The sequence below is a fragment of the Blastomyces dermatitidis genome, assembly GCF_000003525.1.
Source record: "Blastomyces dermatitidis ER-3 genomic scaffold supercont1.4, whole genome shotgun sequence".
NCBI classification, from domain to species: Eukaryota; Fungi; Ascomycota; class Eurotiomycetes; order Onygenales; family Ajellomycetaceae; genus Blastomyces; species Blastomyces dermatitidis.
The window spans coordinates 1,862,045-2,004,719 of NW_025544777.1; the positions used below are offsets into that span (position 1 = coordinate 1,862,045).

Here is a 142,675-nt window from a genome sequence, read left to right on the forward strand (position 1 = left end):
GAGAATATTCAGATATATACTCATGAGTGTTTGAATTATCAGGTTGTGAAAGAATCTAAGAAAGAGTTAGAATGTGAGAAAGTATAATATCAGATAAAGTGTATAATACAACTGTTTAAATAATGAGAGATGAATCTCATAGACATATTACTGCAGACACTAAATAGAAATTGATGAATAATCACTGCTATTGATTACACTACTGACTGATCAGTTATAAAAGCAGTTTCAGAGATAATAGAGAAGATAATGATAAAGTTTCTATATGATGAGATCTATGTTAACTATAAAATATCACATGAGATTCTAACTGATAACAGTGTGAATCTTGTAGAAGAAGTGATAAGGCATTTCATGAGTCAGTTATAGACAAGACATTGTAGAATAACATTATATCATCTGCAGACAAACAGAAAGATGAAACACTTGAATGAAATCTTGAGCAACATGCTGATGAAATATCTAGTGAGCAAGCCTATGAGACTATGAAATGAATATCTCAGGCAGGCACTACTGACCACGCGGATTCAACAGTATGCAGTCTCTAAGCATTCACCATTCTACCTGTTGTATGAATTGCATCCGCGCATCCCGGAGAATGCTTTGGAAAAGGTGGGGAAGAGAACAGCAGTTGCGGATGCAACAGTCGCGGACGCAACAGGCGCGGACACAACAGTCACAGATGCAGCAGGAATAGCAGTTGCAGACACAGCAGTCGCGGACGCGGAACCAAGATTGAAAGAGATCAGCCACACACACATAAAAGCTAATGAGTTACTTCTGAACTGAGCAATTCAATTGAAAAGAATATGAGACTCACTAGTTAAGAAATCAAGTCTCAAGATAAGAACATAAGTTCTCATATATAATAAGAGTTCTGAGAAGTTTCAATCTAGGTGATTTGAGCTATATAAAATACTCAAATCACATTCTCTGAAAATATACACATTGAAAGAATCAGAGAGATAAGTCTTATATAACTTAATAAATAATTTATAACTTATAAAAGTAAAGATGCAAGATCTGAGTGAATTATAATTATTCACAGCACTATTATCAGTGTTGAAAAAGAAGAAGCTTATAATTAAAAAGTCTCATAAAGTAAGAGAAATCATAGATACTTATAAATCAGATAATCTCACTTATTTCAATCTTTTCATAATTATAAGAAAAGAATGAGAAGAAATGAAGAAATCAGATGAATATCATACTTTAATAAGTAATGAGACTGTAGCTGATTGTATAATAACACACTGCAGACAGTGAGTATAATACAGTAAAGAGCAGTCTCAGAGTAACAGACTTGTATATGAGTCAGATTACAAAAGAAAAAGAAATTCAGAGTTAAATTCAACTATTTACATCAGTTCAATTACAGAGATCACAGAGAATGAACTATCTGAAACATTCACAGATATGTGAGATTAAGCTATTACAATCTCTGAAGATACTCAGAGATCAGATGAGATTAGTTTCAATGAGCTGTTTACTGTAGTAATCTGAGTAAGTGAAGAGAGACAGTATAATGTATAAGACAGAATTATAAAAGATGAAAGCTGCTGAATCTAGTCACTGAACACTGTATTATATAGAGATTGTATAAGAGTAGTGACTAGCAGATAAAGAAAAAGTGTAAGAAAAGAGATAATGAATTGATCATTAACTGTAAGAGTCAGCTGTAAAAGACAAATGTTATCATACACATCTCATTCATTTTTATACATCATATATTTAATCTATTTTCAATGCCATGCCACCTGAAAAATGCCAAAAAAGAAAATCTCAAAACTCGAGATTCACAAGGAATTCAAGGGCTGCAAGCCGCTCTCACAATAACACTGTGCATGTCTTCAATTTCTCTATCACTCTGTGTACAACATTAATGTCATTTATTACAAGATTGACTGAAATGTCAATATAGAAATGTATATGCATACATGTAGAGAAATTGAAGAAGAGTGTGAAACTCACAGAATCAGAAGTCAGAGCAGAGAGAGTGAAGACAGAAGAAATAGAAGAGAGAGATGCAGAACTGAATGAATAATGAGAGTCATCTAGAACTGAACACTTATAACTCAGTATACATACAACCTTTCTTATAAGAGAGAGAGAGAAAGTAACAGAAGAAGCTTGAGAGTAAAAGAGAGTAGTCTCAGTGATATTATCATCTTCAATCAGAATGATCTCTGATATCAAAGTAACTAAGAATTATTATTAGTGTATGAAAATTGCAAAATCAGAGATAAAAACAGTTACTGAATAAACATCTACTGACCTTAGAGTTGTACATACAATTACAACACATATGAGACTTCTCAGAAAGAGAGAGAGAAACACAGAGAAATATAGAAAGCAGAATACAGTGTATAAATGACTCATTTTCATAATGATATCTCAGATAAGATGTATAAGTCTCACACTCACAGATGTAAAAGAGTATAATATCTGTATTTCTGTTTCTGAAAACACAGATATCTTTTGTCTGCATTATGAAGTCAGATAACAGATATCAGAGAATAGACTGATACAGATCTATTATTCTGAAGAAATTCATCAGAGTGAATGTTTCTGCAATATTGAACTTTACAGTTGTAAAAAGTTTCTTGATATCTGTGAATGCTATGACTTTATACACAGTAAAACTTATAATGATTTTCTCTAAGAACAGAAAAATCAATATCAGAAAGAAAAGATGAAAAAGAAAAAGACTTATAATCTTGATACTGTTGAGAGAGAGAGTGATTCTTTGAGATGAATGAATCATTATCTTATTATGAATATTTAAAATGAATGTAATAATTGATATCTGTGACTGAACTTCAGATAGTCATGTTATACACTGTTTTTATATAATAAATTGTTCTAGAGATCAGTAAGAAGAGCAGAAGTATACACACTGAGAAATGTAGTTCATCAAGTCTATATAACATCTTCTTGAAACAGGGAGAGCTGGTAACAAAAGCAGAGATGATAAAACCAGAAGTGGCAGAAGTGAGAATCACAGGAACAGAGATAGTGAGAGCGGGAGAATCAGACACAAGAACAAGTGTAGAAGATTAAGAAGTAGCAGAGAAAGAGACAGAGAGAGAAGTAGCAGAGAAAGAAGCAGTAGAAGAGATAAGAAGAAATGTGAAAGACTCAGCTATATATGACACAGACAATTTCTTCATTATCACATTCTTCAAGTTCTCAATCAAGAATGTAATATCAGGTTCACTATTATCAGCAGATGCAGATCTGTCAATGTGTGAAGATTCTATGTGAATAAAAACAAATATATTAGCATCTGTGTTCATGTAAAATCATGTTAGAAAACACAATCAGAAACTCACTGAAGAAAACAGTCAGAGATATATGAGAAGATAAAGAAGATATGTTATTCATAATAATATGTTCTGATGATCATTAGAAGATAAACAAGTCCTGATCATGTTTCACAATATATTACACTTACTGCTAACAAACTGCTCAGTATGAGCACTATGATGATGCTTGTTATGAGAATGAGAAGTTATTATCAGAAACACATATAATGTAATAGATGAACAGATAGAAAGAGTTAAACAGAAGAAGAGATAGAAATCTTGAATAAGATAGTAATATTCAATGATGATAATAATAAAGAAGGTAGTTGAAGAATGAGAAAAGTTAGTGAATAAGTGATGTAATATAGTGAAAGTTTCTTTATGAGAATGTACACAGAGTGCTAGCTGAATCAGAAATAGGTCACACAATTGTGAAACACTAGTGGCAAGTTAATCCGCATGAAGCTAGAGCATATGACATGATCATGTGAGTGTGACTGAATCTGATGAGAAAGAATGTGATTTGAAAGAATGTATGATCATTGAATAATAACACAGCCGCTTCCGAACTACTAGTGTATGCATATGAGTGTAAAGAGGCCATAGCGGCCGCTAATTAAATTAGCATATGATATTACAATATATAAGAAGCCGGCGTACGCCTGTAATTGTACGCTGACTTAAGCAACCTTTGAATCACAATCACAAGAATCTTCAATCTCACCTGTTTTATTTGCAATATACACTACATGTTTATTTAAGAATAGAGAGATGAAAATAGTGAGATCTTCAAGTTATATAGATGATATTGATCTACTCTATAGTTCAAAGACAATCAAAGAGAATTTAGAAGTGATTGAGAATGTAGTAAAGAAAATCTTTGTTAAAGCAGATATTAATCTAATTCAATTTGATATGAATAAAACTGAGTTAATTCACTTTTTTTCCAGATTTAATGAGAAAGAACTAAGTCTTACTCTTCTGAATAAAGAGATTAAACTCAGTTTGAATGTTAAATGACTAGAAGTATGATTAAACTCTAAGTTGAATTTTAAATATTATATTCAACAAAGAATTATCAAGGCAGAGAGACTACTGAATAGTATAATCAGTCTATCAAATACTGAGAGAGGTCTATCTTTTCAGACTATGAGACAGTTATACATAGCCTGTATTATCTCAGTAGCTGATTATGAAGTTCAAGTTTAATGAAACAATCAAGATAACTTCACTGAATTGTTTCAAAGTCTATAAAACAGAGCTTTGAGAAGAATTCTGAAAGCATTCAAATTATCTTCTATTAAAGCAATGAAAATTGAAGCCTCAATTCCACCTCCTGCTATTCAATTTGAAAAGGCCTGTATGAACTATGCTCTGAGAGTCATAAAGATGAGCTCAAATCATATAATCAGAGAAAGAGTCTCTTCTTCATTTTCATCAGTTAACTCAGGAAATAAACTGAATTGAGATAGATTTCTTGATTGAAATAAGAATAATGCTTTAAAGAAAATGCTCTCTCAACTGTATAGACTATGTTCACTTATTAAGAATCAATTTTCTTCATTAAATGTTGAGAAAATTGATCATGAGAAGATATCTCTCTGAAGAGAAAAGCTGAAATCTCTCATAGACTTATAAATAAATGAACTATCTAAAGAGAGAGAATATGAATAGCATTTAAAGAAGATCTCTATAATCAATATAAAAGACTCTGTTCTGATTTACTCAGATGACTCAAAAAATGAGAATTTAAATAGATTAGATGCAGGCATTGCTTATACTGAAGATAATATCAATTTTATCTCAGATTTCTGAAATTTAGACTGTGAATCTGAAGTCTTTGATGCTGAACTATTTATAATAGTGAAAGCTTTCAAACTCATTGAAATAAAATCTTATAAAAGAGGAAATAGTTTGAAAGAGATATGAATATTCTCTGATAGTCAAGCTGCTTTAAAAAGACTTAGAAATAGTCAGATTTATAATGATCAAATGAATCTTGATCTGATTTTAAACTCTGTTTTGAAAATTCAAAAGAGAAGAACATCTAAACTGATAATTCATCTGCATTGAGTTCCTGCTCATATGAATATTCATGGCAATGAATTGACTGATTCAGCTGTAAAAAAGAGTTCAGAATTAATCAGATCTATTTAAAAAACAGTGTTCTGATCTTTCATAAAGAGAAAGATAAAAGAATCTTGTTTAAATAAGTGAAATGAAAGCTGGCAGAAACAAAAGAAGAGCATACATTATTCAAGATTTGAGACAAAACCAAAGTGAAAATCTTGTTCAATTAAATGTAAAAAGAAAATATTCTCATTCATAATTCAGCTAAAACTAGAACATGATTATTTCAAATTCTATATACAAAGATTTAATGATAGATTTGATTCAACAGAGTGCTCATTCTGTAATACAAATGAGAATTCTGAGTATATTGTAATGCATTGTGCATTATACAATAGTCTCAGAGTCAGATTAAAGAAGAAGTATGATTTAAATCAATTAAATATGAGGTTCTTATTCTCAACTGAGACAGGACTTAAATACTTAATAGACTTTCTATCAGAAACTCAAGCAGCTATAAGAAAATGACTCAACTCAGAAGTATCTGAATATGAAGAGATGGAAATTGATTAGATATAGTCTGTTAAAACAGCTATACACTATTGTAAGAGATCTACGCTGAATAGATTGATATAATATTAATAGGTCTTATATAACAAAGATAAAAATGTTAGAGAAGAAAAGAAAGAGAAAGTGCAAGAATCAGCAATTGAGGTGAATATTTATACGTGTATGTGATGGCGTACACAGTGAAGCTTTGAAGTGAAAGAATATACATGTGTTTATAGCAGCTGAGAATCAGTGATCAGAAACAGCTGAGAATCAGAGTATATACTACACACATTCATAGCAGCCGAGAATCAGTGATCAGAAGTGACTGAGAATCAGAGTGTATACTATGCATGTTCATAGTAGCCGCAGATCAGTGATCAGAAATGAAAGAATCTATGAAGTGTAATGAAATAGTCTATATAATTGATTAGACACAGCCTGTCACATTAGTCCCCTCTTTTCAGAAGCAGTTCTCATCAGTCAAGAGCTGCTGTTTCAGATAACACAGAACTCAGAGTCTAGATCAGTTAATTGTAGCTAACTTATTTCACAAGATATTATCAGTCACAGCTGTGAGATCTCTTATCAAGAATATCTTCAATCTCTCACTCAAGCTCATTATCTTCTTCTATGATGCCTGGTAACTGTCAGTCAGAAGTCAGCTGAGAAGAGAACAGATCAGTGATAGTACAGCAGAACAAGCTTATGTAGAATATATTATAAATCTCTGATAATATGTTAAGACAGTAGTTATAACTATCTAGAACTTCTATCACTTTATATCTGATATAGCAGTAGTCTAGTATACAAGATGAATATGTAATTTATATATTCTTGAGATTCAATTATACAAGATCTTCTATCTTATACTACTCTGCAGAATCTCATTAGATATTAATTTGATTTTCTTAATCTTGTTTCACAGTTATTATAAAGATCTCTGCTCAGTCACAGACATCTCAGAGCTTTATTATTATATTATCAGTGATCTGAATCAGACTGTGAGAGTTCAGTGTGAACTGTGTAATCTCTAGAAGATTTAATACTTTCATGTAATACTCATATGTAAGAAAGAATGAGCTTATATCTATTAAAATAGCAACTCAACTGTTGATAGTAATCTCTGTGTGTAGAAGAAGATCATACTAATTATCTTATAAGTAATTGTAGAACTTATAAAGATAATTCTTTACAGTCTGAATTATCTATTCTGATGCATTATCAGTCTCAGAGTGATAGATAGTTAATAGACAGTGTATAATCTTGAGAACTTGATAGATTCTTGTTCAGAGAGCACTTATAAATTAGTAGCTCTGATTCAATACTATCAATCTCAGTAACTTATATATCTGATAGAATGAACTCTGTAAGAAGGCTTCAGTGACTTATTCAGTGTTTATCTTATTATAAGATTTTAATATTATATTCTTACTTAGTCAGTCAATAATAATCAGAATGTTTCTGCAGCTCTTACTCTTAAATAGATTAATAGTGAAGTCAATTACTATATCTTATCAGATTCTATCAGAGATATTAAGTGATTTCAGTAGATCTTTTCTATAGTTCTTTCATAAGATAATAGAAGAATAGTAATTACAGTTTCAGATAAAGCATCTGATGCTGTTTAATATCTCAGATTAATAGAATTTTCAGAAGATTATTCTATACAGTTATTCATAGTCTGAATGACTAATTATACACAAATCATGCATCTCTTGTATTATCTGAGTGTGTAAAAATTCAGAGTGAGAGACTCAGTATTATTCACAGAATTGTAGAGTATTATTATCATTAATTAAGCATTCTGAGATATCAGTTCTTATACATAGTTCTGAGAAAAATTGAAGTGCTTCTTGATATACTGCTTCAGTGAGAATCTGAAGAAGTTCATCAGTCTAAGCTGCTGTATATCACAGTTCATTCAGTGTAGAGAAAGTAAAGATATTAATATTAATTCTAATCAGAGAAGCACATATAATGCTGTGAGCTATTTCATCTTAATTAATTAATATCTTTGAATTCAAGAGTCAGTGCTCTTAGTTCATTCAGTGAGTATCTATTATATCAGATAATATATCTTACTCTTATTATAAGAGAGCATCTGTTATCAAGTTCTGACTGTCAGAACAGTAGTGTATTGTAAAATGAAAGTAGCTTAGAAACTCAGATCATTGCATCTATTATTTGATAAGTTTATAGATAGTTGTAAAGTATTTGAGGTTTTTATAATCTGTAACTATCTCAAATTTGAAGACACTTCAGAGTTCAGAGTCTCATTCTTCTAAACAGTGTATAATTGTGAGAAGTTTCTTATCATAGATCTTATAATTGTATTCAGCAGAACTCAGTTTCTTAAATATGAAGATATATAATTATAGAACATCTTCATTATCATATTATAATATCACTTCTTCTATCACATAGTCAGAGAAATCAGCTTCAATAACTGTCTCATGATTAGAATTAAATATTATCAGCAGAGAAGTATTAATGAATATCTTCTTTATCTGTATAAATACAGCTTCAGTATTCACTGATCATTGAAATACTGAGTCTTTTTTAGTGAGATCTGTAAGTGATCTCACAATATCTGAGAAGTTTTGTATAAATTGCTGATAGAAGTTAGTAAATCTGATGAAGCTTTGTACATCTTTCACAGTACACAGAGCTTCTCATTTAAGAATGACAGAGACTTTCTCAGAGTTTATTTAAATTCTCTTATCAGCTTCTATAATAAAACTCAGATACTTAGTACTCTTGACTTCAAAATCACACTTATTAATATCTATCAGTAGTTCTGCTTCTTGTAGCTATTGTAATATCTTTTACATATATTCTTGATATTCTTTTCTGAATTTATCAGTGAAGATAAGAATGTTATCTAGATAAGCAGATACAAACTCATTAAGAAAATCTCAGAGTACTCAGTTGATATACTTCTGAAATGTACTAGAGATATTAGTCAGTTCAAAGAGTGTGACTATTCATTCAAAGAGATCATAATATATTTGAAATACTGTAAGTCATTTGTCTTCTTCAGTAATATGAATCTTATGAAACACAGTGATAATATTTAGTTTTATAAATCATTGAGCTCATCTGATTCATGCTAGAGTTTCATTGATAAGAGATAAGAAATATTAATCTTTCTTTATCAGTCTGTTCAGATCTCAGTAATTCACACAGAATTGAAGTTCTTTATCTGATTTCTTTACAAAGAGAATAGAGGCTGCAGTGAAAGAGTTACTAATATATATGAATTCTTTATTCAACAGATTATTGAGTGTCTTTCAAAGAAGAAGAAGTTCATCTCAGAACATGTTATAAAGAGAGTCTTATAACAGTTCAGAGTTCTTATCATTCTTTTTTTCTAACTTAATACTGTGATTCACTTCAGAATCTTATAAGAAGAGTATGTTTATAATATTATCTTATCAGAAGACATCTAGATATTCATGATATTATTGAGAGAGTTTTATACAAGAATCTGTTATTATAATATAAGATAACTTTTCTAGAGTCTTTTTAATATCAGTCAGACTGATAAAATAGATTGATATATAATTCTGCTATCAGTGAACTTATCAGTAACTCTGTCAGTGATTTTGATAATGACTTCTTTTTCAGAGTATTTTATACACATTGACAGAGATCTGTGTTAGGTTTATAATCTTGTGAATGTCATCTTCATGAACTCTATCATTATTAGAAAATATCAAGCTTCTATTTTAAGTATTTAATAAGATGTCTTGTTCAGATAGCTAGGCAAGTTCTAACATAAGATTATAATCAAGATTATTAACTTCATATATATAGATATTCTCATGTTGATGTTCTTTCACATCTATAATCAGCTTCACTATGTAACAGGTATAAATATCTTTTAAATCATTAAATTCTGCAAGAAGTTGAGATTTTGATAAAGAGATACACTGAAGATTATAATATCTTACAACTGAAGATTTTATTATTGTATAGTAACATAGACTGCTGTCTATCATGGCTTTCATATTATACATGTTATCAATCAAAGTAGATACAAGAATCACATTTATTGCTATTTTCTCTTTAAATTACTGTTATCTGATCTCTTCAAGCTTCTGTTTATAAATTTGAACAGAAGCTAATCTTTTCTCTGTTTCATCAGAACATTTTTATAGTTATTCTCTGAATCTTTCTCTAATGTAATATGATTGATGTGAACAGATGCTGATTCATTTTTTAAACAAGAAGACACTGATCTTTCTCTTGAGTATAAAGATACATAGGTTGATCAGCAGTTGAAAGTAATATGTTCTGATCAGTTACAGTTGATACATACTTTATATTAACATTAATTGATGACTTCTTTGAAAGTGATCTCAGAGACTTGAAAGCCTGTTTGAACAGTGAAAACTCTTGCTTATATATAGATATTTAAATCTATTCAATTCATGACCTCTGCATCATTATTCTTCAGTGTGAGTGTATAAGTAACTGAGATGTAATATCTTCTATCACTGTTCTATATACTCTTAAGCTTGATAAGATAATCATTCAATATCTGAAGCTGTGTGCAGAAGCCTTCATAAGTTAAGTCTTTATCTATACTTATAAGAGTCTGTAAGAGTTTGAAAGTCAATGTCTTCTTAAGCATGCTAATCTTCATTCAATTCTTTCAAGATTGATCATCTACTTCTAGAATCTTAGTGTTGAAGTCAGAGATGAATGTTATAAGAGAAGTGTTTCTCTGTCAGATACTCTGTAATCAATCTAATGCTTTCTATTGTATAACAGTGTCTCAGAACAGAACATTAAGATATTTCATAATATTATCAGGCATTTGCAACACTGATTCACATGCTTTTATTTATAAATGAAACTTCTGTTTTGTGCGATTCTTCAATTGTTCATTGATATATTAATCTTGATTGATTAATGAACTGATGAAATCTTCATCTATACTCAGTTTTGCACCCATTTCCATTCTTCATAATGAGTAGAGAGTGAGATTGAAAGTATTGAAATATGTGAGAGCATCTAAGCATTCTTTCAGCGCTTTTATATTCAATTCTGTAAATATTGAAATTGCATGAGTTTCTTATAATAATCATTGAATCTCTTCATATTAATGTTATTGAGTTGCATGCATATCAGCTATTTGTTATTATTATAGTTTCAACATTACTTGAAGCTACTGTGACACTGTGTCTATACTCATATTCAAGAGGTTTATATTATCATTAGACATGATTATATCAATTATCAGATGTATAATATCTGTGAAAGTGTAATTATATTCTTATATGTCTGAGTGTCAGAACTCTCAGATCTTTCACTGATATTCTCTTATAAGATCTTATTCTCTTCATAAGATCTTGTTACAGGGTCAGAGTGACTGATGAGTAAGCTTCTATCTGAGAACTCAGTGTTCACTTAACTGTGTTTCTCTTTCTTATGCATTATTACACATTCAGATATCTCTTGATGAATAATTATTTCTGATGAGAAGACAATGTGTGAATAATTATTTTCTAATAAAAAGACAATAAACATTTCTATAGTGTAAGAGGCCTATGCTGAATAGATTGATATAATATTGATAGGTCTTATATAACAAAGATAAAAACATTAGAGAAGAAAAGAAAGAGAAAGTGTGAGAATCAGTGATCAAGGTGGATATTTATATGTGTATGTGATGGTGTACGCGGTGGAGCTTCAGAGTGGAAGAATATACATGTGTTCATAGTGGCTGAGAATCAGTGATCAGAAATGGCTGAGAATCGGAGCATATGCTACGCACGTTCATAGCAGCCGAGGATCAGTGATCAGGAGTGGCCGAGAATCAGAGCGTACACTACCGTCACTACGCGCGTTCGTAGCGGCCGCGGATCGGCGATCGGGAATGGAAGAATCTATGGAGTGTAATGGAATAGTCTATATGATTGATCGGGCGCAGCCCGCCATAACTATCTTTTAATAATTTTATTTTATTATAGTCTCTCTTTACTGTACTTGTTTCTTTCTGTTCTTTTCTATCTATCTATTTAATGTGTCTATCTTTAAGACTATGTTCTCTTTTCCTTTGTCATGATATTTTCAAATGATTTCAAAGGATTAATAGATGTTGAAATACTGCAATTTGTAAACAGTTTTTGTATTCTGAGCTGGAATTTTCTGATTTTGCATATCTGAAATTGATAAGTGTATAATAGTTGACTCTATAGATATAGGAAAAACCCTGAGAACTAAAGGTTCTCAGGTAGATGTCATAGTCTCTGACTGCATACATCTATAATTGAAGAATAATAATAATAATAATAATAATAATACTAAATCTATTGAATGCTTAAAAGTTCATTCAATCAGTTTATCTGCTCTTACTGCTCTTGTGCACTCTGAGTTTCATCAGGAATGATGTGCATTGAAGTCTCCTGTAATTATAGAGTTTTTTAAGAAAGTTATATTCAAAAATTCTCTATTAATTGTTCAGATATTATTGTTTTCTTTCAATGACTTTTTATTATAGATATTTATAAGTTAAATAGTATCAAACTCATTCTCTTTATCTATAATATCACTCACTAGAATATCAGAGTCAGATATGATATCAAATCTCAAATTAAATTGATACCTTAATCTTTTTCTTCCATAGATCACTACTCTTGATTTTATCTCAGATTTTTCAGGAAGAAAGCAGTAATAGCTTGAATAAGAAATGATGTACTTTTACTCAGTATCAAAGTTTGATTCTTGAAGAAGTACAAAGTCAACTTTTTGTTCAAATGCAATCTGAAGATAAGAATAAATGCAATTTGAGTTTCTATTCACATTATTTTGAATAAATGTGATTTTTGAAGAGTTTTTAAACTTTTTTTATTGTTTTTGTTGTATATTCATGCTAAGAGAGAGTAGAGATAGAGTAGAATCTAATTTCTATCATCAGATAGTAGATTATAACTATTTTGAGAAGTAGGAATCTCAACTGCTTGTATTATATCTAGTTTATCATCAGAGTCATTTCTCAATTCTCTAATCTTAACAGAAGTTTAAGAATTTAAATTCTATTTACACTTAGCTGAAGAGTTGAAGTTTGAAGATCTAGATAGTTGAGAATTTCTTCTTTTTGAGCTTGCAGTTATAGATTTACTAGCTTGACTTTTCTCTTCAGTTTTAGATTCACTTTAAGCTTCATCTTTTCTTCAGTTCTTCTGAGTTCTTGAAGTAAATACACATTCTTTTGAGCTAGATGCATGTTTTTCTTTGCAATTGAAGCACTTAAGTAGAGTATGTTGACATATTTCATCTCTTTTTAAGCATGTTTCACATTTATGCTTACTAGTTTTGTGATCTCTAGCACAGAATGTATATTTTAAGTCTCTGAAATAAGAGATTGCAAAGTGTTCATATCTTTGACATTTTGAACACTGTGTTTGAGCTTTGAGATTTATTCTTGAGTCTTTGTATTCATGAACTCTCATTTTCAAATCTGCTACTCTTACTTCAGAGATTCTTGATTGTTGAAGTGTCTTTATATATACTAGAACAGAGGCATTTCTTCTACTCTGTCTGAACTCAATTGAATTAAGTCATACAGACTCTTTTCTCAGTTGAATAGACTTGTATTCTTTCAATTCATTTTTGAGAAGAAGCATTTCTTTCTCACAGTCAAAGATTTCAACTGAAATATTATAAAGAATGAATTTATCTCACTTTTCATCTCTCTTAGATAGAATTGTTGTGTTTAACAGAGATTCTACTACTGACTTTCAGAGATTCTCATTCTGAATAAGAAATTCTGCACTGAATTCAGGCATTATGATCAGAATGATGAAGTTTTCAAAGAAGAATAACTCAATTGAAGCTATAACTGGTTTTTAAACTTTAATATCAGTCATTAACTGAGAAAAGAACTGCTGATTAATTTCATTTCTAATTCTGAAAATGAGGTTTGAGTTTAGCTTATTTCTCTGCAATATGTTCTGATTTGAGACTTTGAGAATAAGTCTTCTATTTCTGAAGATTTGAAGATTTTTCTCTTTTTACATTTTTTTCTTCACTCTTCTATCAATAGAAGTATGAGCAGTATTCTTCTCAGTTTTCTCAGAATTTTGAGCAGGTTTTGAGATAGCAGATTTAGAGATAGCAGGTTTAGAGACAGCAGATTCAGCTGCTTGAGCATATATTTTCTTCTAATTTAAAGAAGAAGAAGAAGAAGAAGTAGAAAAGAAAGAAGAGTAAACTGAAGAGTCAGTGATTATATTAGAAATTTTCAAAGTTTTTTGAACTGTGTTTGAAATTCTAAGTTTGAACTTGATCACTTTCTGTAGTTGTCTAGTCTGAGTATGAAGAATTAACAGAACTTCTTCATTCATCTCACTCAGACACTGCTTTTCACAAATTTTACTTACTTTTTCAAGTTTCTGTATTTCAAGAACTTGTTATTTCTCTATTTCTTCTTTCTTTCTTCTCTTTAGAATTTCAATCTTAGAAATAGTATTTGAGAAAGCATTCTTTTTCACATTAACTGAGTGTACTTTCAAACTCATTATTCTTACTCAATGAAAACTTGATCAGACTAATTCAATTGAGATATTTATTAAACTCTTTTGAATTGAAAAGTTAGTCAGACTGTTTTAATTAAGAGGTTTCTAAGTCTGTTTTCAATTGAAAAGTTGATCAGACTATTTCAAAAGAAGAATAACAGACTTTTATGTATAAAACACCTGATTTTTTTCACACTAGTTCAGTAACTAGATTAGATTTTTGAAGAGAATTTAATAAACTAAAATTGATTTTTAAGATAAATTAATAAAATCTTTATAATCTCTTTCTTGAAATATAGTGAGAAAAAGTATGATATCAATTAATAATAAATCAGATGATATGACAGTTTTTAAGAGAAAAACTGACAAAAAATAAATCAATTTTTTACAGAGAAATTGATTAAAACTATTCAATTTTATTCTAAATTATTCAATTCTTCTCACATAACAAGTGTGCAACTCAAATCAGTTAATAAACAGTGTAAAAAAGAATTAAGTATTAATGAAAGCTCTTCAGTCACTGAAAAAGTAATTCTTACTTAAAAGAATATGAAATTATAACAGAAAATAACTCTGTTTTTAATTCTTTGTAAGAATATTGTATAAAACTCAGAGAAAAACATCTTACTTTTTCAAGAGAAGTAAAAAACTATTTTTAAAATCTTTTTTTTTTGTATTAACTACTGCAGAAGAATGAGATAGAAACTGCTAAAATATACACTACTGTATACTCTCTATCAAGACTTTCTCTCTTCAGAGTCTTGATATTATAGAGAATATAAGTCTGTTTCTATATAATAATGTAAATATTGTCAGCAGAATATAGAGAAACTGATTATTTATATCTTAAAATAGAAGACTTTGTCAATGATTATATCAATATAGAGTTAATTTCTCAAATTTAATAGAAATCTAGTATTGCTGTTCTCAATCTCTTACAGAATCTATTGAATATTGAGATATTAAAACTAGATTTAATATATCTCACTGTACAGAAATCAAAGACTCAGTCAGATCTTGAGATATACTGATTTTATAGTTGTTATATCTGCTGATTATGTATCAAGTACAGTTGCTGAGATATCTTTTTATACTTTTCTGTCAGAGATGAGCTAGATTGAGAGAGGTGATATGAGAGTGAGACTTGATATTGATGTCTAGATACACTGAAGACAGACTGCAGAGATTGCACTTCAGAAGTGACTGTTGATTATATACTTGATATTATTATCAAGATATCTTTTTGTATTTTTCTGCTGAGAATGAGTCAGATTAGAAAGGGCGGTATGAAGGTGAGACTTAGCATTGATGTTTTAAAACATCAAAGATGAACAGGGTTTTCGCGGAGGTCACTTCTCAGATATCTTCATAACTACAGATTGAGATAGACTGGCTGCTGAGATCATGAATTTCACGTTTGATCTCATTTGATCTGATCTCATATATTTCTTGATGTGAATCCCGCTGGGACTGGCTATCAAAAAAACATGTAAAGTGACTATATATCAGATCTTAAAATGAAATCATGACTTGAAAAAAATGAGAAAGTGATTTCATTTGATCTCATTTAGTCTCATTCTTGACATAAAGTTACTATTTTTAGACATTTTAAGGTTTTTTTTAGACTATTTTTAATTTTTTAAAAAGTAACACTTTTTGATAACACTCAAATGAGATTTAAAGTCATTTAAAGCAATAAAAATAATTTAAATTGAGAAGTGAAAATCATGGTCTTATTTGGAAAATGTGATAAGAGTAGACAGTAAGTCTCACTGAGACAGTATGAAACTACTATCTAATGTTAAAACTGTGTAATGAGATCAGTCAAATTGATAATGAGACTATCAAAAAATCTGATTCTGGTCTCAGACACGGTCACACGGTCAGTCTAGATTGGGGATCTTTCAAAATTGAGAAGATTGGTGTATATGACTAGGTCTCTTCACCTTACAATTTGTATGGCAATTTGGCCCGGGGTTGTGGTGTGGTAGGGGAGAATGAGGGATAATCCCACACAGGAGTTTCAAACGATGTCTGGTTCACATTTGGCTGGATAACTCCATCACCACACGGGGTATGCGGTCGGCGATGGGGTCAAAATGCTTGTATGATCGAGGGCTTTTCGATGAATCTATCAGCGGGTTCTTATTTGAAAAATCGAGTGAGTTCGTGGTGAAGCGGTTCATTGCTTGATATAATAGAGAGACTAGAGAGTGAAAAAGATGATAGAGAGAGATAATAGAGATAATAGAAATGAAAGAGATAATAGAGATGATAAGAGAGAGATAGAATAATAAAATAAGAGTAAAGATAGAGAGTGAAAGTAATAGAGATAATAAGAAGTGATAAGATATAATAAAAGAGAGTTAAAGTGAAAGAAGTGTAAAAATAATAGAGATAATAGAGATAATAAGAGAGTAAGTAATAAGATAAGAGTAGAGTAGAGATATGAAGTGAAAGTGATAGAGAGAGCTGTGAGATGATAGAGACAGTGATAATAAAAATAATAGAGATAATAGAAGTAATAGAGATAATAGAAGTAATAAAGATAATAGAAGTAATAGAGATAATAAAAGTGAGTAATAAGATGAAGATAAAGATATAAAGTGAAAGTAATAGAGAATGCTACAGAGTATTAGAGATAATAATAATAATAGAGAGTAGATAGAGTAATGCAATTAACAGATATTACTACATATTTATAAATTTTTAATAAGATGTATATAATGTTATATAAGTTCATATTACAGTGATTTTTACATGAAAAAGTTGATTTTTCTTTAATACATAGAGAGATACTCTAAGAACTATCTTCTGATTTATTATTAATATTAATAGTAATTTATAATCTTATATTTACTACTCTGATATTTTCTTATTTCTTCATCTTAAAGATATATATTCTTTTATTAAGTCAGACTTTTCACCTGATCTTAGATTTATTATAAGTTTTATTAATTATAAAAGACATTTAGACACATGTAATAATATATGAAGATATAATTAGTATATTATTTCAGTAGTTTTTATTAGTTTAATAAGAGTTTTATAATCTTTTAAAGAATAATATTGTTATATTATATGTAATTTATCTACGCGAGTTATACTAAATAGAGTTGAGATAGTACATGATTAGAGTATGTATAGTAATTATTAACAGAATAATAATAATATTAATAATAACAAGTATTAAATACTTACTTATACTTACTTTTCTACTTGTACAGCTCTCTCTATCACTTTTACTCTCTTTTTCAATTACTTTCTATTTCTTCTCTATTACTTTCACCTCTTACTCTTCACTCTCTCTATTATTATTATTATCTCTATTATCTCTATTACTCTCTCTCTCTATTATTCTCTTTTACTCTGTATTACTCTGTATTATCTCTATTATCTCTTCTACTTCTTTTATTTCTTACTCTTCACTTTCTCTATTATTATTATCATCTCTATTACTCTGTAGTCTCTCTATTTCTTTCACTCTTCTCTGAGATTATTCTCTATCTCTCTTTTATTATCTTTTATTATCTCTTTTATCTCTTTTACTCTTTTCACTCTTTACTCTCTCTATTATTATTATTATCTTTATTACTTCTACTCTCTTTTTCTATTACTCTCTTTTACTCTGTATTACTCTGTATTATCTTTATTACTTCTTCTATCTCTTTCATCTCTTATTCTCTACTCTCTTTATTATTATTACTATCTCTATTATTTCACAGCTCTTCTATCATTTTCATTCTCTCTTTAAATTATCTCTTTCACTTCTTTCACTCTTTATTTTCTCTACTATTATTATCACTGTATCTATTATCTTATAGCTCTCTTTATTAGTTTCACTATCTATTTCTACTTTCTTATTACTTCTTTCACTTCTACTCTTTTTATTATTATTATTATTATTTCTACTGTCTTATAACTCTCTTTATCACTTTCATTCTCTATCTTTATTTACTATTATCACTCTTTTCATCTCTTTCACTCTCTATTCTCTCTATTATTATTATTATCTTTACTTCTTTTACTACTCTTTTTCACTCTGTATTATCTCTATTATTATTATCAGATTAATCAGAGCTGTACAGACTACAGAGTCAGCTATTCAATCTTATTCATAAATTTAAAGAAATATATATAATATTATATGAGATTTTATTATAGAGTATTTAACAGTATATACTATAAATATAGAGATTAAAATGTAATAGAGATAGTAAGAGAGAAGTAAAGATAGTAAAAGTAATAGAAGAGACTATAGAGTAGTAGAGATAATAATAATAATAGAGAGACTAGAGAGTGAAAAAGATAATAGAGAGAGATAATAGAGATAATAGAAATAAGAGAGATAATAGAGATAATAAGAGAGAAGTAGAATAATAAGATGAGAGTAAAGATAGAAAGTGAAAGTGATAGAAAGTACTATAAGATAATAGAGACAGTGATAATAATAGAAATAATAGAGATGATAGAGATGATAAGAGATAATAAGAGATGATAAGAGAGAGTCAGAGTGAAAGAAGTGTAGAGATAATAGAGATAATAGAGATAGTAAGAGAGTAAGTAATAAGATAAAGATAGAGTAAAGATATGAAGTGAAAGTAATAGAGAGAGCTGTGAGATGATAGAGATAGTGATAATAAAGATAATAGAGATAATAAAAGTGATAGAGATGATAGAAGTAATAGAAGTGATAGAGATGATAGAGATGATAAGAGTGAGTGATAAGATAAAGATAGAAGTATGAAGTGAAAGTAATAGAAGATGCTATAAAGTGTTAGAGATAGTAATATATATTTATTATCTTAGCAAGCTCAGATGCTTCTTTAGATATCTATTCATTACTATTTTAACACTGAATTAATAATTATATTATGAGCTAATCTCAAATAAGTAATAAGCTAACTTAAATAGTAAAATCAGATTATATAAGTGATAATATCTTATAAAGTGTCTGAGAAGAAATAGTTTCTGATTATTAGTAATATAGAAAGAATTTACTCAGTACTCTGAGTATGAAAGAGAATTTCAACTTAACTTTATAGATTTATCATTTCTGTATTATCTTGAAACCTTAAAATAATAATGTTCTTACAATGTATCTGATTTTTATATTCATATCTCAAGTTCTTAGAATAGAAGTATCATCTCAAAGTTGACTAGTGTGTTTTTGAACACAGGAATTTTAATTCAATTTCTCATATAAAAAAAAGCTCTTAGAAATTCTGAGATTAAAAAATATAATCATTTTCAAGAGTATACATCTATCTTAAATATAGATTTTTTTGAAATATTAAAGAAATATTTCTATTCTTCTTCTCTTTAGCTATAAGCTAAGGTGATTTTCAAATCTCAAAGATATGTGAGTATATAGTAATAGAAAGTCAAAGTTAAAGAATCTGAAAAATCCTTATAAATCTCAGGAATCTTTATTGAAGATGAAATCATTTCTTCTCAGACTCTCTGGTGAGGATTGCTCTGAGCACATGACTTGTATCAAAAGTAGATTAGTGTCATGCCGGATTAGTCTGCAACCTGTTCAAACGGAGCCAGAGGTCTGAGCCCGCTGAGATAACATATTCATGGATTTTTGATGGGGTGCATGTGACGTCATGTGAGGTCACATTACAGCGTTTTTTGCACGGAAAAGTTGGTTTTTCTTTAATATATAGAGAGAATATAGAGAGATGTGTTGCTGATTGAAATGGTGGAACAACCATAATCCGGTCGTGTAACTTAATAGTTATAGTTAACCCTTAGCTTTTCCGGTATGGATAAAATAGTGGGGCATGTGATCTAGGTAACTAGGTTGCCACAGCGGCGGCCGCAGAAGTGATGAGGTAACTAAGGGAAGGCACGTGCAGTTAAACAGCTGAGTTGTTTCACTAAAATAGTATTGCACTAATTGTGGCCTCGCGGCCAGACAAGGGGGGGAGGGAGAGATCGCTGTTCCGTTCGTTCCTGCAGTTCCTGCAGCTCCGCCCAAACCCAGCGGCGGGTGACGATCACAGCGCTCAACCCCTCCACCTCCCACCGTTTATCGTTTATTTAAGCCCCTACAACAACGAACAAGCCGACCGGCCAAACAACAACAATCGCAAACCTACAGAATATATGAGCTTCTGATGTATAGCTCCATGTATCATCTCCGCAGCAGCTATCCTACCATCTAGGCGAGTAATTACTTTTCTTCCACGTACAACGAACCCGACTCGGTGCCGGTGCTGATGACTTCACCTTGTTTTTTATATTTCTAAACTTCTCATAGGTGCTAACAGATATTCATTTGATAGGTAAATATTGGTACATAATTGCTGCAATTCCTCGCCTTCTCTCGATCTAACCCCCCTACGCTCATTCTCGCGACTGTCCCGCGGGCCGGCACCTTCTCCGCTCCGCCCTAACCTCACCTTCCCGGTTGCAATTCCTATAACGACTCATTAACGAGGATCGATAGTTTTTAAGGCTGATAAACCTCGACGCCGCCTCCCCGTTGGACCATTCCTGCTATTCCTAAGTGCTGTAGAAAACAGGACCCGCCAATACTCACTCCCCTATTGCTGGTATATTCAGTTGCCCCGATACAGTGCCCACATGAGGTCTTGAAAAGGCACGGGTTTTAGAGCGCCCGGCCGCGCTCCAGGCACTATAACGGATACCATTTCCTGGGAATATTCAGATTCATTGTCTGGTTATATACCAATCCGATGGCATCAACAGTTGATGGAAACGTCCTCGCGCAACCAGAATTCGAAATTCCTCTGAACTTGGCTGCGCCTGCCGCTACAGCGGCTGAGGGGGATTATCCTGTAGATGGCGACACTTACCGGATAGCTGCGAAAGCAGCTACGAATTTCAATACCCAACCGCGGCAACAAAAACCGAAGAATGTCTGCGGTGGAGACAGCACGAGTTCTGGTCCGGGTAACGCTGCGACAAGGGCTGCGAATGCCTCAGGCCAGATGAATACGCAAAAACCCAAACGTGTACGGACGGGATGTCTGACGTGTAGAGAACGACATCTCAAATGCGATGAGACGCTTCCTCGATGTCAAAACTGCCAAAAGTCGGACCGACAGTGTAAGCGTGGCGTGCGACTGAACTTTATTGACACTCATGTCGCAGCACCACCATTTGCAGCGCCATTCACGCATGACTGGCAGGTTAACTTTCACGACGAATCTCGTGAGATTGCTTCGGAATATCGGGGGGGTTTTGAGCGGTATCCCCGCCTAAGGAAAGATGGCCCCTCTGCCTCTCGAAAACCAGTGCCTCACCCGTCCGCCTACAATTTCCCTGATATCATGGGAGCACCATCCCTTTCGCATCAGAGCCTTTCGCATGCTGCTCCTCTGCTTCCTAACTATCCCGAGTCGCAACAACCGGAAATGACTGAGCCCATTTTCCAACATACCCCTCAAACAGACCACCACTCTAACCCAACATTTTCTAACCACCCTCTAACACATTCTCCATTCAATTCTCTGAAATCTAATCTAGGACCTCCCGGAAATGTCAAACACTGTCTGGAGAGTGCAGAGGAAGTTCTACTCATGCAAGTTTTCGTAGAGGAAGTTGGGCTATGGATGGACTCGATGGACTCGAAAAAACATGTAAACATCTCCCCCTCCCTGTCATTCGCCACCACAACGCTGATTAAGACGTCGCTAATATATCTACCTAGTTTTCTCATATCCTACCATACCATGCTCTTAACGAACCTATGCTTTTGAATGCGTTTATGGCATGCGGCGCACGGCACCTGTTTTTGGTTAATCCATCATACGGCGAAGACAAGGCTCTGTATTATTACAACACTTCTACGCGTGATCTCCTTACCTGTTTGCAAAACCCCAATCGCGATACAGTCTTATGTGCCACGACAGCGGTAATTCTTAACGTTTACGAAATAATGTGTGAAAAGGCGATGCAGCGGATGAACCATATCGCGGGCGCCCGGGCCCTCATTAAGGAGTGCCGCTGGGATGCCAAAAGTGTTGGGATAGGAAGCGCTTGCTTCTGGCTTAATGTTGGCATGGAGTTATTGAGCTGTCTCCATTTCAACTGGAGAATGGCCTGGGATCCGGATACCTGGGATATAGATATGAACATGACCGCGTCGCAGAATGCTATCACGGGCGATGAAGAGCTGTGGACCCATCGGATGGTGTACATATGTGCGAAAATCGCCAATTTTAGATCAACGATTCCGCATTTCCAGGACCCAGATCGAGCCGCGCATGATTTGCGACTGAACCAGCGGATCCAGGAATGGAATACGTATAGGGGGTGGTGTGACGAGTGGGCGAGATGCGTACCGCGCTCAATGATGCCGCTTGGTTACTTACAGCCTTGGCAGACAAGCTCCAAGTCGTCGTTCCCGGAGGTTTGGTTAGTTTATAAAACCGTCTACGACTCGCGTGCATTAGCCAATTCTGTTGAATTACGTCTTTTTATACTGACTATTCCCTCCCTTTCCAGGCTTATTAAACGCACTGCCGTCGTAGGTCGGCTGTTTTACCACACAGCCTGCTGTCTGCTTGCGAAAATCCACCCCACGGAATCCGAGTACAGCGAGAATATGATGGCGATGCAGCAGAGCCACGCGCATGATATTTGCGGAATCGTGGCGCATGTGAAAGACAGGTACGCTTACACTTCGGATTCTTTACTTTAATCGATCCAATATATATATATCTACGACAACAGTCCACTTACTTCAAAACAATAACAGAGGCGTCGCCAGCGTTTCCCTCCGCTGCCTTGCCATTGCCGCAGAATGCTTGACAAACCGACAAGCACAGGAAGAAGTCCTACAAATCATCGACAAAATCATCAAAGAGACGGGTTGGCAGGTGGCCTTCTTGCGCACTGAACTTATGGAGAAGTGGGGATGGAGTCATAATAACAATAATAACAATAACAACAACGCCAACAATCATAATAATAATCATAATAACTCCTCCCCGCGACAGCTGCAAGCTTCCGCTTCCACAGCACCAGGCTCGTCCGCGCCATCATTACTCTCGTCATCACTTCTGAAATCCGGCCCGCATAATCCCAACGCAAGTGGAGGGCGCGGTCCAACTACCACTCCGCCCCGCCAACGGATGCCACAGGGCATCGTGAACCCTCTTATGGCTACTGCGGATTTTTCATACGAGAACCATCCGTACCAGAGCCACTACGTTGCGCCCCATGATCACAATCATCTGGGGGGTTATCAGCATTACGAATCTTACTGATATATATATATATATATATGATATATATAATATTTTTATTGTTTCCATTTTGGCTTCTTTTGCCCATCGTGATATTCTTTTGGCATTTTCTGTGATTACTATTATTTACGGCTATTGTCATTGGGGTTTCGTGCAAAAAATGTGGATTTGAGATACCAAATACCAATTGATTTGTTTTTCTTTTACGTTCTCTTACCTTTATTTTTTGTTCAGAATCGGCGAATGATTCCGTTTTCTCCATGTGGGGATTTGGAAGTGTTCATTTGATTGTGTATTATCAGTATTTCACCATTCTTATTATTAAAGAGAGATTTGCTTTTTGGATGGTATAATGTATATACAGCTTACACACGCTCTTCTCTATCATATTCCAAGTTAACTTTTCTCATTTCTTCAAATCTTCATATAGTATCAAAGTGTACACGATCTTGGATATTTCACATGCCATATCATCATCATATCATACGTTTGTACGTTTTCTTGTGTCATTTAGATATAGCATTTGTACTAAAACACTTAGCAATCTCAGCAGATACCAATGTCCCTCAGCCATCGCCCTCCATTCCCAAAATAAAATTGTTCACTAACTATGAATATTATTGCATAACTTCATGCAGACATATATGCATAAACACCTTCCCTGCTCTTTGCATCCTTTGATTTGATGACTGATTGAACATTAGTTCGTTTCCTTTGCCTCCCAAGCCCTCTAAGAATAGCAAAGTATCCATTACCTTGATGTCCAAACGTATAGAAATTACTGCTTTTCATTTTTCCCGAGTAGCGAGTTAGCCGCCGCAAATTGTGGGACGAACGATCTACGATTGGCGCTTTTCCCCCCCTAATAAAGAATAAAAAGGGCGCCTATTTCTCTTCGCCAAACCTCGTGAGGGTTAAGTTACCCCGCTATGTTGGACGTTGGGCATTTGCGCGAGGAAGAATCCGGCTCTGTCTCTCTCTCTCTCTCTCCCTCCTCTCCTCCCCTCCCCCTCTCCTCTCCCCTACCGCATCACATCTTCCCCCGCCGTACCTCTTGTGTATGATGAATCGGAAGAACCCAGGAAAGAAGGACAAATTAAAAATCGAAATATGGATGTAAACCTCTCCCCTTCATCTTTCCAAAGGACCCGTTGTCGATGAACTATTGAATATCTCCGGCACGACCGCCCCAAAATCCTCAAATTCCCCCAATTTCTTTTTTCTCTCTCTTGCTTCAAAGAATAGCTTTTTCTTTTTCTCTTTCTTTCTATTATTATTATTTTTCTTCTTTTTATAAAAAAAAAAAACAACGTTGGACGAGTCTGAATCCATAAGAGGGAAAGCAAATTCATTCAATTCATTGGTTCATTTCGTTTCGTTCATTGCCATTTGGTTTTAAAATAAAATTTATTCTTTTCACATCTATAACCATCCGAAAAAAGAAGATAACCACAAGAGGGAACCGAAAAAGGGAATTTAAAAATAACGGGGGGAGAAAAGAGAATGACCACTCCCGCCGACCCGCTCATTCTAGAACCATACTCCCTCTACATCCTCCTCTTCGGCCGCGGCGAAACGTACCGATTTCACTGGGGCTTATTCCTCACCGCTGGCTATCAGACGGCAACAACCGCAGAAACAGCAGAAACGACACCGTCAACAACAGGCACAGCTACCACTACAATTACAATAGAAGGTCCACAAGAAGCCAACGCAGGAGAACCACCAACAACAAACCCCACCGGCACCCTCTTCGAACTCACAAACCCAAACCCTTCCAATGACAAGCTCTGGGCCTACAAAACCACCCTCCTAACCTCCTTCACACACAGACACAACCCGCTCTGCGCCCTGAAAATCTCCAACATAGAACCGCTGCTCCAGCTGGACTTCCATGCCCTCCTGCCCACGATCCCTATCGTCCCCTATTCCCAGCGCTTTGGCGAGGAGATCTCGTGCCGCGTGTGGCTGAAGGAGGCGCTGTATGAACTAGACCAGAGCGGGTTTATACAGCTTGTCCGCCCCGTCGAGGATATTGAGATGGAGGCTCAGCATCTGGGGATGATGTGCTGGTATGTTAGGGTTGGGAGGGGGGAAGGGAGGGGAAATTTGGTGGTTGACAGGGTGGCAAGGAGTAACGGATGCATATTCTGAGGGTGGGAGCAAAGCTTGTATAGGATGGTGGGGATGGGAATGATGAGGATAGAATGTAGGACAGCAGAGGAGGGTAGTAGTGAGTAAGTGAGTGGGTTTTGTTGACTTGGTTTTGCTTGTTGATTGCTTCGGGATATATTAGGCTGCGGCCTTCACGCCTCTTTGGAGGAAATCATATGAAAATACTTGATATTGTGTTTGATGGGTGTGATTTTTTAGCCTTCTTTTTTTTTTTTTTTTTTTTTTTTTTTTTTTTTTTTCTTCTTTTGGAGGGGGTGGGCGGGGGTTCATGTTGTGAGTTCTGATCATATTTGCCGAAATAGAGGAGGGTCGAGGCCTGGAGAAAGTTACCACGAAAGAAGAGCAACCATAGAAAAAAAGATGTAAATAGCAAAATAATGAAACAATGCCTCACTACCTCACGCCCAATCCCAGAAGTAAGAAATGATATCCCTTGCCTTTATCGATTTGATAAGAACGAAGATATTGAGACTATAGAAGGAAAGTGTTGTGTAGCATGCAGATGAGATGACAACCTTGAAGCAAGCCGTAGCCCCTAATCTTTCCGTAAACGCTCAGTATATTTTGTATTCCTCCTTTTGGAACAGGAGGGGGTGGGGGGGAAATGAAAAATGAAGACATGTTGAAACAGGGAAAACCCCACAGTTGTCAAATTTTGTTGTATCATTAAAAAGGGTCGTCCCAAAAATTACATTTGCATCTCAGTGTCATTATCCTTTTCTTGGTCATCGCCATCTCCCAGCGCACCCCCGGGTATCCTCCCCTCATTCAACTCTCGTTCCAATTTCGTGATTTCCTGTAAACTCTTCGCTTCCCGGATCATTTTCTCCACTCGTTTCCGTTCCTTCTCCGTGAGTTTAACACGAATTGGCCTTTCACCGGCTTGTTGTGACGATGCGTCACGTGTCGTGGTTCCGAACGTAGATGCTGAGACGTCAAAAGTGCGGGATTTTATGCCCATGATCTTGGAGGTGAGTGGTGTGGGGTTTGAAGGGGTGCCGAAAAGCTCAGCGGCGCGGTGTCGTTCTACGTCCTTGACTCTTTGGTAATCGAGGAAGCGTACTGTGGGTAATAAGAAGATTACCCAGAGGCGGTAGTGCTATATTTTTTCCTCGCGGGAATTTAAGATGTGGATATTAGCTAAAAATAATAAACAGAATTCAGGCATATACAAGGACTCTCTGAAACAAAGACTCAGGAGCAACACGAATCTCTTTCCCTTCCACCAACCACAACCAAGATAAGAGGGTATTGTATAGAAGGCAACTAACCTCCTTCCTCGTCACAGGATTCTCCAACAATGATACATGTGTCAATTTCGTCAAAACCTTTAATGGCTCCAGATCCGCAAGCTCTGCGATGTTATTCGCAGTAAGGATTAGAGTGGTTAGATTTGGGATCGACGATGCTATTGACGGGTGGATTTGCGAGACACGATTGCGGGCGAGAAGCAAGGTTCGGAGGCGCGGGGAGAAAGGGAAATTGGAGATCGAGGAGATGTCGTTGTCGGTGAAATCGATGGCGTCATGGTCCTGCACCTAAGATTAGATTGGAAATGCAACTTTTGACGGAATGCAGAAGAGAAAAGAACTGAACAATCGAGGGAAACATCATGGTTTCGTTGTTACGCATCCGTAGACATGATTGACCTCACTTACCTTCGCAGCACCCATGTTCTCAATAGCGGGAATTTTATGGCCTAATATATACACCCCATTCCAAAGAAAGGAAGCAAATACGATATCAATTGAGCTCATTACCAAGTGTGTGACACGTGCAGCAGTAGTAGTATCTGTTCTTTTCAATACGCACCTCGAAGATCGAGCTCTCGCTCTTTGAGAGGGTTGAGGTAGGAGAGGGAGTTCTGGATCAACTCTACTGTGAGTCGCATTATTGGAAATATAAGATAGGATATTTATTTGAAAACTGCTTTCGGGGAGAAGAGGGGGGGAGTAAGGCGACGGTATTTCCCTAGGTGTGATTATCAGAAGGGGGATTGGGTGGGTGTTGGAGGTTTGCGATCGTTTGAGAATGGTCTGTCTTGGTTGAATTGGAGGAGTTAATGCTGAAGAGCTGGCGCGCGAAGTTCAAAATTTCCCTTTTTAGAAATTTGGGGCTGGCCCCGAGCTTGTGCTATCCCTATCACGTGATGTATATCCTTTTTGGACCCATACGCCTGGATATTTTGGAGATGAGATGTTACTGTAATACATTCCATTTAGAGATAGGTCTACTAATTACAACAGTTGTGAGTTCTTCCCAGGCGTATTCGTCCCATATATGCTCAAGTCCCAAGTTCAATTGACGGGGAGTTCGCAGCGAATACAATAATACAGATTAGAAGAAGCAGAAGAAAATTTTACGAATGTATGTATATTATATGAATACAAGGGCTAAGAATGGGCCAAAAACTAACAGTGTACGTATACACGTGGAGTTTTGAATAAATAAGAAAAAGAAATTCAAGAAGGGGCCTTTGGAAAGGAAAAAGACAAAGACGGATTGACTGGATGGGTGAGCGGAGGATTTAACTCCTATCAAGTCCAGTCCGGATCAGTAGCCCCTGAGCCTACAGGTAGCACAACACCTGCTGAAAATATATAGTTACATGCGAAATTCACGTCCGTCAAAAAAACCTGTGGCTAGGAAAACCGGACATGCACGCTCCAAAAAAAAAAAAAAAAAAAAAAAAAAAAAAAAAAAAAAAGGTACAAAGCAAATGAGGATGGTGGGACCGTGTTATAATCCCAACAATCAACGTCGCACATGTGTATTACAGTGATTTTAGGAAGCGAATCAGAGGGAAAAAAAGGATAACGGGACCTCTCCTCCAAAAGGTTGGTCACACCAAAATAACACAGCTTCTAAAGCGGAAGAAAAAAAAAAAAAAGAGAAAAGAATAGAAGTGACAAAAAAAAACCCACAACGGAACGCGGTGTCATTATGAGTATTAAAACAATGCTCAAGAAAAGACGAGAAGCAAATGCAACATGAAACCGAGGTTTCTCTCGAAAAAAAGAAAGTAAATAAACGCAAATCATCAATTGTCATCATCATCATCATCATCCGAAAAAACAATCTACCCCTTTAATGATGTCGCACGGGACTCGTTGCCCTCGACCGGCGGCCATTGGTCGTCGGCCCCAGTGCCAACGGTGCGAGACGATCTCGACCCTCCGTCCGCACCGCTAACCCATGACGATCCATGTTACCTAGCGCACTGATGGTAGTAGTAGCATCGAGGCCCGGGGGACTACCGAGAGAGATGCCCATGCCGCTAGTTGTGCCGGGGTCGTTGTGATTGTTGTTATGGTGGTGGTGGTGGTGATACATGCTATTAGTCGATTTCGTCCGGACGAGGATGTTGTTTGTATTATTATCGTCGTTGTAGGTGTTTGTGAACGTTGGGGTGAAGGGGGTGTTGGGGATTATTGGAGGGATGGACATGGACATGGACATGGTCTCATCGTCTGTAGGAGAGGAGCTAGGGCTAGGCTCGAAATCGCGCGCGCCGGCTTCGAGAAGGTCGTCGTAGGAGGCGGAGAAGGAATTGGTGCGTTTTAGGGACGGGGACGAGAAGATGCGGGGAAGCGTATTGAAGATCTTTGACGAGAAGCCGTTGCCTCGTCGGTAGTAATTGTTATTCTGATGATGATAGGAACCGTGACTTGTTCGCCGGATATACTTTCGGTAGAGTCGCGTTCGGCGCTCGCGGCCGCAGAGGAAAAAGATTGCTATAACAACTATTATTAGGAAGAGGAAAAGACCTGGGACCCGCCGCGGAGAATGGCCAGTAAAAAGCGTGTCGTGCCAATGCGGTGATGCGACACTAGACGCATGCGGCTGGGAGGCAGTCTCATTGTGAGTTGGGGATGGTGACGGCGGACTAGGCAGAAGGTATGGAGCTCCCGGTCGCTGGAAATCGTCTGGGATGCGATTCTTGCTTCCAGCTGGGGGGTTGCTTCCGAAGCCCACAGGGAGGCCGTTGGGAAGTGGTGGCACCTGTGACGAAGCGTATAGCACGGCTTTCCCGAGCGTCCAGCTCACTTCAGTCGAGTCGATCTTGTTTACAGCCTGGAAGGCGTCTAGGTAGCCCTTTACGTTCGACTCCACTGTACTATTGTGTCCTCCTGATTCAATGTCAACGCGGGGAATGCCGATCCCATCATGTAAAATACTTATTAGCCATGAAGCTTTGAAACAAACCGCAAAGGCGGTTTCCTGATCGACCTTTTTCCCCCACTGCTTGCTCTTAACGCCTTGCTCAATAGCCTCCCACGGCTGTGAGCAGAATTCTTGGACGCGCTGGAGGTACGTGGTGAAGTCGTACGATTTATCCTTATGGCCCATTTCGAAAATCTCATGTGTCGTATGCCAGTATTCACTTACGCCGATGAAATGGTTGACGTCGAAATCAATTGCGGGTACGTGGACGCCATGTAGAAGACACGGCTCATCGGGGCAGGGGGCATCCTTCTCCAGCAACGGGTATGTATTACGATAGCACTCTTCGAATTTACCCGTTCCAACAAGATACGGCTCCATGCCGGACACGGGACCGGTGGGAGGTAGAATGGTTCCGTCATGGGTCGTTCGGAGGCCGGAATGCAAACAAGGATCCGGTCGAGCTCTGTTCTTGTCATTGGCAGTTGATTCCAACAGCGCCTTCACATATCGACTCCTAGCTTCACGTGCACCAAAGCCTAACCACGACGTGACAAACACCTTGTATTCCATAGGCAAGCCGTTGAGGGTCCGCAGGCGCAGTAGCGTTAGGTCGTTCGCATGCTTCTCCGCCTCCGTCGCATTTGGGGCAAACGCGATCTGCGCCGAGGCTCCACCCATATCCAAAAACCCGTACGTATGATGGCCCTTTCCATGATTGTGAGACTGGCGATCGTTAAAGCCACCCATTAAATAGTTTGTTGCAATCCACCCATAAAGCCCCTCTGTGTCGCCTTCGATAACTTGTACATGTTGCCTACAATCGGGGATCAGGAAATCGGTACTACTGCGGATATAGGCGCATACATTATCGAGAATGGCTCTTTGCTTCTGGCTTGGAAGTAGACGCATGCCAGCGGTTGCGAGGAGGAAGATTGGGGTATCGGATATCTCTTCTTCGGGGATAACTTCTTGGACATGGTCGAGGAGGGGCCTGAGGTGTTCGAGGCCGACGGTTTCGGGTTTATTGGAGAATGTTGAAATGCCTGTTAATTAGTTTCAGTTAGCTGTTGTTCCTGAGCGGCGAATTGACTCGACTTTCAGAATCCGCTGCGTACCAGGATGTATCTTCTTGGTCCATTTATCCTTAGTGAGGAGTTCGGGCAGCGACGCCAGCTGTTTCGAGGACGCCGACTTTCGTGCGCTGACGCTATCGGGCCATCTGTAGACATGTGCGCGAGTCCCCTGAAATTTTACGAGTTAGTAAAATGGAGAGTGGATATTATACGCAAGCAACTCACAGATGAACCAGCATCCAAGACGACGGCATATCTCCCTATACAAAGATATCGTTGTTAGCTAAATGCATTGCCGTACAGGAATATAGACTCGGCCTTTCGAGGCAAAGAGAGGCGAGGGTGCGTCCATACATATCCCCATCTGGAAACTTCCTTCTTCCCGTATAAATCTAGTAGTCTTAATCCTTTATTATCCCTTTTTTCTGGTCTATCTCAAATGCATCGCTCCAAAGAGTCGCAGTAATATTACAGACTAGGCGGAGGAGAGGAAGAAGAAGGGTTGTTGCATTTCCCTCCTTTTTATTATTATTGAAATAATACGCGTTGCGCTGTTCGCAAAGTTTCGGAACGGAGGGATGAATGAAATGAAGTGGCGGCCGGAGGGATAATTCGACGGTTAAACTAGCCAATGCAGCTGGATATTAACGAGCGTAGTAGTAGAAGGGCAAGAAGATGAAAAATGGAGATGAAGAGACGGATGAAAGGAGAGGATCAAAAAGGATAACCAAAATAGCCACCAGATGAGGCTGAGGATTATGATTAAGAGTGCCTAGGTGGTGGGTGGGTGGCCGAAGAGAATAATACCCAAAAGGGAAAAAGTTAAAAACAAAAGCCAAGAAATATCTGCCGTCCCCATGTTTCTTACCAGTACGCAATACTCCGTACGGTATGCAGCATCTCCTGTAGGTAAGGTAGGCTGCTAATTCAGTAGAAATACAGTTACCGAGCCATGCCTATTATGGATTGAGTTCTTCGTCAGTTACTGTTTTTGGTTGAACCCTTCCCTTCCGCTAAACTGTGTCTAGAACAAGAAAGTCTTAGCTCGCCAATGACGCGTATGCTCGTGGGGCCGGTTGGGGTTGATACAGCCAATCAGAGACCTACCACAATGCACTGCACCATCCCTTGTCATCAAAAACCAGCCTTGGATCGACAGGGATAATTGGTACGACTCTCGTATTGGCCATATCGCTTTTGGCCAGACTTTTGGCTGGGATGGTGTTTTTATAATGTAACTATCGTCTGGTATTCAAATATACTATCTGGAATGTGGAAGGAAGAATAGAGAGGAGAGATGCAATGGATATATATATTAGATAATGACGAACAGGTTCAGAACAAAGATGAAGAAAATGAAGTATGACAGTATTCACCTCTGAATATCATAAAAATTTTGTTCTTAATTAAGAGAGTATCAAGTTGAATTACCTGTCCTGGGGTGTTCGGAAAAGGAACCGCTTAATAGCATCAACGGTGGCAATTATTTATAAAACAAAAAATGGAAAGAAGTCGAAAGAAATAACAGAGAGAGAAGAATATAGCAGCTTCATCGCGTAGAGTGCAAGAATTGAAGCTTTCTCAAAGAAGCGAAATTAAAAAAAAGCAGTGCATTACAAACCTAGCCAAAGCAAATAAAAAAGCAAGAGCAAACTTGGTATCACGATGAGCGGTTATATATATAGGGATTGATATAAAGACACCAAGGGACCCCTTATATAACATATATTCCGTTATCACAGCTTCGCGCTCGAGCCCAATGGCGTCCGTCTGCGCTGTTTTGTAGACACGTCAACCTCTTCCGCAGACTCTTCTGCTGCGGCTGCAACTTTGAACACCTCCCGACCTACCGAATCGGTCATGGTGAGCACGCGAGAGGATACGGTTGCTCCATCTCGTCGGTTTTTCCTGAAGGATTGGAAGTGTCAGCTCCGATCAACGGGGGCGGGGGACCTTATTATGTAAATAATGAAAGGAAGAAAAGGGCGGAAATAAAGGAGGGGCGGAAAAAAAAAAAAAAAAAAAAAAAAAAAAAAAAAAAGAGGGCAGTTACATACCCTTCGCGCCGCGACTGGGCTATTAGGGACATAAAGTCCCATAGCTTGCCCCGGGCTAGGAGTTTGCCTGTTTTTGCATCGCGCTCAGGCATCCAGCTGGGAGCTAGTCTCATGGTGGGCGCTTGGCTTGTCTTCACATCCTTCATCCTCGGTCTTGTGACGATGATGATTCTTTCTTCCTCAAATCGCTGATATGCGTTTTTAAGGGTTTCTTTGTTGACGGCTTCGAAATATGACAGATCACCTTGGTGGTAGAGCGTTTTGCCCAACTTTTTTTTGGTGGTTAATATTGTGTACATACTGGTGGGAAGATGCAGGTTTTGGGTGATATCTTACCAGTTGAGCGCTGTCCTGTGCTTTTTTCATATCAACCCAAGGCGACTTGGGGCCATTATTGAGGGGTGGAGTCAGTCCCATAAGCGATACAGCTCCAAGCCAGCTTGCTTCAATAAAAGGCCAGACAAGGAAGCAGTAGAAATCAAAGTTTTCTCTGCCGCATTGGCGTTCTTCATCGCTTAACTCGACATATGTCGGTATGCCTGAGGGGTCTCTTGTGATTTTTATTACATTGTCTCGTTCTAGTCCATTAAGCGTCTTCTCGAGATTGTGGGCTAAGCCGTCTGGTGGGAAGATAAATTCTCCTCGGAAAAGCTTGAGAAGAGGTTAGTTGCGAAGAGAATATATTTACTCACAACGAGTAAGATATGAATACATCGTCTTACCTGGGACAAGAAGGTCACTTGGGTCACCAGCTCATCATAACTGCTGCGCTGGTTCATCGGGCCACCCCCTTGCTTTACACGGGCATACATAGCAACGGACACCAATGCCTCTGTGATGAAGAGATGAATCGTCATATTCCTGTAAAAAGAAAGCTGGAACCGGTCCACCGCGTAGAAGGTCTGTTCAGCAAGCCCGCCAATTGCACCGACTAATTTTGGCCCGAGAACTTCGATGGCTCGATCAACGACCTGTTCCGTCGGGGCTCTGTAGAAATGCGCTACTCTTCCGCCCTGGGCACGAACTCGGTCGCAGAGCCAATCAACACGGCGTACAAGTTCAGTTTTACCAACACCACGCCCCCGGAGCGTAAGGAGAACCGTGCCAACGAGTGCCGTCGGCATTACAACGGAGACGTTATTGATGTCTGAGAGCACGCGATATCCCAGGGTTCGGAGGAGACGTCCTCTTTCCGCACTTCCCATTTTCACTTGTATTTCGCCGTTATTGGGGAGATTGTATATTCTAGCGCACTGCTCCGCGACAAATGCCTTCAGACTCCATGGCTCGTGGAATCTGACGTCAACTCTACCAAGCTTGAGTGACAGGACTGACGAAGAATTAAGGAAATCAACTAAATTTTCTTTTTGTTTCGGCTGTCCCAGCAGCTCACTAATATATGATCTGATCAGAAGTTCTTAGCATAGGTTTATCTTCAAGGCGCTCGTGTTTGTTAATATACATACTCAGTTTCAATAACTTTATCGTACTGTGTGCTCACTGGGCAGATGATCGCGTCTTCGACTCGACCGGAAGCAACGCTATCTAGGAGAAAGCTGAGGATACCAAACTTCGGGGGTAGGAGCTTTCCCGTCCTTGACCGACCGCCTTCTACGAAACATTCGAAATTAAACCCTTCCTTTAATAGGGTATCAACATACGCCTGTACAAGTGTATGGTACAAGGGGTCGTCGCCAAAAGTTCGACGGATCCACATGGCACCTAGAACATATTGTCAGCCCTCAAGGAAAACCATTGCATAGGATGAAAGTTTGCTCGGAATTGTGATAAGGATAAGACCTACCTGCATGTTGCAAGAAACTCCCAAGGAAAGATATATTCAAGTTATCTCCCGCCACAACCACGGGCAATCCAATTCCAAGACGGTAGCAAATTAATTGCAGGGATACATAGTCTACATGAGATCTGTGGCAAGGTAAAAATACAATAGATTGCTTATTTTTTGCTGCGGTTTCCGCGACCGACCTCAGACGGAGAACTTCTTCACTAGAAACATGAATGCCTATATAATCTGCATAAGTACCCGATATTTCTATGTTTGTTCAGATAAAATCAGTTTAAAAACGTACGTACGTACCTTGATGATATGCTCGCGTAAGAAGCTGTGTACAAAGATAATAGGCTCCCCGTATAAAGTTTTTGCCTTCCATTTTGCAAATCATATTTTCCATCATCGTGTCGACGACTTCTCTTAAATTAGCCTCAATCTCGTTCTTTCGTCTTAATCGAGGGTCATTGCCTTTTTTCGACTTGTCGGGTTCCAGTAACCCTTGTTCTTCTTCCACTCGCGATCGCAACTCTGCCAGTTCAGTAATCTTCGCCTTCAATAACGGATTACTCAGGATATTTGACTTCATTTTCTCTGCGAAACCAGGATAGAATATTGGCTGGCCAATAATCTTATCATAGGCTCGCCATCCTGTTCCTGACACAAACAAGCTGACTTCGCGCAAGAACTCAAAGGGGTTCTCTCGGAAGCGTGCCATGTTCCGCACAAGCTCCCGTTCAGTGATGCCATCTTTGACATCTGGGCCACCGGTGAAGCCCGTTGGATGTACAGTGACCCGATCTCCGACGATCTCTAGATCTGGGGCCATATGGCCTGCATCCTTTGGAGAAGACATGATGCTGTGACTGTACTCTGTACTTGTTGTTATCAAATGATATTAGGTAACGCGAGAAAGGCTTGATCAAGGAGAGACGCGCCCGCCAATATGCCACTATCGAACAGTTCAGCGCGCAAGGTCGACGAAGACACCAAATCTCTCCTTCTTCAAGTACGGCCAACCTCGGGGGACGCGAACTGTTGAGCTTTCCTTAGTTCATTTTCGCCGTGCCTCGTCTGGTCTGGGTCCGTCATGATGCTCCTTAATATCCTCAACAATCCCAAACTCCAACCTCGGCAACACGGTCACATGATGCCAACCGGACGGAAAGTGCGCACGTGACCATGACGTATTGTTCGGCAATTTGCACTCTTTTTGCTACAATCTCGATGTTAAACAACATCAAACTATTTGCGAACAGTGTTACAGAGGACAACAATGCTGTTTGCAATTGCCTATTATATATGAGCAATGGGGCTTTCAATTGCCCCATAATGTAAAGCTGGATATATATCTCATAGACTCTCTTTTCTCCCCATGTCATTTTGTTCTCTCTTCTCTAGTTTCATTCCGTTGTAGCTTATGGCTGCCATTCTTTAACATATAACATCAATAAGCTTCAACAAAGTCCTACCATGGTGTCACGCTGGCTGAGGCGATTTTCCTGTGGGTAACTCTAGATTTCTGCTATGTTGCTTTGTTCCAATGGCTTACACCTCACAGCAACGCCGTCATGGCGTTCCAACAACAACAATGGCGCTCCTAACTCCCGAGAGGCGCCCTTTTCGGTATTTCGAGATGTACCCGCGCTCCGGCAATACCGAAAGCAGCTGCTTCTGTCCAAGAGAACCGTTGGGTTAGTCCCTACTATGGGCGCACTGCACGATGGCCATCTGTCTCTAATCCGCCAAGCCGCTATCGAGAACACGGACGTGTTTGTTAGTATCTTCGTTAATCCAACCCAATTCGGAGTGAACGAGGACCTGGACAAATATCCAAGGACGTGGGAGGCAGACATCCAGAAATTAAAAGAACTAGACGAGGAGCTAGCAAGTGCAGCGTCTGGCGACGGGTGCCTCGCAAGGACTGGTTCGGTGCGAGGACGAATCTCTGCAATTTTTGCCCCGACGAGCAATGTCATGTATCCGACGCTCCCACCAACCTCTGAGCTAGATGGATACGGCTCGTTCGTTACAATCACGCCCTTAGCAACACTACTGGAGGGAGCTTCGCGGCCTGTATTTTTCCGAGGAGTTGCCACCGTGTGCATGAAACTGTTCAACATCATGACACCCGACCGAGTCTATTTTGGCCAAAAGGATGTGCAACAGACGGTCGTCATTAAGCGGATGGTAAAGGACCTACATGTCGGGACTGATGTGAAATTAGGGCCTACAATACGAGAAGCGGATGGTTTGGCCATGAGCTCGCGGAATGTGATGCTTGGTGCGAGACGACGCAAGGTCGGACTTGTATTGTATAAAGCGCTCAAGGAGGCGGAGAGGGCATACTTGTCAGGTAAGCGGGCCCGAGAGGAGATCCTGGGACCTGCGAACCGACTCGTGGAGTCCATTGCTCGTGAACAACAAGCGCTGCCACCTTTGGAGCGGGCAATATTCGAGCTCGACTACATTTCGCTCGCGGATGTGGATTCACTCGAAGAATTGCAAGTTGTAGATGGCTCGAAAGGTGCCGTCTTAAGCGGCGCTGTAAAAATGCTACCCTTGGAAAGCCCGCAGCCTGGCGAGGATTGCGGGGAGAATGGGGGTGATAACCCTGTGAGATTGATTGACAATATCATTCTCTGATGGCGGTTTTGAACGATATATGAATGGGATGAATTGTTTCGGCTGGTTTATTTTTGAAATAGACTATCTATGTTATCTATCAACCAATGAATTTCGGGCAGTTATCTAATGAGATTATTTGAATAACCCTACGTTCTTATCCACTCGCTGTATGGTATGGTCGTGATTGGACTGTTGTGCATGGGAGAAAATACTCTATCAGATTGCTGTGGTTGGTGAGAATTTAAGCTGTTCAAACCTGGATCGTACTGACACTGACATAGTGTTTATGGGAAGGCGTATCGAGATATTCTACTGTAGAATATTTTAATAAAATCCATTCTCTTCAACAGCTACAGAGTCATTTTGATGCCACTACAAAGTACGAATTTATGGCCTTCGGGGATCCAGAACCCGATCTCTTCTCGGCGTGTTTGCTCATTTGTCAAACATTACCGGAAAAACTCAACCCAATATCTAATTCTGAAAGACAAAACACAGAGCCACAAACCTGGATAGGATCATAGGAAGGGAGACGAACATTTCCCGTCTACTATCTGGCATCATGGCGGATGATGGCATGCTCTTGAACTTCAATTTGGGTGATGGTATCATTAAAACCCAGCAAAAGTTCAAAGGTGGGACATGGAAAGATCGCCTTTCAGTAAAGAAAATCGCCCTTCACCGTCAAAATAAATCCAAATTTCCCAACTCCGAAGACCAAGATCATGCCGGGCGGAAAGATAGAACAGGGAACCCGAATAGAGTTGAAATACCATCCCCTCGACCAGCCAAACGGCAGAGGGTCGATGACGATTTTAAACCGTCTTCGTTGTCGTCGTATCGCGTTAGCGGGCACACCCCTACTTCTACGAACGTCGGCAGCAGCAATAACAGGGGGAATACTCAAGGCAACCAAGCTCGCAAGAACCAGAATCAACCGCGTGAGATCATCTCCTCCCTTTTCTCCTTCAACCCCGCGCCTCTTTCTGCCATCGAGCCACCGAAAACAGACGAAGGCGCCGAGCCTTCTAAACCCTCAAATGCGCCCCTCATCGATGGAATTGATACCTTCACATCCTTGGGATTATCCCCGATGCTTGCAGCGCACCTGATGACAAAGCTTGAATTTAAGGCTCCGACGGCCGTTCAGAAAAGCGCCATATCGCAGCTGTTGAAGGAAGAATGCGATGCGTTCATCCAGGCCCAAACCGGATCGGGAAAAACATTGGCATATCTGCTTCCTCTAGTTCAGCGACTGATTAACTTGTCAAGCACCAACGGGAAGGCTTTTGAGCGGACGAGCGATGGTTCGGATAACGCTGCTGTTCATCGAGATTCGGGACTTTTTGCTATCATCCTTGCTCCTACGAGAGAGCTATGCAAACAAATATCCGTTGTGTTAGAGCAATTGTTACGGTGTGCGCATTGGATCGTTGCAGGCACGGTTATTGGTGGGGAGAAGAAAAAATCCGAAAAGGCAAGGTTGAGGAAGGGGTTGAATATTCTTGTGGCTACGCCTGGTCGTTTGGCTGATCATTTGGAGAATACCAAGGTGTTGGATGTTAGTAATGTCAGGTGGCTAGTCCTTGATGAGGGGGATCGGCTTATGGATTTGGGCTTTGAGGAGGAGATTCAGGGGATTGTGAAAAGGTTAGATGAGAGACAGAAATCAAAGGGAATCTCGGGATTGCCTGCCAAGCGAGTTACAATATTGTGTTCTGCGACTTTGAAAATGAATGTGCAGCGGCTAGGGGAGATAAGTCTCAAAGACGCTGTGCATGTCCAAGCTGACCCGGATGACGAGGACGACGAAACGAAGACGAATAATACTGGTACCAACTCCGAGTTTTCGGTCCCTGCACAACTTAAACAATCGTACGCAGTGGTTGCTGCGAAGCTACGACTCGTTACTCTTACGGCGTTGATGAAACGAACATTTGCCAGGAAAGGCTCTGTTATGAAAGCAATAATTTTCGTTTCTTGTGCGGACTCCGTGGACTTCCACTTCGAAGCTTTCTCCAGGCAAGATTCAGACAACAAAAGCGGAGGGAAAGAGCTCAAAAATACCGAAGCTTTGCTTCCCACCAAACCAGCATCCATCCATGGAACAGTTGCGCAAGCAACAGCCTTCTCGAACCCTACTAATCCAGTCACGATCTATAAACTTCATGGCTCACTTCCTCAACATGTCAGAACTTCAACTCTCTCTGCCTTCTCCCGCCAGGGTGAAGCAGCTGTTCTGATCTGCACTGATGTCGCAGCTCGTGGCCTTGACCTACCAAACGTCGACTTTGTAGTCGAGTATGATCCTGCCTTTAGCTCAGATGACCATCTCCACCGAATCGGCCGAACTGCAAGATTAGGACGCGACGGCAGAGCCCACATATTCCTCCTTCCCGGCAACGAAGAGAAATACGTCGAAATTCTAAAACGCGGCTATCGAGACGGCGGCACTAAAATTTCCTGCATAGATGTGAACGAGTCGTTGAAGCGTGGCTTTGGAGGGAACACCGAATCGACGAGTAAGGGCTGGGAGGAGAAGGCAACAGAGTGGCAACTTGACATTGAGCGCTGGGCGCTTGAAAACCCGACCATCCTCGAGATGGCCAGACGAGCCTACCAGTCTCATATCCGCGCTTATGCCACGCATATTGCTAGCGAACGAGATATGTTTAACATCAAGGATCTCCATTTAGGCCATTTGGCCAAGAGCTTTGCGCTGCGCGATAGACCCGCTAAGATCAATGTTCCTGGCCTTCGACCCCGTAAAGAAGATACGAAGAAGGAATTCAAGGCTGATAGGAAGGGAGCTAGGGATGGTGCCCAGGCCACCAAGGACACGAATACCTCTGATGCCGCACGTAAAATGCGGGCGAAGATGAAGGAACATATGGCAGGGGCAAATGAATTTAATATCGCGTAAAATAATAACTAATGTCGGTTTCTAGCGTTAGGGAGCCGTAATGCCTTTTTTTTTATCGTAAAAGATTAAAATAGAAGAAAAATAAAACTTGCATAAAATTCAATAAATATCCCAAAGTGATATCTTCCCGTCTTTCGATCCGGCCGCAAGCCAATGTGTAAATTGCGCCTTCTTGCTCCGCTGCTCTTTTATTGCTGCCAGCGATCCGAGCGGATGGGCAAGGTTAAGCGCCATGCTTTCCGGCTTCGTATTTGTATCGCGAGTACTTTCAGGCGCCGTGCCCGTATCATCTGTATTTACGACGGTATTTCTTTCCATAGCAGCATTATTATTTCCATCATTTTTATTCGAGTCGCCAATATCTGCAAACGCAACGGCATAACAACCTTCATTATGCCACTTCAAAACGGCCAACTCCCTCATGCTTTTGCACGAGTAGACTCGAATTCTACCATCCCATCCGGCCGTAGCAAATACTTTCCCATCGTTTCGTGTTTGCAGGCCCTGCTGACCAGCATGCTTTGTGTTCAAAAGTTTCAGTGGCGTATCCGTCTTTGCTGAAATCGATGGCTTTGATGGAGCGACAGTGATAGCGACGGGATGTTTGGCAAGGATTGCATCGGCGGACGATGAGAAGAAGAAACGATCCTTTTGTTTCTCCAAAGGGGAGAGAGCGATAGAAAGAACTGGCTGGGAATGCGCATGGTTGATATATATCCTTTCCCAGCTCCAAGATAGCGGCTGATCGAAGCTCACTCTTTCTACGGCAACAGGCGACCTTTCTCTATGTACCATAACCCGACCATCTTCATAGCCCGAGATAAGGTATAAATTCCCCTGGGGTGCTCTGAACAGCTCGAGGGCCATTACCATCCCCGTGTTTATTGATGGATCAGGAGATATGGTCGATACGCGCTTTTCAGATGGTAGGTGGAATATATCTATCCCGCCGGAATTAAGGGCGTTGGGCACGGCTAGGAAGAAAACATGTGGCTGTTTCGAACTCTCTCCTTCCGGAAGTTGAGTGTCTCGCGTATTGAAACCTTGCTGAAAACCCTGAGGCTGAGTATCTGAGGTCACCATCTTATCTGAGAAGATGCGACAGAGCGCAAATGCACAAAAATTTAACGCATTTACGGATAACGAATGAAGCATCCAAGGTTCGCTTCGTGACTGGGCACCCTTTGATTCATCAACGGGTAATTCTTTAGTTAACCCGTCTTCATCGGCGAGATTTAAACGCCAAACTCGGAGTTTATGATCTCGACCATGTCTGTAGGAGGGATCATTAGGTGCATCAAAACGGATAATATAGAGCATAGCCTTAGAAGTATGAAAAGGGAGTATATGCGACAACATACGTAAATATCCACCTTTCACTGTCACTTCCTTTCCCCTCTGCATCCTGATTCGAGCGAAAGACGACTCCTTCAACCCCAAGAACAGCAGATTCATGGGCTTTCCACGAAGCAACAGCCCGTTTCGTACTCATATTCCAAACAACTACCCAGCCATCTGAATCACCGGAGATAAGTCTTGAATTCATACTATAAAAATGGAGGGCGTGTATTGGTGATCCATGGCCGCGAAGGATATATACTGGAGTGGCAGGCGGCAGTTTGCCTGTTGTTCTGTCCACCTCACCTAGAGCGGAGAAGGGGTTTGAGGATGCAGAAGATGACATTCCGAATCTTCAGTAGATAAATAAATTTTGAAATGATCGATAATTATATTTTATTAATCGAGCTGCTTGGATGTTTTAAACATGTCGTATACCATATGTTACTGGGTTTGGAGTTTGAAGTTTGCACGTCTGTACGGGTCGTCTGGAAGATGATCTTATCTTATCAGATCATCACAAGAGGAGTTGAAATAACTAGTTAACTAGTTACTGCACTAATCCATTCCAAGGTTAGGCCCGGGCGATCCAACACACCCGCCAGAGGTTCCATTGTTTGGGGAGACCTTAATGCTTTATGGCTACGAGAACTGTGGTGTCATGAATCGCGATTTACATCATTAGATACGCTATTCTTAAACATCTATCTTTTTTTTTTGGACCAATACGAAGCTCTCCATCTGAAGGACGATCTGATCCTGGATGCGATATTCGTACGGTTCTCACCATATTGGCCCGGCTCTGAATCTGTCAGTTCCATGTACATACACCGCTACCTATTGCGAACTCAGGAAACATCACAAGCGTACAAACATGGTTCTTCAGCAACATGCCAGTTCTCTCTTATCCCGGGGCCCCTGGCGGCCCTTCTTCCAATCCCACATATCAATGCTCGCGTCTCCAGAATTTTCTCTGGCCACTATCTATAGAGACAGCAATGGTTCCGTGTACCCTCGCGTGCGTACGTGCATATTCCGTGGGTTTTGGACAGAACTTGATTTGCGAGAGGAGGCTAGGAAACTGCTTCTGGAAGACGAGAAAGGAAGCAAGGAGGGTGGGCTAAACCCCACTGTATTCGAAAGTGACTTGTTGACATTTACCACCGATGTCCGAATGGAAAAAGTTGCTCAGATGGAGTCTTCCTATGACGGATCCGATTGGGGAAATAGAGATAGAGGCGGAGGCTCCATTGAAGCCGTCTTCTGGGTCAAAGATGCGATGACGCAATGGAGGATTAAGGGTAGGTCATTTATCATTGGAAGCGACAGCCGTGATGCCGGTGAATTGAAGTCGCGAGAAAATATACGGCAGTGGGTACGACGCAGAGAGGGCAGCGCAGATGATGATGTTAAGAGATGGACTTGGGAGAAGGAGATTACAGCTAATTTTGCGAATCTAAGCCCCACGATGAGAGGTATGTTTTAAACTTGATATAATTTCTTTCTTATTCTTTTCCTTTATTTTTTCTTCCTGTCTGGCGTTAACGTCACGTCACGAATTACAACGAATCGTTTTGTTCTACATGCACCATGCCGTAAAACCAAGCGCAAGAACACGTATCCATCCCTTTATATAAACTTCATTGCTTGCCAGACAAAAATGAAAGAGAAGTAACGCTATCTCTCACCCAAATGCCCAATCTACACTGTCATTCTTGCATTCCCTCTGACTCCTCTTTTCCTTTTGCAAATGGAGAATGCATATATGCGTAAGCGGCTAACCACCCACTTATCAATAATAAACCACGTCGCTGAATAGGCTCCTTCAAAAACCCGCCACCTGGAACAACACGGTTGGAGTCATCAAATAATCATTCGCTCATGCTAGGTCAAAGAGTGGACGACATTCATGATCCTATAGCAAGAGCGAATTTCCGTGTCGTTGTCATTGTTCCTGAAGAGGTTGAAAGTGTCGATTTGACTTCTCCGGAAAATGCAAAGCGGATGAGGTGGACTCTAACCAGGCAAATTGAGAAAGCTGAGGACTGTGGCGAAGCTGGTGATGGATGTAACCAGGGCACTTGGGAAGTGACTGAACTTTGGCCCTGACGAGCTTGATCCTCTCATCGTGTAGTGTTAGCATGACGAGAGGACATTCGTATTCTTCCGAGGAGACGGCTGGAGGAAGTGAAGTGGGAGGATATTAACACCTTTCAATTGATATATCCCCTCTTCTTTACTGTTTTGTTCGAGCCTGGCTACAGATGACCCCCATTTCATCCAACAAAGCAACTGTTTCTGGTATGATTCTAAGATATCATCCCGTCATGTGGTGCGATCAAAACAAAACTCCGTATTGCTTTTTCGCCATTCCTCTCTCTCATCCTCATGCAAGCTGAAGGGAGCTTCACTCGTGTTGTCCAAAAAGTTTTATGGGTACTTTTGTGTATCATTGAATACATTTCTCAAGCTCTGTTCTACTTAACAATTTCCAAGCCCAACTCTTTTCACATCAGAAAAAACCAAGAAGTATAGAGTCCCTTTATCATATTCCTTTCTTCCTTTCTTTCGTCACCCAACAAACAACCTTGGAAGTGGCAAACCAGCATTAAACTCCCAACTCACATTTCTGCCATCTCTTTTCAGAAGACAAGTGAGATGCGTTCCGACAAACCCTCTCTCTTACCCTTCACGCAGATTTAAAAAACCTACAACGGGCTTCTTTCATATACGATATCTCGCGGAATTAGACATCTTGCGTCGCGTTGCGGCCCGGCTTGCATCTATCTCCCCTTTCATATTACCACCGCAACTACGAGCAGTCACAAAACTTAGGGCCGTCTCCAACGATTGCAAGCTCATATCAGCCATCTCTTCCCCCATGCGGCATTTTATTCTCTTCTTAAAAAATCTTTGGAGACCAGGAATAGTCTACCATATCAGGGTAAATCCACAAGAAGAAAAGACCGACTCTACATGTTCCACCAACCAACTACACGCCCAAATATTATCATATCCTACCCCATTTTCCGCCTCATACTCTGTCCACTATTCAAAAATTGTTCAGAACGGCCTAAAGCCAAAAGGAAATGTGGAGCTGCAGTGACACTGAACCGGAAGAAGACGACACCACGACCCGTCGATGCTCATACTGCGGACGCTTCGGCAACTCCAAGAGCATTGTCGAAGAGACAGGCCTCTGCCACAAATGTCATGAAAACGTGCATTCTTCATCCAAGGATGATGTTGCTTCTATCATGACTGGCAAGAACGGGGGTGGGGCAAGCAGTGTCGCAGCAGCAGTCATGTTGCAGATGGCAGCGGTAGACGTCAATGACGATTTAAGCTCCATCAGAAGCATTACCTCCATTCACTCTGATCAGGAAGACGATGAGGAAGAGGAGGAGGAGGATGGTAACTCCAGCGAAGACGGGGACGGAGATGGAAGTGAGAGAGAGAAGAGGACACACGATGATCGGAAACTCAGGGGTAGTGGTAGGAATGTCTCTAGCAACACGATAACGGAATCAAATCTGTGTGCGCGATGCTGGAAAACCCCATCAACGACGATCCTGTACAATACACCCATCTGTAATGAATGCTATCGGATCGCGCAGGAGAAGCGGGTAAGCCCTCCTCTTATAACTCTTTCAATGCATTGTTCATTGCCAGGCTGACACATACCTAATTTCAAACAGGAACATACCAAGGGTACAAAGGTGAGAGGCAAATTCTTTTGACAAAAAAGAAAAGGGGTGGATGGAGAACCTCCCCAACACGGTAGGGTAGAAAATAGACGAACCAGGCTACTAAGTCAACTCCTGACAACCAGAAACGCTTCCAACCGCCAACCCCTCACCTCCAACCGGGCAAAAGGCTGACGCGAGTCTGCGACTCATGCCGTCGGAAGAGAAAGCGCTGCCAGCACCGCCGGGTGGTGGACGAGAACGATCGTGAGTAAAAAATGACAGTTTCACGCAAATATAATTTCAGGCTCCATTTGCCAAAGGAAAAAAACCCCAGAGAAGCTGTTGCTAACACAAAAGCAAAATATATACAGCTGACGCCGACTTCCGGCGGAAACGGTTGAGGAAAGAGCGGACATCGGCCGTGACAAACAACCGTGCGGGGAGGAGCAGTACCAGTTCTTCCTCCGTGATTGAAGTCAATGACACGGGTATGAGCGCTCGAGATTGTGAAGCCAGATATACCAGTATAATCCCGCTCTAACCACATATATGTATAAATGACATGTATACAGTCATCGTGTCAGAGACGGAGCAAGAGCCCATGGCACTTCAATGTGCCCGCACCAACACGACGACCACTACTACCACCACCACCACCATGTCAACCACGGGCACGGACACAAGCACAGCAAAAGCCAGCACCACTCCTACCAACGGAGCCATGCCAGCAAAAGCACCCATCACAGATTCTCCTCGCACCCCTCCAGCCCTCAATAGGGACGGGTATTCGGCCAGCAATCTGCGGCGGGCGATCGAGGGGTCCGTCCACGTCGTGTTCTCCAGGGAGATGGATAGGTTGGTGGGAACGGCGGAGAAGAAACTTGCGGACGCTGCAAGTGCGCTTGACGATGTCAAGGCACATATGACGGCGTGGTTGGGTTGTGCGAAAGGAGGTATGCGCCATTTTTTTTATTTGTTCTTTTTATTATTTTTATTTATCTCATGGAAATGGGTGGCTAGGTAGTTGTATGCATGAAGAGGCGAAGCCGACTGATTCGTTTTGGAGTTTAGATCACGGGTAGGTTTCATGCGCTTGGTTTAAATCTGTTGGTTAATGCGCATTGTCCTATCCTTGGGCGAATTGACAGCCACGGACATGGGCTCGATAAAGAGTTGGTGATCGATCGAGTTAATATCTCCATGTGCGACGACAACGGAATCTAGGTTGTTTTCTGTCCAGGGAGGCGGACTTCGGACTGGACTGGGGGAGAAATGTTGGGTAGCACAAGAGACCCTTTTTTTTTTTTTTTTTCCTGATCGACCTCATATTTAGACCATCAAATTCTAAAAGAAAGAAAATAAACTCCCGTTATTTCACATCCCTTGTATGTCTTGCAGCATCCAAGTGGTATAAATTAGATTAATCCGTTGTTGTGTTTTTAAAAAGTCGTGCCGGCCCAAGTCGAGAGTCATTCGTGCCCCTTTAACCAAAATCTATACTTCCACGCTCCTCCCTTTTTTTTGGAAATATATATAATGGGACTAGCTATTTTACTATATAAAGCACCAATAGCAGACATCGCGGGGCGAGCGATTTTAATCTCCACAGCCCATCTGAAGAGCAAAGAATCGTGGTCGCTACGATCGGCGTAGGGCGTGTGGGCAGACTAAGTATATACTTATATTTACATATATATTTAAGGAACCCAAGCACAGAAAGGCCGCGAGGCCAAGCGGATGTCGGTTTAGTGCTACTCAGACGACTTCGGGGCGTGTAAGGTAGTTAGTTGCGTTGGAATTCCCATGGTTTTGGCATTTGGCAATTTGCCCCAGTGGACCCCACGCCCCTGGGGGGTCAAGGGGCGCAGCGGCCACGAGCATCTGTTGTGTTGGGGGCCTTTTGCGAAAGATTTAGCTTTGGTCAGGGAGATAGGTTAAGTGAACGGGACACTTGCGAGCAACCTAGGACAATAGAGGGTGCCATGGCGCGATATATAGATCTAGTCGATCGTAGGGGAAAAGGGCGGGGTGAGAGCAGGGGATTTGGATTCCGGTGTTAGAAACATGTATGTAGACATGCATATACAAACATAATTCACTTGTATGTATATATGTAGGTATAATAATATCTTAATAAAGGAGATGGAAGCAAGGAGAGGAGGAATAGATAAGAAGCTTCAGTGCAGTTGTGTTGTGTTTTTTTTTTTTTTTTTTTAATTTGCACATACATATATATAAATAAACTTGAGGATCACTTATGCGAGTCTTGACAGGGCATGCATCCTGTTGCTATTTATATTATAGGCCAGAAGCCAGAGGCCTGGTTATGAATGAAACATTGAATTGTGCTGTGAAGCAGGGGAGAGTACAAAATAAGAGAGCAGAACAAAAGAAAGCTCTAGGCACAGATAGATGGAGAAAAGAGGAGCTAAGTTAGCTGATTCATTGAGAAAGATCAATGAACAGTGAAAATATTAATGTAATCAATCATTTAACACTCATTTCCACCTAACACTCAACCTTTGTAAATCAATTACAATCAACTTTAAATGTTAATGTCTCAATAAATATTCATTATTTTAATTTTTTAATTTATAATCTATAAATATCAAGACTTATAGTATAATATAATTCAAAATTATTATAATATAGTTAAAATTAATTAAAATATAGATTCAATTAGAAAATAAAATACAGTAAAATATTATTATTATTATTATTATTCTTCCATTATACTCATATGCAAGCGGAGCTTATGATAAGTCCTTGTGTGATGTTAAATACAGGTCAAGTGTTGATTATACAGGAGGAAATACAGGTGTTGAGACCATGCCAAGATAACAAGAACATAGGAAAATACAAAGGAGTGACAATTAGATACATGCGATAATAACTTCCCAGCCCAGGAACATAGAGCAATTCATTGGAGCGATTTGTACACCTCTGTATTTATTAGAAATCTGAGATGCTTGAGTTCCAGATTTAATGTATCCCCTGCAGGTTTCGAACCCACGCGTCTTGGTTTCCCACGCCAAGGCGCTACTGGGTGGCCGCATTAACCATTCGGCCACCGGGGATACACTAAAATAAAATATATAATATTTTATTATAAATTAAGAAATATGTATTATATATTATTGAAAATAATAATTCTTATATAAATATAAAATAATTTAATATTTATTAAATTATTTTATATAAGAATTCTATATTTTAATTTTTAAGAATTTTTTTATTTTTTTATTATAATTTTTTTTTATAAATTATAAGTAAAATATTGAAAATTCTTGAAATTTTAAATTTTAAAAAATAATTTATTAAATATAAATATATTTAAATAATTTGATATAATAATTTATTTAAATTACAATTTTAAAGTATAAATAATACATAGTTATTACACAAATAGTATTTTAAAATATAAAATTTTACATAAAAATTTAAATAAATTAATAATAAATAAGAATTTCAAGATAAAATTTTATATTTTATTAAAAATATATATAATCTATAAGATATTTAATTTTTATATAAAAATAATTTATATTTATAAGTATATTTATAAATATAAACTGTGTATTTTATTTTAAAATAGTATTTTAAAAAGCTTAATAAATTAATAATTATATGTTATTTTCTCATAGAAATTTAATATAATATAATATATATCTACAAATTATTGTTCTGTTTTTTAGAATAGTTTTAATAAATATTCATTGAGATATAAATATTTGAAGTTGATTGTAATTGATTTACAAAGGCAAGTGTTAGATGGAAACAAGCGTTAGATGGTTGATTATGTTAAATATTCAATCTTTGCTTTTTTTTCTTTTTTTTTCCCCTTATGAGCCCGCCCGGCCCCTTACTAAGCCGTTTAGAAAAACAAGAGCCAGGGGATCAAGGAGCAAACACCAAAGCTTTTAAATAGTTAAAGGGTACAAAAGGGGGTAAAGAAAGATATGTCTCCTCTTTTCGGGGGCGCGGATATGGTCAGAGGCCAGGAGACAGGGGAATTTAAGCAATATAGGCCTGGCAGGTTGAATGTTATATTATAGACTGTGCTTTTCATCAAAGAGAGTAGTTGACAGCAGATCATTCCTAACGGCCAGTCAGTCAGCTAGTTATCCAGACAAAGCATGATACTGACAGGGAAAATGCATGAGAAGCCAGAACCTCATCCCAGCGAGAGGGAAAGTTGTACCGAGAAGCACATGGCTGGATTATTGAAGCAGAAGTCCATCCAGCCATCTCTTATGACTCCTCTATTACTCGTCGTGGCCGTTTTCCATTCAAAAATATGCCCCCAATATTACCTCTCAGGTCAAAGCGCACTCTGTCTGATACAAGAAAGAATAAAGAAAGAAAAAGAAGAAAAGAGGAGAAAAAAGAGGGTCATTTGAGGTGGAAAAATGCAGGAGGTAAAAGGGAAGGATTTCTCCTTCCCCCAGCTCCTAGGACATTCATGAATGATCCCATCCGCACCAACGCGGCGGAATCGATGAGATCCTCACAGCATCTCCTTCGTATCTAGCAGATACTTAAAAGTCGGGTGATGGGAGGAAGATTCTTCCCTTCTTCACTTCCATTCTCTGGTCCGTAACTTTTTCTTTCCTTTCCGGGTATTAATCTTTGGCCAAAAGAAAAACAGTCAGCCATAACTATGTGTTGAACCCCTGCTGTACATACGGATTTTGTTTTCCCTTCCCAATATGCGGTTGGCGGGCGCCAAGGATGGTCTTGTCTCTTCTGCTCAATGGGAGATGCATAACTATTGTGTTGCACAGTCCAGTGCCCCAGTCCAACTGCAGATGTATGTACATGTATGTACATTGTGGGAGATTGTTGCGGGGTTGAGATGAGATGCCATGGGATGATGCGAGATGGTGAGATGGTGGACGGGGCGTATTGTGGCGGATGTAACGTAAGTTAATCAACCACCTAACGCTCGTTTCAACCTGACACTCACCTTTATAAATCAATTACAATCAACTTCAAATGTTCATATGAATCATATCTCATTGAATATTCAATTAAAACTATTCTAGAAAACAGAACAATAATATGTAAATATATATTATATTATATTAAATTTTTATAAGAAAATAATATATAATTATTAATCTATTAAACATTTTAAAATACTATTTTAAAATAAAATACATAGTATCTTTTGTGCCGGTTAGCGGGGCGCCCAGCCCGCCGGGCGCCGTCGTCATTGGTCCGCTTACTGCGCTAGGCCCGTTGCGGCAGCACCATTGCCACTTCAGGGATGGCGCGCCCTCTCGCCGCTTTTGCGCCCTCTCACGCTGCTTCAACGGCCGGCCGCTCGATCTATAAAAACCTGTCCCGCACCCTCGCAACAATCACACACTCTCTCCTCCTCTTTCTTTCCTCTCCCTCGTTCTCTTTCTCTCTCGCTCGCTCACTCGCGCCTGGATGCACTGCCCTCTCCCCCCCCTGCAGGGAACCGGTGCTGTCTTACCCGGCCCTCACCCCTTTTTCTTCCTACGCCTGCGGAGTCACTGAACAGATGTTTAATGACCTCACAGACTGCTGCTTCATTGATTTCTGAATCATTCACACTGTCTCTTACAGTGTTACTTCACTTGATCTGAAGTCTAGACTGCTGAGACATCTGCAGTCATGTTACAATAGCAATAACCTTTACTGTATTATATAATCAGTGACTGTGAACTGCAGATTGTCAATGATTTATTTTTTTATTTTTATTTTAATTTTAAATTTTTTTTTTTTATAATTGAGTTTTATTCAGTTAATCTGTTCTTCTATACTTTGTTATTTTAAGTGTCTTTTATTCATAAAGATCTGTGTGAAAAAGCAACAGATAATAATTAATTAAAATTACAGAGAAAATCAGTAAGTAAGTCTTTTAAAGCTAAAGTACTTACTGAGCTCTGAGTGATAAAGAGTTATATTACTCTTTAATTTATTAAGATAGACTGTCTTATTCTCTTTTCTCAGTTAATAGTAAAATTACTGTATTTCTTTTTTAATATCAGTGTATATCTGTAGATTAATTAAGTCAGAGTTTTATTCAAATTATATACTTAATATATTAGAGTTGAAAGTGATAATAGCTATATATAATTAATACAGAGTACTGATTATTAATCTTTAAATAACTTTCAGATAAGAATAAATATATCAGTAGTTTTAAAAAAGATTCAGAAATTAAAGAAATTTATCTATTACTTTCTTCTCTATAAGAGATAATAAGACAGCTGAAATCTCTGTAATAAGAGTAATTATAAAGAGTAGTTAAGTCTTCTATAAAATTATTAATACTTAATAATCTGTTTCTCTCACTCTTATATACTCTTCTCTCAGACTCAATTCTTACTCTTCTTTTCACTTTCTTAATTTATCTCTGACTCAGAATCTTCTCTCTCAGATTCTTAATCTTCTACTCAGATAACTCTCACATTTTATATAAATAATTTTAAACTGTAAATACTACAGCACTTCAAGGTCTCAGTGACTGAATGATTAATGCAGTCATCTGATAGTGCCTTAGTGTGGGAAATCAAGGCGCGTGAGTTCGAAACCTGCAGGGAATACATTAAATTCAGAACTCAAGCACCTCAGGTTTCTAATAAATACAGAGGTATATAAATCACTTCAATGAATTGCTCTATGTTTCTGAGCTGAGAAGTTATTATTATATGTATCTAATTGTCACTTCTTTGTATTTTCCTATGTTCTTGTTATCTTAGCATGATCTCAACACCTGTATTTCCTCCTGTATAATTAACACTTGACCTGTATTTAACATCACATAAGAACTCATCATAAGCTCCGCTTGTATATAAGTATAATGAAAGAATAATAATAATAATAATAACAGCACTTCAAGTCATTCTTACTGTATAAATACTTCAATTCTTATATCTCAGAAGTCAGAAAACTCTCTCTCTCAGTCTTATATTATAATATCTCTCTCAATACTCTGCTATCTCTTAAGTATGACCTTTCTTCAAAGCTATTAACTGAAGTTTATATGTTTATTAGTAGTAATACTCAGCTATATACACTGTTAAACTCTCTCTCTCAATTAAGAGAGATGTTTATATTATTATTCAATTCAGAAAATTTCTAATATAATGTATTATCTCTCTGTAATCTAGTATATTATATTCTGAATTTGTATTTTATCTCTATCTATAATGTTTAAGATAATATTTCTGATATACTGACTGAACTATCTTCTCTTAAAAGAGATATCACAGAGATTAATTTATTATTACTAAGTATAATTAGCTTAGATAATAGCTTAGAAGCTTTCTTCAGACTCTCAGATCTTCAGAATAATATCTTTATTAACTCAGTAATTCTTGTTAACAATATACTCTGAGATATTAGTAACTTTTATTAGTCTATTCAGTAAGATAATAATCTTATAAGCTTAAAAATTACTTATTCATATTCTGAACCTTCTCTGTCTATGTTTTACAACACTTTTAATCATTATCAAGAATTCAGAGAGAGACTTAATAACTGAAATAGAAATTCTTAAATAAATAATAACACTTATATTCTGAATTATCAGTAGATTTACTCTGTCTATTATAGTACTGATATTAATATATCTTACTTCTACAGTATAAGTGATAACTTTCTCAGTGATGTATAGATTAGAAGATGTAAATAAGAGTTATAATAGTTAAAAGAACTGACTGTAAAGTGACTTTATATTATCTCTATATTGTTTATAAAAGATCTCTTTATAGCTCTTCACTCTTATTTTCTATTACTGTAGTTTGATAAGTGTCTGCAGTTTCTTTCTTAATTATTTAAAGATGCTTTAATAAGTTATATATCTGACTCAGTATTAGTAATATAAGAAGATAAGAGTATGTGATCAGTTGATTACTTCACTTCTTATAAAATTAGAGAAACTCAGTGTGAGTGTAGTAAGAGAAGAAAGAGTTATAGAGACAAGCTATAATAATAACTCTCTGAGAAGAATGCATAACTTCTGAGTATAATAAAGAAGTATTAACTCTGACTGAAGATGAAGAGATATTTTTCAGTAAGAATAGAATTAGTACTGTATCAGCAGATATCTACACTTCAGAAATAAGAGAGAGAAATATATATAACTGAATCTACTGATATTATAATAGTATCTATAGCTTTAAAGAGTGAGACATAATACTCATTCATGTATATGAAAGTGATATTATAATTAATTATAAAAGATAATCTATCTCTTTAAGTCATTTATTAATAGCTTTTAATAGATAGATGAGAGTAATCTTATCTGATTATATTCTTATCTTTCTTCTCAGAGATCAACTGTACACAGTTATAGCTGAATAATACTCACTCTCTTATCTCTCTTTTCTCTCTCTCTTATAGTGATTTGCATGTAACAGCTGTGAAATGAATACTATTACTGCATGAGTTCTATTTTCAGACTTTATTCTCAGATATTATTAACTGCTGTACTGTGCTTCAATATCTGAAAAGAGTAACTTAAGACAAGTACTTTATAACAGTTTCTTATTTTCTAATATATATAGAGAGTCTTTCTTCTCTCTTAAATTCATCTTTCTTTTAATTTCTTTCTCACTTCTTATTCTATATCACTGTGAGAGTGAAACCTGCTTAGAGACTCTTATTAACTTAAAAATAACTAAGTAAAATCAAAGAATCTATTTTCTCTTCACTGAAGCTTTTCAGAATTCTTTTTTTTTCTATTCACAGTTTTCTTACAGTATAAGCTGTTTCTAGTGAGCTGTATTTTCAGAGTATAATCATTCTTTAATTATAGTATCAGCTGATAGTCTCTGTAACAGACTTCATAGCATTATTATTATCAGTTCAGATACAGAGATGAATGAATACTAACTTCTAATATAAAAGCTGTAAAGAAAGAGACTCTGTACAGACTATAGCTATTCAGTGTATAAGACTCTATTTAATGACTTAGTACTCTCTGAAATGAGACAGTCACTGAAAAAATATAAAATTCTCAACTTGAACACAGTTTTAATAAGACTCTTTCTTATATAACTCATGATAAGATCTTTTTCTTTACTAATATTGAGATAGAAAACTGTGAATCAGAGAATTTATAACATTTTTAAGATAGAGATATAAAGAGAGAAGTACTGAAAGAAGAAGTACAGCATCTGTATGTAGAAATCACTAGAAAGAATAAGCTGACTAACAGACTCAAGACTGAAGTCTGTGAGCTGAAGTATTAATATCAATATCAAATCTATTATATCATTTCATCAGAGTGAAGAATTCTTCTGTATAAATATCAGTATTGCTTAGAATGTCTTTCTCTTATTAATATAATCTGCAGAATGTGTTATCAGATTATCACTGATATTATCAAGAGCTACTAAATAGAGATTTTTATAGTCAACTTCATGTCTAATATTGAAATTATAAATGATGAAAAGAGATGAGAAAGTTGAAGATTTATATGTTAATTACTGAGTTGAAGCTAAGTCAAGTCTCACTGAGTTCTTTAATACTTTATCTGACACTCTCTTTTTTCAGCTTGATCTTCTCTTCAGCTGATTTTCTTTCAGCTCACACTTTTTGAGTCACACTTCTTCAATATGTACATTTATAGATGTATTTAGAAACTCCGCCAGACCGGGGCATCAATGCCTTCTTGAAACCACATACTCAAAGCCGTAATGCTCATCCGGATAATTTAGACAAGTTCATTGTTTATTTAGAAGTTCTCATGCAATCTTTGTTTGAGAAGATTTTGATGTGTAGAGAAGATCTAACTCTATCAACCATGTGATATCATTGAAAACCCAACATCATCTATGAGGTAAGCTGTTTTATAGTGAAGTCACCACCTGTCATAGATGCTTTATGCAGTAACTAATAGGCCACAAATATTGCCTGAATACCATGGCCCCTTTCATTCAAAACTGTACATCTTCTGCAGCTCTGCTCATCTGCAGTCAGGGTCAAATTGAGAATAACAGAATGTGAATAGGCCAAATCATTTTACAATGAAGCCCCGACCTGTTTTTATGAATAGGCCACAAATCTTGTCCAAATACCATTGCCCCTTTCCGTTCAAAAGTGTACTCCTGCACTTGTGCTTCTGCGTCCCACCAATTTAGTTTCACCGTCGGGCACATATATACCCAATGGCGATGGCCTTTTCGTTCACGCGTGACACGAATGACACGAGAGGGTTCGATGAAGTCCTAGCGACGGCTTTCCCTTTTCGAGATTGTGGATCGTGGGTGTGGGGTAGATTGCCATGGGGGCAGATGTGGGTCAAATGGGCAGGAACCGGAGCGGAAAAATTGTTCCCGGCAGACGTCATTCTCGGCCTCTCAATTCGCGACCAAATACGGACGAAGCCAACAGTTTTCCATTCCGCTTTCTTCACGCAGAGCCTACCACAATCTCTTTATCGATTTTATCAATCATGGCTTTGCATCGGCATCAGTCATCTTTAGAAAAGGTATTGGACTTCTCGCAACCGTTCTCGCAACCGTTCTCGCAACCGTTCTCGCAACCGTTCTCGCTAACTCCTCAACAACGTCAAGCGGCAACAACCCTTTTCAGATACCTGATCCAGCATGGTGGTTTGGAGCAACTACCTCGGAAGGTTTGATATCTGTCTTGTTCTCTATAGTACTTGTAGCTTTTGATTCCGTGGGTAGTTTTAATAAGTTTTGGCTGTTGAAAACAATTAACATCGTTAAAAAAAATTGAAAACTGAAAAAAGAAGAAAAGAAAAAGGATAAATAAAAAAAAATAAACATAAATTAATGACAGGATTGATTGGGATTGGTAGCCCTGGATTGAAGCCGAGTACGCTGAGATCTGTTGCAACTGGAAAAGTCAAAAAAAGTTGGAAGTGTCCTTATTTGAAACCATGGAGATAACCATTGCATCCCATCCGTATGCCCGCTGGCCCGTGGACACAAAGGTCGTTGGATTTAGGATCCGGCTGAAGGATTTCTCATCTTGTGCTATCTTCGAGACGAGGCAGACGATGACTTACCGGCATGAGGGCATGCCTGGCCTTCAACGGGGCGTAATGTTAGGGTTCGCAGCATGGCTGCTCATAGAATGTAAGGCTTAGGGCCAGGGCAGCGGGAACCAGGAGAGAATGGAGCCGCGGGCGGGTTTGTAGATGAGCGAGAGACCTAAATGAGCTACACCCATCTGGGGTGACCGTGCTGTGGATATGGTAGGCGTGGCTCTGAAGCCCCATCGTACTCTCGAGGAGTCAACTTCTGGGAGCCATTTGAAAACGTAACTGTCCTAGGACCACAATTCTAGGCGAAGCATTTGCAGCCAGGACACTTCAGCTATAAACGGATCTAGCATTTTCTCAATCCAGAGGCCCCAGTCATCGTCCCAATGTAATGCACAAACAGCTAGACAGTACTCCCAGTAACTTGGATACCAACCAGACTTCTCCCAGTCAAGAATGACAAGCTCCAGGGCCCGATTACTGGCAGTTGTCCGCTGGGGGTCGCTCTGAATCATAATTTTTTTGCGTTGACAGTCACCATGAGTAAACATCGGCTTATGGCCACAGAAAATGTGTGACAGACATTGGCGGTAAAAATCTGCTCTGTAACAAGGCCAGCCGTCATAAGTGTATTTCCTCGCCATCGCTTCGTTGAGCGCGGCTTCGGTGGTGAACAGACCGTTGATTGTAACTTCTTCGTGCCGCGTCCAAAATATCTCATCAAGAAAGCATCGTTTGCCTATGCTACCATAGTAACCTGGTGATGGCAACTGGCGTAACTCCTTGTAGTAACCGCGCAGTTTTGCAACAATCGATTCCTTCTCTGCACACGTCAAACTCGCCCACAGTTTTGCGAGTGTATCACCAGCAATATGCTCCATGACGATGTAGTTTTTACATGTTTGTGGGTTTGAATAGAGAGCATAAACTCGAGGCACAGGGACCTTTGTCATTTCCCGAACAAACAGCATGTTCTCTCCTTCAACAAGGTTGACGCCCTTCCCGAACTTCACCACATAATGGCATCCGACCTGGACAACCCATCGCCCTCCATACTCCGGAGATATATTCGGTGCGTTCTCAATTTCAGCTTCTGTCGGGAGAGGGAAAGGGACGTCTGCTGCATAGTATGGTAATCTGACTGAGCTGTCCATGGTTATCGGATGGTGACGTTAAGAGGAATGGAATGGTGTAGATTTAATTGTTGGGTAAGAATTTGTCAGGCGGTCGCGGCTTGGGTTAAATTAGCAATGGTAAGGATTATGCCCGCTCGAGCCCTCCCGTAATTATTGATGGTGGTTGTGCCCACAATAAAAAGCATCAACCACCCCACCTTTTGGGGGTGGGATCATCCACTGCTACTTTCCAATACATTACTACACGCTCCCTCAAGAAGTTTGAATCTGCTTCCGATTTGGATACCACGTTGGCGAAACTACAGAAATAACCTCGCAAGGTGCAATAGCGCGACAAATAGGTCGAAAAAGAGAGAAGTGATTATCCCATTCCTACAATTCCTCGGTTCTTTACTGACAGGACAGGGAAATCACCCCACGAAATGTCTTTCGAGGTCTATCGGGTTGCCTACGCTGGTGTGCCACGTGACCACCACGCTATTTTCGTGGTAACAGATGACGATCAATCTGGCCATCTCTTCCAAGTAACGGGCAATATTCAAAATGGAATGACTTTCGAGGATAAACCCGGCAAGAAGCCTGAGGAGTCTGCGAGTTTTCAAAGCAAGGTTTTTGTTGGAAAGGTGTCGGCAGCGGTGGAGCGACGTTGACGCCAATTTTCCCCAAAGCTTGATGGAACTCATTCATTACGGCCCCCAGGCTTTGCTGGTTGAAGGAGTCGCGTGCCCCGGGAAGTGAGATCATCAGGTATGACCACTTGGCAAGTGAGGCGCCGGTGTTGAATTTGATATTGATCATATTCCAGCTGCCAAAGCGAGGATCAGCCGTCTCGTTGCCCTTGTCCCTTGGCTTCCGCCTTGAGTGCACCAGGGGAGCTAGCTTCACCGTCAAGCCAGAACTCGACATCTTTGGCGCCTGCCCCATGCTGTCTAACACAAGGTGGGTGGGCCATGCCTAATCCATCATCCATCCTAGCAAGTCCAAAGATAGTCTTAACTCTGGGAATTACCTCATTGGCTCTGTTGCACTTCTCGGGCAGATGCGTGGTTTGGACTCGAACCAATTTGAGAAATTTTTCCAGCACTACAGTGTTCCAAACACTGTAACTGCTCATGAGTGCTGGTAAAGAGCCAGTGTGATAGAAAGCCCCATGGCTGATATTGATGTTGACCAGGATGCGACAAGTCGCAATGCGCACGCTCAAAAAGAAGCCCTGAATGACTTCCAAGCTGGAACTGAGATCTCCTCTTGCTGCATTCTGGTGGAGAGAAAAGCTCTTTGTCAATCCAATGGTGGCAAGGTTGTCCGCGGATTTAGCGTAGTGGTTCAGAAAGATATTCAGAGCCTGCATCAACTCCTGCTTGCCTACAAATGACTGGCCAAGATCTGTGAAGTTCAGATAGTTAGTCAATTCGCTAATACTTAAACTCTTCATGTATAGGACGCGGACCTTGTATGTGGTGGCTCTAGCCGCCGGCTCATCTTCACCTTCGGAACAATAGTGGACCTCGATGATGGTCTCATCGCTCGAAAACTTAGTTTTGGAGACAAGGGTAGACCGGAAGTCAGTTGCAAGGTTGCCTTGGTGCCAATTCCGCTGACTGGAGCAGCAGCTGCATGACCCGGGAACGCTTCCTGCCAACGGCCTCTGGGCTGATCTGGATGCCGTATCGATATAGAATCATGCTTGATGGCGGCAATAACTTGACGTAATTTGTCGTGAGTTCAACTTTGGTGCCCCTGGTGCCATACCCCGGACAGCTGGGGAAGCCTTTGATTAACTTCAAACTACCAAGATTGAATGTCTTCTTTGTCATTGGATGCAACGCATCTTCGACTTTCACGACTTTGGGATCTTGGTCTTGAGGGTTGCTATAGACATGGTTAGTGTGTTGAACAACTGCACCTTTGCTAGGTGAGGCGCCATCTTACGAGAAGACCTGGATGGCTTGCTGCCCACTAGGCACTCCATACCCTCCTCTTCCACCTCCACCACGACCACGACCCTCGCCTCCACCTCTATCACCTCTAAAACCACCGCTGGCTCCTCGCCCTCTGGAATCACCTCATCCACCTCTTCCTCCGCCTCCGCGATCTCCACGGAAGCCACCCCGTCCTCTATCCCCGCCTAATCTATACTCACTGGACATAGTACTGAATGGCTGAGTGGGGCACTCCAGACACAATATAGAAGACGATACTTAAGGCTAAGATTACGATAAATGCGGGGTTTTGAACTGATGAAGGCTAGCAAACTAAGCGAAGTGGGGTAAGCTACAAGTGTTTCTAATCCCTGCCGGAGTTTAAGCGCGCCGCTACGTCATTTGCAACAAAGAGAATCCCAGTGGTGAATGGGATGAAGCAACACATGGCGCCTCTACTTTATTAAGAGCCCTTTTACCCAATTCGCCGTAAGTAGGCGTGATGGGATTTTCCAATCATGATTGGTTGTTATTGGTGGCTCATGAGGGACTCTTCCAGAGCCTTCTAGTAGACTTTGAGGGCCTTAGCACTCAACGATCCACCCCCCACCCCCCACCCCAGCCAGGCCGCAACACTACAAACTCCAAATCTGGCAGAGCTTTAATCTCGAGACAATCTATTCATTTTTTTGTGCAGTATCTGATATATGGCAGAATCGTTTTAAACCTTCTGTCTTCGCACGCCATGGTTGGCATTCAGCATTGCGGCGAATGCTTTAAAACATCCTATTGCAAGTGAGAAAGAGCGACGGGGTTTCTGTTGAGATACAAATTTCCAGTCAATGATTTATTATGGTTTAAGAATGTATAGATGGATATCCAGAATCAATGCTCAGAGGGAGCTCTTAAGGTAAATGCTAGTACCTGAGCGACGGCAGTTAAAACATGAGTGATCGCGAGGGCACACGCGAAACGGCAAAATATGGGCATAACAGCCCACACCGACAAGCAAGATGCAAAATCGTCGACTTTTGCTAGTCCCGAATGAGAAGTCGTATCAAGACTTCAGATCCGGAATCTATTATCTTTTCCATGTTTGCACGCGCATCATCATACGTGTGATCAATGTTCTGTAGGAGGACCGCTCGTGGTATCTTATCGACTTCCCAGGTTACTGAGACAAATGAATTCTCCTTTTGAAAGTGTGTAGACATGATATCGTAATATGTACCCATGCACAATTGTTCATAGGTCTCCACGTAACTGGAACTCCATGCAGTCGTAGGGAACCCGTCATAGCCTATGAAAACCCCCAATGTCTGAACTGGAGGCTGAGAGACCAACATCCTTCGCCAGCTGGCTTCTGGTCTTAAAAATGGATTATCGCCTGTGCTGGAGTTTGCGATATGAAAGTAGGTTCATAAATAACTCGCGATCACACACGGGTGCGAATACAGAGCGAGATCGGGCCTGATTGTCGCCTGTGCTGGAGGTTGCGCAATATGAAAGTAAGTTCGTATAACGGCTACCGCCATAGCGAATATATCGCTCGTAGATGCGAGATCGCAATTGTGAATCGGTCTCGAGAGGCGTTGGGGGTTGTTGAATATCTTGAATCAGTGGATCTAATGTTCACTCCGATCAGGCGGATCGGCGTCTCGGAGTTCTGCATTGTCAGCGGGAGACAGTTTACGAGAAAAAGAGGCGTGCAGGAATGGACTGAGGTTTTTCTTTCAGGCGAATTGCCAGAAGGCACTGAACAGCCCTCTCTCCGTGTCGCCCTTGCTCAGCAGCCACAAGCTCCTGGTGAACCGCTCCATTGGTCGTTGTTCGTCGCCCGTGGACAGGCCGGGTGTATCAAGTCAAGGGCGATGCAGAATTCATGCAGTACCAGCCTTCAGATATCCAGATTGACATCACGGTGTCAGCAATGTTCTTGAACATGTATAACCTGTAGCGCACTGCAGCGCTTTCTGTTATTGTTCCCCACTCAATATCACTGTGTTTTTTATACTGAGGAGTAAAAGCACAGAAGTATTCTGAGTACAGCATTGAAATGAGATGATTACTCTGTCAGTAAGAATAGAGAATGATGAAAGTTAGAACTGAAGAGCAGAGTCATCATTCAAAATTTTATAGAATTGTCAAGAGAAAAACATATTCATTTGAGCTGTGAATTCTTGATCATCACAGGACCACAGAAATCAGTTCAATGACCTCTGCTGTCCACAGGCCAGCATGGCCACAAGTTGGCTGTCTCTGGGCCTACCAGGTCCATGAACTGCAATCCATGAATCTGTCAGGCCTACTGAACCCTGCCTTCAGCATGGTGATCTAGGTCATCAGCTCTACTGCACATGTTCTTAAGCACTGGCCATAGTATCTCTTCTCTTGATCATTATGCTACTGACTGTATGATGTAGTCTCTGACCTTTTATCAATCTTCTTCTATCACTGTGCCTCTGGCCTGATTGAACTTCAGTCCTCAGATACAGATATAGTTTTAAGGAAATGTTAACATTAATAAAAACTCTCAGCAGAAGACTGCACTGTCTGAACTCTTATTATCACTTTTCTCACTCTGAATATATATATATAAGCTTCTTTTCATCTCAGATTCATCTCTCTTTTAATTTCTTTTTCATCTCTTATTCTACACTATTAACTGAAATCTGCTGTGAAGTTCTTGTATACTCAAAGATAACTGAGTGAATATAACAGAACTCATTTTCTCTCTCTAAAGCTCTTTATCATTTCACTTTACTGATCTGTAACACAGCTATCTTTTCATCTCTCAGTTATAATATCAGTTAATAATCTTTGCACTGTGATTATTATTTCAGATGAAAAAACAGATAAACAGTCTCTAATATAAAGAATATAAAGATTATAAAAAAAGAGATTATATATAAACTACAGCTATTCAGTCTATAATAAATCTGATAATTTGATAATCTCTGATTCTCTGAAGTCTGAAATGAAGCAGTGACTGAAAAAATAAAAAATATTCAATCTTGATATAATTTTAATAAGACTCTTCTTTATAAGATTTGATGAGGCTTCTTTCTTACTAATATTAAGATAGAAAAGAATAAATCAGAAAATTCATACTATTTTTAAAACTGAGTATATAAAGAGAAGAAAGTTAGAAGAAGAAGTACAGTATCTGTATACAGAGATGATTAAGCTTAAGACTAAACTCTGAGAGTTAAAGTATTAATTTAAATATGAGATCTGTTATAATATTTTATCAGAGTGAAGAACTCTTCTACTGTATAAATATTAGTTTTATACAAGATATCTTCATACTGTTATTGATAATAACTATTCAAAGTATCATAGTTCTATTATTAGTATTCTCAAGAGCTATTAGAATTAGATAGAGCTATTTTCTCTCATTTTTTTTAATCAGTATTAGAAATATTATCTTAATTGTGATTTTATTCTAGTTTTGAGATATTGCTTATCTCTTTTAAATACTACTTATATAAGCTTTTTAAGAAGAGTTAGTGCCTTCTTCTTCCTCTGAAAGAGAAATATATTTTTAAAGAGACTGTTTATAAGATATTAATTAGAGAATTTTAACTAAGTTAACTATTGATATAAAATAAATCTAAGCAGCTAACTAACTAGAAATGAAAAGATTAAGTTATCTCTTTGTATCAGTACTAACATAATTCATGTAATCTCAGTAATATTCAATTATTCTGCTATTTATTCTACTATCTAATACATCTTATTCTCTTCTTACTTATACACCAGCTTCAGAATCATCTGAGAAAGAGGTAAAATAATGTATTTTTAATAATCTAGTATCTTCTCTAACATATTACCTTTCTAATGACTGAACACTAATAATTTGCTCTGATCAGTGAACGCGGACGTAGCGCTTCTCACCTGAGTATGAGTCAGATAAGATAATGAGATGCTCTTCTTCTCTTAATCTCAATTCAGAACTGAAGCAGTGAGTTACTTCATGTCTTACTCATCTGCTGAAAATACTCTAATATGATTTCCTCTCAGAAGTCAGTGAAGTGATGCCTCATTCTCAAAACTATAGTTCTCTACAGAAAGTTAGAGAATTTGCAAGAATGTTGATAAAAGTGAACTCTTAGAGAGTGTCACAAACTTGTACATATTGAGTATTACAGTGATTGAAACACGTGTAAGAGATCTGAAACTTGTACGTCTGTATGTATATATATATATTGAGAATCCCACCTCTGCTGAATAGAATAATAATAAAAATAAACACACTACTATCACTTGCTTCAACAGTACATAACAGCAATAAAATGAAACCTTATACGGCGCTGACATCTCTGAGAAGTGCCAGAATTCTGAGTGAAAAGACAATAAAAACTGAAGTCTTATACAGTGTCAGCATCTCTGAGAAAGTGAGCTTCTTGAGAAGATAAGTCTCATGCAGAGTTAGCATTCTTGAGAAAGTAAGTTTCTTAAGAAGTATCAGAATTCTGAGTGAAAGAGTAATAAAAAGTAAAATCTTATATAATATCAGATTCTCTCAGAAAGTAAAGTCTCTTAAGAATATTACATTTTTAAACTATTAGTTATCAGAGTAAAATCTCTGAGAGACATCATAATCTCAGTAGAGAAAATTACAAAATTAAAAGTCTATAAGAAGTTAACACTTATCAGAGAATAGTATTATACTAAGTGAAAAAGCTATAGAAAAGATACTATAAGAGTTATTATATTTTTTAACAGTCACAGATAATGACAGTTCTTGAGATAAAAAGATTAACTTGAAATCTTATTAATTCTTGAAATTTTAGAGTTCAGCAAGCATTATAGCATTGAGTATATTTAAATTTATATATGAATAGATTGTAGATTCAGCAGCTATATTATGACATAGACTTGCAAAAGCAGTTAATAAAGCTTAGAGTAGATTTACATTTTAAAAAGAGCTTAGTAATGATTTTAAATTCATTGTAATTTACAATAAATAAAATCTTTCATTATCTCAAATCTGCTTAAGTATTACTTGCTTTTCCTTCTTCTTCACTCTAGACTTCTGATATTTCATGTAGTTCTCACTTATTATTCAGAAAGAGAGAGAATAATATTTCTTCTATTTCTATAAGAGCTACATTTTTTTCCAGAGTTGTATCAGACATGTCACTCACTATATCTTTATCTAATAATGAAAAGTGACTGTTCAAAGTATCAGTTAAAATTAATTATAAAGTACTGATTATCTTTATAAATAAGAAGATAGACATCTTTGCAGTAACAGTTATTACTGCAGTATGTCTTTCTATCAGTAACATATCTGTACAAGACTACTGTGCTCAGTTCATGATCTGAGACTTGATTATTATTACTTAATAGAAGAGAGGTCTTAATTTATAGCTATAAGTAAGTGTTATACTTTATTAAGTTAAAAGTCACTTTTTCAAGATATACTTCTGTCAGATCTGACTAGTTGATTTGCTGCAGTGCTTACATGCTTAGATTATGATCTGCAATCTGAAACTATAACACATTATTTTAATTTGTAATTGAACTCAGTTATATAATCTGAATACATGATCATGATTTGCTAACTGAAACTATAACTCTTATCATTTTAACTTAATTTTTCACTCAGTCACACAATCTGATCATTTATACTAAAAGAGAATATAAAAGTATTCTATTTAAAATCACACTGTGCAGAAAATGAAATTCATTAATCTGAATAAAAGAATAAAAGTACATAAATGTATAAATTGAAATTACAGAAATATAAAAATTGAAATATATACTTTTATACATTAAGAAATGACTAAGTCTTGCAGCTTGTTGAATGTGAAGATATTATATTGATTATTAATCAGATACAATGAGATGTATAGTACTAGTCTGTAATTAAAAGCTCAAATAGAGACTCAGTGAGTTAGTGTTAACTGTTAAGAAGCAGTGCAGCTGATTCAATATAAGAAGATCTGCTGAGAATAATATTAACATAATTCTATTTATTCTTACAAAACTTAAAAGTATGTAAGACTCAGTGTAAAGATATCATTCTAGATCTGTAAATTTAGAAAAGTTCTTAGAGTAAATGTAGAAATTGTACTGAAGCAGAAATTATACTGTGATAGTCTTTTTCTATGCTCTACTTCTATGTTAGAATAACTTCTACTACTACTGTGCTAGAACTACTTCTACTTCTATACTGAGACTACTTCTGTGCTGAGACTACTTCTGTTCTGAGACTACTGCTATACTAAGACTACTTCTGTACTAGAACAGCTTCTAGTGATCAGAGCAGTAAGTCTTCAATTGTTTTAAATATATGTAAAGATATCTAAGTGTATTTCTTGTTAATTCATGAAAAATTGTTGACTTATCTGAAATGTAATCAACAGAAAACCTGTACTATATAAAAACACAAAATGCTCTTTGCAAGAAAAACTAGAATAAAAAGAATCAGACAGTCATTCAAGTTATAAAAAGTAAAGATTCACAAAGTACTATATAAGATAGATATGAAAAGTGAGAGACTATAAGAGCAGACAAGATCAAGAAGCAGAGAGAGAAAGAAGAGTATGTATATTACATAGTTAAAGAAAATAAGAAACTTTAGTAAAGACTGTATAAGCTGTAATAAGTTTCTGAAGTAAGAAAAAATATATAAACTACAGTTAGAAGTACTATACTGAACTTTGATATTCATTCTCTTGACATAGAGATCTCATTGAATATTTTCAATAAGTATCAGTGACTGTAAGATGCCTGCTTTTTTCACTCTGTAATTGAAAGAAAGAATTAATTTTGTATTAATTATTCTATGTTATTAACTTCTATTTATCATATTATGCTACTAACTCTAAAGATGAAGAAACAGAATTATTTCTAATCTATTTAAAGACTCTAAAATTTATAAAAGACTGAGTAGAAGAGTTCAAGTGAACTGCTCTGTGAGATCTTTTTCCAGGGAAAAAGTTTAAAAATGCACTCAAAAATATCAAGAAAGAGATGAGTATACTGAGATAAGTAATTTCAAAAAATAGACTAATTGAAAAATTATTGACTCATTGTGTAGAAGTTATAAGAAGGGTAAAAGTTATTCATCTAAACTTCTTACATAGTCAGATTAAGAAAGAAAGTGAAACTTGAAGATTTGTAAGAAATCTCACTTCTCGCGGATTCTTTACCTCTATTTCTATCTCTCATGTAATCAATAGAGCTAGCGGCCCTTGGCTACACACAACTATATAGACTGGAGTTTGTGAATACTATTCATAACTCAGCTTAAATGCTATTATACATTTAATCTCTACATTTTATCTTTCTATCATGAATACTTCTAGTAGTTAACAGTACATATCACATCAAGCTGCAAACATCTGAATAATCACCTGCAAGCACTTATTCTTACATTTCAAGCTCAGTCAGTCAGCAACTGCCTGTTATAACTGAAAGAACTAGAAACTTGTATACTCTCATCTCTGTAAACTCTACTACAGACACTCAGAAGCAGTCATCTGAATCATGAATAATCTTTATGAAAGAAGTCTCAGAGAACTCATCAATCACTCATGAAACATTATTCTCTGCATCTCAGACAGAGAAACTCTCTAAACTCATGAATAAATCAATCTCAGTGAAGAACATTCTTGAGTATCTCTTACAAGACTAAGCTATTTTTCTACAAGAAATGCTTACTGTCTGTAAACACTCTTGAACTGAGTCTCTAGACATGATCTTCAGAGACATCTGTGAACTGAAAAGAAACTTTCTTAAGTTATAATCACTTAAGATTATCTATTGAATTACAATCTATAAAAGCTTTTGCAAGTTTGCATTTGAAATTGACTTACAAGTCTGACTGTGTGATATGAAAGATGAAGAAGCTATCATCTATACAATGACAGGCCTCTATTACACTGAAGTCAAGAACTGACTGAATTATCTAGAGAATGATCATCAGAGATTCTACTGATCTATTCTCAAGATCTATCTAGAGAATAAGTTGAGAGACTCTGCAAGCTGAACAGAGAACACCTGAACCACAATTATCAATATTAGAAAAAGAGGTGAGAAATCTGATGAAGACTACTCATAGCACTTCATGAAATTGTGATGTGAATTGAGACCTGTGAAAACAGGGCTCTGAAACAAGATCTGAATAATGATGTTTATAAAGAGACTGAATAAAGACATGCAGAACAAGCTCATTGAGCAAGACTCTAAGTTCTTAACTCTGAAGAAACTGATGACTCTCATTCATCACTTACAGATCACTGTGAGAGTCACAGACTTATAAAGAGTGAATCACTGATCAGCTCTGTGAGAGTCAGAACAACAGAGAACAGATTTGCTAGAAAAAAATGATAAGACACAGAGAAATTTATGTCTGACTGCTGAGTAGAAAGAGAGAGCTTCACAAGCTTCTGTGAACAGAGTGTATAATAGAGAGACTAAGAAAAAGAGACTCTGCTTCATCTGTTCTAAATCAGAACATCTCTGTGCAAACTGTTCAGACAAATCAAAATAGAAATTTGAGAAGTTACAGACAGAGTCAGTAACAGCCTTCTTAAGAGTCTTGAAGCTGATACCTGAATCTGTTGCTTCTCTGATGAAAATGCTTACTTGTGAGAAGAGACTGTGTCATGATACTACTGTCTCACAAGTATGAAAAGTATTAATGAACTCAGAATCTCAGATCACTGTGATGTTTCTAAGACTCACAGAGTGAATGAGCTGAAAGATGAAGACTGAGAACCTGCTCTTGTAATAAGCAGAGTGTGAGAACTTGAATCTGAGAGCTGAGAGACTCATAAGAGTTATCTTTGAATTGCAAGATCTCTCTGAAATCTGAAGAAGATTTGCAGAAACTGTGATTATCACAGATATCACAGATGACATGTATTTAAAACTTGTATAACTTCAAAGACACAATTCACACATAGCTGTTCATAAGTCAGGTTTATACTTCTGATCAGTGTTGACAGACTCACTTATAGAGATAGAAGCAGTTGATGCTGTAGAGTTAATTAGAGAAGATAAGCTCATCTATATAATGACTTTACAAGTGTCTGAGAATCTTGTGATCATGAAAACTGAGCTTCAGATACTAGAGAAATACTGAGATCTCACAGAGATGTTCAGCTCAGCTAAGACAGCTAAGCTTTCTTCTCACTGTGAGAAGAATCCAGTAATAGATTTGATAGAAGAATAGAAACCTGTCTGAGAATCAATTTATAAGCTCTCTCATCACAAGACAGAGGTCTTGCAGATCTATGTGAAGAAGAATCTGAAGAATAACTTCATCTGATCTTTACAGGTCTCTGTGAAAGTCTCTGTGATATTTGTGAAAAAGAAGAATAAAGATCTCAGATTGTGTGTAGATTACTGTGATCTGAACTTTAAAATAATAAAGAGCTGCTATCTTCTATCTCTGATTGAGAATGTGATCAACTGTCTTGTGAAAGCTGTCATATTCATATAACTGAATATGATCAATATATATACATGGCTGTGAATACAGTCTGAGAATGAATGAAAGACTGTCTTTAGAACTGCACTGAGATTGTTTGAATATCTAGTAATGTCTTTTGATCTGACTAATACTCTCACAGCATTTCAGTCTTTTATTAACAAAATACTTTGTGTATATCTGAATGTCTTTATAATAATATATCTGAATGATGTGATGATGTACTCTGTGAAGAAGAAAGAACACACTGAGCATATACAAAGTGTATTAAAGGTCTTAGATGAGACAGAACTGTATATTAAGCTTGTAAAGTGCAACTTCAGTGTCTACTGAATTAATTTTCTAGAATATGTAATCACTGTGAATAATATTCAGATAAAACCTTCACAGATTAAGACTATTCTATTATGATCAGAGTTAACTAGTATTTATAAAATTCAGATCTTTCTGAGCTTTGTGAATTTCTATAGATAATTTATCTTTGTATTTATGAGAATCTTCTTAACTCTTACAGACATGCTGAAGAGTGAAAATAAGAAGAAGTCATTCTGTAAATAGAGAATGAAAAGATTATTGAGAAGAGAGAACTGTAAGAACTTTCTTACTTCAGAAGCTCATGAGGTCTTTGTAAGATTGAAATAGATATTCATAAATACAGTGATGCTATTTCACTTTGATTTCTTACTCTTAATCAGATTGAAGATAGATATCTTCTTCTTTACAATTTCAGAAATAGTCTTGTAACTACAGTCAAATGAGAACTGAGTTTCAGTAGTCTTTTTCTCATAGAAGATGTAATCTGTGAAGATTAACTATGACATTCATGATCAGAAGCTTCTTGTGATAGTGAAATTCTTTTATCACTGATATCACTACTTCAAGAGTCTTATGACAGTGATTACTGTTAGAACTGATCATGATAGCTTACAATAGTTTACTTCAATCAAGAAACTCTTACAACAGCAGATTCACTGAGCTCAGAGACTGAGTAAGTTCTGATTCAAGATAGAATATATCAAGAAAACTAAGAACTCAGCAGACAGACTCTCTCACAGATCAGACTATGTTAAGAAGATCAGAGTGACAGATATAGAGAGACTAGAGAAGGTAGAAAAGCTTTGCAGAATGCTCAGACTGAGTGTTATGAAGAGATTGACTGAAGAGTCTTTCAATTCTCTATAAGAGAAGAGAGAAGAGAGAGAGAAGAAGTCTGTGTAACTACTCTCTATAACACTGAGAGTCAACACTCTGAGAATCTTCATGAGAATTCTTGAAGAGAGTATCTATAATCTGAAGAATTTACAGACTTTGAGAAGCACTGCAGAAGACCTAGTATAAGAAGAAACAGAGTATAAGTCTTTACAAGATCTTCTATTCAGATTGTCTGAACTACAACTGAAGAATGAATATATTCAGTATATTCAGAAACTGCTTGTAACAGAGATCAACTCTGCAGAAATAAAGAATTGAAGAGACTTAAATAATCTCTTATAAAGAGAGAGTCAGATTTATATGCCTATGAATAAGTTTCTACATGTAGAACTCATTAAAAGGTATTATGACTCTTCTTTAACAGGTCATTTTGCAGATACTAGAACTTATAAGTTACTTATAAGAAAATACTTCTGACTGAAGATATAAGAACTTATGAAGAAGATAGTGAATTCTTGTACTGTTTATCAGAGTTCACAGATAGTGCAGTTTAAGTTATATAAAGAACTTACTTCTCTACTCATTCTGCAGAAACCTTGAGAACAGCTAGAAATGAACACTCTTATGAGCCTTTCTAAAAGCAAGAATATATATGATGCCTGCTTTAACAGTGTGCTGATAATAGTGAATTGCTCTATCAAGATAACACACTTTATACTCATCTGTAAGAACTTGAAGTTAAAGAATTTAACTCATATCTTTGTCTGTGATGTGATCTGATTGCATGAATTGTCTGTGAATATTATCTCAGATAGAGAATCAATCTTTATAGAAGAGTTCTGATCTGATCTGATAACTATACTGAAGATTTTATAAGATCTAAGCACAGCTTTTCATCAACAGACAGATAATTAGATAGAATATCTGATGAGTATATTAAAACAGTATCTGTAATACTTTGTTAATTATAATCAGAATGACTGAGTGTATTGATTATCACTTATGAAGTTTGTATACAATAACTTAAAGCATGTCAGTATAGATAAAACTCTCTTTGAGATACTCACTGAGACTCATTCATGAATGATCTTGATAAATCTGTGAGAGTACACTATAGAGTGTGATGATACTTGTGAATGAGCTGAGAGAATTCAGAAGATTTAGAAGAAAGTCTGTGAATTCTTGAGAAAGACTCAAGAGTATCAGAAGAGATACTATAACTTTAAGCATATTACAAAGAGTTTTAAGAAAGATGATAGAGTCTGACTGAGTCTAGAAAATATTATTATACAGAGATCTAGTAAGAAGCTGAATCTCTTATAAACAGAGTCTTATAAGATTATGAAGAAAGTTAGCTTACAGTTCTATAGATTGAAACTGTTATCTGAGTTGCAGATGTACAATGTTTTTCATATCTCTTTACTCTGTAAATATAAGAAATTCTTAGAAGAGAACTCTGTGACTCATCACTCTATCTGTAAAGTACTAGAGAGTGAAAGAGAATATCAGATTAAAGAAATTATTGACTTAGAGAAGCAAGATCATGAGCTCTGATTCAAGATTCAGTGATAAGAATATTCTGATAAGATAAATAAGTTCACTTGAAAATCATCTGAGTAGATAAGATATCTACAGAAGCTGAGACATGACTTTCATACTGTGAATTCTGATAAGTTAGAATAATGCAGTCTTTGCTAAGAATCTGATTGTGATAAAGATATTAACACTGTCATTTGTGAACTCTAGTCTACAAGATAATGAGTTTCTACTGAGATAAACAGTCTGTGATGTATGTAAGAAAAGAAGAAATCATGTTCTTATTAAAGTTAAAAAACAAGAAAATAAACAGAACTGTGAATACAATTTAGAGATTAATAAAGAAAAAATAAAGAAAACTCATACTCATATTATCAATATCTGTGACATTTAAATCTCTCACAACTATTAATTTTCTTCTTTAAAGAAGCAGAAAGTATTATACCTGTGATACAGACAATTGTTATATTTAGTATGAAGACTGTCAGAAATGCACAGACTTCAGAGAAGCTGAACATCAGAGTATATATAGTTGTGACAGAGTCTTGAAGACTGATTATCTGCACATGTGACTAGATACTTCTTATAAAGCTGTGTCTGCTCTCTCAGTTGTACTGAAGTATTCAGCCTGAAAATAATTGATATATGAAGAGAGAGCTCATCTACTCAGATCAACTTCTGTCATAAATTCATGACATTCACATTATCTTGATTACCTGAATTTTATAAGTATCTGAGAACTTATCTTTTATTGACAATGAGATTGCAGAAATGCACTGCAGTGTGAGAATCATTGATAAGAAACTTAGACATATTTATATATATCTGATTGAAGATTGTGTGAGCAGAAGAGAGATGATTATAGGCTCACAGAGCTGCAGAAGACACTGATAACACTGAGAGCTTTATAAGAACTGTCAGCTAGAGTCTGTAAGAAATTACTTATGAGAAGACTTACAGTAAAGAGAGGAACTGCACTGCTTGAAGTCAGAGACTGATCTAAAGAAGAGATGAGATGAGCTGCTGATCTGAAGATTGAGTGTGATGACAGAGCTGAAAGAGATGAAGATACAGTTGTGAGCAGCAGTGTCTCTGCTTCATCAGCTGATAAAAAGTGATCAGAGAAATTGTGAGAACACTTACAAGAAGCTCAGTGAATCAGTGATAGTCAGACATCATTTATAAAGATATTAAAATTGAAAAAATTTTTATTCTTGAGAAGTTCTTGAATTAATATACAGACATTGTCAGAAATACTCTCTCTCTGTCATCTGAGTGAAAACACTTTACAGATGAATGAAAATACTCACAGTTTATAAGAATGAGAGCTGTTATAAAAAAAGAGAAAAGAAGATGAGATTCTGTGAACAGATCTGAGATATTTATACTACTCTAGAGAGATTTACTTACACTGTGAGTGATTCTGTGAAACAGTCAGATTACTCTAGTAAATAAGAGTGATTGTGAATCACAGATCTGAATCTTTCTATATGACTATAAAGAGTAATTACAGACTGTGAATATCTTGATTCTACAATTCTACAGAGTTAATGAAAGAATGGAAAATTCCTCACAATTCTACAATATCAAAGAATAATAATTTGTGAGAATAAGTGAAAGATCAACTTATAAATGTTTCTCTTTAATAAGAGTGATCTCACAGAGAGTAATTCATCTGTGAGATAAATCTGTGTAATAATCACACAAGAATCTTGTAAAAATAATTGAGAGTCAATTGAAACTCTTCTATATGAAAGATGTGAGATGAATCTGTATGATAGTCAGAGAAGAATCTGTAGGTTATAAAGAATCTTACAGAATAAGAAACTGAGTGACAGACTCTTTTCTCTTTGTAATAACAAGGGATTTTTCCTCACTGAGGTTTTTTATAGATATGAAGAGTTTTTAGTGAGTATCACTGCAGTGCTGAGCTGATTCTATGAAGTCACTCAGTGAAAGACTTCATGAATGAAGCCTTAGAGAGAGAGGAATATGTAAGAAATCTTACTTCTTGTGAATTCTTTATCTCTATTTCTATCTCTTATATAATCAATAGAGCTAGCAGCTCTTGACTACACACAACTATATAGACTGGAGTTTGTGAATACTATTCATAACTCAGCTTGAATGCTATTATACATTTAACCTCTACATTTTATCTTTCTATCATGAATACTTCTAGTAGTTAACAGTACATATCACACTAAGCTGCAAACACCCGAATAATCGCCTGCGAGCACTTATTCTTACAAGATTCTGAAAGAGAAAATTATAAGTTTCTAGTATTTTAACAAATTTATCAGAAGTCTATATAAAAAAGCATAAATTTATATTCTGATTTCAATGAGTGATAATACTAAAGAGTATTTAAATATACTTCTCTTTTCTTATAGTTAGATAACTGCTCTTCTATATACTTCTTATCATAGTAATCTCTCTACATATGTGTTTCTAATGTTATTATCATCACTTCAGTTTTTCTGGCCTGCAGCTCAAGCAGATTGTATAATTCTTTTAAATTATGACTCAGTCTAATATCACTGTATCAGTTAATAAACTTCAATTTAGATTTGAATTGTAACTGTATCTGATAAGTTTTAATCATTAACTTCAGAAGTATAATATACAAAAATAGAGTTCTAATATCTGCAAGAATTACTGTACAGTCAAAGTTATCTAATTTATGAATATGCTGTCTTATATATTCTTTCAGTCTCTTTCAGATGTAGCTCATCTCTTTCTGACTAAGAGGTTTATACATTTGCTGAAAAGGCATTATCAGTCGGCTATCTGCAAGAGCTGTATTATAATAAAGTAACTCAAGTCAGAGAATTTGTTAACAGTTCAAGTGAGCGATGGCAAGCGGAGTTAAAAAAGAATTAATGAGAGTTAATAATTGCCTTGACAGCTCCTTAGCACTCAGACCTGTTCATGGTTTGAACTTTAAAAATTATGGCCTCTTCAATGATCTATCAATATTTCCATCAATCATCGCCATCTCCGCAGATGCATTCTTATTTCAATGCAGAGAAATTGACTAGATGCAGTAGTAGAGATAAGTCTCAGCAATCTCACCTCATGCATGATCAGCTTCCTGTAAGAAGAAAGTTATGATTCTGATTAGTGTTTGACTATGACCTAAGTTGCTGTAAATAGTAGATCACTCACAAGTGAATCTGTGAGTTGAGACATCATTAGCTCTTCATTCTCAATAAATTCTCATTGTCTCTTAATAAGGCTATCTATGTGATAGGTCTGAGCTCTGTCGAAGTCTAACCAGACCACTCTTTCTGGGTCATTCCTGACAATCATCATGTTTCTTGGTTTGATGTCACAATGCAGAACCAATGCTCTGTGAATCTCTTAAATGCCATGAATCAAAGCCTCTCCCCACTCCTTTGTAAAATTGTGTGGATAGATCATCTCCATTTTTGGAATGTACTTCAAGAGGATGACGCTAGGAGGATTCTTGTCATTAAGAAACATCTTCAGGTGAGGTTGATAGTGTGATAAGTTCATCCATTCCATTGTCCCATAGAACTGAGGCACGATTCCGCGGTTGCAAAGGCTGTGCTTCATTAGTCATCTGTAGGCAGTTGATTTGCAGATGTGAATGTTTGTTTCGCGCTCAGGAGGTGCGGGCTGGACTGGCCTGTTGTCATGATGCTGTCCCAAATGTTAGAATGAACTGATGTTTTGAAACACTCCAGGTACACAGACCACTTTCATTATACATATCTTGTTGCGAATATGAACAAGGAATATTTCTGAGAATTCTGAGCTGAAAAGCTTTCACCTAAATGTTATTTCAGAGGGATCAATGTCAGTAAAATCCATGAGATGTTGTGTTTCGATCTTCGAGTTTGCTTTGTTCCCCTTCAAAATTCTAGGTTTTGCGGGAAAAGGTTGAGCCTTAAGAGAGAAGAGAGCAGGGAATAGTTTGATTTGTTTTGCTCAATTTCGATATTCCAGAAATTTTGATTCTACCCCGATGGACTCGACCATATGGCTCCACTGCGGTTGCGATTTTAACGAGGCTGTGTCAAGCACGTACATCTTGTGGAGGAGCTATTGGTTGTCATTCGATACAAATGCTAGACAGGTCGAGTGCTTTTGGATGAGTCACCGCTCAGCAACAAGTATGAAACTTGGGCCTCTTCAGTTAGCCAATTGAATTCGGTTTGTGCCACTTCAACAACACCCCATATCCTGCGGCTTCTCAGGCATCGCCCTATTACGAAGACATAATTTGTTTTTCTTGGTTTCCAACACACATATATATAGCCGAAATGTGTTCTAATTGTCCTAGAAGAATTCCCCTAGGATGTGTGCAGTTATTAAAAAGCTCCAGGTCTGAATCTCTCTTTTCATCTTATGGCTCAGGTCACGCTTATCACGTTCTTACAGCAGCCACTGGCGGCAGTTCCGGTCCACCCCCCACCCCAGCTAGGCCGCAACACTACCAATCAAGCATACAGCTATCTCGATATCCGTGGGCTCCAGATCTGGCAGGGCTTTAATCTCGAGACAATTCTCCAGCAGTACCATAATGTCTTGAACGGCGCGGTGATCGCGGCGTCATACATGCAGATCCCTGATGCTGATTTTGACTAATAAAGGCGTTGGTTGATCTAGCGGGCCACCGGGAGTTGGAAAGACTTTCACTGTTGAGGCAACTTCTGAGCGGTTTAGGCTCCCTCTCTATTCGGTAAGCCGGCAATCCCAAAGGAATCGGTATGTTCCGCGCTAAACGTTGCAGATATCGGCGGGCGAATTGTTCGCCAATCATGGCGATCCTCTCAAGCTGGACGTGACACTTGACCGAATCTTCAAGATCGCTAGGCACTTTAATGCGATCTTGCTGCTAGATGAAGCAGATGTTTTTATTGAAAAGAGGTCGGCATACCATGATGGCCACAATCACCTCGTGACGGTTTTCCTTCGCAAACTCGAATACTACAAAGAAATCCTCTTTCTCACAATCAACTGTCTGATTGAGTTCAATGAAGTGATCCTAAGCTGAATTCACTTGAAAGTAAAATATGAAGATTTGACAAAGAAGTCCTGAAGAGAGATCTGAACATATTTTCTTTCAAAGATGTCTACAGATGAACCACCCACAGTCATTGAAGGTCACGACCTCAACTGTTTGGAATCAATTGTTCTGAATGACAGAGATGTGAGTTCCAAACAATAGCTGGTCAAAGATTTCTTCTGACACAATTCCAAACCAGATCAAAAATATTACGTCTGTCGCCCATGCGTTGGCTATGGTTGAGGGAACGCATGTGACATACAAACACATGGAATTCGCCGCGAAATCGAATGACAAATTCGTCGACGAGTTCAACAACTACGGTCGGACGGAAAGCTTGTACACATAGAGCGGGAACTTAAATCGATGGCTAGAAATATTAGGGTGAATGCATGCTTTCTAAACAAGTAATTTAGTGATGCTTGCATTTGCTAATATAGAAATGGAATGGCTTCATTCTTCAGTGGGGCTGATTAACTTTCAAAACAATCAGCCCTGAACACCCCTGCTACCTGGACATAGTTCAAGAACTTCATGTATCCCAGTTTCAAAACACGATGGATCGCCATGGGATTAGATGAAAGCCTAGGCTAGATTTACTTTCCAAAAAGAGCTTAGTGTGGTTTCAAATTAAACCTAATTTACTACAGAATCTTTTCATCTATTCTTGCTTCTTCTCAAGTTTCTCTTGCTTTCCCTTCTTCCCTGCTCTAGACTTCTGATATTTCATGTAACTCTTGCACATTGTTTGAGATGGAGGGGGATAATGCTTCTCCTGTTTCTGTAAGAGCAATATCTTTCCAGGGCTGTATGCATGGCACTCACTATATCTCTGTCTGGTGGTAGAAAGTGGCTGTTCGAAGCATCAGACTTGTTAAAATTAATTGTAAAGTATTACATCGCCGTGCCTATAGTTTGGTGGGAAATGCCTTGAGAACAACAAATAACTATCAGAAAGTTGCAGGTTTACATAAAATTTGATTCATGCCCTGAAGCACTGAAAACAGGGCTGACATGATACCGAGCGACTCTTGCCCTTGCTCTTGCTGTGACGGCATCAGCGCTCTTACCCTTCCTGAATTGATATCACACAGCAGCTAATAAACAAATTGATGGGTAGAAGTAAGAAGCTGTCTCAAAGTCTTTACCAATGCACCTAACACCAGAAACGCAGAGCGATCAACAGAAATCTAACATTCAAAAGCAGCACTTGAATCGGCGGAGACCCAACACTCTTATGTCATCGGTGAGGTGCTTGGTCGACCCTCCGCTAAACCAGTAGAAGATGTAGGTATGTCTAGAGAAGACTTAGGCGTGAGCGTAAAACCTCGCCCGTGCTTTCTCCCCACCATCATCAGAAATGGGTGGTGTATTGCCTGGTGAAGATGAGCTTTCATTTCGAGCGTTCCGGAAGTTGATGCTTGTCATATCCCGTGATAGCTGCTGAACTGAGGTATCATTGAGGTAACCGCCAACCTGCCTCGATCTCCACCCAAGCCCTCGATTTTTACCATGAATGACATTCCCGCCAGTGGAAACCATGAATTGTATAGCGTCGCCGGTAGCGTCGTTGTCAATGGTGCTAATGTTTTACAGAAGCAGAGAGACAAAGAAATGAGGGGGAAGAGCAAACAAACAAGACAAAATAAAGAAAGAGGTAAGCATCGTGATTGTTGACAATTCATGGGATGCTCGACACGTGTCCATAGAACCTTCCAGAATTGAAGCATGAGAATAACGCCAGGAATGACCGTAAATAAAAAAGGGAATTCGTTGTTACTTGGTGGTATCAGGGCTACGTACAAATGGCCGAAGACTTAATTTCGGAGAGACTTGCCACTAGCACTGTTAATTGAGCTGGCTCCGGTTCGTGCTCTTTTAGTATGCTTGGTCGGTCGAAGTCGGAGGATCCTCAATGCTGTCATTTGTGTGTGCAAAGCTCCACTGTGCAGCATCGTGGAACTCGGCTTCATCAGATGTGGCTGATGTATCAGAGTCCTCCAGGATGATAGTGGGCTCAGAGGTTGCCTCATGTTCAGATGTAGAGAGGAGTTCAGATCATGCTTGCATGTGTCTCTTGTTTGCAGATTTGATAAACTCGTCCCTCCATTCCATTGCCCAATCCCATGCATTTCAATACACGGATGCCCTGCTTCAAAAAGTATCTGAGTTATCAGTCATCACAAATGATCTTAGCGGGGTCATAATGTATTCAGAACAGCCATTGCTTTCTCAGGGGGCAGTGGGATGTGTTGTGTAGAGCTTGAGTTGGCCGGCTTGGTAGGTTGATGTTATTGTGTAGGCATTATTATCATAGGCAGGTTCATCCTGCTTATACAACTGAAGTTTATATATTTCTCAAGCCCTCATTGCATCATCATAACAAGCTTGCCACATAGCAACAGCAGATGATCTGTCAGAACCTTTAGCCTCTTGAAAGAAGTTTGAAGCTATCAGAAGATCTTTCTGTGTTGATGAAATGATGAAGTCACTAAGATTATCACAGATTTGATGATTTAGCTGTTCAGAGTGAGCATCAAAAAAGTGATCTAGCTTTACATTTGTCAGTGTGTCATCAGTTAGAGAAGCAAGGTTTTCAAATGAGTAGTTCTCTTTCATACATCTAACATCATTGATATGGCCTTTAATAATCAAAATGACCAAGCATACAATAGGTTTCTCCTTGAATACATTCACATTCATCTCTCTAAACTCTTCAAATTCTTGCTTGAAGAACTTTGAGAGTGAGAGAGAAGCTTGAGACTGCGCCAGTTGTTCATTGAGCTCAAGCCAGTTATTCAGTTTAGCCGGTTTCTGGCCATCGGGGTACTTATATCCAGGGGGATAGATATCATGATCAACCAGATTTTGTTGAAAGTTTCAATTATAGGTGGTAGTGCTTGTAGTCTTTGTAGTGATCTTATTGTTGCTATTATCTGAAGCAGACCCTGCACATCACTTCCAGCGGCCTGAACTGCTTGTGCTCATTGATTGATAAAAAGAGATATGAGGATCTGGGAACTGAGCTGAGGTGTCAGCATGAGTGCCAGCATGTCACTATAATTACATACATTCCTAAGGTTGGACAAGTCAGGCCCGCCCCACCTGAAGAGCCTCTTTATCTCCTTAAGGCTCTCGGGCTTGCAGCTGTTCAAGGGGTCGAGAGGAAGAATCTGGCAATGATGCTTTAGTGCCGCCCGGAGCTGTTGAGTTAGTGGCCAACAAGGATGTTGTCCCAACTCTAGTATGCTGTTGGAAGGGCTGTTGCGCCGATCGAATTCTCATAAAGCATCCCTGGTTAACCAAATTCTTGACAAATTATCCCAATATGCTGGTGGCCGCCCGTCGAGCTTCAGCCTTTTCAATTGATGTCATGGCTGGTCAAGATTGTAGTCAGGCTCCTGTCGTTTGCAAGATGGTTTCAGAGAGACCAGGCAAGGCATATGGCGCAGAGATTGTCGGTGACTTGATTCCAAAACATGAAGTGAGTTAACAGCCGTCCATATATCCAAAAAGCGAAGGCCGCGTGACTGCTCTCCGAGGCCACGAATAGGATCATCGTCAAGGGCAGGTTCGCACGTGATCCCCGTTTATAAATAGTGAGCGATTTCCTATGGAAGAACATGGAAATTCCAACAGTTTTCTAACGGATTTTCTTACTGCTTTCTATTGCCTATAACATTAAAGAATATGCCTCCAATACTATCGGTCGATGATGCGATGGCAAAGCTCTTCAAAGCGGCAGAGACGATAAAGCTACGAGGAAATATAAAGCCACATGAAGAAAAACGCATACGAGGAGCGTTTGCCTTGCTCGCTGGGGAACGCAAGCCCGTACCCAGTACGAAAACGGGAGAGCGACGGGACACATTTCGGGATTTCTTAATGAAGTTGAACGATCATGATTGTGGACCACAGTTTGTCATGCTCTGCGTGGTTGGCCTTGGCCAATCGGTGATCGCATCGATGAAAGAAGCAATCCGCCTCCGTTTGCCGCTCGAAATAAAAGACCACGAGCGCACTCTAACAGGCCCCGTCTTGCAGCACCTTACTGAGGAATGTCTCAAGAAAAGTATATAGCTCTACTTCATGATTTTTATAAATTCTAACTTTGACAGCACCGCCAACTACACGCACTGCATTAGAGAGTGAAGCACCAGTTGCGGACCTGCAATACCGAACGGAGCTTCAGCAACCTTCGAAGTCTCTAGGGGGAGGTGCTCCGCTAGGTTCTGGGCAAACGGACTTCATCTCCGACGTCCTACAGATAGAGAGGCAGAGTCAAACAGGTATGTTTCGCAGTGGAAATTAAAGGCTTACAGTTAACACGTACATTAGGTCTACTTTCTGGGCGTCTCTTTGAATTGACTTTGCAAGATGTTCAGGCTATTCTTTCGTCTGACCAGGTTGGAAGTAAGGTGTGGCTAACAGAAACGTATGGCAACCAGTCGTTACCAACCATAACACTGACTATCTCGCAAGAACTGTGTATATATTTCAGTGCACAGCGCCATCAAGTATTCCTTCAATAATCATGGCCTAACGTCCCTTTACAACATACTTTAATTTTATATCTCCGATAGAACGATAATACCATGTGGCGTCCCAAGGCACAATAACTAGGCTCTTGATATTTTCTTCATCGTCATCTGATCCAATCATGCCAATAAACACATTCCCCCAACTATTGTCTGACGTCCGGTGAACTTTGAGAGCACCACCTTGGTTGGATATGTCGACTATGACTGCAACTGTGCCTGTAGGGGGGGAGGTTGGAGCTATTATTTCTTTTTGGGGTCCTGCTTCGATTTTGCACGCATCGCAACCGAGCTACTTCTATTAGATCCTATAATAGATGCCATTTTTAAGTAGGAGGCGGGAACATACCTCTTCGGAGCATATATCTCTCAGTTCATCATCCGTTGATAATTTTGGGGCTCTGAATTTGCGGAGCATGCTGCTAAAAGGAGTGTAGATCGGCTGGGAAGGAGATCGTGCGCAAGCAGCGAGATAGATTTGACCTGATGCCGCAAATGTTCTTGGAATGTGCGAAATAGCTAACGGTGAGGGCCTAGGTGGAGTCAATACTGCTTCATATAATCTCAAAAAATAAAGATTACTCACTTATAGCAGTTGCCACAACGACGGGATATACAAATGCAAAGCACATCGTACCGAGTCGTTCAACAATTTATTTCTTGAACATCATATGACGCACTGTCGGGCACCCAAATGGTGGGGTTCGGTGGATGACGTTCACGGAGAAATAAACTTCCGAGGCTATTATCGCAACTTAACTTGCCGCTTGGGGCCTCTTATTAGTCACCCTGATTCTTTGAAGATGAGCTATTTATCATGAAAATCCAATAGAATTCCATTTGGAATTACAATATATATACCTTTGATTTATAGTTGAATTACCATGAAAATACAGTCTAACTTCACTAGAGTTTCAACGGCTATCTAGCTAATACACATTGCTTGCGGCGTTACCAAAATATTGTCAGTTGAAACCAGCGTTGGCACCAATCAGCCCTGATCTTTGTACACGGCTAAGAAGTGAGCAAAGAGCATAGCTGCATGATGCAGAACAATCCTATGCGAGCGAAGAGAAGTTGGCAGCAATTGAGAATGAAGTACCTCCGTTCACAGGAACATAAAAGGGAGCAAGATGCCTCCCGAATCCTGAGGCACAGACAAACATTCAACAGGATCAATCCCAATCGTAACCCCAATCCCAATAAGACAATTCTAACATTTCAACCACGCCACGATGAAGCCCAATCCCCAAGTCTTCCCTGAACGCCCCCATTCCTCTCCCTCCTCAACACCACCCCCCAACTACAGTAATCCTTGCATTCCCAGCTTCATCACCAGGGAAGAGCTCAAGGACATTCTGGTGGAGGTCCTCCGAATGAAAGAATCATCAGGCCCTTCACAATCTACTACAAAGTCTGGTGCTCCTGGCCCAACTGCCGAACCAGACACAGAAGCGAATGAGAAGGAATCAATCAAGGAAGTGACCTGAGCATCAAAGATGGAGTACACAACTGTGAATGAAATGTAAGCTCAGTTCAATCTTAGAGATAATCAAGCTGACTCTTCTCCAGCTGAAACAAGAAGCAGCATCTTTACAAGATTGTGAAAGATGTCATAGACCCGTCAGACCTGTGTGATAAATACAAAGAATATGTATTTATCAATCAACACTGACATAGTAGATAGTAATCATATGAATCAAAGAACAGGATCTGACTTCTTCAAGATCACAATACAAATGAGATCAAGACCTATCTTGACTATAAATTATCTGAACTTGTGAATATTCTTCAACATGTATTATTAGATGTAAGAGCTGTCAGTTTGTAGAAAGATAAGTTATCAGTAAATTATTAACTTATAACTCTCACAGAGACAGTGATCTAATATTGACAGATATCAATTAATATTCTCTTTCAATTTCTATCAGAGCTTGAGAATTTATACAGAATTCTTGAAGCTGATTTGACTGCTGAAAAACATCTTTATCTGCTTATTAAATTCTTGAAAAGACACTTCTCTCTGCTGAGAGATCACTTAAACTCTCTGTTAAACTATTAAGAGATTACATTTGAGCTTCTCTGAGCAATGTTCAAGTCAAATGAGCTTATCTTTATAATTGATTCATGTTTCAAGTAGTCTCAGTATTTTGTTTATAACTTAGATGAACTTGTGTTGAGCTCTTAAGAGAATCACTTTGAGATTGAATATCAATTACTTAACTATAACAGAAAGATATTCAGTAAGATGATAAAGATACTTCAGATTCTGAAATTTCAATTCATTAGAAAGATATCTGATCTGAGAGTCTTCTCTCTGAAATTTCATAATTACAAAGTTAAAATTAAGATTGAGCTCTCTGAGTAAGACTGCAAGTTCAAGAGTCTTATAAGTGTCACTTACAGTAAATATAAAGGTCTTGTCTATCTCAAGATAAATAAAGGCTTATTCAAGTTTTATGTGACTGATTAGATGATGATTAATATCTTAGCTTTTAAAGAAAAGAATCTGAACTACAGATTCTCATAAGTAAAGAAAGAGAATATAGATGATTTTATTATATTTTCTGATAGTGAATATGAAAAAGAGAAGAATCAGAAGATGATGAAGCCTCTAAATCTAAATATCAAGAATATAATAGATAAGAAGTACATTCTCTGCAGCCTTATAATTCTGAGCTTTAGTCTCAGTAAAAGAGTGTAAGATCAGTATCAATACTTTCTTAATACTTTAGCTGTACTAATATGAAATAAGAATAGCAGAATTTATCATTTCAAATATCTGTTTCATCAACTGAAGTCAGCTATTATTATTTAATCACTTGAAGATCTTTAAAGAAAAGAAAATTATAATTCAGATGATAATAAAGAGTCACAGACCTGGCTCAGAGATATTATTCTTTGATAACATTGTTATTGAAAAAGAAAGAGGTCTTATATTCTTGTTATAGTAAGTTATTAGAAAGCTGTCTTATCAGATTATCTGATTAACTCTGATATTTCATAGTAAGTCTTCTGAAGTTGAGAAAATCTTGATAGTAAAAAGTACTGTGAATCTTCTGAGAAGATCACTCTACTCAGTTTATTCATTGATCTTTAATATATAATCTCATTCTAATTGCAATAGATATGTGCTGATGATTTTGAAATCAAAGTGAATAATCTGAAAGAATATCTGTCTCAAGTTCTTAATCTTATTTATTACTGAAATATAATATTACTTCTAGACAAAGCTGATATCTTTCTGAGTGAACACAGTATTAACAGTCTGTATCACAATACTCTTGTCTCTGTATTTCTTCACTTGCTTAAGTATTTTGAAGAAATCATGTTTCTTACTACTAACTAGCATATCACACTGAACTCAGCAATGCAAAGTCAGATACATATCAGTATAAAATATGAATTTCTAAGTTGAAAAGTCAAATTCTGAGTGTGGAACAAACAATTGAGCAATGCTGACACAAAAATCTTGAGAAAGAAGTTGAAGAAACTGATGAATAAAAGCTTAAATAAGTGACAGATAAGTAATCACATTCATTACATGTGTAGTGACTGATATAGCAATTCAGATCAAGAACATTGTCTGAGCTGTGTTTACACTGATCAAGAGAGAGACAGTCATCATCATATATATTGAGACAGCTCTGAAATATGCTGAAGACTTTGATCAGAACTTTCATGATGTGGGAGTACTAGTCTACTAGATAATATAAGAGTATATACATGATGATTGATCAGCATGCTATGATTGATCACTGAGTGTTAGTGATGATTTCCTTTTTAGTAAATATATCTCAGGCTTGGAAATCGCCTACATCAGTGTAGCGGATGCGTGACTGATCTTTAGATTGAAATTTCGTGGAATATTGAACTATTGCAAGCGTACATGAATGGAACTTCCAGTACTTTCTATGACGTAAGCTGATCTGCAAGGTTTTGGCGACGCCACAAGATGATGGAATGTGGTCACCATCAGATAAAATAAACTCCAAGTCAGTATAATGTGTATTTCTTTACTAACAGTTGATGAGAGACTATTTCTTGTAATTTGCAGTCTTCATGATGTTTTTCATCTTTCCGTAGCTGCATATTGTTAGGGAACCTTCCAGATGCTTCTATGCCAGAAGTATCAACAAGGAGCAGCATTAGCATTATTTTGAATAGTTCTATTAATAACATAAGATGGTAAATACAAAATGAGCCTGACCTCAATATGAATTCAGAGTGAACTCAGAGAATTTCCTAGAGAGTACTGTACAGCACTGTAAAAATTATCATATCTTTTGAATGATCAGAATAGCCGCATTTAAGAGTAAAATGACCCCTATACTAGTGAGGTATGTAAAGTGACCAGGCTGCGCTTTCGATCGCGGGGCCTCAGGACATTGCTTCATTGAATTTTTTTTGATAGGTAATGCCCATCTCTTTGACCTTGATATTGTTCACATCTCTATCTGCTTCTGCTACTTCAGTATAAGTTTGCTGCTTCATTTTGCGCTCCCCATTCACCCTCCCTCACACCCCTCAATTCTCACTCACCCATGCTCACTTTCACTCACCCATGGTCACTTTTACCCACCCCCGAGTCCACCTGGATCTTCCATAAAGCTGCCCGTCCTCCCCCAGGGTTCTATGTTAGCCTCTTTTTCTACTCTCGCTACAGTGGTTTCTGTGGCATCTGCCAATAGGCTAAAGATGTTTGTAAGTTCTAACCAACTTTCATATTATTAAACTTTTCAAGAGGAACACAAGACAGAAAATCAAACAAGGCAGGCCCTGCACCAGAATACAACTAATCAAGATTCAGCACTATAACAGGCAGCATCATCATCAGATACAATTACCACAAACATGGACACTGGGGAGATTCATACAAACCGGTCTCCCACAGTGGGGCCCAAGAATAAATACAGCTCATCAACATACCCCGGAACTATAATCATCGTCTGATTAGCCTTGGACACCTGTCCAGAGACATACATCGAGCGCTGCGGTATCGAACCCCCAGTGGTATGGCTATTGAAAATTTACATAACTAACTAATTTCATAAATTATTGAACGTTCCAACGAGGAAGACAAAAAATGACGCATGTACTACGGAAAATCCAGTGGCGCATGCCCTGCAGCAGGTGGGCAAAGTGACCCATCAAGAATCAGCGTTATAACCGGCAGCGTCATCACCAGATGCGATTACCGAGAGAAAATATAATGAGGAAAGAGATCATTAGTCTGAGAGATCCGTAAAAGCCGGTCTCTCATGATGGGTTATGAGTTTATATTTTTCTGCTGCACCGTAGCCAACGCATGAGCGATGAACATGAGATTTTTGATCTAGTTTGAAATCACGTGAGAAGAAATCCTTGCATGGGTATTTTTTGAAACTCACATCTCAGTCATTCAGAACCATTGATTTCAAAAGATTGAGGTCACAATCTTCAACAACAGAGGGTTCTTTGTCTGTAGATGTCTTTGAGAGAAAATATGTTCAGATCTCTCTTCAGAACTTCTTTATCAAATCTTTGTACTTTACTTTCAATTGAATTCAGCTTAGAATTGCTTCATCAAACTTCATCAGATAGTTAATTATAAGAAAGAGAATTTCTTTATAGTATTCAAGTTTACAAAGAAAAATAATCATGAGATAATTGTAATTATCATGATATACTGACCTCTTTTTCATAAAAACATCTGCTTCATCTAACAGGAAACTTCAGATATGATAAGTATCAGCTGCTGATATATCTGATTATTCAGAGTGTTAAATTCTCTCAATCTTGAAAACCTCTCTATCTTCTTTAAGCAATCAGGCAGACAATCATGAAGAATATTCAGAGTAAAATAAAATGTTTCACAGTGCTTCAGCTCAGTAAACTGTTGAGTGATAAGTCTATAAAGCTTTTGAAATAATTCTGAAGAGCTGTTTCTTCAGTCTAACTCTTTTATTATGCTCTTGATTAATCAAATCTTTGATAGATTATCTCAGTAAGATTGACTGAGCTTCTGCTTCTTCAACTGATGATGTGATGTTTTGAAAGAATACTCAAGATATTAATGCTTGCAGAATAGCCTAAAGTTATGTGATAAAAACATATAATGATTATAGAGTGTTTAAATTTCTAAATGAAAAGAAGAGAAAGTAAACATTATTTATCACTTATAAATAAGCCTTGACAATGCTGAAGCTGTTTCTCAGCACAGATACTAAGTCAAAAGAGAACGAATTTGTGTGTGCTATCTTCACTCAGAGCCTGTTCACTCTAAAATGATGATATAGAATTCTTACACATGTTAAAATATAATGTTGAAGTTTTAGTATCAGAGTTAAGTTACTTCAGCCCGCTCTCTCAATGTATAGAGGTTTTAACTCTGAAGCAGGTATTAGTACAGCTCTGAACCATCTCTGAACAAGTTAACTAATGTTCATAAGAGTATACTTTCTACACCTCTGTGCTTGATGATAAAGTTAAATGTAGCTTCAAATCATAATAGCTCTGCATATCTGTTGTAAAACAATTCACATATCTTAACTTCATTGATCAGAGTAAATGTCAGATATCATGTTCAGAGGCTGAGTGACGCGACTTCTTCTCTGCTTAGTCAACGTAATCTTGCGTTGATATCTAGGTTGCAGTCACATGATGAAGAGAATGAATAAGAGACTTACTTCTTCTACTTCTTCTACTTCTTCTACTTCTTCTACTTCTTCTTCTTCTACTTGTATTTTTCCTATGACTTCATCAACATGGTCTTATATCTATTATATAAAAGATGAACTGAGTTAGTGTTAAACAATTTCTGAAAGCTATCTTACTGCTCTCAAAGAGTGTCTTGTCATTGCTTGCAAATCATTACCTCAGCTGCAATGCAGCACAGTCTGATGAACAATGCAGAAATCTAGATTGATATCTATACAGAGAACAGCTCAAAAGATCTATTTGAACATTTTACACAAGAATTCTAATATCTTTCTATCTTTTATTCTCATTATCTCAGAAACAGCATGTAGATTCTTTAATGTATTCTGCTTTTATTAATAGCATAAGAAAGAGAATTGTATTTATCTTAACATCAGAGCTAAAAACATCTTGAAGAGTATAGTCATAAGACATAATATATGTCTGAAGCCTAACTACAAGATACTGAAAAACTTTCTGTTTTCACAACTGAAACTCATCACATGTACAGATAGTAATGAATATTAAGCATATTCTATAGCTAGCTTGAAAGCTGCTCATAATTTCTTTAGCAACTGCATTTTCAATACTATCAAGAGCTCTCTGATACAGATGTATAAGCAGTCACATTTAATAACAGAGAGTGTGAGAATGAAGTTCTCTTAAGAAGATTTTCAGAATGTCAATCTTATATTGAATATTGAACTGAATAATAAATTGATCAGTGATTTGTTTTCATAGATAAGTGAGAGACTATTCTCTCTTCTTCAAGTACACTCTTCAGACAGTCACTCAGTACTTATAATATAACACATCACAATGTCAGAATGCCTCAGTAAGTGAAAGAATATGAAAAACTTTCAATATAAATCACTAACAGACTTTGTAGACAATGCATATTTTACTCTTCTTAAGATGTCTCTTTCAGATGTCTTCTTCATCTTCTGCTCTGATATATGCAATACTATTGAGAAGAGTAAGCTATGAATATAAGAGAAGAATAATCTACTTTATGAAACAACTGACTGTGTTATTATGAAAGTGTATTATAACTAATCTCAACACTGTACTCTTCATCTGTGACTAGTCTTCATTGAGTTCTTTGAGATAATGAATAACTTGTTTGCACTCAGCACTTGATTATATCATTCAATCTTTCATTTTCCTTTGACAATGTAAACACTAATATATACAGAAAGAAGTATCTCTTCACTTTCTTTTATGCTTCAAATCCGGCTCTCTTCTTCATTTTGAAAGTTGATATTCTCATATTTGAAGCAGAAGAGTTTTCTTTCACTCAATTCTGCTCAGATATATTTGCTTAGATTATACTTGAAGAATTCTGATAATATAACTAGCTTTGTTCAGTGACTTTTCTGAGAAACATTAGCTATAGAATTAAAAAGTTTTTAAAAAAAAGACATATCAAGATATCTTCTGTTACTGTGCCTGTCATATCAAACTGAATCAGTAATTATGATTTAAGTTGTTTTTTAATTTTCAAACTGAGATTGAATCTCTCTGAGAAAATCAGTAATTTAAGAACTCTGAAAAGTAAAACATCTCTTATATCAATCTTTATCAAAACTTCTAGCAAGAGCATTGACTGTAAATATCTATTGTAGCAAACTGCATGAGGAAATTTTAATCAACTTTAAGAAAGTAAGATTGTCTGATCTCATCTTGAAACTCTGAGCTAAGTCATCAGATGTGACTGATTCATTATACCTCTCTCTTCTTCACCTACTTCTAGTTCCTCTAATTTCTCTAGTTTCTCTACTTCTTCTACTTCTTCAACTTTTCCTAGTTCTTCTAGTTCTTCTAGTTCTTCTAATTCATCTAATTCATCTAATTCTCTTAATTCTTCTAATTCTTCTAATTCTCTTACTTCTTCATGACACTAATGCAAGTTATGTCAACACTCTCTTCTCTGATTATTGTTAATCTCAGACAGTTTCTCTTTCTGATCAGTTTTCTGCAGCTCAGAGACAACACATCTGATATTCAATTTATACTGTTCATGCTGAACTAAGATCTGCATCTTGGCAAGCTTGTGACGCATTTTTACTGCTATGACAGAACATGTATCTTTTCTCAACTGATTATCTAATCTCATATATTCAGAGACAGCATGAAGTTTACAATAATAAATCTAAATACTTGAGTTCAAATCAACAGTCTAGATGAGTTTTCAGATTGATATCAGTTAACAGAGTTAAGACTATGTATTCTACAGCACAGTTTTATACATCTCTTAATTGAGAGAGTGAGAACAAGCTTCTTCTCTATCTCACATAATTCAAGTGATGAAAGAATATATGCTGAAGAGTATTGACAGAATGATATATAAGAAACTACAATTTCTCCCCCTGAAATTCTGAGACAATGAACAGACATTCAAGACACTCACAGATCTTATCAAGTTAGTTTCTCAGACTCAGTTTTCAACCCTTCTTTATTCATCAACTATCACAATGTCTAAAGCAATGAAGCTTAATGAAAAGTTTCTTATCACTCTCTCACTGACTCAAATGCCTTTATATATCTCTATCAATGAAAGTCCTCAGCAGAGTATGACAACAGAAGATGAGTATCAGCATTTCAATGTAAAAGAACTCATAGAAGCTCTTCGCGAAGCCAGGATGAATTTCATCATCTTCAAATTCAATTTCTCAGAAGACACTGCAGGTGAGTGTGCCAGCTCTGAGCAAGATAAAGATAATTGATATCTCAACTGAAAACTGAGAGTATATACTGACATGTGTTCAGAGACTGTGTTGAATAATACTTCTAAGCTGAAGCTGTAGAAGCAGAAGATATTCTTCTCATACAACTCTGAATCAGAATTGCCTGTGCTTATGAATAAATATATGTCAGATATACTACTCACTTAAATGAAATATAATTCTGTATTTATGAATAATGAGAATGTTGATTTTAATTCTGCGATGAATAAATGTTTCAAAATGAGAATATCTAAAGCTAGTAAAGAAAATATGAAGTAGTCAGACATGCTGATTGTTGATATAACACAGTATATCTGAGATGAACACAAGTCATCACTTACTGATACATTGACTGATGCAGACAGCTGAGTTGCTAAAGCCTGTAAAGAAAGAGAAAAACTGAAGAATTATGTCAGAGTATATATAATTATCAATCTCACTGACTCTTTTGAGAGTCTTGCAGAGAGTTCTCAGACTCAGAATACTTAATTCACTGTGAAAGTCTGATCAATCTGATGCATTCTTGCATCTCAGTTTTATACTTGTATAATGAAAAGTTTAATATTAATAATCAATCTGAGATGCTCTCTGCTGTTTTATCTGATAAGATGTTAGCTCTGAGTTGACATTCTCACAAGATGAACTGAGACAAATATTCTATCTTTCTGCTTCATATTTCTCTGTTAGTAAATTGTATCTGATGATAACACTGCTTTAATGCTGAATCTTGATAAGTTCATCTTATATCAGATGCAAGATTCACCTTGACTGATTTTATACTGTAGCTCAATCAGTGATAGAAGCTGATCAAATTTTATAAACATCACTTAAATTGTATGAATCATGTTTGATTGTCTATACTTTTGCATTTTTCATACAGAACAGTTTGATAAATGAAAGTTAATTATCTTATAAATCTCATTCTAGATGCACATCAACAGGAAGTGTGAAAGACAATCTCTAAATCAGTCCCTATTTCATTAGCTAACAAATTCCATACATGGTGCGGCCTATTTGCAGTTGCTCCCAATTTGTCTTGTGAGGGAGGGGGGGGGAGAGGCAGCGTAGATCCGAAGGCATATAAAGCCAGCTCTTCTCTCACTTTACTTCTATCACTTCATCTTCCCTTTTCTCCTCAGGGGTCATTTCAGCTTTGCAAACTATCTGACACTACACTTTCATCATGAGCACCTGAACAACTCAAACTTGTAAGATCAAGAAATCAGAGACCGACTCAGTGAACAGTAGAGATGGCAGTGGTTTAAGTTCTGTCACAGATGCAACAGAAACTCCCATCATTCTATTAATAACAGGTTGTAACTGACATCTGAACGCAGAAAACAATGATAGTATTGATCAAGAAACAATCATGACTGAGAGGGCTCAGCAGCAGAGCTCTGTTGAGTCTCGGGACAACATCTCTCTGAGCTCTACTAGCTCAACGAGACCAACATCTCCAGTGCAGGCAACACTCATTTGGGAATTGACAGCTCATGATTCTGTACATTGTGAAAAAAGCACTACTGGGGAAGTCATCTGTATCATTCTTTTCACAAATTCACTGAACCTTCAACCCTCGAGACCTGTACTGAATTGGACTCAATCAATTCATACAGCTCTTGCAGATAGCCGGCTGATAATGCCTTTTCAGCAAATGTATAAACCTCTTAGTCAGGAAGAGATGGCCTATATCTGAAAGAGGCTGGAAGAATATACAAGACAGTATATTCATAAATTAGATGACTTTGACTGTGCAGTAATCCTCACAGACATCAGGATTCTATTTTCATATATTATGCTTCTGGAGTTGATGATCAAAACCCATCAGATACAGCTGCAATTCAAACCTAGATTGAAGTTCATTAACTGACATAGTGATATTAGACTGAGCCACAATTCAAGAGAGCCATGCAACCTGCTTGAGCTGCAGGCCAGGAAAACTGTGAAAAGCAGCAGTGACAACATTAGGAATGCGCATGTAGAGAGATTGCTATGGTGAGAAGTACATAGAAGAGCAGTCATCTGGCTATGAGAAAGAGAAGTGTATTCAAATGCTTTTTAGTATCATCACTCATTGAAATCAGAGTGCAAATTTCCGCTTTTTTATGTAGACTTCTGGTGAATTTGTTAAAATATTAGGAACTTATAATTTTCTCTTTCGGAATCTTCTTAACCAGGCTGCGCAAGTAGTCCAGATGAACAACTTTTGCCCCACCTTGTGACTCCTAGGCAATGGGTCAACATTCCGGTTAGCCTGTTTTTTGGGATTGCTTACCTCAGCATACTCACCTCTTCCTCGATATTTTCGAGTGCAACTCAATTTTAGACTTTTTCCAAGTCCTGGTAATATACAATCAGAGGCCTCACACAGCGGTCTGCCACTAGGTAAATATTTTCTTCCCGTGTCGTCCCGTTGCACGATATGTGTAGAATAACGCAGCCATGCGCAAAAAGGGCGACTGATTGAGTGATATCATCAGCTCCACTGCAAGGGTTACCCCGGATAGCGTCCAAAATCTGCCCATCAGGCTCGTTACCTGGTAGCGCTGTAATTGGTGGGTCTCCAGCAGCTATTCCAGGCACCTGTTGGTTTGAGGAACTGTTTGATCTTTATTGTATTTTACCATCATCATCATCATTTTTGATCCAGCGGGGAGAATGATATCCCCCAAGCAGGAAGCCTTCCTACAGCGGGCAGCGGGCAGCAGCCTTTCTTAAGTCAAAAACGCCCTAAGCTAAAAAAAGATGAAGCATTGACGTCAGTATGACATATGAGAGGCTCTCAACGAAAAATGACAATCCTTTAATCTTCTCCAGCCGCAAACTCCAAATCTTCTTCCAATGTCCACAGACTGGTGCCCGAACTACTGTCTGTCCTGCGACCGGCAGACTGATGGTGATGACTTCTGTTCCCAAAATTGTCGACTGATTGAATTGGAAAGCGGTTCCTCTCTTCCTCAGTTCCAGTCTAGGCTAGCCCCCACATCTGGAACATTCCACCACAGCAAGCCTCTATTATCCGCGCAAACACAATCCCGAGCTCAGAGACTATACGAGTTCTTTCGACCAGATTCGAAACACAGGAAAACGCCCGAGTGCTTATCCGGGATTCCTAGCCCGTCGCTAATTAGGGGCAAATGGCAATGCAGTTTAAGCTGCCAAGCAAATATGGGACTTTGCACCAAAGAGAAATAGGCGTCGACTTTTACTAGAGCCTGACGGGCAGTGGATTGTCACGTGAGAATGACCCCTCACCATTTGGCTCTTTGACGCCTTCCAAACCAACATTTGTCCATTTTCCATTTTCTTTTCTTTTAGACGTAGCCATTTTTGGTCCAGCAAAGCGCAGTATGAATTACAAAAAGCATTATATTCCTCTCGAGTCTTATCCAGAGATATTTACCGAGTTGATGCATGACTTGGGCGTGTCTAGTTCTCTCAAATTCGTTGATGTCTGCTCACTTGAAGAAGAAGAGCTGCGCCTTGTTCAGCGCCCTGTCCTTGCACTAATCCTAATCCTCCCGTCTTGCCCCGCGTACGAGCATCGTACGATTGAAGGTCAAATTATCGCAAACCGAGCTGAGGAAGAAGTTGTTTGGTTAAAGCAGACGATCAACAATGCATGTGGCCTCTACGCCATCCTACACGCCGTCTGTAACGTGCCCAGTTCCATTAGTACGTGATTTGCTTCGCTTTTCGTTCGCATTAATAAAGGGGGAAAAGAAATTCACAGTCCACACAGAAACCGAGTCTGCGCTTCACCAATTAACCAAACTTGCACCGCCCAACCGTACTAAATATCTTGAAGACTCGGAAGAAGTCTGTAGGGCTTATACGAAGGCTGCGAAAAAGGGGGTTTCGGCCGTCCCCATCGCCGAAGATGAAGTGGATCACCATTACATATGTTTTGTTACACACTCGAACCGATTGTACGAGCTGGATGGTGACGTCGATGGACCTATAAGCCGAGGCTCCCTGGCCGAAGGTGAAGATATTCTAACCGGGTCTGCTCGCTACATTATACGACAATACACGGAAAGCAAAACAGATGGAACATTCGGGTTATTGGCTCTTGTGGAAGACTAAATTACAGAAATATTACAAGCATTTTTGCCGGGCGATAAATCAGCTACTGTCCGACCATCGTACGTCAAGACATTCCAATTAAGTCCATGATTATCCACGAGCCTTCGAGGAATGTAACCCCATGATGCTGCAATATGCAATGGTGTCCACCCTTCATGATCTCTCGCATTAATGTCAACGCCTTCTGCAAGCAAAACCTCGACAACAGAATTGAAGTCGCCTTTCGAAAACTGAGAACATGGACCGGCAAGCACCAGGTGTAGAAGAGTAGATTTGCCGCGTTCCGAGAGAATTGCTTTGTGTGGATTAGCACCGTACTTCAGAAGGGTTCGGACGGCGTAAACCCAGCCAAATTCTACAGCCCATGTTAGAGGAGTTCGATGATGATAATCTGGCTGGTCAATCAAAGCGGCAATATCTCCGGCTCGAGATGAAGAGTCGAGAAACTCCTCCAATGATTGACTGGTATTGATTCGTAGAAGGACCTCATGAAGTGTTGTAAATCCTCGACTACCTAGGTAGTCATTCCCAACCTCGGCCAATGATCTGCCGAAAAGACCAGCAATCATCCCACAATATTTAGCAAATTCGAACGAGGAGCCATCGCTCATGGCTGTGGATACTAGCGCGCAGTCCAGCAGCGTATACATCGGGTTACTTAAAACGGGTCAGACAGATATTATCCCTGGCGGCACTTAGGTTTCTCGAGACGTACTTCCCGATATCATCAAGCCAGTTGTCATTTGCACCAGCTGCGATTAACCTTCATAATATTTTCTGTACGGTGTGGTTTTCCGTACGCTGTGGCGCACTCACTAATGGTAGTGAGTAGCGCTTGGCACAGTTAAGCTCGTACATGTAATTGAATACGTCCAAAGATAACCCGAATAGGGAGCGTCAGTGGAAATGAATAAACCAATCAAATCGAAAATCAATTAAGCTCCATGCTTAGTCATTTGTTTTGGCCAAGAAAATGTTTGATGGTAAAATTAGCATACCACCCTGTAACTTTCCCACTCTTTGCAATTTTTCGCACTAACTTAAGGGTCTTTTATACCATCAAAGTGGCGGGACTTTCACAAGAAGATCGCAACATTATCAAGAACCATCCTCTAACCAATTCGGATAGCTCTACTGCTAACAAAAGTTTCTCCTTCAGTAGTGGAGAAAGCAGAAATGCAATTACATTTTACATTAAACACATACATCAAAGATGTCATACTAGAATTCCAAATTGAATCGGTCAGGCATGCTACGTGTTCTGAAGTTGTGCCAAGCCTCGAGGTTCTGTCGACAGTTTACCCTTTTTTTTTTAGAAAAAATCATTACTTCCCGCTGACAGGTAAGATCCCATATCAGATCGTGGAATGACAACAAATGCTTTCCCCACCCTAATCCTCCATCAGTCGGTTCTCTCTCATTCAGTCATAGTACCGCACGGCAACTTCTTGTCATCTTGCAACTGTGGCAGCTATGTAGTTTTGAGATGAATATCCCAGAGCCGATCAACAAGCCAACGCACAGGAAATCGCAACGGCGAAATGCACTCCGGAAGGTAAAGGTACCAGTCATTCTCATCTACCAGGCTCAGAGTACATGTCAGCATCGTGCATTCGTAGTACTCGGGATAAAAGCCGCTATCTTCCCAGTCGATAATACCAGTGACCACGTAGGCGTTGTTATTATATGGATCCTGCTTCACCATAATGTTCTCCCTCCTGACATCACCGTGGGTAAACACGGATCCGCGCATGGTAGCACTCTCATCTTCGAGGAAAGAGCGGAGGAATTTGATATATGTCTTGCTGCCATGGTGGCACGCGGAGAATTGTAGGTCGCTAAACTCTCTGGCTGTGGTAATATCTTTCCAGCGGGCGCATTCATCGACACGGTACTCTTTCACTCCTTCTCCACTGACACCTCCAAGTGCATTGCCATCCTCCTGGCGAAGGGTCCTCAATCTACGGAAAATATCATCTAGCTGTTGTTGTATTGAGACTTTCTCCTTGGGTGATAGGCTGGACCAGACTTGCGCCAATGTCATGTCCGGAATATATGACATGAAGATAACGCGAAAGGGTCCGAATCTGATTAGGCCGTGGGGTTTGGGGGCTGGGATGTCGGGCGCGCGTTCTGCGAGGTACTGCATGGCCGTGTACTCTGTGGTGTCATTGGTATCACTTGTAATCACTTTGGCAACGACTTCCTCATTGCACTTGACGACCACGCCTCTGATGGAGCTTTCCCAGAGTTTGGGCGAGTCCCAAAGCAGTTGTTTGAGGAAGGAAATCAGTGCTTGCTCTGCACCATCTGGTTCCTCTGCGTGTGAATACCTCGCAAGAAGAGCGGTAACTGTCTCAGACAATGGAAAGACAACCGTGGCGGAGTCAGCGAGATCAAGACGTGTGCGGAACTCCGGAGGACTCGGTTTTTCAGTATCCTCCGCAGACGGCGCTGTACGGCCGGCAGTCGCCATTTTAATCCTGCGAACATAATTCTTTGGAAACACATCCAGCAAGTTGACTTCTGGCTTGTGCTTGAGTTGATCGCCGAGCTCATCGACTGTTCTGAGATTAATTTTTGCTGCATAAGAGAGCTCGCAATACTGAGCTTTTCGATGTTCTCGTCTATATGAATCAGAGATAATTGACATCAGGTCCGCCGCTGGATCTTTTTCGAGTGCTGCTTGGAATTCAAGCATAAGTTCGTGGTTCCATTGTGCTGCGTTGGGGTGTGTGAGCGAGAGGCCCCGTGCAGCCGCAGCCTCATCCATAATTGCTGACACAAAAGCTGGCTTATGAGGATAAGAGAATTCTTCAAAGGACGATTGTGAAAGGATGGCAAGCACCGAGATTCTGCTGGGATTCCAGTGGTTTTACCGTGTAAATAATTTGTTTGGGATTTGTTTGCCTGCGTTTACGCGTCTTCGAAGAATACGGAGTTAAAAAGGACATGGTACAACGGACTCGAGCAACGCGTGGAATTCCCATCGCCTGGAGGTTTTTGGACCAATTAGCGCGCTTCATAACTATATATTACAGAGAGTTTTGTGGTAAAGCGCGTTTTTTTAATTATTCAGATATGTTTGCTTCCTGCGGGCCGCCTAGCTCTGCCGGCACGTGACCATAACATCGCGTATACCGCCCACCTAGTAGCTCCTTAATGATATCCAACTATTCGGTATTAAGCCCTGTAATATTATTCGCATGAAATTCAGCCCAACATCAAGAGTATATTATTACGATCTGAAACTTAAGCGCGCGCATTCAACAAAAGCTCACTATTATAGGTGCTAGGGATCTGAAAAGCGGGCGAATACTAAAAGCTGGTTGGTATTTGGCTTGCCTGTAACCGCCAGCTTCCAGCCCACTGTTTCAGCAAATCTGAACTCTCACTGTTATTTAAAGGATCTGTCTATTTTCATCCAGTCGCCGGAAAGCATTTCGAAAGAAATGGCTTCGACTCTCACTCGCACCATTCATGCGTTCGACATCTCAGGGGTTGAGATGTTGGAAGCAGGGCTGTCACGATTGGAGCGTTATCCTACCTACACGTTAAGAAGATGGCGGGATACCTTCGCTTGGTCGACTACCAAATTGATGGCGTTCAGAGTTCGGAAGTTGAGGCGCCTGAGTTGCTCGAACCTGTGACCTAGTTAATATATAAGCAGCGGTCTGTTCAACCAAACGCGACTTAAATGACAGGGAACCTTTAGCTGCTGCGTTTCAGGCTATTTTTACAAAGGGAATACCTTAGTGGCCACTACTCAAACCATTTTTCATGAAGCCATTGTTTCAAGTTCATTCATGCATACGCGCCGCTTCTCTTTGTTTGCACATCGGTTCATATGCATTCCAGGGCTTCACTTCGCCCTCCCAAACAACCGATACTCTCCTATGCTAGCCGCCAGGCTCCGAAGTTATTCAATCATCTTGGATCCCCTGCGGGCCGCCTACGGGATTTTTCATCGCCCACTTAGCTCTCTAGTTCAAACCAACCAATTACTCTTTTCATGATCTTAGTCCTCCTACAAATCACAGGAATGTCATTGGTTAATACTGCTCAATTTACTTTGAGGCATGCTTTCAAGTTCATTCATGCGTCACGGATCAGCAAATTATTTATACATAGAACATGACCAACACTTATATGCATGTTCTGAAACCTCATTTACAGAGATGCCACCCAACAAGACACATATGATTCGCTGTTTATTGCTGCAAAGTTTGTCTGAAAGCAATTCAAATTCCCGAATAGCCAGAAGCAATCTTCCTTTCATCATCCCGCTGTGAACGGTAATATCCCAAACACCACTCAGTTTATCCAAGCACCTTTTCCTGTGGGCATACATAAGAAGGGTCCGGCTTGGAGTTGTATATAAAATCATCGCAATCCCCAGCTTTTACTCCCTCCATCCATTATCTTGATTCACAAGAAAAATTCCCCTTAAATCTCTTTATATCTCTACCGCTCCATCGATACATGTCCCCATTAGCCTTAACCCTCGGCTGTTTTCCATCTCAGACTTCTGATTTGCATCCTCGCTCAATTTATCCTCTCTTCACAGTCAACGTGCCAGATTCGTCCAAGGCTTTCCTGTCTCGTGCTAGGTTCTTACTCTCCCTCCAACCCCCTCGTATCCAGCCAGCGGTCGACTGGACTCCCCGCAGCCTCACTCCTACAGATACACCATCTTGAAAACTTTTCGCGGTACTTCTCGGCGATTTTCAGTATGCCTCCAACTGTCAAGCTCCATGTTGCCATCTACCACAGCGGTGTATATAAGCACTGGAGCCTCTTCGTTGAGGGAGCCACCGATTCCGAAAAGATCATACTCCACGCCATGGGTTCTTCGACTCGATACCGTTTCGAAATGCGAAACTCAAACGCCCGCGAATCAAAAAGCCTCGCGGAACTGGTTTACCTTTGCGACGTGCCCGCTTTCAAAGTTGAAGCTATCAAGGACACTGCAAAGAACGCAGTTATCCACAATGAATTCGCGGGTTATAACTGTCAAGACTATGTGCTCGAGCTTTTGGACGATTTAGAGGCGGAAGGAATCATCGATGGCGGCGACGCGACTTATGCCGCTAACAAGGCCAGTGTTAAGGGCAAGCAGGAAGGGTTGGCATAGTTGGCAAGTTTGGGAGAATCTCCATATGGGTTATGTTTCGACTGTCCGTTAGTATTTCATTTGACCTGGTTTCGCACGCTCGATGGGGTGGTGTCTCTTACTGGCTATTTTGATGTCCTCCTGTCGCCAAGGATTCCTGTACTTCTATAGCTATCTCCTCGTTTGCCAGCCTTTCACATATGTAGTAGAGTCTCATATTTCTAGAGTGAAGATGAATGAAGTTTCACACAGCAAACATAGAGAGAATTATAGAGCAACTCTGAAAACATAGGCAGTTCATAACATTAGAGCGGTATCATCAAGAAAATTTAACACTTCTGCGTGCTTCTACAGTGGCACCCGAACTGTCTTTCCGCGTTTTACACCGTAAACAGAATATAAGCTCTAAAGTGATGAACGAAAATAGCACTTCATATTGCTAAAACTCTGTATGGCGTGCATTGATGCTGATTGCTTGAAGATGAGAAGGTGGCTGCACTCAAAACTTATGTCTACTACTGCACCTAGCCAATTTCTCTGCATTGGAATAAGAGTGTACCGTGTCGCATGGCGGCCTATGTGGCAACCGCGGAGCGATCTGATCCCGGGCTGCTAGGAGCTGGTCAAAAAATTCCATGCAGAGTGGAACGCCCCTCATTTCTTTGCCTCTCACTTTGGTTTTTCTTCGAACCATTTCCGTTTGTCTATTTTGTCTAGCCCCAGAGAAAAGTATATATGCCTCCCCTAGATCCCCAAAAGGCCCCGCCCATTACCACATTCTCGTCCTTGCGATAAGAGGCGCTGAGGATCTTATGCGCCCAGCGCTTGAGTGAATGCTCCGCCGTCACAACGCGGCTGTGCGTGGCGGCCCACCTGAGGGCCGAGCAGCCGTGGCGGCGGATGCCGTTGGTGTAGAGGGTTGAGTGGAGGACGGAGTAGATGTAGCGGTTTTGGAGGAGAAGGGTGAGGAGGTCGGAGGGCTCGATGAGGTAGGAAGCGATGGTGAGCAGGAGCTCTGTGGGTAAGGTTGCCAGGGACATTTCTATTTTGCTTCTTTCTCTGGCCGCCTGGTTTTATGGCGAACTTCTTTTTCTTTGATTTTTGAGCTTTTAGTGTTTCTTTCTTTGCCCTACATCTTGTTACTGGAACCACCCCTTACTGTCAGATAGTTCAATAATAATTCATTGCTTCTCATCTGATTAAGCCTGTGATTCCTTACAACGGCCGTAGAAATGACGGGCAGATAGGCGGACGACGAGCTCCCACCTCCACGCGGTGTCCACTGGGAACTTTCAGAGAAACTTAGTTAACTTAGCGCCTGCACGTTAGCTGTAATCTCTTCTTAAGCGCCGCGTCCTACCCGCCAACTAAAATTAAAAACGACTCCCCTGTCCAACCCCACAGAATGCAGCACAGACACCCATTCGATAATAAATTGACAATTCTATTTTCCGACTGGACGATGCTTTTGGCCTTGCAGGATGAGGGTCTGCTCAAATCCCGGCCCCATTTCTGCCCTTTGGAGCCTATCACTCGAGAAATTGCCTCTTAGAGTTTGTATGAAACTGGGTATTTCCCACAATCTTATCCATCAATCCCTTGATTGGAAGATGTGAAGCTTAATATTCAGGGCGCGTCCTGGAACTGCGTGGCCCTTGCCCCCAACACCCCAACTCTTGCCAACATGATATGAATGGTGTGACCAGTTATATTCTTCTCCGGATTGAAGACTACTAACTAGTCAACCTTGAGAGTATCCCGGGCGGCTAATTGCAGTTCGCTTTCTTTTCTCCATGCTGGCCAATATGTGTTTCTGGCTCTCAGTGCCGCTCTCCCTTCTGGAAAAAACATGCAAAGTGCGCTCCAAATCTCTTCCATCCAAACACTCAAAATTAGCAACATCCCAATCTTCTTTCGCAGAAGCCTGTAGATCGGTATTTTCTTTCACGTCGATGAATTCGTCACCCTACTCCATACCTCAAAAGCACATGAGCCAACTAGGAAATTCTCTGAGTCCACTCTGGATCTATATTGAGACAGATTCAGATATCAGACCATCTCAAGTTCAGCTGAAAACTTCAAATTTTGATGGGTTTTCTGTTATCTGTTCCCCGAACCCTGCCACTGGAAATTGACACTTAATTTACTAAGCTCACTCTCAATCCCCCCCGCTACTTCAGCTACTGCCATAGACATGAATTCATTTCATCGTTCTCCCCAGGCAGGAAGTGGTGTCGATGCCTTCCATCATCCGCCCGCGTATGTTCCGAGCAGTTTCGTAAACCGAGACCCAAGATATGACCCACTACATGTCGAGAATTCTCCTATTAATGGAGTAAATGCGAATAACCACCACTTCCACACAACCTTTCCCTTCTATTCTTGTTCATTCTCACCCAGCGCCAGTTAATTGTTACAGCTACCGCTACATAATGCCACCCCCCAACACGGAGGATTCTTTGGCGCCGACCAGTTCCCCGGCCCTCGATGATCCCGATGAGGAAAAGATTTCAGAGTGAGAACGACGTTCTACATGTTCTGGCATCAAACAATTAAAGCTCATCGTCACTCGTGTAGATATCTATCATCACCAATTGTTCCCGTCATCGTCGGTCCCTCTGACTCAGCCCGAACCTTCCACTTACACTCACGCCTTTTAGTTAAAGCCTCCTCCTATTTCAAAGCTGCTTTGAAACGGGATCGTTTTACTGAAGGCCAAGAGCAGAAAGTGAAACTTGAGGATGTTCAACCCGCTACCTTCAGTTTCTTTATTGAGTGGCTCTATTGAGATGGATGGGAGAATGGGTCAGGGACGTCTGAATTGCATCACTTGGCTTTGGAGTTGTGCTTTGCAACCAAAAGGCATCCGACCTTTGAGCCAAATAAAAAAAGTTCAGCTGGCACAGAGACCATGATATGACAGTAACAACTGCAGCTGGGGTTACCAGCCTGCAAATCCTACGAAGAGAGCTTCTAGAAAGTGTAGAGAGTGCGTCTGAGACAGTGCCGGCCCGAGAAAGTTGGATGGCCCTTAGGGAGTTACAAAATCCAAGGAGGACGAAGAATATCGCGACGAATGCATTGCCCTGGCCTATCAGCCGAAAGAACGGACGTTGGAACAGCGTGGACGGGCCATCTTGCCCTTTTGACGGGGGCACAATACCCCGTGCAAAGCATAGAGTGATATGGCTCGAAACCACGAATATCGAAGCGATGCCGCGAAGCCCCTATATGCACCATAAACCATATAGTTAACATCGTAGCAAAAATGCTCTAAAAACAAAATGAGACTAGGTTCTGCGGGGGTGAGGTGATTTGAAACATACATCTGCCCAGCTAGTATCAGAAGTAGAATAAGAACTCAAGCTAGACGTTTTACCCCTCATGGGTGCAGCAGCAGAAGCAGGCAATGGAGGACAGAATCTCGCGGCACTCATAGAGAGAAGTCTCGGGTTTACGTGCAGATTTCAAGAAAGCGAACAAGACTCAGGGGAATGTCTGACTTTTTTTTCCTTGAAGAACAAAGAAAAATAGATATAAAAGTCGCAGGCGCAGACATTACTCTTGAAGGTTGCATCCCGTCAGGGTCTCGAAGCGGCAACCATCAACATGGAGGGAAGTAAGCTCCCAGCGGGCATGTTGATAGCGTATTGTAGCGTGACTTGCTTTTTGTTTGTGTTTTGATATAGCATGCATTTGAGTAAGAGTGAGGCTGGACATGATTTGTGAGAACCGCAACTCCTTTTATTATATATATATATCTCTATTGTACAAAACTAGTTCTCTAGGCTCTGTTGATATTCCAACACCAGTTTCTCCCGAGCGCGACCCCGCACAACAGTTCCATGGGCCTCCTCTGCATGACTTAGAAGAGTAGATTTGGCCGGGAGCACCTTCCCCTCACAAACATTGCACTCAACCCCAGTGGCCGGCCATGGAGGGTTGATATGTCTTTGTAGAAAGTGCCTTGTAAGTGATCTGGATGTTGTGTATTTCATAATGTGGTCCTCCAGCGCGCAACTAGGATTCCCAACACAGAGAAAGCAAACATGAGGCTGAAAGCAGGTCTGAGGCTGTTCAGCTGTAGACTTGGCCTGCACAGACTCCATTGCTTGATGCAAGAGAACCTCAGTGTTATTCTTCACTGAGCACCTCTGCCACTTGGTTGAAGGACAAGGGTCATCATCAACTGTGGGCTGGCCACAGGTCTGTGTGAGCCAGTGTGAGCACTGAGGGCTGCTCTTTCTTCATGCCACAGAATGCAACTTCTGTGTTGATTGTATTAATCCTTCACTGATATTCTGCTTCAAGATTAGCATCTGGCATGGTTAGCACACAGTCAACAAACATTAAGTGCTCAGGAGGCATGAAGACCTCATGCTTGAAAGTATTCATGACTTTGATATTCACCAGCTTTCTGACCAGTTGTCACTCAAGATCAATCACAGGCTGCTCATTCTTATAGTGCTCAAGATTCTCACAGATCTGTCAGTTCTGCTGCTGCTACTTCTCATTGCACAACTCACAGATAGTCTTGTTATACTCTGACTTTGCTTCTGCTATCTGATTATAGAAAACTTTCAGTCTCTTCAGCATCTCAGAGTTGAACTCAGTAAGTACTCTGTTATCAAGATACTCTAGAGAAGTCTTGCATACTCTGTTAATATATTCTAACTCAGCTTTATAATTCTCTCATTTCTGCTTATGCTTCTGAACAGTATTCTGACAGCTATGAACAACTGAAAGATAATTGAGAAACTGTGATTCTTCTGAAGAGAGCTTATACAGTCAGTTGAGATTAATGAATACACTCATTGAGCAGGCAAATTGCATCAATGCTGTTTAAGAGTCTGTTTTTCAGACTATTCTCTGTGTATTAATATCAATGTTTATCTGATAATACTTGATGAAGATGTGAATATCTGTATGCTGAAGTATGACATTTTAAAGAGCTTCTATAACTTTCTCTGTTCATTGTTAACTCTCTAACATGACTGTAATATGAAGAAAATAAAGAGCTACTTACTACTGTTATTAAATGCCTTAGCTTCAGCATATTAGAGATTGTATGAGTGAATAATCTTCTTAAAGTCTGTGATCTCACTGACTCAGTGCATCTGAGAACTTATTATGAATGAAGTCATTCTCTGATTTAAGTAAATTTTAAATCTGATGAATGTTAACTCTGTCTGATAAAATATAAACTTATTTAGTAATTCATTCTTTAGTAGTAGCAGCTGCTATTTCTTACTATTTAGCACTTTGATACTGTAGAGTTTCTCTGCATAATTCAACACTGATTCACTTGTTAAAATTGACTTGAATTCTTCAATATGAAAGAGCAGAGTCAGTAGACAGATATACAGACTGAGAATCAGAGTTGAATTAAAGATAATTTCTGAAATCTTAAACTCATTTCTATCAATTCTGTCAGTTAATCAGGCCATGCTGCGAGGATCAGAAATACATACAGTGTCTTATCTCTGAGAAATCTTTTAGTAAATTCTGGTTTTAAGAATATGAATAATCAGAGATGTCTGCTGTCTGAAACTTGAATCAGAGTTAACATGACATCTTGATATCAAAGATAAAGAATTGTCAAGAGATGACTGACAGTGATGACAGCAAGCTGCAAGAAGAGAAGTATTTGAATATACTGTTAATCACAGACAAATATTATCTCAGTGATGATGAGAATGACTTGAGTGAACTCAGTAATATCTTCAATATATATGTTCTTCTTTGATCATTTAACAAGAGTCAGCTCTTTTTCTGTGATTATCTGTGTAATAATCTGTAAGAGATTAGTGATGCTTCTGATTAAGTAATTTGAGAAGAGAGAGTAAGATACTCACATTCTTTATCTTGATAATTATATCTTTGCTGAGTTCTGATGCTGTTTTCTGTTTAAGAATAAGATATCATTACTTTCAAAATATCTTCAGTGAGCTTTTGCACTTAATGTCTGAACAGTATTGATTATTCTTATCATGATAAATATCATATTATCAGCTAAAGAATACATACAGAAAGTGAACTGTCTTCTCTGAATTAGAGATCTGATTTCATTACTGCTTCACATTTGCCTTGATATACTGATAATATCTGCTCAGTGTCACTGATGAGCTTATAACACAGTCTGAGAGTTAAATAAGTCACTGTCTATCTCTTTCAGTAATCACAGATCTTATTGAGTTTTTTCTGAGTTCTGAAACTATACTACTTCTGTCAAAGCTGAGTGATATTAAGACTCTCTGCTAAGGCCAGATAGTGTTCAGAGATGAGCTGACTATTGTTGTTATCTTCATTATCACTGACAGAGTCACTTTCATACTCACTGTCTGAAAAGATGATATTCAGTATGAAGAGAGTATTCAGAGCAGATCTGACATCTGTCTTACTTCTGCTTTGCTTATCAGACCTGGTTAAACAAGAGACAGATGCTATGATTAGAACAGCTCAAGAAGAGAGCTGACAGAAGAGAGAGATAGAAATAAGTAATGAAAGACTTAGATGCTTTTCTGAATAGAACTGACTCAGTAGTGCTGTGAAGAAGAAGAGAGAAGAGAGCTGCAGATAGCATAATAAAAGTGATAAGAACTGAAGACAGAGAGAATAACATGATTCATAATCTGAGAAGAGAGTCAAATCTGACAGAGTGAAGTGTCAAAAACAGCTTCTCTTCTCTTTCAAAGAAAGAGCAGTGAGTGAGTGAGAGTGAGTGAGAGTAACTGAAAGTTATGAAAATACACTTCTAAAATTGTGGCCACGTGTGGAGGGAAGGGTCGCGGCTGTGAGAATAGATTCATGTAATGATTGAGATTGAGCAGTTAGTAAGAGGCTGAAAGCAGCAGTGAAAACAGTCATTTACAGCCTTCAGTCAACTATCACATCATTATATAAAGTTTATATTTATAAATATATTTATAAATGTAAATTATTTTTATATAACAATTAAATATCTTATAGATTATATATATTTTTAATAAAATATAAACTTTTATTTTGAAATTCTTATTTATTATTTATTTATTTAAATTTTTATATAAATTTTTATATTTTAAAATATTATTTTTATAATAACTATGTATTATTTATACTTTAAAATTATAATTTAAATAAATTACTATATTAAATTATTTAAATATATTTATATTTAATAAATTATTTTTTAAAGATTAAAATTTCAAGAATTTTTAATAATTTATTTATAATTTATAAAAAGAATTATAATAAAAAAATAAAAAAATTCTTAAAAATTAAAATATAAAATTCTTCTATAAAATAATTTAATATTTATTAAATTATAATATATTTATATAATAATTATTAGTTTCAATAATATATAATACATATTTCTTAATTTATAATAAAATATTATATATTTTATTTTACTGTATTTTATTTTATAATTTAATTTATATTTTAATCAATTTTAACTACATTATAATAATTTTGAATTATATTATATTACAAGTTTTTATAGTTATAAATTACAAATTAAATAATTAAAATAATGAATATTTATTAAAATATTAATATTTAAATATGACGGGCTGCGTCTGATCAATTATATAGACTATTTCATTACACTTTATAGATTTCGCTGAAAGCTTCAATTCTCAGTTACTAATTCTTAGCTGAAAAACTCACAGAATTTCTATTCTTTCACTCTGAAGCTTTAATATATATATATATAAATATTTACTCTGATCACTGATTTCTGTACTTTCTCTTTTTTTCTTCTCTAATGTTTTTCACTTTTGTATTATAAGATCTATATATTATACTGATCTATTCAGCATAGATCTCTTATACTTGAAAAATGTTTATTATCTTCTTATTAGAAATAATTATCTATTAAAATATCTGAATATGTAATAATGTGTAAGAAATAGAGTAATAATTAAACAGTTAAGCAGATACTGAGTCTCTAAATAGAAGCTTACTTATCAGTCACTCTGACTCTGCAATAATATCTTATGAAGAGAATAAAGATCTTATAAGAGAATATCAGTGAAAAACCTGAGAGTTCTGACATCTTAGATATATGAGATATTTATATAATTACATTTTTTCTGATTTCACAGATATCACATATTCAATGAATAATACAGCTATATCTACTGATAATATAAGAGAACTCTTAAGTATAAGTATAGATACAGTACTACAGTGACTTTAAGTAATGTTGAAATTACAACAGTAATAGATAGCTAATATGCATGTAACTCAATAACATCAATATGAGAAAATTCAATAATTATTTCAACTAGAAATCTCTGTATAAGCAATTTAAACACTGACTGAATCGGATATGAATATGATATAAGTATTGAAGAAATATCTAGATACTCTTACATATTTTAATACTTCTGATCTCACTCTCTATTCATCATAAAGATTGAAAATGCTTATAAAACTAAGTGTAGATGAAGATGTCATTAGTCTGTTAACTAATCAAGATTAATATATCAATGATTAATTGAAGAATCACATGAGACAGAAGTTTTATTCATGAATAAAGACATGTGAATCAGCATTACATATATCTGATAATATTGTTAAACATCTCAATATTCTGTTCTGAGACACTGCTATGTAATAGAAGATATTAGATTGATTACAGAGTATCTGATAGAGAAATACTTCTCTCAGAACATTTATTTCTGATTTTGATATTAAGATTCTAGAAGTAGGTGATCAATCTTGAGAGAATTGAATGAAGATTAGTATACTTAAGAAAGTATTAACTTTTGAACTCTTACAGACTCTTGTAAGTATAAATGAAGACTTAACTTATAAAGACTTCTGCATATAACTTCAGACATTCAATAATCAACTGATCAAGCTCAAGAGTATACAGAACAGTAATAGAAGATGCTATATCTCAGTCACTTATACATCTACACTAAAGAATGACAATGTAGATGTTATAAATTGAGTGAACTTAAATGTCTATACATAAGCAAGAATTTTCATTATCTGAACAGACTTCTGAGTTTCTGAGATCACTTCTGAAGAAGTCACTGATCAATATTAATAAGAGATATACATTAATTATAACTGATCAGAATATATCACTTTCAACTGCTGATCAGTCTATGTATCTTCTTATTCAAAAGAAAGATTAACTTCAGCAGTTCATCTCAATCATATTACACTGAAGAAGAATTCAGAAGATAACTATGAGAATACTCTAATAAAACAGAGAAAAGATTAACTTCTGTTCAAATTTATAAACAGAAGTTTGAAGAGATCAGACAATAACAATTTAAAGAGAAAATAATAATAAATACAATTCTTGTATCTACTGTGATCAATAACATGTATAATATGAAAGTCATGATAGACAGCAGTCTATGTCACTATGCAATGATTAAATCTTCAGTCATAAGATGTTATAATCTTCAGTATATTCTCTTGTTAAAATCTCAACTTCTTGCAGAATTTGATGATTTAAAAGACATTCACATCTGTTACATGATGAAACTAAACATAAATATCAGAGAATATCAATATGAAGATACTTATGCATATAAAGTTAATAATCTTGACTATAATCTTATGCTAGAACTTGTCTGACTATCTGAATAAGATATCTTATTAAATGCTTAAAACAGAAGCTTAATATTTTCTAACAATGATAGAATTCATAAAGATGATATTCATAAGACTATGAATCTTACACAGATCTCTGTCAATACTTATAAAATACTCTGAAAAAGAAGTTATTAATAAGACTGCTGATAAAGTCATTAATAGCAGAATTATATAGCAATCTATTTCATCAGTCTGATCAATATCAAGAAAGCTCTAGAGAAGTTATTCTATACTACAATAACAGATTCTCATACAAAACTCTTTTAGTAATATCATGAATATCTAGATGTCTTCTGACAAGATAATATTATCAATATATCTCTCTTATAAGACTCAGAAGTGAATCACAGTATCAAATTAGAAAAGAAGAATGATAAGAATCTCAAGTTATTATAAGACTCTCTTTACAATATGTTTTAAGATGAACTTCTTCTTCTTCAGAGAATACTCAATAATCTGTTAAATAAGAGATTTATACATATTAGCAACTCTTTCACTGCAGCTTCTATTCTCTTTATGTGATTCAAAGATTGCTCTTCTCAGTGTACGATTACAGGCGTACGCCGGCTTCTTATATATCATACACTAAATTAATTAGTGGCCGCTATGACCTCTTTACATTTGTAAGCAAGTTCAGAAGCGGTCATGTTATTATTCAACAGTTATACATTCTTTCAAATTACATCCTTCTTCACCAGATTCAGTCACACTCATGTAATCATGATATCTGTCCTAGCTTCATGCGGATTAGCGCGTCACTAGTGTTCACAATTATATGACCTATTTCTGATTCAGCTAGCATCTCATGTACACTCTCACAAAGAAACTTTCACTATATTATATCACTCATTCACTAACTTTTCTCATTCTTCAATCATCTTCTTCATTATCATCATTATTAAATATCATCATCTCATTCAAGATTACTGTCTCTTCTTCTGTTCAACATCTTCTATCTGTTTATCTATTATATTATACACATTTCTGATAATGATCTCTTATTCTCATAACAAGTGTCATTGTAGTGCTCATACTAAGCAGTTCATCAACAGTAAGTGTAATACATTGTGAAATATGACTGAACTTGTTTATCTTCTAACAATTATCAGAATGTATTATCATGAATGATATATCTTCTTCATCTTCTTATACACTCTTGACTGTTTTTCTTCTCAGCAGCTTCTGATCATGTTTTCTAACACAATTTTACATAGACACAGATGCTGATATTTGTTTTTATTTATATAGAATCTTCATATGTTGACAGATCTGTGTTTATCAATGATAGTAAACTCAATATTGAATCATTGATTGAGAACTTGAAGAATGTAATAATGAAGAAATTACTTATACTATGTATGACTGAGTCTTCTGTGTTCTTCTCTATCTCTTCTACTACTGTTTCTTTCTCTGTCACTCTCTCTCAATCTTCTACACCTATCTCTGTGTCTGATTCTCCTGCTTCTGCTATCTCTGTTCCTGTGATTCTCACTCTCACTACTTCTGCTCTCTCTGATTTTACTGTCTCTGCTTTCATTATCAGCTCTTCTCATTTCAAGAAGATGTTGCATAGACTTAATGAATCATATTTATCAGTATGTATACTTCTGTCTTTCTTATCAACTTCTAGAATAATTTATTATATGAAGACTGTGTATAACATGACTATCTGAAGCTCAGTCACAGACACTGATTATTATATTCATTTTAAATATTTATAATGAGATAATCATTTATTTATATCAAAGAATCACTCTCTCTCTTAATAGTGTTGAGATTGTAAGTTTTTTTCTTTTTCATCTTTTCTTTCTAATGCTGATTTTTCTGTTCTTAGAAGAAATTGTTATAAGTTTTACTGTGTACAAAGTCATAATATTCATAGATATCAAGAAACTTTTCACAATCATCAAATTCAATATTATAAGTATATCTACTTTAATGAATTTCTTTGAGATAATAGATCTGTATCAGCCTATTCTCTGATGTCTGTTATTCAACTTCATGATGCAGATAAAAGATATTCATGTTTTTAAGAACAGAAATACAGATGTCATACTTTTTTACACTCACAGATATAAGACTTATATGCCTTGTCTGAGATGTTATTGTGGAAATGAGCTGTTCATATACTGTGTTCTGCTTTCTGCATTTCTCTGTGTCTCTCTCTCTCTTTCTGAGAAGCCTTGTGTGTGTTGTAATTATATATATAATTCTAAGATCAGTGAGTGTTCATTCAGTAATTATTATCCCTGCTTTTTACAGTTTTATACACTAATAATAGTTCTTAGTTGCTTCAGCATCTGAGATTATTCTAATTGAAGATGATAACACTGCTGAGACTATTCTCTCTCACTCTTAAGCTTCTTTCAGCACTTTCTCTTTCTTCTCTGCAGAAAAGATTATGTGCATACTGAGTTATAAGTGTTCAGTCTCAGTTGATTCCTGCTGTTATTCATCTGATTCTGTATCTTCTTCTTCTTTCATTTCTTCTGTCTCTGTCCTCTCTGTTCTGGCTTCTAGTTCTATGAATTTCATGCTCTTCTTCAATTTTTCTACACACACATGTACACATTTCTATATTGACATTCCAGTCAATCTTGTGATAAATGATATTAATGTTATACACAGAGCAGTAGAGGAATCAGAGATGTGTGTAATATTGTTATAAGAGTGACTTATAACTCTCAAATTCCTTGTAGATCTCAAGTTTTGAGATTTTCTTTGTTCTTGATGTTTTTCAGGTGATGTGATGTTGGAAATAGATTAAATATGTGACATATGAAAATGAATGAGATGTGTATAATAACATTTGTCTTTTACAGCTGACTTTTACAGTTGATGATCAATTTATTTCTCTTTTCTTACACTTTTTCTTTATCTGCTAGTCACTACTCTTACATAATCTCTATATAATACAGTGTTCAGTGACTAGGTTCAGCAGCTTTCATCTTTTATAATTCTGTCTCATACATTATACTGTCTCTCTTCACCTGCTCAGATCACTACAGTAAACAGTCTATCAAAACTAATCTCACTCAATCTCTGAGTGTTCTCAGAGATTGAGATGACTTGATCTCACATGTTCACAGATGTTTCAGATGCTTCATTCTCTGTTATCTTCATGATTGAACTGATGTAAACAGTTGAATTCAACTCTGAATTTCTTTTTCTTCTGTAATCTGACTCATGTGTAAGTCTGCTGCTTTGAGACTGCTCTTTATCATGTTGTATCTACTATCTGCAGTGTGTTATCATACAATCAGCTACAGTCTCATCACTTATTAAAGTGTGATATTCATCTGATTTCTTCATTTCTTCTCATTCTTTTCTTATAATTGTGAAAAGATTGAAATAAGTGAGATCATCTGATTCATAAGTGTCTATGATTTCTCTTACTTTATAAGACTTTTCAATTGTAAGTTTCTTCTTTTTCAATGCTGATAATAGTGCTGTGAATAATTATAATCTGCTCAGATCTTATATCTTCATCTTTATAAAATATGAATCATTTATCAAGTTGTATAAGATTCATTCCTCTGATTCCTTCAATGTGTAAGTTCTCAGAGAATGTGATTTGAGTATTTTATAGAGTTCAAATTATCTAGATTGAAACTTCTCAGAACTCTTATTATATACAAGAACTCATATTCTTATCTTGAGACTTGATTTCTTAACTAGTGAGTCTCATATTCTTTTTGATTGAATTACTCAGTTCAGAAGTAACTTATTAGCTTTTATATGTGTGTAACTGATCTCTTTCAATCTTGATTCTGTGTCTGTGACTGTTGTATTCACAACTGCTACTACTGCATCTGTAACTGCTGTTCTCTTTCTCATCTTTTTTAAAGCATTCTCTGAGATGCGCAGATGCAATTCATACAACAGATAGAATGATGAACACTTGAAGACTGCATGCTGCTGAATTCGTGTGGCTAATAGTACCTGACTGAGATATTCATCTCATAATCTTATAGACTTGTTCACTAGATATTTCATCAGCATGTTGCTCAAGATTTCATTTAAGTGTTTTATCTTCTCATTCATCTGTGAATAATATGATGTTGTTCTATGATATCTTGTCTGTAACTGGCTCATGAAATGTCTTATCACTTCTTTTACAAGATTCACACTGTTATTAGTTAGAATCTTGCACGGCATTTCATAGTTGATATAGATTTCATCATGTAGAAACTTCATCATCATCTTCTCTATCATCTCTGAAACTGCTTTCATAACTGACCAGTCAGTAGCATAATCAATAGCAGTGATTATTCATTGATTTTCATTTGATATTCACAATAATATGTCTATAAGATTCACTTCTCATTATTTGAATAGTTGTATTGTACACTTCATCTGATATTGCACTTTCTTACATTCTAATCCTTTCTTAGATTCTTTCATGACCTGATAATTCAGGCATTCATGAGTGTATGTCTGAATGTTCTCAGTCATGCTTGGCCAGTATACTCTTGATTCAAGTACACTCATGAGTTTAGAGCTTTCTAAGTGGCTGAATTCCTTGTGCATGTAAGTCACTAAGTCATATCTAAGTAAATATTCTAGATAGAGAGCTTCTGCATATTCTAGATCACAGTAAAGCACAATATCATTTTTTAATTTCCTCAGCTTGAAGTTCAGAAGCATCTCTTCTATCACTTTTATAAGATGTTTATTATCTGACATCTTGTCATTCTTTAAGTGAGAGATTATTGTGTTCACTCATTCAGATTTCTTACATTCTCTCAGTGTGATTAATGCAAACTTCTCTTATATCTAATTCACAGGACTCTCACTCATGAAATCAGATCTGTGACTGATTGCATCAGATATTACAGCATTCAATCTCTTTCTATATTTGATATGAAGATTGTATACTTGAAACTCTGAGATTCAACATGCTAAGCATTTGAAAGGTTTTATTATCAATTGTAGATAGATGAGACTTTTATAATCTGTGGACCACGGTGTTAATACCTGTTATTGATATATCTATCTTACAATGTCAGTGCATGCTTGATTACTAGCAATTTCTTTTCATACACTGAGTAATTGAGCTCAGTGCCTGATAGTTTTCTACTATTATACATCACTGAGTGCAGCTTGCTGTTCTTACTCATCTGTAGAAGAGTGTCTCTGATAGCTTGTTTGAATACATCTGTCTCAATGTAGAAAGATTTATCATAATCTGATTAAATAAGCACTGAGAATGTTATTACACATTCTCTCAGTGTGAGAAAAGTCTCTTTATACACAGTATTTCAGATAATTGAATGAAACTTCTTTTTTCACAGATTTGCATTCATTTCTTTTAAGAGATCTGAGAGTGATGCAGATATTCATGTGAAATCCTTGATAAATCTGTGATAATATGAGAATAACTCAAGAAACTGTTGTATATGATATACATTTCTCAGTTATAATCAATTCACTATGACATTCAATTTCTCTGAAATGAAGTGTATACAGTCATCACTCACTACATATTCTACAAACTTCAACTCTTCTGTTTCAAACACATACTTTGTTAATTTGATATAGAGCTTATACTCTGCCAGAGTTGTAAGCACTTCATTAAAATACTTCAGATATTCATTGTATAAGTTTGAAAAGACTAGAATGTCATTGAGATATACAAGATATGAGATTTCATTCTGTTTATGAAGAATTGTATTCATCATTATTTAAAAGATGACAGGCACATTTATTAGACTGAATTTCATTGTCAGAAATTCAAACTTCTCTTATTATATATTAAACATAGTTCACAGAACTGACAGTTCATCTACATAAATCTGCCAGTATTCTGAGAGAAGATCAATCTTTGATAGATATTAAGTGTTTTCAACTGTATTCAACTGTTGTTGAATCTATGACAGTGAATATTCATTCTTGATCATAAGCTTATTAAGTGCTTGATAATTGATACACATCTGCCACTTCTCACCTGCCTTTTTCATAAATAGAACTGAAAAGCCTCACATGCTTAATGAGAGTTGTATGAGATCATGTTCTAGAAGATCTGTGATCTGACACTTCTGTTCTTTGAGATGTGTTTGTGACAGAGAGTATACATTTTGATTGACTGATTTTGTATTCCCTGTGTCAATCTCATGTATGAATTCTCATTTCAGCAGCAATTCTGATGAAAGATCTGTTCAGAAGACCTTCTCATACTTCTTCAGAAGCTTCTTCATATACTTGTTCTCTCATATATTCTTTATCTTAGTCTTCTCTGCTTTTAGGTTCTGTATAATATACAGAGTGCTTTCAGATGAGATCTTGTGAATTATTCTTTTTACTTATTGATGTGTAAGCAGATTTAATTCTTCTATATTAGAAGTGTGAAATGTCCTTCTCATATCAGTTAATAGAATTATATAAACTGTTTTCTTTCTATCAGTTAACTGTATATAACATGTACATCATTGAATCTGCAGATTGAATCTTTGAAATCAATTGAGTCTGAGAATAAGATTGTATTTCATGTTCTGCAGCTCTTACACTCAAATGTAGCAAGATTATTCTCTGAAGTGCAAGAGAACTCTTACTCTTGTAAGTAATATTAAATATCAGTTATCAGATAATCTTACATATCAGAGATTCTTCACTCAGCAGATCTCTTTCAGTCTTCAGATTATATAATTGTCAATATATTATATAGAAGCTTCTGTATCTGCTAACACTTTTACAGTCATCTCTCAATTCTTATTCAAGTGTCTCTTATACATTAACATTTCAGGTCTTAAGACATTGAGATGAGTGTTTACTTCATTGTCCTCATCTGTATCTTATTCAGAAGCCTGCTTTCTCTTGACATTCACAGAATTTAGAGAGTCATCTAATGCAGACATCTCTTTCACTTTGAAGACTTTTTATAGAATATTAGTGAGTGTCTCTGAGCTCACTGATTCTGCTAGTTTTTTGACTCTCTTACTTCTCTTAGCTGTACACACTGTGTGCAATCTTTTATATCATGATTTTGACATCTGCAGTTGAAGCAAGCTCAATACTCATAATATCAAGATTTTCACTCAGAAGATCTCTTTTTCAGAGAATTCAGTGCTTTAGTAATAATATTCAGATCTAGATTCATCATATTCAGATATGTGACTTGTATTATAGAAGTCTGATTATCTATTCTTCACTGAGACATACTCAATTACAGTATTTTCTATCACAATTGACTCACTTGTTTTCATATAATAAGAATGTTGTATGCTTTCTTCACTGTAACTGACTGTGAGATTAAGCATTTTCATTCTACTCTCAACTTGAGTATAAGATCATGAATGAAGATCTGTAAACAGAAAGATATTGAAAGCTCTTCATTCAACACAAGATAGTGTAAACTGAAGTGTGTGAAGTATGATGTAAGATCACTCACTTATCTACACTCAGTGAAGCATTTATAACACTTATCTCATGTATTCACTTTCTCAAAGTTGTGCAAGATTCATTTGAAAAACTCATTCTATATTTATGAGAATGAATATCACTTCAGATCTGTAAGATTCATCTTTTCATCAGTCATTTATAATGACTTCACTTTTCTGTGTAGAAACACAGCAGATCTTAAGACTTGTTGAAATTCTGTTAACTGTCTATCTATAAGTTTATGTTCAATCTAATAATATAATTGCATCTGACTTAGTCAGCTGATTACAGCATTATTTTTTCAGTTGCTATTAAAGCTTGATAACTTCAGCAGATCTTCTGACTTAATATATTTCATACTCAGATTCTCATTCTGTACAGTGATCTCTGATGATGTGTATACTTCTGAAGAGATTGTGAACAATTGTGATAAGATCTTCAGATTCAGTGTAGTTATCTATCTATGTAAATGTTCAATCTCTCACTGCAGGTCTAAGACCTGGTTTTCTCTATTCTTATTAATAGTGATGATTATATCAGTGAAGCTCTTCATAGTAAATACTTGATTCACAGTGAATGCTAATTGTTGTTTGACTTTCATCTCAGTCTGTCACTGTGCACACAAGACCTTGATCTCATTTAGAATTCTTGTATATGTACAGAGCTTTGATTTCAGTTCAGCAGTTTCAGCTGCTTTTCTTACTGCTTTGAGTAAATTCTCTGAGAGATTCTGCATATCTTTCAGTTCAGATAGCAGAGAAGAGTATTGTTTATATTAACTAGAGAAGATATTCATTTCAGTGATTTCTCATTGATTATATAATGTCTATCATTATATCACTATCTCATTATATGATTTCTATTATTATTATACAATTTCAGTGATGATCATCTCTCTCTCTTTTTATTCTTCTTTTGAGTAGAGAGCAGACTTCTTTGAATCTGATTCACTGCTCTCATTTTCTTTCTCATATCTCATCTATTCACATATCATACATGACATTTATCTGAATGTGAAGTTTTCTTCTAATAAGTGAAGCAGTATTAATTGAATACTCTTTCACTCATCACTTATTATACACTATCTTTTAAGATGTTCTAGAATCACTCTGACATGATAACTATGAATTGCTTCATAGATGAAATTATCACATTCTGAAGAAGTCTGTGCTTCATACTAGTTTTTAGACATGCTATCAGATGTGATTCAAAGGTTGCTCTTCTCAGCACACAATTACAGGCATACACCGGCTTCTTATATATTGTATGCTAAATTAATTAGTGGCCGCTATGACCCCTTTACATTTGTAAGCAAGTTCGGAAGCGGCCGCGTTATTATCCGACGGTCGTACGTTCTTCCGAACTACATTTGTAAAGAAATCAGATAAAGAACTCTGATTCTGTGTAAACTATTAAGATCTGAACAGATTGATAAAGAAAGATTGTTATTTTTTATCTCTCATTAATAAAACTCTAGCATGTATCAGATAAGCTCAATAATTTATAAAACTAGATATTATAACTGCATTTCATAAGATTCATATCACTGAAGAAGATGAATAACTTATAGCATTTCAAATATGTTATAATCTCTTTGAATAAGTAGTCACACTCTTTGAACTGACTAATATCTTCAGTATATTTCAGAAGTATATTAACTGAGTACTTTAAGATTTTCTTAATAAGTTTGTATCTATATATCTAGATAAGATTCTTATCTTCATCAATGAATTCAGAAAGAAATATCAGAAATATGTGTAAAGAGTATTACAATAATTATAAGAAGCAGAACTATCAATAGATATTAACAAGTATAATTTTAAAGTTAAGAGTATAAAATATCTAGGTTTTATCATAGAAGCTGATAAGAGAATTTAAATGAATTCTGAGAAGATCTCTGTCATTCTTGAATGAGAAGCTTCATATACTGTGAAAGATGTATAAAGCTTCATCAGATTTACTAACTTCTATAGATGATTTATATAAAACTTCTCAGATATTATAAGATCACTTACAGAACTCATTAAGAAGAACTCAGTATTTCAGTAATCAGTGAACACTGAAGCTGCATTTACACAGATGAAAAGAATATTCATTAATATCTCTCTATTAATAACATTTAATTCTGATTATAAGACAGTTATTAAAGCTGACTTGTTTGACTATATCACAGAAGAAGCTATATTACAATATGATAATAAAGATGTCTTATAATTATGCATCTTCATATTTAAGAAACTAAGTTCTGCTGAATACAATTACAAGATCTATGATAAGAAACTTCTTATGATTGTATACTATCTAGAAGAATGAGATTCTGAACTTTGAAGTATCTTCAAATTTAAGATAATCACAAATTATAAGAATCTTAAGTATTTCATAATCACTTCTAAGCTTACTGAATGTCAGATGTGATGATCTGAGCTATTAAGCTGTTTTCATTTCACTATACACTATTACCTCAGCAGCTAGAACTTAATGACAGATACTCTCTTATAATAAGAGTAAGATATGCCTTTCAATATAACAGACACTCATTGAATGAACTGAGAATATCAACTTCTAGATCTGAAGATATTAATTAATTAAGATAAAATAACTCATGATACTATACATACTTCTTCAATTAGAACATTCTCTCTCTGAACTGACACTGACACTGACACTGACACTGACACTGACACTGACACTGATACTGACACTGATACTGATATCTTAACTTCTTCTGAATCTGCACTGAATGAATTGTGATATATAACAGCTTAAACTGATAAACTTCTTCAAGTACTGACTGAAGCAGTATATTAAGAAGCACTCTGATTTCTCTCAGAACTATGTATAAGAACTGACATCTTAGAATGCTTAATTAATAATAATAACACTCTGCAATTCTCTGAATAACACTGAGATTCTCACTTCAAACTCTTACACACTCAGATAATACAAGAGATGCATAATTCTTATATAACTGATTATTTAAATTGTGAATAACTGTATCAAATGATCTCTCAAGAGTTCTACTTACTTAAGATATCAAACAGCATCAGATGTTTTATTCAAAACTGTAATTATTATTCTTTCATCATTATATGAAAGAATTATAGAAAAGGCCTGCTGAAATCACTTAATATTTCTGATAGAATCTGATAAGATATGATAATTAACTTCACTATTAATCTCTCTGAGAGTAAGAGTTGTAGAAACATTCTGATTATTATGAACTGATTAAGTAAAGATATAATATTGAAATCTTGAAATAAGATAAATACTGAACAAGTCACTGAAGTCTTTCTACAGAGCTTATTCTATTAAATATATAAATTACTGAGATCTATAGTCTCAGATCAGAGTTATTAATTTATAAGTACTCTCTAAACAAGAATCTGTCAAGTTCTCAAGATTATACACTGTTTATCAAATGTCTATTACTCTGAGACTGATAATGTATCAGAATAGATAATTCAGACTGTAAAGAACTATCTGTATAAGTTCTATAATTATTCACAGAATAATTAATATAATCTTCTTCTACATGCAGAGATTACTATCAATGATTAAGATGTCATTTTAACAGATATAAGTCTGTTCTTTCTTACACACAGTTATTATATGAAAGTGTTGAATCTTCTAGAGATTATACAGTTCACACTGAATCTCTACAGTCTGATTCAGATCACTGATAATATAGTAATAAAGCTCTGAAATATCTGTAACTGAGTAGAAGTCTTCATGATAAGTACTAAATAAGATTAAGAAAATTGAATTAATATTCACTGAGATCTCACTGAGTAATATAAGATAGAAGATCTGATATGATTGAATCTTAATAATATATAAATTACATGCTTATCTTATACACTAATCATCATTATATCAAGTATAAAGTGATAGAAGTTCTAGATAGTTATAACTACTATCTTGATATATTATCAGAGATTTATAATATCTTTTATATAAGCTTGCTTCACTGCACTATTATCAATTCATTCTTTTCGCCCCGGTGGCTGAATGGTTAATGCGGCCACCCGGTAGCACCTTGGCGTGGGAAACCAAGGCGCGTGGGTTCGAAACCCGCAGGGGATACATTAAATCCGGAACTCAAGCACCTCAGGTTTCTAATAAATACAGAGGTGTACAAATCGCTCCAATGAATTGCTCTATGTTCCTGGGCTGAGAAGTTATTATCGCATGTATTTAATTGTCACTCCTTTGTATTTTCCTATGTTCTTGTTATCTTGGCGTGGTCTCAACACCTGTATTTCCTCCTGTATAACCAACACTTGACCTGTATTTAACATCACGCAAGGACTCATCATAAGCTCCGCTTGCATATGAGTATAATGGAAGAATAATAATAATAATAATAATTCATTCTCTTCTCAACTGACTTCTGACTGACAGCTGTCAGAGATCATAGAAGAAGATAATGAACTTGAATAAGAGATTGAAAATATTCTTAATAAGAGATCTCACAGTCACAGCTGATAATATTTTGTGAAATAAGTTAACTATAATTGCTTAATCTGAACTCTGAGCTCTGTGTTATCTGAGACAGCAGCTCTTAACTGATGAGAACTACACACTCACAATTCTATATCACTTCTGAAAAGAAGAGACTAATATGACAGACTGTATCTGATTAATTATATAGACTATTTCATTGCACTTCATAGATTCTACTGAAAGCTTCAATTCTCAGTCATCAATTCTCAGTTAAAAAATTCACAGAATTTCTATTCTTTCACTCTTAAGCTTTACTACATATATGTATAAATATTCACTCTAATCACTGATTTCTGTACTTTCTCTTTTTTTCTTCTTTAATGTTTTTCACTTTTGTATTATAAGATCTATATATTATACTGATCTATTCAGCGTAGGCCTCTTATATTAAAGTTTATTGTAATTGATTTACAAAGATAAGTATTAGACAGAAATAAGTGTTAGTGTAAAAATAAGTACTTACAGACAATTATTCAGAGATTTGCAGCTTAATGTGATAAATACTGATAACTACTAAAAGTATTCCTAATAAAAAGATAAATGTAAAGATTAAATGTATAATAATATTCAAACTGAATTATGAATAGTAATTATGAACTTTCATCTATATAATTGAATATAATCAAGTGTAAGAAATTCTGCTTCTTATAGATTTTTTATTTTTATTTCTATCTCTTATATAATTAATAAAGTTAGAAGCTCTTAATTATATATAATTATATAAACTGAAGTTTATAACTACTACTCACAGCTGAGCTTGAATACTATTATATATTTAATTTTTACATTTATTTTTCTACTGTGAATACTTTTAATAGTCATCAGTATATATTATATCAAGCTGCAAATCTTCAAATAATTATTTGTAAATACTTACTTTTATATTTCAAATTCTGTCAATTAGTAACTATCTATTATAACTTAAAGAATTAAAAACTTATATATTTCAATCTCTGCAAACTCTACTGTAGAAACTAAGAAACAGTTATCTGACTTATAAATAATTTCTGTAAAAGAAGTTTCAGAGAACTTATTATTTATTTATAAAATATTACTTTTTATATCTGAAACAGAGAAACTCTTTAAATCTGTAAATAAATTAATTTCAATAAAGATCTAAGAGGCCTACACTGAAAAGATTGATATTAATATATAGATCTTATATAATAAAAGTGAAAAACATTAGAGAAGGAAAATAAAAAGAGAAAGTATGAGAATCAGTAATTAAAGTGAATATTTATATATATATAAGATGAAGCTTCAGAGTGAAATAATAGAAACTCTGTGAGTTCTTTAGCTGAGAATCAGTAATTGAGAATTGAGACTCTCAGTAGAAATCTTCTAAGAATTAGTAACTGAGAATCAAAGCCTTCAGTTAAAATCTATGAAGTGTAATGAAATAATTTATTAATTGAGTATAGCTTACTACATTAGTTCTCTCTTTTCAGAAGTGAGATAGAATTATAAGTGTGTAGTTCTCATCAGTCAAGAGCTGATATTTCAGATAATATAGAGTTCAGAGTTTATATTAGACAATTATAACTAACTTATTTTATAAGATATTATCAGTTACAGCTGTAGAGTCTTTTATTAAGAATATCTTCAATCTCTTATTTAAGTTTATTATCTTCTTCTATGATCTCTGACAGCTGTCAGTCAGAAGTCAGTTAAGAAAGAAATAAGTCAGTGATAACACAGTTAAGTAAGCTTATATAAAAGATATCATGAATCTCTGATAATATATTAAGATAGTAATTATAACTATTTAAAACTTCTATCACTTTATATTTAATAAAATAGTAGTTCAGTGTATGAGACAGATATATAATCTATATATTCTTAAGATTTAATTATATCAGATCTTCTATCTTATATTATTCAACAGAGTCTCAGTGAAAATTGATTTAATTCTCTTAATCTTATTTAATACTCACTATAAAGACTTTCACTTAGTTATGAGTATCTCAGAGCTTTATTACTATATTATCAGTAATCTGAATTAAACTGTAGAGATTCAGTGTGAACTATATAATCTCTAGAAGATTTAACACTTTTATATAATAACTGTGTATAAGAAAGGCCCCAGTGGCTGAATGGTTAATGCGGCCACCCGGTAGCACCTTGGCGTGGGAAACCAAGATGCGTGGGTTTGAAACCCGCAGGGAATACATTAAATCCGGAACTCAAGCACCTCAGATTTCTAATAAATACAGAGGTGTATAAATCACTTCAACAAATCACTCTATGTTTCTAGGATGAGAAGTTATTATCACATGTATTTAATTATCACTTCCTTTGTATTTTCTATGTTCTTGTTATCTTGACATGGTCTCAACACCTGTATTTCCTTCTGTATAATCAACACTTAACCTGTATTTAACATCACACAAGGACTCATCATAAGCTCCGCTTGTATATGAGTATAATGAAAGAGTAATAATAATAATAATAATAATACTAATGTATATAAGAAAGAATGAGCTTACATCTGTTAAAACAGTATCTCAGTTATTAATAGTGATCTTGTAAGAAATCTCACTTCTCATGGATTCTTTACCTCTATTTCTATCTCTCACGTAATCAATAGGGTTAGCAGCCCTTGGCTACACACAACTATATAGACTGGAGTTTATGAATACTATTTATAACTCAGCTTGAATACTATTATATATTTAATCTCTACATTTTATCTTTCTACTGTGAATACTTCTAGTAGTTAACAGTACATATCATGTCAAGCTATAAATACCTGAATAATTGTCTGTGAGCACTTATTCTTACATTTCAAGCTCAGTCAGTCAGTAACTGCTTATTATAACTGAAAGAACTAGAAACTTATATACTTCAATCTCTGTGAACTTTACTACAGACACTCAGAAGCAGTTATCTGAATTATGAATAACTCTTATAAAAGAAGTCTCAGAGAACTTATCAATTACTTACAGAATATTATTCTCTATATCTATGATAGAGAAACTCTCTGAACTTATAAATAAATCAATCTCAGTGAAGAACATTCTTAAGCATCTCTTATAAAGTTAAGTTATTTTTCTATAAGAAATACTTACTGTCTGTAAATACTCTTGAACTGAGTCTCTAGACATAATCTTCAGAGATACCTATAAACTGAAAAGAAACTTTCTTAAGCTGTAATTATTTAAGATTACTTATCAAATTATAATCTATAAAAGCTTTTATAAGTTTGTATTTAAAATTGACTCACAAGTCTGACTATATAATATAAAAGATGAAGAAGCTGTTATCTATATAATGACAGATCTCTACTAAACTGAAGTCAAGAACTGACTGAATTATTTAAAGAATGATTATAAGAGATTTCACTGATCTGTTCTTAAAATCTATTTAGAGAATAAGTTAAGAGACTCTATAAGTCAGATAGAGAATATCTGAGCTGTGATTATTAATATTAGAAAAAGAGATGAGAAATCTGATAAAGACTACTTACAGTACTTCATAGAATTATAATATGAATTAAGATCTGTGAAAACAGAGCTCTGAAATAAGATCTGAATAATGATATTTATAAAGAAGCTGAATAAAGATATACAGAATAAGCTCATTAAGTAAGACTCTAAGTTCTTAACTCTGAAGAAACTGATGACTCTTATTTACTACTTATAAATCACTGTAAGAGTTATAGATTTATAAAGAGTGAATCACTAACTGACTCTGTAAGAATCAGAATAACAGAGAACAGATTTATTAGAAAAAGATAATAAGATACAGAGAGATTTATATCTAACTACTGAGTAGACAGAGAGAGCTTTATAAGCTTCTATAAACAGAGTATATAATAGAGAGATTAAGAAAAAGAGACTCTACTTTATCTGTTTTAAATCAGAACATCTTCATACAAACTGTCTGAATAAATTAAAATAGAAATTTGAGAAATTATAGACAGAGTTAGTAACAGCCTTCTTAAGAGTCTTGAAGCTGACATCTGAATCTGTTACTTCTCTGATAAAAATACTTACTTATAGAAAGAGATTACACTGCAGTACTACTATTCTACAAGTATAAGAAGTATTAATAAACTCAGAATCCTAGATCACTATAGTGTCTCTAAAGCTCATGAAGTGAATGAGCTGAATAATAAAAACTGAGAATCTGCTCTTATAATAAGCAGAGTGTGAGAACTCAGACCTGAGAACTGAGAGACTTATAAGAGTTATCTTTAAATTACAAGATCTCTTCAGAATCTGAAGAAGATTTGTAGAAACTATGATTATTACAGACATCACAGATAATATATACTTAAAACTTGTATAACTTCAAAGACACAATTCACACATAGCTGTTTACAAGTCAGGTTTATACTTTCAATCAGTGTTAATAAACTCACTCACAGAGATAGAATCAGTTAATGCTGTAGAGTTAGTTAGAGAAGATAAGCTCATCTATATAATAACTTTGTAAATGTCTGAGAACTTCATGATTATGAAAACTGAGCTTCAGATATTAGAGGAATATCAAGATCTCATAGAGATATTCAGTTCAGTAAAGATAGCTGAGCTTTCTTCTTACTATAAGAAGAATCTGATAATAGATTTAATAGAAGAATAGAAACTCTTCTGAGAATTAATCTATAAGCTCTCTTACTATGAGACAGAGGTCTTACAGATCTATGTGAAGAAGAATCTGAAGAATGACTTTATCTGATCTTCACAGATCTTTATGAAAGTCTCTGTGATATTTGTGAAGAAGAAGAACAGAGATTTCAGATTGTGTATAGACTATTATAATCTGAACTTCAAGATAATAAAGAGTCACTACTCTCTATCTCTGATTGAGAATGTGATTAACTGTCTTATAAGAGCTGTTATATTCATATAACTGAATGTGATCAATGTATATATATAGCTGTAAATACAGTCTGAGAATGAATGAAAGACTGTCTTCAGAACTGCACTGAGATTATTTAAATATCTAGTGATATCTTTTGATTTAACTAATACTTTCACAGCATTTCAGTCTTTCATTAATAAAACACTTCATACATATCTGAATGTCTTCATGATAATATATCTGAATGATGTGATGATATACTTTATAAAGAAGAAAGAATATACTGAGCATGTATAAAGTGTATTAAAGATCTTAGATGAGACAGAACTGTATATTAAGCTTATAAAGTATAACTTCAGTATCTGTCAGATTAATTTTCTAGAATATGTAATCACTGCAGATAATATTCAGATAAAATCTTTACAGATTGAGATTATTCTATCATGACTGAAGTTAACTAGTATTTATGAGATTCAGATCTTTCTGAGCTTTGTGAATTTCTATAGATAGTTTATCTTTACATTTATAAGAATCTTCTTAACTCTTATAGATATACTGAAGAATGAAAATAAGAAGAAGTCATTCTATAAATAGAGAATGAAAAGATTATTAAGAAGAGAGAGCTGTAAGAACTTTCTTATCTCAGAAGCTTATAAGATCTTTATAAGATTAAAACAGATATTTACAGATACAGTGATACTGTTTCACTTTGATTTCTTACTCTTAATTAGATTAAAGATAGATGTCTTCTTCTTTATAATTTCAGAAATAGTCTTATAACTACAGTTAAATGAGAACTGAGTTTCAGTGATCTTTTTCTCACAGAAGATGTAATCTGTGAAGATCAACTATAACATTTATAATTAAAAGCTTCTTATAATAGTGAAATTCTTCTATCACTGATATTACTACTTTGAGAGCCTTGTAATAGTGATTACTGTTAGAACTGATTATAATAGCTTATAACAGTGTACTTCAATTAAGAAACTCTCACAGTAGCAGATTTACTGAGCTCAGAGACTGAGTAAGTTCTGATTCAAGATAGAATATATCAAGAGAACTAAGAACTCAGTGAATGAACTCTCTCACAGATCAGACTATATTAAGAAGATCAGAATAACAGATATAGAGAAACTAGAGAAGACAGAAAAGCTTCATGAAATGCTTAGACTAAGTGTTATAAAGAGATTGACTGAAGAGTCTCTCAATCTCTTATAAGAGAAGAAAGAGAAGAAAGAGAAGAAGTTTATACAACTACTCTCTACAACACTAAGAGTTAACACTCTAAGAATCTTCATAAGAATTCTTGAAGAGAGTATCTATAATCTGAAGAGATTACAGACTTTGAGAAGCACTGTGAAAGACCTGATATAAGAGAAAATAGAGTATAAGTCTTTATAAGATCTTCTATTCAGATTGTCTGAACTGTAACTGAAGAATGAATATACTCAGTATATTTAGAAACTGCTTACAGCAGGAATCAACTCTGCAGAAATAAAGAATTGAAGAGACTTAAATAATCTCTTATAAAGAGAGAACTGAATTTATATACCTGTAAATGAGTTTCTATGTATAGAACTTATCAAAAGATATCATAACTCTTCTCTAGTAAGTCATTTTACAGATACTAGAACTCATGAGTTGCTTATAAGAAAATACTTCTAATTAAAAATACAAGAACTTGTGAAGAAGATAGTGAATTCTTATACTATTTATCAGAATTCACAGATAGTGCAGTTCAGATTATATGAAGAACTTACTTCTCTATTTATTCTGTAGAAACCTTGAAAACAGCTAGAAATGAATACTTTTATAAGTCTCTCTGAAAGCAAGAACATATATGATGCCTGCTTTGACAGTGTGCTGATAATAGTGAATTACTTTATCAAGATAACACACTTTATACTCATCTGTAAGAACTTGAAGTCAAAGAATTTAACTTATATCTTCATCTGCAATGTAATCTGATTACATGAATTATCTATAAACATTATCTTAGACAGAGAATCAATCTTCACAGAGAAGTTCTGATCTAATCTGATAACTATACTGAAGATCTTATAAGATCTAAGCATGACTTTTCATCAACAGATAGATGATCAGACAGAATATCTAATAAGTATATTAAAACAGTATCTGTAGTACTTTGTCAATTATAATCAGAATAACTGAGTGCATTGATTATCACTTACAGAGTTTATATACAATAACTTAAAGTATATCAGCACAGATAAAACCCTCTTTGAGATACTCACTGAGACTTATCTGTGAATAATCTTAATGAATCTGTGAGAGTATACTATAGAGTGTGATAATATCTGTGAATAGGCTGAGAGAATTCAGAAGATCTGAAAGAAAGTCTGTGAATTCTTGAGAAAGACTCAAGAGTATTAGAAGAGATACTATGACTTCAAGTATATTATAAAGAGTTTCAAAGAAGATGATAGAGTCTGACTGAGTCTAGAAAACATTATTATATAGAGATCTAGTAAGAAGCTGAATCTCTTATAGACAGAGTCTTATAAGATTATGAAGAAAGTTAGCTCACAGTTCTATAGATTGAAACTGTTATCTAAGTTACAGATATACAATGTTTTTCATATCTCTTTACTCTGTAAATATAAGAAATTCTTAGAAGAGAACTCTGTGACTTATCACTTTATTTATAAAACACTAGAGAGTGAAAGAGAATATCAGATCAAAGAGATTATTAACTCAGAGAAGTGAGATCATGAGCTCTGATTCAAGATTCAGTGATAAGAGTATTCTGACAAGATGAATGAGTTTACTTGAGAATTATCTGAGCAGATAAGACATCTGCAGAAGCTGAGACATGACTTTCATACTGTGAATTCTGATAAGTCAGAATGATACAGTCTTCACTAAGAATCTGATTATAATAAAGATATTAACACTATCATTTATAAATTCTAGTCTATAAGATGATGAGTTTCTACTGAGATGAACAGTTCACAGTGTACATAAAGAGAAGAAGAAATCATGTTCTTATTAAAGTTAAAAAAAAATAAAAAAATAAGAAAACAGAAACAGAGCTGTGAACACAATTTAGAGATTAATAAAGAAAAAATAAAGAAAACTTATACTCATATTCTTAATATCTGTGACACTTAATCTTCTTACAACTATTAATTTCTCTCTTCAAAGAAGCAGAGAGTATTATACTCATAATACAGACAATTGTTGCATTTGATATGAAGACTGTCAGAAATGCACAGACTTCAGAGAAGTCAGACATTAGAGTATGTATAGTTATAACAGAGTCTTGAGAGCTGACTATCTATGTGTGTGATCAGATATCTCTTACAAAGCTATGTTCACTCTCTCAGTTATGCTGAAGTATTCAGCCTGAAAATAATTGAGATACAGAGAGAGAGCTCATCTGCTCAGATCAACTCTTATTATAAATTCATGATATTTGCATTGTCTTGATTATCTGAATTTTACAGATACTCAGAGACTCATCTCTCATTAACAATGAGATTGTGAAAATGCGCTGCAGTGTGAGAATCATTGATAGAGAATCTAGACATATTTACATATATCTGGTCAGAGATTGTGCAGGCAGAAGAAAGGTGATTGTAGGCCTGTAAAGCTATAGAAGACACTGACAATATCAGAAGCTTTATAAGAACTATCAGCTAGAGTCTGTAAGAAATTACTTATAGAGAGACTTACAGTAAAGAGTGAGACTGCACTGCTTGAAGTCAGAGACTGATCTGAGAAAGGCATGAGATTGATCACTAGTCTGAAGATCAGATGCAGTGACAGAGCTGAGAAGAGTGAAGACACTGTTATAAACAGTGATGTCTCTGCTTCATCAGCTGATAAAAAGTGATCAGAGAAGTCACAGAGACACTTATAAGAAGCTCAGCAACAGTCAGATATTGTTTATAAAGATATTGAAATTGAAAAATTTTTTATTCTTGAGAAGTTCTTGAATTAATATATAGATATTGTCAGAAATACTCTCTCTCTATTATCTGAGTGAAAACACTTCACAGATGAATAAGAATACTTATAGTTTATAAAGATAAAAGCTGTTACAGAAAAAGAAAAAAGAAGATGAGATTCTATAAACAGATCTGAGATATTTATACTACTCTAGAGAGATTTACTTACACTATGAATAATCTCATAGAACAGTCAGATTACTCTAGTAAATAAAGAGTGATTGTGAATTACAGATCTGAATCTTTCTATAGAACTATAAAGAGTAATTACAGACTGTGAATATCTTGATTCTATAATTCTACAGAGTTAATAAAAGAATGAAAAATTCCTCACAATTCTACAGTGTTAAAGAATAATGATTCATAAGAATAAGTAAAAGATTAATCTGTGAATACTTCTCTTTGATGAGAATAATCTCATAGAGAGTAATTCATCTGTGAGATGAATCTGTGTAATGATTATATAAGAATCTCATAAAAATGATTGAGAGTTAATCAGAACTCTTCTGTATGAAAGATATGAGATAAATCTGTATATTAGTCAGAGAAGAATCTGTAAATTATAAAGAATCTTATGAAACAAGAAACTGAGTGACAGACTCTTTTCTCTTTGTGATAATAAGAGATTTTTCCTCACTGAGATTTTTTATAAATGTGAAGAATTTTTAGTGAGTATCACTGCAGTTATTATTATTATTATTATTATTCTTCCATTATACTCATATGCAAGCGGAGCTTATGATGAGTCCTTGCGTGATGTTAAATACAGGTCAAGTGTTGGTTATACAGGAGGAAATACAGGTGTTGAGACCACGCCAAGATAACAAGAACATAGGAAAATACAAAGGAGTGACAATTAGATACATGCGATAATAACTTCCCAGCCCAGGAACATAGAGCGATTCATTGGAGCGATTTGTACACCTCTGTATTTATTAGGAACCTGAGGTGCTTGAGTTCCGGATTTAATGTATCCCCTGCGGGTTTCGAACCCACGCGCCTTGGTTTCCCAAGCCAAGGCGCTACCAGGTGGCCGCATTAACCATTCGGCCACCGGGGCAGTATCACTGCAGTGCTGAGCTGATTCTATAAAGTCACTCAGTGAAAGGCTTCACAGATAAAGTCTTAAAGAGAGAGAAGTATGTAAGAAATCTCACTTCTTACAGATTCTTTATTTCTATTTCTATCTCTTATGTAATTAATAGAGTTAGCAGCCCTTGGCTACACACAACTATATAGACTGAAGTTCGCGAATACTATTCATAACTCAGCTTGAATGCTATTATACATTTAATCTCTACATTTTATCTTTCTATCATAAATACTTTTAGTAGTTAACAGTACATATCACGCCAAGCTGCAAACATCTGAATAATTGCCTGTGAGTACTTATTCTTACAGATCTCTATATATAGAAGAGAATTATGCTAATTATTTTATAAGTAATTACAGAACTTATAAAGATAATTCTTTACAGTCTGAATTATTTATTCTGATATATTATCAGTGTCAGAGTGATAAGTAGTTAATAAATAGTGTATAATCTTAAGAATTTAACAGATTTTTATTCAGAGAGTACTTATAAATTAGCAGTTATAATCTAATACTATAGATTTCAGTAATTCATGTATTCAATAGAACAGGCTCTGTAGAAAGACTTCAGTAACTTGTTCAGTATTTATCTTATTATAAAATTTCAATATTATATTTTTACTTAATTAATAAATAATGATCAGAACATTCTTACAATTCTTACTCTTAAAGAGATTAATACTGAAGTTAATTACTACATCTTATCAGATTCTATCAGAGTCTCAGTAACTAAATGATTAATGCAGTCACTCAGTGACATCTTAGCATGAGAAATCAAGATGTGCAGGTTTGAAACTCACAGAGAATACATTAAATTCAGAACTCAAGTACCTCAGATTTCTAATAAATACAGAGGTGTATAAATCATTTTAATAAAATCACTCTATGTTTCTGAGCTGAGAAGTTATTATTACATGTATCTAATTATCACTTCTTTGTATTTTTCTATATTCTGTTATCTTGATCTCAACACCTGTATTTTCTTCTGTATAATTAATACTTGACCTGTATTTAACATTACACAAGAACTCATCATAAGCTCCGCTTGTATATATAGACTGACCATGTGACCGTGTCTGAGATCAGAACCAGATTTTTTGATAGTTTTATTATCAATTCAACTGATTTCATTACACAGTTTTAACATTAAATAGTAGTCTCATACTGTCTCAGTGAGACTTACTGTCTACTCTTATCACATTTTTCAAATGAGATCATGATTTTCACTTCTCAATTTAAATTATTTTTATTGCTTTAAATGACTTTAAATCTCATTTGAGTGTTATCAAAAAGCATTACTTTTTAAAAAATTAAAAATAGTCTACAAAAAACCTTAAAATGTCTAAAAATAGTAACTTTATGTTAAGAATGAGACTAAATGAAATTAAATGAAATCACTTTCTTATTTTTTTCAAGTCATGATTTCATTTTAAGATCTGATATATAGTCACTTTGCATGTTTTTTTAATGACTAGTCCCAGTGGGATTCACACCAAGAAATGTATAGAACCAGATTAAATGAGATTAAACATGAAATTCATGGTTCCGGCGGCCAGTCTATGCATATAAGTATAATGAAAGAATAATAATAATAATAATAATAATAAGATTCTATCAGAGATATTAAGTAATTTCATTAGATCTTTTCTACAGTTTTTTCATAAAATAATTGAAGAATAACAGTTACAGTTTCAGATAAAATATCTGATACTATTTAATATTTCAGATCAGTAGAACTCTTAAGAGATTATTTAATATAGTTATTCACAATCTAGATAATTAGTTATACATGAATTATACATCTCTTGTATTATTCAAGTGTGTAAGAGTTCAGACTCAGAGACTTAATATTATTCACAGAATTATAGAGTGTTATTATCATTAATTAAATATTCTAATATATCAGTTTTTATATATAGTTCTGAAGAGAATTGAGAAGCTTTTTATCATACTGCTTCAGTAAGAGTCTGAAGAAGTTTATTAATTTAAGCTATTATATATTACAGTTCTTTCAGTGAAGATTCAGAACAAGTTAAGATATTAGTAATAGTTTCAAGAGAGAGTGTTCTAATTAAAGAAGTATGTATAGTATTATAAGTTATTTCATTATAATTAACTAGTATCTTCAGATTTAAGAGTCAGTACTCTCAGTTCATTCAGCAGATATCTGTTATATCAGAAGATGTATCTTACTCTCATTATAAGAGAGTATCTATTATTAAGTTCTAACTGCTGAGACAGTAGTGTATAATGAAATGAAAATAACTTAATAGCTTGAATTATCACATCTGTTATTCAGTAAGCTTATAGATAATTATAAAATACTTGAGATTCTTATAATCTGTGATTATCTTAAATTTGAAGATACTTCAGAGTTCAGAATCTCATTCTTCTAGATAGTGTACTATTATAAAATATTTCTTATTATAGATCTTATAATTATACTCAGCAGAACTCAATTTCTTAGATATAAAAATATATAAGTATAAGATATCTTTATTATTATATTACAATATAGCTTCTTCTATAATATAGTCAGAGAAGTTAGCTTTCATAACTATCTCACAGTCAGAGTTAAATATTATTAGTAGAGAGATATTAATAAATATTTTCTTTATTCATGTAAATATAGCTTCAGTGTTTACTGATTATTGAAATACTGAGTTTTTCTTAGTAAGTTCTGTAAGTAATCTCATAATATCTGAGAAGTTTTATATAAATTACTGATAGAAGTTAGTAAATCTGATGAAATTTTATACATCTTTCATAGTGTATAAAGCTTCTTATTCAAGAATAGTAGAGATCTTCTCAGAATTCATTCAGATTCTCTTATCAGCTTCTATGATAAAGTCTAGATATTTTATACTCTTGACTTTAAAATTATACTTGTCTATGTCTATTAATATTTCTGCTTCTCATAGTCATTGTAATACTCTTTATACATGTTCTTGATATTCTTTTCTGAATCTATCAGTAAAGATGAGAATGTTATTAACATAAGTAGATACAAACTCACTAAGAACATCTCAGAGTGCTTAGTTAATATACTTCTGAAATATACTAGAGATATTAGTCAATTCAAAAGATGTAACTACTTATTCAAAAAGATTATATTATAGTCAGAATGCTATAAATCACTTATCTTCTTCAGTGATACAGATCTTATGAAAAGTGATAATAATATCTAGTTTTATAAATTATTGAGCTTGTTCAATATAAGCTAGAGTTTCATTAATAAGAGATACAGAATAACAGTTCTTCTTTATTAATCTATTCAGTTCTTAATAGTTTACACAGAATCAGAGTTCTGTATCTAGTTTCTTTACAAAGAGAATAGAAGCTGAAGTGAAAGAGTTACTAATACATATAAATTCTGTATTTAATAGATTATTAAGTATCTTTCAAAGAAGAAGAAGTTTATCTCAGAATATATTATAAAGAGAGTCTTATAATAATTCAGAGTCTTTATTATTCTTCTTTTTCAGGTTGATACTATGATCTACTTCTGAGTCTTATAAGAGAGATAGATTTATAATTGTAAGAGGTCTACGCTGAATAGATTAGTATAATATATAGATCTTATATAACAAAGTGAAAAATGTTAGAAAAGAAAAAGAAAGAGAAAGTGTGAAAATCAGTGATTGAAGTGAATATTTATATATATATGCAGTGATGCAGCTTCAGGACAGAAGAATAGAAATTCTGTAGATTTTCAGCTGAGAATCAGTGACTGAGAATTGAAGCTTTCAGCAGAAATCTATGAAGTATAATGAAATAGTCTATATAATTGATCAGGCGCAGTCTATTATATTAACCCTCTTCTTCTCTGATCATGTGTAGTTCTTATCAGTCAAGAGCCGCAGTCTCAGATAACACAGAACTCAGAGTTCAGATCAGATAATTATAGTTAACTTATTTTATCAGATATTATCAGCTGCAGCTGTGAGATCTCTTATTGAAAATATTCTCAATCTCTCACTCAAGTTCATTATCTTCTTCTATGATTTCTGATGGCTGTCAGTTGAAAGTCAGTTGAGAAGAGAATGAGTCAGTGATAGTGCAGTGAAGTAAGCTTATATGAAATATATTATAAATCTCTGATAATGTATCAAGATAATAATTATAACTGTCTAGAACTTCTATCACTGTGTATTTTATATAATAATAACTCAATGTATGAGATGAGTATGTAATCTGTATATTTCTAAGATTTAATTATATAAGATCTTCTATCTTATACTACTCTGCAGAATCTTGTCAGATATTGATTTAATCTTCTTAATCTTGTTTAATACTTGTTATAAAGACTTCTGCTCAGTCATGAGTATTTCAGAGCTTTGTCACTATATTATCAGTAATCTGAATCAGACTGCAGAGGTTCAGTGTGAACTATGTAATCTCTAGAAGATTCAACACTTTCATATAATAATTATATATAAAAGAGAATGAGCTTACATCTATTGAAACAGCATCTTAGCTGTTAATAGCAATCTCTGTATATAGAAGAAGATTATGTCAATTATCTTATAAGTAATTACAGAACTTATAAAGATAATTCTTTACAGTCTGAATTGTCTATTCTGATATATTATCAGTCTCAGAGTGATAGACAGTTGATAAATAATATATAATCTTGAGAACTTGATAGATTCTTATTTAAAGAGTGCTTATGAATTGACAGCTCTGATCTGAGACTATAGATCTCAGTAATTCATACATTTAATAGAATAAGCTCTGTAGAAAGGCTTCAGTGACTTGTTTAGTATTTATCTTATTACAAGATTTCAATATTATATCTTTACTCAATCAGTTTATAATAATCAGAATGTTTCTATAACTCTTACTCTCAGAGAGATTAATAGTGAAGTTAATTATTATATCTCATCAGATTCTATCAGAAATATTAAGTGATTTCAGCAGGCCTTTTCTATGATTCTTTCATATAATAATAAAAGAATAATAATTACAGTTTTAAATAAAACATCTGATGCTATTTGATATGTTAAGTTAGTAGAACTCTTGAGAGATCATTTGATACAGTTATTCACAATCTAAATAATCAGTTATATAAAAATCATGCATCTCTTGTACTATCTGAGTGTGTAAGAGTTTGAAGTGAGAATCTCAGTGTTGTTCACAGAATTGCAGAGTGTTATTATTATTGATTGAGTATTCTGAGATGTCAGTTCTTATACATAGTTCTGAGAGAAATCAGAGTGCTTCTTGATATACTGCTTCAGTGAGTACTTGAAGAAGTTCATCAGTTTAAGCTGTTATATATCATAATTTATTCAGTGTAGATTCAGAAGATGTTCTGATTAATGAAGTGTATATAGTGTTATAAGTAATCTCATTGTGATTAACTAATATCTTCAGATTCAAGAGCTGATATTCTCAGTTCATTCAATATGTATCTGTTATATTGAATGATATATCTTACTCTCATTGTAAGAGAATATCTGTCATTAAGGTCTGACTGCTGAGGTGATAGTGTATAGTGAAATGAAAATAGCTTAATAGTTCAGATCATTATATCTGACATTCAGTAAGCTTACAGATGATTATAAAATACTTGAGATTCTTATAATCTGTGATTATCTCAAATTTGAAAACACTTCAGAGTTCAGAGTCTCATTCTTCTAGACAGTGTATAATTATAAGAAGCTTCTTATCATAGATCTTATAATTGTATTCAACAGAACTCAGTTTCTTAAATATAAAGATGTATAATTGTAAGATATCTTTATCATTATATTATAATATAGCTTCTTCTATAATATAGTCAGAGAAATCAACTTCAATGACTGTCTTATAATCAGAAACAAATGTTATCAGTAGACTGAGTAGAGAAGTATTAATAAATATCTTCTTCATTTATATAAATGCAGCTTCAGTATTCACTGATCACTGAAATACTGAGTTCTTCTTAATAAGTTCTGTAAGTGATCTCATGATATCTGAGAAGTTTGTATAAATTGCTGATAAAAGTTAGTAAATTCAATGAAGCTTTGTATATCTTTCACAGTATATAAAGCTTCTCATTCAAGAATGATGAAGACTTTCTCAGAATTTATTTAAATTCTCTTATCAGCTTCTATGATAAAACCTAGGTATTTTATACTCTTAACTTTAAAATCATACTTGTTAATATCTATTGATAGTTCTGCTACTTATAATTATTATAATACTCTCTGTACATGTTCTTGATATTTCTTTCTGAATTCATTAATAAAGATGAGAATGTTATCTAGATATATAGATACAAACTTATCAAGAAAATCTCAGAGTGTTCAGTTAATATACTTCTGAAATATACTGAGAGTATTAGCCAGTTCAAAGAGTATGACTACTCATTCAAAGAGATTATAATATGTTCAGAATGCTGTAAGTTATTTATCTTCTTCAGTGATACGAATCTCATGAAACATAGTAATAATATCTAACTTTGTAAATTATTGAGCTCATCTGATATATGCTAGAGTTTTATTAATGAGAGATAAGAGATAATGATCTTTCTTTGTCAATCTGTTCAGATCTTGATAGTTCACATAGAATCAGAGTTCTTTATCTGATTTCTTTGCAAAGAGAATAGAAGCTGCAGTAGAGAAGTTGCTGATATATATAAATTCTTTATTCAACAGATCATTGAGTGTCTTCTGAAGAAGAAGAAGTTTATCTTGAGACATGTTATAAAGAGAGTCTCATGATAATTCAAGATCTTTATTATTCTTCTTTTTCAACTTGATACTGTGATTCACTTCTGAATCTCATAAGAGAGATAGATTTGTAACATTATTATCTTATTAAAAGACATCTAGATATTCATAATATTATTAAAAGAGTTTTATATAAGAATCTGTTATTATAACACAGAATAACTTCTCTAGAGCTTTTTTAATATTAATCAGACTGATGAAGTAGATTATTGTATAATTCTGCTATCAGTGATCTTATTAATAATTCTGTCAGTGACTTCTTTTTCAGAGTATTTTATAAGTGTTAACAGAGATCTGTGTCAGATTTATAGTCTTGTGAATATCATCTTCATGAATTCTATTATTGTTAGAAAATATTAAGCTTCTGTTTTAAGTGTTTAATAAGATACCTTGTTCAGATAGGCAGATATTATTATTATTATTATTATTCTTTCATTATACTCATATGCAAGCGGAGCTTATGATGAGTTCTTGTGTGATGTTAAATACAGGTCAAGTGTTGATTATACAGGAGAAAATACAGGTGTTGAGATCACATCAAGATAACAAGAACATAGGAAATATAAAGAAGTGACAATTAGATATATACAATAATAACTTCCCAGCTCAGGAACATAGAGCAGTTTATTGAAGCAATTTATACACCTCTGTATTTATTAGAAACCTGAGGTGCTTGAGTTCCAGATTTAATGTATTCTCTGCGGGTTTCGAACTCACACGCCTTGATTTCTCACACCAAGGCACTACCGGGTGGCCGCATTAACCATTCGGCCACCGGGGCTGAGATAGGCAGATAAGTTCTAATATAAGATTATAATCAAGATTATCAACTTTATATACATAGACTTCTTTATATTGATGTCTTCTAATATCTATGTTTAGCTTCACTATGTAACAGATGCAAATGTCTTTTAAGTCATTAAATTCTGTGAGAAGTCAGGGTTTTGATAAGAGAATATACTGAAGATTATAATGTCTTATAACTGAAGATTTAATCATTGCATAATAACATAGACTGCTGTCTATTATGGCTTTTATATTATACATATTATCAATCACAGTAGATATAAGAATTGCCTTTATTATCATTTTCTCTTCAAATTGTTATTATCTGACCTCTTCAAGCTTCTGTTTATAAATTTGAATAGAAGCTAATCTTTTCTCTGTTTTATCAGAGTATCTTCATAGTTGTCTTCTGAATCTTTCTTCAATACAATGTAATTGATGTGAACAGGCACTGATTCATTCTTTGAATGAGAAGATACTGATCTTTCTCTTAAGTGAGAAGATATATAGACTGATTAGCAGTTGAAAGTGATGTATTCTGATCAGTTATAATTAATACACACTTCTTATTAATGTCAATCAGTGACTTCTTCAGAAGTGATCTCAGAGACTCAGAAGTCTATTCAGACAGCAGAAACTCTTGTTTATGTATAGATATTTCAGTTCACTTAATTCATAGCATCTGCATTATTATTCTTCAGTGTAGATATATAAGTAACTGAGATGTAATATCTTCTACTGCTGTTCTGTATACTCTTAAGCTTGATAAGATGATCATTCAATGTTCAGAGTTATATACAGAAATCTTTATAAGTCTGATCTTCATCTACACTTATAAGAGTCTATAGAAGTTTGAAAGTTAGTGTCTTCTTAAACATGCTAATCTTCATTCTATTCTTTCAAGATTAATCACCTGCTTCTAGAATCTTGATATTAAAATCAGGAATAAATATTATGAGAGAAGTATTTCTCTGTCAGACACTCTGTAATCAATCTAATATCTTCTATTATATAGTGATGTCTTGAAACAGAATATTAAGATGTTTGATAATATTGTCAGATGTACATAACACTGATTCACATGCCTTTATTCATGAATGAAACTTCTGTCTCATGAGATTCTTCAATCAATCATTGATATATCAATCTTGATTAGTTAATGAACTGATAACATCTTCATCTATACTTAGTTTCATAAGTATTTTCAATCTTCATGATGAATAGAGAGTAAGATCAGAAGTATTGAAATATGTGAGAGTATTTAAGCATTTCTTCAGTATTTATATTGTATTCATATTTGATTCTGTCAGTGTTAAAATTGTCTGTGCAGAGGTTTCTTGTTAAGACAATTATTGAATCTCTTCATATTGATGTTATTAAGTTGCATGCATATCGGCTATCTGTTACTGTTGTAATTTCAATATTACTCAGAGTCACTGTGATACTGCATCTATACTCACATTCAAGAGTTCTTTCATATTATCAGTAGACATAGCTGTATTATTCATTGAATGTGTGTAATTATATGAATATCTCATATATCTGTATCAGAACTCTCAGATCTTTTCACTGACATTCTCTTTATAAGATCTTGTTCTCTTCATAAGATCTTGTTACAGAGTCAGAGTGACTGATAAGTAAGCTTTTATCTGAAGACTCAGTGTCTGCTTAACTATTTATTTATTTCTCTATTTCTTACATATTATTATGTGTTCAGATATCTCAATAAGTAATTATTTCTAATAAGAAGATAATGAATGTTTTTCAAGTGTAAGAAGCCTATGCTGAATAGATTAGTATAATATATAGATCTTATATAACAAAGTGAAAAATGTTAGAAAAGAAAAAGAAAGAGAAAGTGTGAGAATTGATAATTAAAGTGAATATTTATATGTATATGTGATGATGTACGCGGTAGAGCTTCGGGGCGGAAGAATAGGAATTCCGTAGGTTTTCAGCCGAGGATCGGCGACCGAGGATTGGAGCTTTCGTCAGAAATCTATGAAGTATAACGGAATAGTCTACATGATTGATCGGGCGCAGCCCGCTACAATAATATTATCTTATTAAAAGATATCTAGATATTTATGATATTATTAAGAGAGTTTTCTATGAGAATCTGTTATTATAACACAGAATAACTTTTCTACTGCTTTTTTAATATCAGTCAGACTAATGAAGTAGATTGCTATATAATTCTATTATCAGTGACTCTATCAGTAACTTCATCAGAAGTTCTTTCAGAGTATTTCATAAGTATTAACAGAGATCTGTGTCAGATTCATGATCTTGTAAACATCATTCTCATGAACTCAATCATTATTAGAGAATATTAAACTTCTGTTTTAAGCATTTAATAAGATATCTTATTCTAATAGTCAGACAAGTTCTAGCATAAGATTATAGTTAAAATTATTAACTTCATATATATAAGTATCTTTACATTGATATTCTCTGACATCTATATTTAATTTCATCATGTAACAGATGCAATCATCTTTTAAGTTATCAAATTCTGTAAGAAGTCAGAGTTTTAATAAGAGAATATGTGGCGGGCTGCGCCCGATCAATCATACAGACTATTCCGTTACACTCCACAGATTCCTACCGTTCCGATTCTCGGTCACTCCACAGATCGTTCCACAGATTTCTAACATTTCAACTCTCAGTCGCCGATCCTCAGTCAAAAACCTATGAAATTCCTATTCTTTCACCCCGAAGCTCCACTATGTACACCACTGCATACACATATAAATATTCACTCTGATTGCTGATTCTCACACTTTCACTTTCTTTCCTTTTCTAATGTTATTCTCTTTGTTATATAAGATCTATCAATATCATACTGATCTATTCAGTGTAGGTCTCTTACACTAGAATAATGTTCATTGTCTTCTTATTAGAAACAATTATTTACACATTGTCTTCTCATTAGAAATGATTATTTATTAAGAGATATCTGAACATGTAACAATGTGTAAGAAATAGAGAAACAGTTAAATAGTTAAGCAGACACTGAGTCTTCAGATAGAAGCTTACTCATCAGTCACTCTGACTCTGTAATAAGATTTTATAAAGAGAGTAAGATCTTATAAAAGAATATCAGTGAAAGATCTGAGAGTTTTGACACTCAGATGTATAAGATATTCATATAATTACACTTCTTCAGATTTCACAGATATCACACATCTGATAAAACAATATAATCATGTGTAATGATAATATGAGAGAACTCTTGAATATGAGTATAGAAGCAATATTACAGTAACTTCAAGCAATGTTGAAATTATAACAGCAACAGATAGTAGACATACACATAACTCAACAACTTCAATACAAAGAGATTCAATAATTAACTTATACAATTTCAACATCTACAGAATTAAATATAAAAGCACTGAAAGAATACTTAGATACTCTCACATATTTTAATACTTTCAATCTCACTCTCTACTCATCATAAAGGATGAAAATGCTCATGAAACTGAGTGTAGATGAAGATATCATCAGTTCATTAATCAATCAAGATTGATATATTAATAAATAATTGAAGAATTATATGAAATAGAAGTTCTATTCATGAATGAAAGCATGTGAATCAGTGTTGTAAATATCTGACAATATTATCAAATATCTTGATATTCTGTTTCAAGACACTGTCATGTAATAGAAAGTGTTAGATTAGTTATAGAGTATCTGACAGAGAAATACTTCTCTTATAACATTCATTTCTGACTTTAATACTAAGATTCTAGAAGCAGGTGATCAATCTTGAGAGAATTGAATGAAGATTAGTATACTTAAGAAGATATTAACTTTCAAACTCTTACAGACTCTTATAAGTATAGATGAAGATCAGACTTATAAAGATTTCTACACACAGCTCTGAATATTGAATGACTGTCTTATCAAGCTCAAGAGTATATAGAACAGTGACAGAAGA

General features: G+C 36.3%; 24 protein-coding genes and 2 pseudogenes across 27 annotated transcripts; 17 read left to right on the forward strand and 9 right to left on the reverse strand.

The window, feature by feature from the left end:
• The first annotated feature begins 20,273 nt into the window (after positions 1-20,273).
• Positions 20,274-24,274, forward strand: BDCG_04094 (C6 zinc finger domain-containing protein). Its single transcript, XM_045419767.1, has 5 exons — positions 20,274-20,625; positions 20,746-22,065; positions 22,137-22,843; positions 22,934-23,098; positions 23,187-24,274. The coding sequence occupies exons 2-5, from the start codon at positions 21,160-21,162 to the stop codon at positions 23,695-23,697; spliced, it is 2,289 nt and encodes a 762-aa protein (XP_045275996.1). The 5' UTR covers positions 20,274-20,625; positions 20,746-21,159; the 3' UTR covers positions 23,698-24,274.
• A 716-nt stretch (positions 24,275-24,990) lies between these two features.
• On the reverse strand, positions 24,991-27,937 carry BDCG_04096 (U2 small nuclear ribonucleoprotein A'). Its single transcript, XM_045419769.1, has 4 exons — positions 27,664-27,937; positions 27,510-27,550; positions 27,123-27,383; positions 24,991-26,950 (listed from the first exon to the last, which is right to left on the reverse strand). The coding sequence occupies exons 1-4, from the start codon at positions 27,740-27,742 to the stop codon at positions 26,540-26,542; spliced, it is 792 nt and encodes a 263-aa protein (XP_045275998.1). The 5' UTR covers positions 27,743-27,937; the 3' UTR covers positions 24,991-26,539.
• Positions 25,180-25,917, forward strand: BDCG_04095 (uncharacterized protein; the record flags this gene model as incomplete). Its single annotated transcript, XM_045419768.1, has 2 exons — positions 25,180-25,748; positions 25,854-25,917. 2 exons carry the CDS (start codon positions 25,180-25,182, stop codon positions 25,915-25,917), a joined length of 633 nt encoding a protein of 210 aa, XP_045275997.1.
• A 613-nt stretch (positions 27,938-28,550) lies between the features above and the next one.
• BDCG_04097 (nucleoside diphosphatase) lies at positions 28,551-31,976 on the reverse strand. The gene is made up of 4 exons (XM_045419770.1): positions 31,446-31,976; positions 31,317-31,351; positions 31,134-31,260; positions 28,551-31,061 (listed from the first exon to the last, which is right to left on the reverse strand). Exons 1-4 carry the CDS (start codon positions 31,453-31,455, stop codon positions 28,939-28,941), a joined length of 2,295 nt encoding a protein of 764 aa, XP_045275999.1. The 5' UTR covers positions 31,456-31,976; the 3' UTR covers positions 28,551-28,938.
• A 337-nt stretch (positions 31,977-32,313) lies between these two features.
• BDCG_04098 (acetyltransferase) lies at positions 32,314-36,049 on the reverse strand. Its single transcript, XM_045419771.1, has 7 exons — positions 35,247-36,049; positions 34,953-35,171; positions 34,615-34,870; positions 33,871-34,552; positions 33,485-33,799; positions 33,149-33,417; positions 32,314-32,999 (listed from the first exon to the last, which is right to left on the reverse strand). The coding sequence occupies exons 1-7, from the start codon at positions 35,791-35,793 to the stop codon at positions 32,828-32,830; spliced, it is 2,460 nt and encodes an 819-aa protein (XP_045276000.1). The 5' UTR covers positions 35,794-36,049; the 3' UTR covers positions 32,314-32,827.
• BDCG_04099 (pantoate-beta-alanine ligase) lies at positions 35,952-37,922 on the forward strand. Its single transcript, XM_045419772.1, has 2 exons — positions 35,952-36,441; positions 36,499-37,922. The coding sequence occupies exons 1-2, from the start codon at positions 36,411-36,413 to the stop codon at positions 37,581-37,583; spliced, it is 1,116 nt and encodes a 371-aa protein (XP_045276001.1). The 5' UTR covers positions 35,952-36,410; the 3' UTR covers positions 37,584-37,922.
• On the reverse strand, positions 37,601-42,317 carry BDCG_04101. 2 transcript variants are annotated; one of them, XM_045419774.1, is made up of 3 exons: positions 41,850-42,315; positions 40,581-41,761; positions 37,601-40,496 (listed from the first exon to the last, which is right to left on the reverse strand). In XM_045419774.1, exons 1-2 carry the CDS (start codon positions 42,170-42,172, stop codon positions 40,588-40,590), a joined length of 1,497 nt encoding a protein of 498 aa, XP_045276003.1. In that variant the 5' UTR covers positions 42,173-42,315; the 3' UTR covers positions 37,601-40,496; positions 40,581-40,587. The 2 variants fall into 2 exon arrangements, with proteins under 2 accessions (XP_045276003.1, XP_045280746.1); XM_045419775.1 differs by having other exon boundaries at positions 38,024-41,761; positions 41,850-42,317.
• Positions 38,036-40,665, forward strand: BDCG_04100 (ATP-dependent RNA helicase DBP7). Its single transcript, XM_045419773.1, has one exon. It carries the CDS (start codon positions 38,128-38,130, stop codon positions 40,486-40,488), a length of 2,361 nt encoding a protein of 786 aa, XP_045276002.1. The 5' UTR covers positions 38,036-38,127; the 3' UTR covers positions 40,489-40,665.
• Positions 42,318-42,477: 160 nt separating the features above from the next.
• Positions 42,478-44,800, forward strand: BDCG_04102 (uncharacterized protein). The gene is made up of 2 exons (XM_045419776.1): positions 42,478-43,301; positions 43,646-44,800. The coding sequence occupies exons 1-2, from the start codon at positions 42,590-42,592 to the stop codon at positions 43,933-43,935; spliced, it is 1,002 nt and encodes a 333-aa protein (XP_045276004.1). The 5' UTR covers positions 42,478-42,589; the 3' UTR covers positions 43,936-44,800.
• Positions 44,801-44,808: 8 nt separating this feature from the next.
• BDCG_04103 (uncharacterized protein) lies at positions 44,809-46,873 on the forward strand. Its single transcript, XM_045419777.1, has 6 exons — positions 44,809-45,452; positions 45,525-45,545; positions 45,659-45,779; positions 45,887-46,003; positions 46,088-46,468; positions 46,587-46,873. Exons 1-6 carry the CDS (start codon positions 44,916-44,918, stop codon positions 46,595-46,597), a joined length of 1,188 nt encoding a protein of 395 aa, XP_045276005.1. The 5' UTR covers positions 44,809-44,915; the 3' UTR covers positions 46,598-46,873.
• A 9,055-nt stretch (positions 46,874-55,928) lies between these two features.
• On the forward strand, positions 55,929-56,139 carry BDCG_16850 (uncharacterized protein; the record flags this gene model as incomplete). Its single annotated transcript, XM_045426040.1, has 1 exon — positions 55,929-56,139. The coding sequence occupies exon 1, from the start codon at positions 55,951-55,953 to the stop codon at positions 56,137-56,139; it is 189 nt and encodes a 62-aa protein (XP_045280747.1). The 5' UTR covers positions 55,929-55,950.
• A 264-nt stretch (positions 56,140-56,403) lies between these two features.
• BDCG_16851 (uncharacterized protein) lies at positions 56,404-56,613 on the forward strand (the record flags this gene model as incomplete). Its single annotated transcript, XM_045426041.1, has 1 exon — positions 56,404-56,613. One exon carries the CDS (start codon positions 56,404-56,406, stop codon positions 56,611-56,613), a length of 210 nt encoding a protein of 69 aa, XP_045280748.1.
• A 182-nt stretch (positions 56,614-56,795) lies between these two features.
• On the reverse strand, positions 56,796-57,662 carry BDCG_04105 (phosphotransferase enzyme family protein; the record flags this gene model as incomplete). Its single annotated transcript, XM_045419778.1, has 1 exon — positions 56,796-57,662. The coding sequence occupies one exon, from the start codon at positions 57,660-57,662 to the stop codon at positions 56,796-56,798; it is 867 nt and encodes a 288-aa protein (XP_045276006.1).
• A 404-nt stretch (positions 57,663-58,066) lies between these two features.
• BDCG_04107 (uncharacterized protein) lies at positions 58,067-58,294 on the forward strand (the record flags this gene model as incomplete). The annotated part of the gene is made up of 1 exon (XM_045419780.1): positions 58,067-58,294. One exon carries the CDS (start codon positions 58,067-58,069, stop codon positions 58,292-58,294), a length of 228 nt encoding a protein of 75 aa, XP_045276007.1.
• A 170-nt stretch (positions 58,295-58,464) lies between these two features.
• Positions 58,465-60,329, reverse strand: BDCG_04106 (RNA interference and silencing protein; the record flags this gene model as incomplete). The annotated part of the gene is made up of 4 exons (XM_045419779.1): positions 58,465-59,302; positions 59,397-59,505; positions 59,619-59,772; positions 60,309-60,329. 4 exons carry the CDS (start codon positions 60,327-60,329, stop codon positions 58,465-58,467), a joined length of 1,122 nt encoding a protein of 373 aa, XP_045276008.1.
• A 739-nt stretch (positions 60,330-61,068) lies between these two features.
• On the forward strand, positions 61,069-61,904 carry BDCG_04108 (uncharacterized protein; the record flags this gene model as incomplete). The annotated part of the gene is made up of 2 exons (XM_045419781.1): positions 61,069-61,418; positions 61,760-61,904. The coding sequence occupies 2 exons, from the start codon at positions 61,069-61,071 to the stop codon at positions 61,902-61,904; spliced, it is 495 nt and encodes a 164-aa protein (XP_045276009.1).
• A 14,172-nt stretch (positions 61,905-76,076) lies between these two features.
• BDCG_04109 (uncharacterized protein) lies at positions 76,077-77,086 on the forward strand (the record flags this gene model as incomplete). Its single annotated transcript, XM_045419782.1, has 5 exons — positions 76,077-76,279; positions 76,338-76,410; positions 76,462-76,710; positions 76,801-76,881; positions 76,937-77,086. 5 exons carry the CDS (start codon positions 76,077-76,079, stop codon positions 77,084-77,086), a joined length of 756 nt encoding a protein of 251 aa, XP_045276010.1.
• Positions 77,087-80,152: 3,066 nt separating this feature from the next.
• Positions 80,153-81,269, forward strand: BDCG_04111 (uncharacterized protein; the record flags this gene model as incomplete). Its single annotated transcript, XM_045419783.1, has 4 exons — positions 80,153-80,221; positions 80,425-80,809; positions 80,883-81,026; positions 81,076-81,269. 4 exons carry the CDS (start codon positions 80,153-80,155, stop codon positions 81,267-81,269), a joined length of 792 nt encoding a protein of 263 aa, XP_045276011.1.
• A 9,158-nt stretch (positions 81,270-90,427) lies between these two features.
• BDCG_04112 (uncharacterized protein) lies at positions 90,428-90,679 on the forward strand (the record flags this gene model as incomplete). The annotated part of the gene is made up of 1 exon (XM_045419784.1): positions 90,428-90,679. One exon carries the CDS (start codon positions 90,428-90,430, stop codon positions 90,677-90,679), a length of 252 nt encoding a protein of 83 aa, XP_045276012.1.
• Positions 90,680-94,029: 3,350 nt separating this feature from the next.
• BDCG_04113 (ubiquitinyl hydrolase 1) lies at positions 94,030-94,765 on the forward strand (the record flags this gene model as incomplete). The annotated part of the gene is made up of 2 exons (XM_045419785.1): positions 94,030-94,354; positions 94,413-94,765. The coding sequence occupies 2 exons, from the start codon at positions 94,030-94,032 to the stop codon at positions 94,763-94,765; spliced, it is 678 nt and encodes a 225-aa protein (XP_045276013.1).
• A 39-nt stretch (positions 94,766-94,804) lies between these two features.
• BDCG_16852 (uncharacterized protein) lies at positions 94,805-97,538 on the reverse strand (the record flags this gene model as incomplete). Its single annotated transcript, XM_045426042.1, has 4 exons — positions 94,805-94,811; positions 94,916-95,311; positions 95,566-95,580; positions 96,331-97,538. The coding sequence occupies 4 exons, from the start codon at positions 97,536-97,538 to the stop codon at positions 94,805-94,807; spliced, it is 1,626 nt and encodes a 541-aa protein (XP_045280749.1).
• Positions 97,539-99,497: 1,959 nt separating this feature from the next.
• BDCG_04116 (uncharacterized protein) lies at positions 99,498-99,899 on the forward strand (the record flags this gene model as incomplete). Its single annotated transcript, XM_045419786.1, has 1 exon — positions 99,498-99,899. One exon carries the CDS (start codon positions 99,498-99,500, stop codon positions 99,897-99,899), a length of 402 nt encoding a protein of 133 aa, XP_045276014.1.
• Positions 99,900-100,591: 692 nt separating this feature from the next.
• On the reverse strand, positions 100,592-100,918 carry BDCG_04117 (uncharacterized protein; the record flags this gene model as incomplete). The annotated part of the gene is made up of 1 exon (XM_045419787.1): positions 100,592-100,918. One exon carries the CDS (start codon positions 100,916-100,918, stop codon positions 100,592-100,594), a length of 327 nt encoding a protein of 108 aa, XP_045276015.1.
• Positions 100,919-102,310: 1,392 nt separating this feature from the next.
• BDCG_16853 (uncharacterized protein) lies at positions 102,311-102,666 on the forward strand (the record flags this gene model as incomplete). Its single annotated transcript, XM_045426043.1, has 2 exons — positions 102,311-102,393; positions 102,456-102,666. The coding sequence occupies 2 exons, from the start codon at positions 102,311-102,313 to the stop codon at positions 102,664-102,666; spliced, it is 294 nt and encodes a 97-aa protein (XP_045276016.1).
• An 18,186-nt stretch (positions 102,667-120,852) lies between these two features.
• BDCG_16854 lies at positions 120,853-120,941 on the forward strand (annotated as a pseudogene). Its single transcript has one exon. The product of its transcript is annotated as a tRNA-OTHER (tRNA).
• Positions 120,942-131,109: 10,168 nt separating this feature from the next.
• Positions 131,110-131,198, reverse strand: BDCG_16855 (annotated as a pseudogene). The gene has a single exon. The product of its transcript is annotated as a tRNA-OTHER (tRNA).
• Between the last annotated feature and the right edge of the window lie 11,477 nt (positions 131,199-142,675).

Excerpts from the sequence above, each read along its gene's own strand:
- BDCG_04094 (XM_045419767.1), top strand. The coding sequence starts at position 21,160 with ATGGCATCAACAGTTGATGGAAACGTCCTCGCGCAACCAGAATTCGAA. Across the intron at positions 22,066-22,136 it reads CGATGGACTCGAAAAAACAT|TTTTCTCATATCCTACCATA; the intron begins GTAAACATCTCC and ends ATATCTACCTAG. Across the intron at positions 22,844-22,933 it reads TCGTCGTTCCCGGAGGTTTG|GCTTATTAAACGCACTGCCG; the intron begins GTTAGTTTATAA and ends CTCCCTTTCCAG.
- BDCG_04096 (XM_045419769.1), bottom strand. The coding sequence starts at position 27,742 with ATGCGACTCACAGTAGAGTTGATCCAGAACTCCCTCTCCTACCTCAAC. Across the intron at positions 27,551-27,663 it reads GCGAGAGCTCGATCTTCGAG|GCCATAAAATTCCCGCTATT; the intron begins GTGCGTATTGAA and ends TGTATATATTAG. Across the intron at positions 27,384-27,509 it reads AGAACATGGGTGCTGCGAAG|GACCATGACGCCATCGATTT; the intron begins GTAAGTGAGGTC and ends TCTTAGGTGCAG.
- BDCG_04097 (XM_045419770.1), bottom strand. Across the intron at positions 31,261-31,316 it reads TCTTGGATGCTGGTTCATCT|GGGACTCGCGCACATGTCTA; the intron begins GTGAGTTGCTTG and ends GTAAAATTTCAG. Across the intron at positions 31,062-31,133 it reads GACCAAGAAGATACATCCTG|GCATTTCAACATTCTCCAAT; the intron begins GTACGCAGCGGA and ends ACTAATTAACAG.
- BDCG_04098 (XM_045419771.1), bottom strand. The coding sequence starts at position 35,793 with ATGTCTTCTCCAAAGGATGCAGGCCATATGGCCCCAGATCTAGAGATC. Across the intron at positions 35,172-35,246 it reads TACGCGAGCATATCATCAAG|GCATTCATGTTTCTAGTGAA; the intron begins GTACGTACGTAC and ends CAGATTATATAG. Across the intron at positions 34,553-34,614 it reads GATAAAGTTATTGAAACTGA|ATCATATATTAGTGAGCTGC; the intron begins GTATGTATATTA and ends ACTTCTGATCAG.
- BDCG_04099 (XM_045419772.1), top strand. The coding sequence starts at position 36,411 with ATGGTGTCACGCTGGCTGAGGCGATTTTCCT. Across the intron at positions 36,442-36,498 it reads CTGGCTGAGGCGATTTTCCT|CAACGCCGTCATGGCGTTCC; the intron begins GTGGGTAACTCT and ends TACACCTCACAG.
- BDCG_04100 (XM_045419773.1), top strand. The coding sequence starts at position 38,128 with ATGGCGGATGATGGCATGCTCTTGAACTTCAATTTGGGTGATGGTATC.
- BDCG_04101 (XM_045419774.1), bottom strand. The coding sequence starts at position 42,172 with ATGTCATCTTCTGCATCCTCAAACCCCTTCTCCGCTCTAGGTGAGGTG. Across the intron at positions 41,762-41,849 it reads AGTGAAAGGTGGATATTTAC|ACATGGTCGAGATCATAAAC; the intron begins GTATGTTGTCGC and ends TCCCTCCTACAG.
- BDCG_04102 (XM_045419776.1), top strand. The coding sequence starts at position 42,590 with ATGCGATATTCGTACGGTTCTCACCATATTGGCCCGGCTCTGAATCTG. Across the intron at positions 43,302-43,645 it reads TCTAAGCCCCACGATGAGAG|GCTCCTTCAAAAACCCGCCA; the intron begins GTATGTTTTAAA and ends GTCGCTGAATAG.
- BDCG_04103 (XM_045419777.1), top strand. The coding sequence starts at position 44,916 with ATGTGGAGCTGCAGTGACACTGAACCGGAAGAAGACGACACCACGACC. Across the intron at positions 45,546-45,658 it reads AACATACCAAGGGTACAAAG|AAACGCTTCCAACCGCCAAC; the intron begins GTGAGAGGCAAA and ends CCTGACAACCAG. Across the intron at positions 45,780-45,886 it reads GGTGGTGGACGAGAACGATC|CTGACGCCGACTTCCGGCGG; the intron begins GTGAGTAAAAAA and ends AAATATATACAG.